Source organism: Ochotona curzoniae, unplaced genomic scaffold (assembly GCF_017591425.1).
Source record: "Ochotona curzoniae isolate NIBS_2020 unplaced genomic scaffold, NIBS_Ocur_1.0 contig_1, whole genome shotgun sequence".
In the NCBI taxonomy this organism is placed as follows: domain Eukaryota; kingdom Metazoa; phylum Chordata; class Mammalia; order Lagomorpha; family Ochotonidae; genus Ochotona; species Ochotona curzoniae.
The window spans coordinates 46,145,460-46,286,727 of record NW_024464918.1 but is presented as its reverse complement, the minus strand read 5'-3'; the positions used below and the strand labels follow the sequence as shown (position 1 = coordinate 46,286,727).

The 141,268-nt window shown below is 51.6% G+C and overlaps 11 protein-coding genes across 11 annotated transcripts; 7 read left to right on the top strand and 4 right to left on the bottom strand.

Moving 5' to 3' along the window:
- Positions 1–2,040: 2,040 nt before the first annotated feature.
- LOC121152746 (olfactory receptor 2M3-like) lies at positions 2,041–2,988 on the top strand. Its single transcript, XM_040974932.1, has one exon. The coding sequence runs from the start codon at positions 2,041–2,043 to the stop codon at positions 2,986–2,988; it is 948 nt and encodes a 315-aa protein (XP_040830866.1).
- Positions 2,989–7,087: 4,099 nt separating this feature from the next.
- LOC121154226 (olfactory receptor 14C36-like) lies at positions 7,088–8,023 on the top strand. The gene has a single exon (XM_040977183.1). The coding sequence runs from the start codon at positions 7,088–7,090 to the stop codon at positions 8,021–8,023; it is 936 nt and encodes a 311-aa protein (XP_040833117.1).
- Positions 8,024–19,825: 11,802 nt separating this feature from the next.
- Positions 19,826–20,785, top strand: LOC121152737 (olfactory receptor 2T6). The gene has a single exon (XM_040974924.1). The coding sequence runs from the start codon at positions 19,826–19,828 to the stop codon at positions 20,783–20,785; it is 960 nt and encodes a 319-aa protein (XP_040830858.1).
- A 7,080-nt stretch (positions 20,786–27,865) lies between these two features.
- LOC121152727 (olfactory receptor 2T27) lies at positions 27,866–28,822 on the top strand. Its single transcript, XM_040974913.1, has one exon. It carries the CDS (start codon positions 27,869–27,871, stop codon positions 28,820–28,822), a length of 954 nt encoding a protein of 317 aa, XP_040830847.1. The 5' UTR covers positions 27,866–27,868.
- Positions 28,823–33,674: 4,852 nt separating this feature from the next.
- LOC121152716 (olfactory receptor 2T2) lies at positions 33,675–34,649 on the top strand. Its single transcript, XM_040974903.1, has one exon. It carries the CDS (start codon positions 33,675–33,677, stop codon positions 34,647–34,649), a length of 975 nt encoding a protein of 324 aa, XP_040830837.1.
- A 7,054-nt stretch (positions 34,650–41,703) lies between these two features.
- LOC121152705 (olfactory receptor 2T11-like) lies at positions 41,704–42,660 on the top strand. The gene has a single exon (XM_040974898.1). It carries the CDS (start codon positions 41,704–41,706, stop codon positions 42,658–42,660), a length of 957 nt encoding a protein of 318 aa, XP_040830832.1.
- A 4,419-nt stretch (positions 42,661–47,079) lies between these two features.
- On the bottom strand, positions 47,080–48,045 carry LOC121152696 (olfactory receptor 2H2-like). Its single transcript, XM_040974889.1, has one exon. The coding sequence runs from the start codon at positions 48,043–48,045 to the stop codon at positions 47,080–47,082; it is 966 nt and encodes a 321-aa protein (XP_040830823.1).
- Positions 48,046–53,835: 5,790 nt separating this feature from the next.
- LOC121152693 (olfactory receptor 14I1) lies at positions 53,836–58,412 on the top strand. Its single transcript, XM_040974876.1, has 2 exons — positions 53,836–53,851; positions 57,463–58,412. Exons 1-2 carry the CDS (start codon positions 53,836–53,838, stop codon positions 58,410–58,412), a joined length of 966 nt encoding a protein of 321 aa, XP_040830810.1.
- Positions 58,413–58,490: 78 nt separating this feature from the next.
- LOC121152685 (olfactory receptor 14C36-like) lies at positions 58,491–62,612 on the bottom strand. The gene is made up of 2 exons (XM_040974862.1): positions 61,677–62,612; positions 58,491–58,526 (listed from the first exon to the last, which is right to left on the bottom strand). The coding sequence occupies exons 1-2, from the start codon at positions 62,610–62,612 to the stop codon at positions 58,491–58,493; spliced, it is 972 nt and encodes a 323-aa protein (XP_040830796.1).
- Positions 62,613–70,770: 8,158 nt separating this feature from the next.
- LOC121152676 (olfactory receptor 2G6-like) lies at positions 70,771–71,718 on the bottom strand. The gene has a single exon (XM_040974852.1). The coding sequence runs from the start codon at positions 71,716–71,718 to the stop codon at positions 70,771–70,773; it is 948 nt and encodes a 315-aa protein (XP_040830786.1).
- Positions 71,719–81,815: 10,097 nt separating this feature from the next.
- On the bottom strand, positions 81,816–82,778 carry LOC121152671 (olfactory receptor 2T29-like). The gene has a single exon (XM_040974840.1). It carries the CDS (start codon positions 82,776–82,778, stop codon positions 81,816–81,818), a length of 963 nt encoding a protein of 320 aa, XP_040830774.1.
- Between the last annotated feature and the right edge of the window lie 58,490 nt (positions 82,779–141,268).

Genomic DNA, 141,268 nt, shown 5'->3' with positions numbered 1-141,268 from the left:
ATCTAAATGATGGTCAGGCCGTTTAGACTTGCAGAAAATGTCTACCCATGGTGCAGTTAGGATGGCTTCACAGCACTTGTTCCATGAAAAGTAAAAAATACACACACATATTGTTAGCTGTCCATCAGCGATGCACTTGGTGCACGGAGAGGATAATGACATGCGTGAGCTTCCTATTGGTGGTCAATAGCCAAAGTTTATTAGGGGCATCACACTTTTACAGACCGAGGATCACATAGGATGTGGGGGGCATGGAGCTTATCTACAGAACCATCAATTGTTCTACCCTTGTTTGGAACTGTTTTGTTTTGTATATCCCACCAACTGTTCTCATTCACATGCTATCGATTCAGTTGTTCTCCTACGATTTAGCTATACCAATGGAACCCACGCGGTTGTTCTCATACAAACGACATCCAATCAGTTATACAAAAGGTACCCATTCTGTTATTCTCATACAAATGCTATCAATTGTAATCTTGTGGTCATTGAACTTCTAGGGTCACAATGTCCTTCCACAACATATTCTCATTAAAAATATTACAAGAAAATAGCATATTAACACTATATTATACCTAAGTCATCCCTAATTGAATATGCAATTGTATTTGATGACTACTTTTAAAAATGAGAAGAAATTAAGCTTGCAGAAATCACATCAAAAACTCCCTTTGGAACAGTTGGCAAGCCAGGGTAACGTTCTGTCGTGATGAGTGTCCCTTGTCAGCACAGTAACAATGCTGCTCTCTGACAGCGTTTGCACCTCCGTTGAAACAGTACTGAATGTGTTTTTTTTAAAGTGATCATATTTTAAACTATTTTCATCCTTATCTGCATGCTAACATTTTCATTCAAACTTAATAAATACTCAATCCAACATCATGCATATGGGAGGCAGTATTGACTGAACATCAGTAAAACAACGTAGAGTGTGCGTTAATAAGATACACTTTTAGTACATTGGTCTGAGCTGTGCAGAAAACTTTCTTTGCCAGAGTCTGAAATGCACTTGCCACGTGTGGGTCTGTGCAGTGCCCTGGTCAGAGGGCTGGCCGACAGGGAGGGAAGCAAGAGCAGAAGCCAGACGCCCTTTCCTCAGGTCGGGGTGGGGTTGCTCCAGGATCGGGGGTGCTCAGCCTGGGGGGGATTTGCACTGGTCCTGCCGTCAGAGACGGGGGACATCGACTCCGCAAAAACAGGGGTCCCCTGGCTTTAAAGTCAGAAGGGCCACTTTCCTCTGGGCTTATGTGCTTTAAGACAGGCCTGTGTAATCTGGGTGTATTCTAGACAGTCCTCTAGATTCCTCCTATGAAATCCTTTCATTCCATCTCCCTAACGTCCCATAATATGACATTTAAACATCCGTATCCACAGATCAGAAAATGAGACTCGGAAAGATCAATGATTGCCTCATGTCATGGAGCTGCAAAAGCCAGCAGAGGGGGCGGTGCTCCTTCAGTAAGTGCTGGTCATGGGCTTCTCCAACCCAGTGGTCAGGTCATCTCAGGGACCTGCCTCCTGGTGCAGGTGATGTAGAGGGCAGTGAGGGAAGTCCTTCCAGGGCATCTCTGTCCCTGGCGTCTGGCTCCTCCTGTCCCTGGCATCCGGCTCCTCCTGTCCTGGCATCCGGCTCCTCCTGTCCCTGGCGTCTGGCTCCTCCTATCCCTGGTGTCTGGTTCCTCCTGTCCCTGGAGTCTGGTTCCTCCTGTCCCTGGCGTCTGGTTCCTCCTGTCCCTGGCGTCTGGCTCCTCCTCTTTTGGGCATCCAGCTCTTCCTCTCTTGGGTGTCCAGCTCCTCCTGTCCCGGGCGTCTGGCTCCTCCTCTTCCAGATCTTCTAGCACGGCCAATCTCTCTGCTTTCCATCTACCAAACACGTTAACCTGAGAAGTAAGAGGTGTGGCTCCTAGCTTCATGATAAAACGTACGTTCCAGGTATTCAGCTTTCCCGGGCAGACAACTGTGTCATGCCCAGGTTCCTCATGTTCCAGGAAGACTCTGGCCATGCCTCATGTATTTCACCTCCACAGGCCACATACTCTCATGTACTGGGATAACAGGACCTTCAACTCCGACTTCATCCTGCTGGGGATCTTCGACCACAGCCCCATCCACACCTTCCTCTTCACACTCATCCTGGTCGTCTTCTTAGTGGCCCTGATGGGGAACTCAGCCATGGTCCTCCTCATCCGTGTGGATGCCCAGCTCCACACACCCATGTATGTCCTGCTCAGCCAGCTCTCCCTCATGGACCTCATGCTCATCTGCACCACCGTGCCCAAGATGGCCTTCAACTACCTGTCCGGGAGGAGAACCATCTCACCAGCCGGCTGTGGAACCCAGATCTTCTTCTATGTCTCGCTGCTAGGAGTGGAATGCTTCCTGTTGGCAGCCATGGCCTATGACCGTTATGTGGCCATTTGCCAGCCCTTGAGGTACCCGATTCTCATGAGCCACAAAGTGTGTGGGCTCCTGGTGGCTGCATCCTGGCTGCTGGGCTGCTCTGACGGCATTACTGTCCTTGTGGTTGCATTGTCCTTCCCGTACTGTGGTGTCCGGGAAATACCCCACTTCTTCTGCGATGTCCCTTCTGTGCTCACACTTTCCTGTACCAGTACCTCAAACTTCGAAAGGCTGATGTTCACCTGCTGTGTAGTCATGCTCCTCTTCCCAGTTGTCGTCATCATTGCCTCTTATGTCCGGGTGATTCTGGCTGTCCTTCGCATGGGGTCTGGGGAAGGGCGGCACAAAGCCTTCGCCACCTGCTCCTCCCACCTCATGGTGGTGGGAATGTTCTATGGGGCAGGCATGTTCATCTACATGCAGCCCGTTTCACATCATTCTCCAACCCAGAACAAGATAGTGTCAGCCTTCTACACCATCCTCACCCCCATGCTCAACCCCCTTATCTACAGCCTGCGGAACAAGGAGGTGGCCAGGGCCTTCGTGAAGGTGCTGGTGAAGGGCAAGTTTGGTCAGCAGATGGGCTGATAACCATCCTGCTTTGTAAAGCCTCAATCAGCATGCCCCACTACCCGATACTACTATCTCTGTATCTCCTCAGCAGTCATGTGTGTTTAATAAACTGAAAATGTATATGTAAACTATAGCCAAACTCAGAACAGCAAAACGGAAGCTTCATGCTTGGTCCAATGGACCCAAGCAATCCTGGCATAGCACTCCCCCAGAGCAGCTGAATATGGACTTTCCTCTAGAGCACATGGCAGACAATCCATGACAGAACACATTAGCCACAGAGTCTTAATAAACTTTAAAATATTGAAGTCATGTCGAGTATCCTTTCTTTTTCAAAGATTTACTTATTTGTTTGAAAGGTAGAGTTATGGAGAGAAGAAGAGGCAGGGAGCGAGTGAGAGAGGGAAGAAGAGAGAGTCGGAGAAATGCAGAAGCAGAGAGGTCTTTCGTCTTCTGGGTCACTCTCCAAATGGCCGCAGCAGCAGGGGCTGAGCCATGACGCGATCGGGAGCCTGAAACGCCCTCCAGGTCTGCACGTGGGTCTCCAGGCCCGTCATCCGCTGATTCCCCGAGTGCATTAGCAGGGAGCTGGGCCAGCAGTGGGGCACTGCGGCTCCAAGCAGTGCATTAGCAGGGAGCTGGGCCAGCAGTGGGGCACTGCGGCTCCAAGCAGTGCATTAGCAGGGAGCTGGGCCAGCAGTGGGGCACTGCGGCTCCAAGCAGTGCATTAGCAGGGAGCTGGGCCAGCAGTGGGGCACTGGGGCTCCAAGCAGTGCATTAGCAGGGAGCTGGGCCAGCAGTGGGGCACTGCGGCTCCAAGCAGTGCATTAGCAGGGAGCGGGGCCAGCAGTGGGGCACTGCGGCTCCAAGCAGTGCATTAGCAGGGTGCTGGGCCAGCAGTGGGGCACTGTGGCTCCAAGCAGTGCATTAGCAGGGAGCTGTGCCAGCAGTGGGGCACTGTGGCTCCAAGCAGTGCATTAACAGGGTGCTGGGCCAGCAGTGGGGCACTGTGGCTCCAAGCAGTGCATTAGCAGGGAGCTGGGCCAGCAGTGGGGCACTGCGGCTCCAAGCAGTGCATTAGCAGGGAGCTGGGCCAGCAGTGGGGCACTGCGGCTCCAAGCAGTGCATTAACAGGGAGCTGGGCCAGCAGTGGGGCACTGCGGCTCCAAGCAATGCTCCTGTGGGAACAGCTTTTCTTGCTGTGCCCTCGCACCAGCCATAGGTCATTTCTCTCCTCACAACGAGAGGAAAGTATAAATCTCAAGGAAACTCCAGAAAACCGACAAACACATGGAAATTGAACAACATCCTCTTGACAAAGCACTGGTGGAGTTTTACAGCCCGCCAACAATCTTTGGAGTTAAGCTGCTGACCTCCATCCTGCATTTGCCATCTCATAGTTATCAATATTTACTCCAATTCAGGATTCCTCCAGAGTTGTTCTGTTGTAAACGTAACATGCAGTTACAAGCCATCTTTGTGTCTTGCAAACCTTAGCCCCCCAGACACACACGTCTGTGATTTGAAGAGGGACTGAGTGAGGTGGTTGCTACTGGTCAGGACCAGGACAAAATCAAGTCCCTGGATCCCTACAATCCAAGAATTATTGATGATGCCACATTACTGCGGAAAATGCCTCTATGTGGGTAGATGAATCATGCTCCTGCACTTTAGAGTCATTAGAGACTTGCAAGCATTGAAGCCATCCTCTCTCCTAGCCCGTGCCCACACGTGTGTCCAGGTTGTATCATCCTCACTGGCCCGGAATTACCCATGGGCAGCAAGCTGCCACAGTGGACCAGTGTGTCCCCAGCAGCTGGGCTGGTGGTGACAGAGAGAAGCCCATGTTTCTTATAAAGCAGGGCACAACTGAGCTGCTTCCACAACCTGACCCTGTCCTGTGTCCATCTGTAGATGTCCTCCATGCCCACCTGTCCCTGGAACGCCTGAGCCCTCTTCCCAGCACTGATTTCGAAGTTCACAGGAGGAATGTTCTCTTCCCTAGGTCAAAGACACGCGATGCAGAGCAGTAAGTACCTGCTGCTGAGAAGTGCATTGCCATGAACTGCTTTCCTGCTATGAAACGTTAGCACTTTTATGAAAGGAACAAGACCACAAATTGTTGTTTTCAGAGAATGTCACCCACAGAGGATTCTTACCAATTTTTTTTCATGATTGTTATCATTTCCAAGTCACAGTAACAATACCAGGGTGTTTTGTGGAGTCACACAACATACTAAAAAAAAAAAAAAAGAAAGCATTGCTGATAATTGCTTTCTGATGCTGTTTCTATTAATTCAAAAATTTCTGTGTTCAAAGAATTCTTACTTACCTTGAGTGTGAAAAGTGCACAAATTTCTGTGTGTGGAACAAAGTTAAAGATCACCCACATTTGAGCACCAAACAGGGGACAGACCACGAAGAGTGAGAGCTGGAGGAGGGTGAGTGGGACGTAGGTTGGAGCAGACCCAGATGATGCTCCTGTGGTGCTGGTTAGGAGACACTGGGAGGGTGAGTGGGACGTAGGACGCAGTGGAGGCAGATGGCGCCCCTGTGGTGATGGTTAGGAGACACTGGGAGGGTTAGGGTTAGGAGATGTAGAATGGAGCAGACCCGGATGACGCCCCTGTGGTTGGTGTAAGTGTGGGGAAAGGCCACGGGACTGACCACACTGAGCCGGCGGAGACGTCTCAGTGTGAATACTGGAAGAGGATGAGTGGAAGACGGAATGGAGACGGACAATGCCCTTGTGATGGAGGTGAGGAGACACTGGGAAGTAGGACAGAGCAGAGGCAGACGATGCCCCTCTAGCAACCCTAAGGGAACAGTGGGAGCTATGGGTAAAGGCCACAGGACTGAGAACACTACAGAGACGTCTGAATGTGAACACAAAGCACATGAACATGGGACCTGTGCATGGCTTTGAGGGCTGGAAGGGACCAGGCTCCAGTGGAGCTGGGCCAGGGCCAGTGATGGGCAGAATATGGCTGTGAAATGTCCCATTGGAGCCGCAGGAAGAGTTTGAAGGGAGAGTGAGCTTCACTCGGGCTGCTAAAGTTACAGGTTGAAATGCAAAGCTTCGTTCCCATTAGAAGACCGTCTTCACATTTGTGGGCTGCTTGGAGATGATAACAGCGTGAAGACAGCCCTCTGATGAAGCATTGTTGAACTTCTGGCATTGGACGTAGAGGCACAATCGGTGTGAGAAATGTGGATTCTGAGAACAGAGAGGTGATTAAAACACAGAGCAAGAGAGGACATTTGAGGGAAAAACGGAGCAATGGAGAGCTGACATGGGTTTGTGTCTTTCAAATGATCATCATGAGGATGATGAAATTCTGCATGGAATCAGTGTCAAAATAAACCATGAATTCAGATAGCAGTGAGTGTAGGAGAAACCAGATACACAGCATGCAAAGTAATGCTCAGAGAACAGATACTGGAAATTTCAGTCTTGTAATCTTCAGTGGACAAATTCAGGCTGTGTGCAAGTCTGTCTGAAATCTCTCCAATCTCTGACAGCATTACTGCTTTGTGTGAGCTTTTAGCCATCTGGTCTGCAACACTGCACAGAGCAGTGGCACTAAGCCCAGCTGTACCAGGTGGGACACTCTCCCATATAGGGGCTGAGTAATTGCTTTCAAATGGTGCAGAATGACATGTAAAATGAGGGCATAAAGTGCCATGATGAGGAGTTTTGGAGAATCTCCTCCTCACGCTGTGTGCTTACCTTAGTGAGAGAAGGGTACCACAGGGTGCTGGACACCACTGTGTGGCCCACAGGTGTCATCCAGCACACGATGCAGCTGAAATCCACTGGAGCTGTACTCCACCTCAGGGACCATAGAGGTATTAACAATTCATTCCCAACTGCAGAGTGGAATTCAGTGGTCAGGCATGTGGGAGGAACGCAGCATGCTCTAGGTGGAATCTGAACAGCTAGAGTGTCACCTCCTCTGGAGGTTGTTTAGACATATGCTCAGCAGTGCTCAGCAAACCAAAGACTTCTGTTGGAACTTGCTTACACATAGAAGTGAACATTTCCCAGAACAATAATTTGAAAGGTTTTATTAACTGTTTTCTGCCCTCCCAAGGCAGCCAGCACTTGGAGCCAATGGCCAATTCCACCCGGGTCACAGGGTTTCTCCTTGTGGGTTCTCCCGAAGGCCGGGAACTGAGGTTTCTATATTCCCTGTCGTTCCTGCTGCTGTACACCGGCACCCTGCTGGGGAACCTGCTCATCGTCACCGTCACCACCGTGGACCGCAGCCTCCACTCCCCCATGTACTTCTTCCTCAGGAACCTCTCCGTCCTGGACATGTGCTACATTTCCGCCACTGTCCCCAACGCCTGTGTCAACTCCCTCACTGACAACAGGGCCATCTCGGCAGCTGGGTGCGCAACGCAGATCTTCTTGGTCATCTACTGTGCATATGTGGAGGTGCTGTTCCTCACCTCCATGGCCTGGGACCGCTACGTGGCCATCTGCCAGCCCCTGCACTACGTGGCGATCATGAGCCCACGGGTGTGTGTCCAGGCCACGCTGGCCGCCCTGCTCAGTGGCCTCATCTATGCAGGTGTGCACACAAGCTCCACATTCCGGCTGTCCTTCTGCCGGTCCCGCGTGGTCCGCCAGTTCTTCTGTGACATCCCGTCCCTGCTCCGGCTCTCCTGCACAGACACCTTCAGTAACAGCCTCTTGATTCTTGTGTCCATCGTGCTGGTGGGCGGCAGCTGCTTTTGCCTCATTGTCCTGTCCTACGTGCGCATCTTCTCTGCTGTGCTGCAGTGTCCGGCCCGAGAGCGAGGAAAGGCCTTCTCCACTTGCATCCCGCACCTGCTCGTGGTGTCTGTCTTCCTGGGCTCCAGCTCCGGTATGTACCTGAAGCCTCCAGGAGCCTTTGAAATAACCCAGGATGCACTTCTGTCTGTGTTTTACACTGTCATCCCTCCGTTCTTAAATCCTGTTGTCTACAGCCTCAGAAACCAGCAGATCAAGGGAGCTATCAGGAAAGTAATATTAAGAAAGTTTTATTCAAGAATGTTATAAAGATGCATTATACCATCATCCCGATTTCTCTCATTGAAATTCACATGGATCTCAAATGGAAGTCATTGCTCTTTGTTGCAAAGTAGCCTGGCTACTGTACTCCCATCAGACTGGGGCCTGGGAAATTTGCCCTAGAAATCATTTTGGTTCTCAGTGTAACCTTTCTTCTTGTCTTCCACAACATGTGTGAGAAATTTTAGCAACTACATGCCTTAACAAACAATCATGCCCTTCAGGATATTTTCTGAGACTCACTCCAGATTGTATGTTTCTAATTCCTCACATATTGAGAACATATCAGTATGAATCACATCCTGAAGGAGATCATAACAGTCAAATGTAGAAATAATCTTCACATTGCATGATCTGATCTCACGAAATGCCATATGAGATGTGAAACTGATATTCAAATAATAATATATACAATTAAATGGATTAAATTACTTTAGCATTAAATGATCATTAAATCTTTAGACCAAAAATCCTATCTGTATGTGAAGACTCATTAATATTGAAATCTATCTCAGACACAAGAAAGAAAAACACTCAGCCAATGAGAACCAAGGACACGGCAGGTGCCATCAGCATTCTTCATGGAGGAGCAATGCTCTGAAACCATGGAGAACAAATGTTCTACCAGCACCCATATGTGGTCCTGGGCATGTAAGGTGAGGATTTAACCACTAGGCCATCATGCTGGGCCCTCACTATTTCAATGATGACTTTTGGATGGTCTGTTTTGGGAGATAAAACCTGTCACCAGAATACAAATCAATACTCTTGCTGTTTTCCTCTCAAACATATTAGTGCTTTTGTATTTTTCTCAATAAAGTAATGTGTATTATAATGATAAATAGATGAGTTCTAGGCATTTGGCCTGAGTGCTCAATGCAGTCGTTGTTTCATCACTTCTCTTTTTTTCCCAGTGCAGCGAACCTCGGTCTGCCATGTTCTTTAAAACACTTGGTCAAAATCTCATCGTGTTGCATAGATTGTTAGGTTTGCTCCTAAACTTGGTATCTAAATTCTCATAGGATTTTTTTCATTATCCCTAACAATTTGGACACATGCCAAAATATAGTTAATGTGAAATTTTATATAGCAATGATTTTTAGTGCTCATATTTGTTAACTTAAATGAATAAAAATGTTGCAATAAAAATATTTATCCAGGGCCCGGCGGTGGCGCAAGTGGTTAAAGGTCCTCGCCTTGCACGCCCGGGATCCCATATGGGCGCCGGTTCTAATCCCGGCAGCCCCGCTTCCCTTCCAGCTCCCTGCCTGTGGCCTGGGAAAGCAGTCGAGGACGGCCCAAAGCTTTGGGAACCTGCACCCGCGTGGGAGACCTGGAAGAGGCTCCTGGCTTCGGATCGGCATAGCATCGACCCGTTGCGCTCACTTGGGGAGTGAATCATCGGACGGAAGATCTTCCTCTCTGTCTCTCCTCTCTGTACATCCGCCTTTCCAATAAAAAAATAATAAAAATAAATCTTTAAAAAAATATTTATCCAAAATTATGTTATTCTAGTACGTGAAGTTATAATCTTGGCAAATGGCATTCTACAGTGCAATCAGTATAAAAAATTGGAGAAAGTTAAATGTACTTTTAACTTAAGAAAATACAAACATAAATATATGGAATGAGTAGCTATCTTTCAAAAGTTGACCACTAACGGAAAGCAAACATAAAACAACTGAGCAAACAAATCAAAACAGAACTATAGTGACTGGTTGACTGATAGTGGAATGCAAGGATTTTTTTTAAGACTAAAAATGGCTGTTTTTGTGATCGTGATGCTAATTAACTGTCATGGATAAAATGAGCTGAGTCTGAAGTTTATTTGGTGTAGTCAGCCAGGCACAGGAGTTAATTCCTTACATTGTGTAAGTGTGTGTGCCTTCCTGGAATCAGGAATGTGCGGTACAGAGGTCGGAATGGAGGGAAGGTAGTTAGATCATGGCAGGTGTATCTGAACTGATTCCTCCAGCCTAGGAGGTTTCCTGCTAAGTAAGTTACCAGCCTTACCTAGGTTACCAGCCCAGGAAGTTACCTGTCTAGCAAGTTACAAGCCTAGGAGTTTACTGGCCTAGGAGGCTTCCTACCTAAGAGGTTACCAGCCTAGCCTAGGAGGATACCAGCACTATAATGTTTTGGTTTGGTGATTGGTTGAGAACCAAAAGGTTGCTAACAACAAGTGAAACTGACACAATGAGGTTGCCTTGGTTACCAGTGATGGAAGTGAGAAAGGCTTAGGTGGAGTTTCATTAGCAGATTTATTACTTGAGATGCTGGAAGAGCACAGAGGACACTCCATATACCAAGACATAGAGGAACACATTCATCGTAGGTGCTCAGCAACTATAGCTCACTTTTGGTGGAAACCACCGTCCCTGACCCAGGACATCAGAGTGTTTGGAGAGTATTTGGTCTCACAGTGCCAGGATCAGATGCACCTGCATTTCGGCAGATGTCGGGGGATATGTTGTAGTGGGGGTAGCAGAGGTAAGGTGCTGGCTGGTGGCTCACATGACCCTAAAGTGGACCAGAAGGGCGTGTCCCATGCTTAGACTTGATCTGTTGCAGGTCGGATGAACACACCCAGAGCACTGGGAAATGCAGGGGTGGAGTGCTACCACACATCCATTCAACTCTGCATCTTGGTCTTTGTGAAAGACAGACACATCCCAGTGAAGTCAGAAATCATTGAAATTCCCCAAACCCCTCTAGAGCATCTGAGACCCCCAAGACACATCACAGGACCCCCAGTGCATCTGAGACCCCCAGGACACATCAAAGGACCTCCAGTGCATCTCAGACCCCCAAGACACATCACAGGATCTCCAAGGCATCTGAGATCACCTCACAGGACCTGCCAGTGCATCTGAGACGCCCAGGACACATCACAGAGCCTGCTGGTGCATCTCAGACCCCCAGGACCCATCACAGGACCTCCAGTGCATCTGACACCCTCAGGACACATCACAGAACCTGCCAGCCATGCTCAAGTCTCTTGCCACTTCTGCTTTTATTTCAGCACTGGGTTAATAACATATAAAGGACAGTGGGTTCGTCTCAGAATATCCACCTTTTCTAACTGTAGAAAAACTGCACAGAACGAGTTCGCAATCCTGGCACAGAGGCAGCTACCAGGAGTGTGCTTTTAAGAAACCTGCCCTTTGGCTCTTCTCGACGTTGGGACAGAATCTGCATCTTTCACACACACAGCCTGCACCAACAGAGCAAGGGGCTCAGCGGGGCTGGTCCCACTGACTTCATTATTTCACAGACAAGCGGCCCATTCAGGAAGGATGAGGTTTAAAGGAGTGATCACAACTAATTTGACCCCTAAAACAGTGATAACTTCATTATGGATCAACTTGAATCAGTTTTAAAACAAGCCACCTCAATATTAAGTAGGATATTTGGCTCTTTTTAATTGAATATTTTTGTTTGCATACATTTATATATTTCAATCACTTAGATCCTGTACACCACATTTCACTTAAATCCTGTATTTTTGTAGATTTACTTTTTTATTGGAAAGGCAGATGTATAGAGAGAAAGAGAAACAGAAAGATATTCCATCTGCTGAGTCACTCCCCAGATGGCCACAATGGCTGTAAATGAGACAATCCGCAGGTGGGAACCAAGAGCTTCTTCTGGATCTCCTGCAGGCTCAGGGCCCCAAGGCTTTGTGCCTTTCTCTGCTGCTTTCCCAGCCACAAGCAGGGAGTGCGATGGGATGTAGAGCAGCTGGGACACAAACTGGTGCACAAACTGGTGCACATATGAGATCTCAGTGGATAAAAGGTAGAGGTTTAGCCACTGAGCCATCACGCCAGGCCCAGCTTCTGTATGTCTAATAAAGATTTATTTAACTATGTGTCATTGTATTTAACTTTTTGCTTTATTGTCAATTTCAATGCACTTGAGTATGGAATTAGTTTCAATATAGTTCATAATTTGTGCTTTATCATGTTTTATTCTATTACATCACTCCATCATTTTCTTTTTTATAGCTTTTCAAAGATCTGAGTCTTAAAAGCATCATGAGATTAAGAATATTCTACAGTTCCTGTTATTATAGGATTCTCTGCCACAAGAATCTCTTGGATTATTTTAAATATCTAAGAGCACAGACTGTTATGAGCTGTTTTCTCCATAATATTATTCATACAATCTTAACATAATTTTGTATCTTTTAGTTTTTTTATGTTTTAACTGACGGATGGATGCTGCTCAGACCTAACCTCTGTTATGAGGTGATAGATGTAAGACCAGGCACCACCCCCCAATGTCAGGGACATGTCACGGTCTTGACAGTTTTAATGACTTTTGCTTACTCCCAGAGTAGCGGTCAGCAGGAAGGGTCATGTTAAACATCTGAGTCTGATATTCCAGGAGGGAAATTGTGTGTCCAATGATTCTGTCGTGTTCTACTTCTTTGTGGTACAGTAACAGCAAATGGATTTTCCACACTTCTCAATCTCTCTAAAATGTTTTGTTGGCTTAGAAATGAAGCAGAAGCTTCTTTTTCCAAGTGGAAATGGCGTTTTACTCATGGAATAAGAATGCTCAACCTAGGTGCTTTCCCATCACGTTGATCTCTGTCATACATGTTCAAAGGGTTTGGTAGCAGTGGAATGGTTTCCATAAATTGGATTTTTACATTTATCAACCAGTTCAGAAGAGTCATGCTTGGTAAGTTTCTTAGCAGGTTGTTCAATGTCTTTACCATATTTGTGATTATAAAAAGTTCCTAGGTACCTTTAAGTTGACGAGTGCTTATTGGAAAGTAGGGCCAAAGAGGAAATGGATTGGATTTTGAGCTCCTGATGGTCCCTAAAGGGAGAAACTAAAGGACCACCTTGGAAGCGGCTCTTTCCTCCCTTTGGCAACATTCCCAGTTTTACTAATCTGTCCCCCAGGGGGAAGAAAGACATAAGGAGTGTGATGACGGAGCAGCCATTGAACAGGTGTTCTCAAGTTGCTAATTAAATCCAAAACTTGGGAGGATACTGTGCATCCTGGTTAGGTGCTCAGCCACCTGCAGGAGCAGGGTTCTCTCCGCCAGGCGGGGTGGGGTGCACTTTAACCACTCTGGGGCTGTGGGGGCATGACGTCACTCTAGGTTCTTAAAGTTCCACTGTGCTTGGTCCCTCATGCTGTGTGCCCCAAAGCAAGCAGTGTTGACGCGTGATATCTGGGGTTTTATTTAAATTTTTACATTCAAATGCATCTAACGTTCTCTTTGCTAATGTATCATGCTTTCAATCTGAATGTCCTTTCATATTTTTGAGGGAAAAAAAAGGACGTTAAAATGGAGACTTACACCAGAAGGGGATTCAGTTTCTGAGGTTTGACCTTTTGTAAAGTTTTCTGTGTAGCTAATTTCATCTCTGACTAGCATCCTTCCTGCTGGACACACGGTGTCCCCTTACAGGGTCCTCTGCCATCAGCGTGCATCTCCAGCTCAGGGTAAGGAAAAGGTTTGTTCTATCGCATGTTGGGTTTGAGTGCAAGGGGAACAGGCAATCAGATAAGTCAGATACTTTGTGCATGTTCAGCTCCCACAAACTTAATGGAAATTGGAAACACAGAGAGCTATGGAACCTGAGCAAGTTCACTGGAAAGCAGGACTCCCCTGGAGACATGAGTGGCGTGGACGCTGTGCCCTGGGAGCACAGGTTGGAAATGGAGGGAGCAGAAACCAAGAGCGAGCCCTGAATGAGGGAAAGCTGAGCTTGTGATCCAATGAGAGTGTCAGCTTGTATTACGTTGTTTCTCAGCAGTGCTGGTGTAAACATTGAGCACATTTCAGGACGTTTCCAGGTGAGTGCAAAGATTTACAAGCAGATGGAGTTGAGCATAAATATCCATGGAAACAGTGACGGCCATCCTGGCTTTGCATACAAGATGTCCACTCACAGGACGGCCATCACCTTGTAATGTTGGTGTCTAGACTAGAGATGACCACTTGTCACATCATCCATTCAGCATGGGAGGAGGCCCGTCACTATTACTGAGCTGCTTCTATCTGCTGCTTCCTGTGACCCACACTGGACCTGTCGGGAGGCAGTGTGGGAGAGACGGGAGCTGTGGTCACCGGCTGGCCAGGCAGTGTTGCGCTGTGCTAGGGTGCCGCAGCCAACGCCCTCACGCCCCTCTGCCTTCCTGACAGACACCATTCATTTTCCTTCTTTTCAGAGAACCACATCTGTGGTCTGCAGAATGAGAATGAGCTGGGGGGAGAATGGTAAAGTGACACCCCGAGACTACTAAACCAGCAGTGCACATCTGCTGCACTCTCCCCTAATCGCACACACTGCAATGGATGCAGATTAAGCCCCTAACTCACTCAGTTTTAGGGAAAATCAATCGCTGCATAGACCACTGCATGCAATATTTTTGTGGAAAATGGAACTAAAAGGTAAGCTGATTTTTGGTACAAAATTTTCAGAATATTGCAAACCCAGACACTTCAAAGCTCTCATGGAGATGTGCAGCGTAAGAGTCGGCATTGCAGTGCTTTCTGTACCCAAGTGGAGGTTTACCCATGAGTTTCATTTGGTTGTGAATGGAATGCAGGACTAGTACATGATACTGTGCCGGTGGTTTGAACCCAGAAAATGGCTCACCTGCCACAGTTCTCACGTAGTGAGAAGGCAGGATGGCACAGCAGGTCCTACCCAGGCAGACCAGCCCAAGGTTGGTCAAGAGGCAGGCCAGAGGCTCATGCTGGGATGGAGCAGTGTGGTGTCTGGTGGTCAGAGGTTAGGGAGTCTGCTGCTGTCTTTCCTGCTCTCTCGTAACCACCAAAGTCCAGTCTACCTCATGTGAAAACACGTGAGACACGCAGCCCACGCAGTGTGCCAGGTGCAGCGCGGTGGGCGACACCTTCAGTCCCCACCGGAGGCCAGCTCCTGACATAGCAGGCTCCTGACTAACCGTCGCAGATGTAAGTCTATTTCTCTAATTTAAATCTGTTACATGGATATTCTTATAACATGTTTGGGTCAATCTTCCTGCATTGTTTATTTCTTCCGTAACAATGACATAAAGTACAGAACAAGCCTCTCTGGACGGTCTTGGCTGGTCCCACTGGCTTCCTATGTAATGTGCTCATGACAACATAGCGTTGAACTTCCTCTGCCTGAGTAACACCTCCAGCTTACACTGAGTTAGATATAAGCGGCTAGGCTATTATTTCACATTTCTGATATGTCTCCGTAATTGCGTTGTCCAATGGGGACCAAGAGAATGCATTAGGACATAAACCATCCCCACTTAAAATCCACATTACAAAGTTATCTCCTTGCTCCATTTATAATGCTGCCTTGAATTATATTCTACCATACTCAAGTCACCATCTTTTTACATTTTTTAAAAAAATATTTTGGGGGAGAATCTTCTTTTATTGTTTTTTGATAAAATTCAGTTGGTGCTGGGCTCTCCCTTAATCCCTTCCCCAAATCTTTAAAAAATATTTTCAAAATATTAATTGGCACATAGTAATTACATGCACTTTACAGTGTGGCATTTCAATACATGTCTGTAATGGGTAAGGATGTCGCTGTCTGTCTTTTATCTCTTTGTGTACTTGTGTCTTTACAAAGAAAACTTTTGTGTTCAAATGGGATGTTTAGCCTGCACAATGTTGTAGCTGTAATTACCATTCTTTAAAAATCTAATCAAATTAAATATTTTTTAAAATCCTCTTTGCTGCTACATGATGTATTTTTCTGCATTTAGAACACACACACACGTTACTGCTGACAGTTTCGCTTGCACTGTTCCAGTGGTGATCTTTGTGTTGGAATCATCAGTGTATCTCTCTTCTCAGGCTGCTTTACTGAGACCCAGCTCGACCTGAGACAACAGCGTGCGGGCCCTTCGTCATTGCCTTCCCTCGGTGTTCCAGATCGAGGGAACCCCGTCAATAACGTCTTCAACTCTTGCGACAACGCACAGAGTTCACGTACTGGTGCTTCCTACTTTCCTATCCCTATCCTGTGCGAGACACTCTGGTACTGTGCTGTTGGCATTCCAGTTCTAGATAGAAGATGGATAGACAGATCTATTGCTGGGAATTTTAAAAAATCTTATGTGATTTTGCAATCATGTTATTGATAAACACGTATACTTGAACTGAATTGCATGCTTACTTTGGGTCCTGTTACAGCTTCTCTGGATTCCCAGTCTTGATTTGGTTTCAGCCACACAGGCAGGGGGCATATTTTGGTGTCTGTCAGCCATCACGTATCTCAGCATGACTTCCTGTTTGGTTTACACGCTGCTGACCCTGCAGTGGAGCTAAGAGCATCAGCAGTCACTGCTGCTGCACGCTGAGCTGTGACAGACACTGGGCTAGGGAGATGCCTGGAAACCTGTGCCCCTCAGGTTGTCACAGAAAAAACAGGCAAACTGATGCCCAGGAAACATGAAGGGTCATGCCTGCGGTCACACGTTTGGGTGTGGAAATCAAAGCCAAGCACATTCTGATTCTAGAGTCCTTGCCTTTAAATCCAGTGTTACATCTTGGATATAAAGATCTGGCCACAGCTACTCAGATTTTGCCATGGCCGAGAAGCCTGGAGAAGTCTGACCTCTTTTCTGCAGCTGGCTCCGTTTCTCTTCCTTTTATACAAGCTGATGGATGTGCTTGCCTCACGAGTCTTGCCAGGATATGCAGGCGTGTGCCATTTTAGTCAGGGAAACATCTTCCTACAGTTTTCTTGTTCCTCTAACAACATTTTGTCTTGTTCTTTATGATTTTTTTCAGCTTGTGGAATCATTCTTTTCAGAATTAGTGACTATTTCTCTCTGTTTTGCTTCTGTATTCTCATGGCTCCACGTCTGTCACTGCTTCTCAGCGTTGAGTGTCCGTCTCTGCATTGCTGGAGAGCTGCTCGTCTTCTCACGGCATCAGCACTCTTGCTGCCGTCTTCATCCTTTGCTGCTTTAGTGGCCACAGGTGAATGTTGCCCAGCTGGGGAGTCTGGCTCTCCCGTCAGCACCACAGACTTTCTGCTCCCCTTGGCTGTGCTGGGTCATTCTACTCTCCAGTCACTGTTAGGAACCACAGATATCGTAACTCCTGCATCTGGGGGTGGGGGGCACCATTGTGGACACACAGGAGCAGACTAGCCCCCGTCCCCTCCCTCATTGCCCTTCCAGCCCTGGAGGCAGGTCAGAGAGAACGTGGCCCTTGGTCTGCATGCTTCCCACCCCCTGTGGGGTAAGCGATCCCCCCCCCCGGCACCTGCTCACTGGCCTATCTGCAAAGCCTTCTCCTCTTCTGCATGAAACCAGCTCGTGGCCAGGGAGGAAGAGCTGTCCGCAGAAGACCCTGCCCCAGCCCAGGAACTGCCCAGGCCCCTCGCATCTCTGAAGGCCAAAGGTGGGGGGGTCAATGTTCTTTCCATCTAAGAACTAGTTGGTATCTGTCTGCTCCACGGTCCAGCAGCCTCAGCCTCAGTGCTGACGAGGGCTGGGTATTTTCCTGCGGCTTCACAGGCACGTGCGGAGGCATTTGCCACAGGCTGCCCTGGAACACGTGTAGGTAGCTGAGCTCCTGGTAGGCCCTGGTCACCCTACAGCAACAGTCTTGCTGCTCAGGTCTGACCCTTAGATTAACACTGAACAGTGACTGCCCTGGTCCTGGAACACGTGTTCCCAGAAACTTGCCTGTCTCGCATCTCTCACCTCTTACGGACTCTTCCCACTAATGAGGATTATTTGTATGACTGGGAAGAACATCCTGAGACTTTATTTCCTTGATAGCTCAGAAGACAACAGCAGGAGCAGTTGTTCCCAACCCCTGGAACCCCCAGGTCCACCAGCAAGGTGTGCTGCTCATCATGTGTGCTGTGGACTGGCTCTCAGGGCGTGGCCCTAGGAGAAACGGGTGACAGTCCCCCTACTGTGTTAGTCCTCCACTCCCCTGCAGCCTGTACTCATTGATCACACTCACACATCGCCTCTCCTATCCTTCTCCACTCCGGTAACCTCTGCTCTACTGCCCGTTCCTACGAGATCAATCGGTTTAGATCCCACAGATCAATGAGATCATACAGTGTTTGTCTTTCTGTGTCTGGTTTATGCCATTTAAAATAGTCTGGGTTCACCTGTACTGCAGTGAGTGGCAATTTTATTATTCTGTAATGCTTGGTATTCCATCTTATATTCCTTCCAAATTTCTGTATCCTTCCACTATGTGCAGCCCACAGACAACATACTGTCTGTATTGACTGCTGTGAATACATTGCAGCAGACACGGGAGGGCAGGGGCAGGGGCTCTCTGTTGTCCTGGTTTCTTTGAGTTCACACAATGGTTGGATGACTATATTAGATGGAGAGTCTGCTTTTGATTTTTCTGGAATCTCTTCATTGTCCTGCATAATGGCTGGGCTGGTTTGGTTTGCACTCCCACCTGCAGTGGACAAGCAGTCACCCTTCTCTGTTCTGTGACAAGAGTTTTATCTTTTGCCTTTCTGAGTGTAGCCACTGGAGGTAGGGGCAGGAACCTCACTGAGATATTCATTTTTATCTGCCTGGTAACTAGTAATGTGGAACACTTTTCAAAATAAATAAATAAATTGCAAAAACAGAACAGCACACACACAGAGGAAGAGGGAGAGAGAGAGAGAGAGAGAGAGAGAGAGAGAGAATCTTCCCTCTAATGGTTCACTCCCTGAATGGCTGTAATAGCCATTGCTGGTTCAGGCTTAACCCAGGAGCCCAGAATCCCATCTGAGTCTCCCACATCATGGGTAGCAGGTGCACAAGTCCTGGAATTCTCATCCACCTCTTTCCCAAGAGCATTAGCAGGGAACTAGATGGGAGTCAGAGCAACCAGGACTCGGCAATCTAATATGGGATGCTGGGGCCACAGGCACCAAGTAGCAGCTTAATTCTATGGACCCTACAGGCCAGCCCTTGTGTGTCTAATTTGTTGTTTGGTTACTGCATTTCTCCCAAGTCTCGTGACAAGTATTTTGTTTATTCCTTCACCTAGCACAGCATCCCACGCCTTAGGATACACAGTATGACTCTTTGTGAGTAAATGTCATGTATGTGAACCAATGAGAAACTAACAATGAATGAAGGAATCCCAAACGTGGTGGGTGATCAGCAGGTAACATGGTCACATCAAGCACTTCGCTGTCTGCAATGTAATGATTATTCATGGTTGAGAACAATGTTAAAATTGTTGCTGAAACCTTCAGTCATTTATTTTTAGTAAATTGGGGGGTGGGAGCTTTGGTACAGGGGTTAAGACATCCCAAGTCAGAGTGCATGAGTTCAAGTCCCAGCCTGCTGATCACACACCCTCAGAAGCAGCAAGGGACAGTCCCCATCCTTGGGTGCAAGACACTCACGTGGGAGGCCTGATGGAGTACTAGTCTCCTAGCTCTAGCAGTTTGGGAAGTGAGCCAGTGAATAAGGTCTGTACAACTCTTTCCCTCCCTCCACAAAATAACAATAAATCATAAAGTTTCCAAATAAGTAAAGAAATAAATTATTTGAACAAATCAGTGCATAGAGCCCACTCCCATCCTGAGTCAGAGTTGTCAAGCCTCCTCCCACTCTCACACCAAGGGTGCATCACTTAGAGTCATCTGTAACTGAAGAGGCAGCCAGGACACAGGCTGCACACCATCACCAACATGCTGGGTGCCAGGCAAGGGGCCGTGTCAGCATGCCGATGCCTGCACAGACACTTAACAGTCCATGGTGTCTTTCTCAGTTTCTCTTAACCCTGTGCTTCTCCTTTTCTGCCTCCAGCTCTGTCTCAGCACCATGGTCAAGGGCAACAGGACCTTCTTGGGGGACTTCATCCTGGCAGGGCTCTTTCCCCAGGGCGGCACAGCAGGGCTGCTGTTCATTGTTATCTGTGCAGTCTTCTTCACAGCCATGCTGGCTAACGGCATCATGGTCTTCCTGATCCACATGGACACCCAGCTGCACACGCCCATGTACTTCCTCCTCAGCCACCTGTCCCTCATCGACATGATGTACATCTCCACCATTGTGCCCAAAATGTTAGTCAACTATCTGCAGGGCCATGGCACCATCTCCTTTGTGGGGTGTACCGCTCAGTTCTTCCTCTACATGGGCTTTGTGGGCGCCGAGTTCTTCCTGCTGGGTCTCATGGCCTATGACCGCTACGTGGCCATCTGCAACCCACTGCGGTACCCAGTGCTCATGAGCCGCCGCGTCTGCTGGCTCATCCTGGCCAGCTCGTGGTCTGGCGGGGCCCTGGACAGCTTTCTCCTCACACCCCTGACTATGAGGCTCCCATTCTGTGCATCACACAGGATCAACCACTTCTTCTGTGAGGCACCCACCATGCTGAGACTGGCCTGCGGGAACAAAGCTGCCTACGAGAGGGTCATGTATGTCTGCTGCGTCACGATGCTGCTGCTTCCCTTCTCCGTGGTGGTGGTGTCCTACGCCCAGATCCTGGCCACCGTGCACCGGATGAGGTCAGCAGAGGGAAAGAGGAAGGCCTTCGCCACCTGTGCCTCACACATGGTGGTGGTGACGCTGTTCTATGGGGCCGCCCTTTACACCTACATGCTGCCCCCGTCTTACCACACTCCGGCCCAGGACAAGGTCTTCTCCGCCTTCTACACCATCCTCACCCCCTTGTTAAACCCCCTCATCTACAGCCTGCGCAACAGGGACGTGGCAGGGGCCTGGAAGAGAGTCTTGGCAAGACGTCGAGGGGTATGTGGTGTCTCCAAGAAGGAATTCTAGATCTTACACTCCACGCATGTGCCACAGCCTTTGTGTCAGAGGGGCACAGCTGGGCTTCCATCTTGGCACATTTGAGCTACACCAGACCTCCACACACGCTGGGTGGCTTTATTCATTCTTGGTTTCCACTAGTTCCAGCTCTCATCCCAGCTCTGGCTGCATTCATGGCTGTTCATGTTTCACATTCAGCCCATCCTCAGTGTCCTCATTTGTACTGTGACTTGGATTCTGTTGCTTAAACCACCATTAATGGGTCCCACGGAGTGTCTAGGGCCATCCGCACGTGAATGACATTTGAAAGCGCCTGAGGTGCTGTCAGACCTCAGAGGCGCAGGCCGTCTGGCCTGGCAATCAGGACAAGGATGAAGGCGCCATGTGCCAGCCTGTGTCAGCATCTCCCTGCCCCTGCCTCCACTCTCCTGCCAATGCAGTCCTGAGAGAAAGCTGTGGTGGACCTGGAGTTCTTGTCTCTGCCACCCATGCAAGAGACCAAGAAGCTCTTGGCCTTGGGCAGGGCTGTGGGGATCTGAGGACTTAACAGATGGCATTCTCTGTCTCTGTGCCTTGAAGAATAAAGAGCAAAACGGAACGAAAACCAACAATAGACGTCCGGGGAAGTACCCACATCAGGATGCTGTCCACGTGTCCCTGCCCTCCGGCACCCTCACCCGCCCACGTGTCCCTGCCCTCCAGCACCCTCACCCGCCCACGTGTGTCCATGCCCTCTGGCACCCTCACCTGTCCACGTGTCCCTGCCCTCCGGCACCCTCACCTGTCCACGTGTGTCCCTGCCCTCTGGCACCCTCACCCGCCCACGTGAGTCCATGCCCTCCGGCACCCTCACCCACCCACGTGAGTCCATGCCCTCCGGCACCCTCACCCGCCCACGTGTGTCCATGCCCTCCGGCACCCTCACCCGTCCACGTGTCCCTGCCCTCTGGCACCCTCACCTGTCCACGTGTGTCCATGCCCTCCGGCACCCTCACCCGCCCACGTGTGTTTGTGGGCAACACAAGCAGAGCCCAAGTACTCAGCTCACTTACAGTCCATCGAGGGAATTGAGGAGACAGGAAAGCACTTAAATGTCCCTTCACACAATAGTGTGGTAGCAGGCGTGCAGCTGGGCAGATCTGTATGTGGGGCCCAATGGGCCATCCTTGGGGGCATTCCTAATACTGAGGCACACATCATGTCAACCAAAACGTGTGTGGTGACAGGCAAAAAAAGTGGTGGTGCATCACATCGTATTAATCCAGCAGAGGCAGATGTGCCAATGCTGCTGACAAGAACAGGTGCGTCTCTACAAGGTGCCGCTCTGGAAAGCAAATCATGGAGAGCACAGCCCAGAAATGGCCTGTGTGGGGGTGGAGCATGTGGGGCAGGGACCAGGGCCTGCAGTTCCTGGGATGGAGGCAGGGGATGGGTGGATGTAGCACGTGGGGCCTGGGCAAGGAGTGCCTATGTGTGTGGAGTGGGGGATAGCATGTGGGGCCGGGAGCCCTGTGTGTGTGTTGGGGCAAGGGGCAGCGTGTGGGGCCGGGAGCCCTGTGTGTGTGTTGGGGCAAGGGGCAGCGTGTGGAGCCATGTCTGGGAGCTCCTGGGTTTCTCTTTCCTCAAGTAAATGCTGATCATGCACCCAGTGCTCAGCTCCAGAAAATGCACCAAGGTCACGCTCTGTGGACATATTAGCACTTCTTCTGTAGATTGTGTCAGTAAAAACCATGGCTCAAAGTGAATGCAATGTGTACAATACAACAGAATGGGAAACACGTTCAGTGCTACTCTCTCTGTGGCGTTCTGGTTTCCTGAGAAGTGACATTTTAATAAAAGTGTGCTACAGTCAGAAAACTCTGGGGATAGCCTTCCAGGCAGATGGCACACATGGGACAGGCATGGTGAGTGTTGCAGATCAAGAGGAAGTGATGGGCAGGGAGCATGCATCTGAAGACACCGATGGGCTGGGTCGGGGGGCTTGCAATGCTGTGTGCAAAAGCTGAAGTTTCACCTAGACTGAAGGGAGTAGCCATGACAATGTGCTAAGCACAGGAAAGACAGACTGTGACCTGAATGGGGAGAATGTGTGCTGGAAGAGAGCAGACCATGTGGGAAACACTGAGGCAGAAAGACCTCCAGGAGGCTCACGGTTCCAGCATGGGTTGGAGTGCTGGCAGCAGAGGCAATGGCAGGTGGGACCTTGGGGTAGGATTTGAGTGCTAGCAGCAGAAACTGATGATTCAGTCATGCCAATGAATGTGTTCAGTACCAAGTGCTCGCAGCGTGAACCACGAGAGAGCAAGAGCCAGGGGAGGCCCTGCAGATGTGGGTCATGGGCAGGACCTAATGCAGGGAGAAGGAAGAAGAAAGAGGGGGGAGAACAGGGGCAGAAGACAGAGGGCAGAGGGCAGGGGCAGAGGTCAGAGTGTGGGGTGGAGGTCAGAGGGCAGAGGAAGCCCTTAGTTTGAGCATTGTTTCCCAGAGGAGAAGTGTAATACTTGTAAGAAAGTGAGAAGAGAGGATTTGCATTGCTCTTAAGCCAGATATTTGATTCCTTTACTGTTTCTAGTAGTTTCTAGTGTATGTTAAGTGCAGGGTGATGCTGGGTGTCCTCCAGCAACGTGTTAGAGGAAGATTACATACAAGCTGCATAAGTAAGCAATGGGGCAGGTCCTTGCACCTCGTGTCTTCAGCTGCAGCTGCCTAGGAAGGCCGCTGTGTTCCTTTGGCTTTGAAGACAAGAAGTGGTAATAATTGGAAGTGCCGAGACAGCAGAAGCATTTCCAAAATAATACCATGAGCCAAGTAGAAGAGAACTGAGCTGGAGTCACAGGGGCCTGCCTTCTGTTGCAACTACAGTTTAATTGTTTCAGTTCTTTGCACGCTGAAAGGCTGTAATTTTTCTGAATTGCAAAAAGTAAGATGAAAAAGTTTGTCAGATTTCCAGGAGCCATGTAATTGTAGGCTGGGGACAAAGATACCCCAGGGAGGACCATTCTGGTATTGGATGCTCTTCCAGATGGGAATACTGTCCTCCGCCATGATGCAAGCACTGCTGCTTAATGGCAAGGCCTCTTTGTTCTCAGCTGGCACGAAGGAGCTGCCACTGGCCTCCTTCACATCAGCTTGTTGTTAGACTCAGGCCGCTATTTCTGGCTCCTTGCGCTGTCCACCCCTCCCTGTCTCTGTTAAGGGATTCACACAGGCTAGCGACTGACTTTAGTCTCAAATGACAAAATGTAACTCCACACTCCCACCTCACCTGTTCCTTTGGATTCAGAGCCACAGCTGGCCTGCACATCCCTGGCTCTCCCTCTGGTCTCTGCTTCACGCCCACGCTCCCAGCTTTCCCTCTGGTCTCTGCTTCATGTCCAAGCTCCTGGCCTTTCTCCCTCTCTGCTTCACGTCTACGCTCCTGGCCTCTCTCTGCTCTGCTCTGCTCTCTCTCTCTCTGCTCTGGTCTCTGCTTCACGTCTACACACCCCAGGTCTTCAGGGTCGGGGAGATGATTGCTTCTGCCCCTCAGACACCTACACATATCAGATGTGAGAGGCAATAAGCGACCACACTGACTCGCTCAGTCCTGATTTTTCTCTGATAAGAGCTGGTTGGCAGTGAGAGTGTCAGATTCGAGGGAGCTGCTGTGCCAGGTAAGTAACTTGTCTCAGTCACAGGCCTTCCTTCCACTAGCTCCTGGGCTTGCTGAACCTTGGTTCAAACGACAGAAACATTGGGTGGTCCCGAGGCCAACATATCCTGGCATCCTGAGTACAGGAATTTGGGATCCAATGCTGCACAGACCATTTCAACCTTTTGCCATTATTGCCCTCTCAGCTGCTCCAAAGGCTCTGGGACAGGCTGTGTAAACCAGGACACAGGTGAGTGCCCCAGGAGAGCTCTAGGCAGGCTGGGTTCCATGTGAAGCTCGAGCCAAGTGTTCACTGTGCAAACAGAGGATTCACTCAGGGGATGCTAAACAACCGAAAGGCCAGGGGGTTTGTCTAGCAGGTGTGTGCTGGTCCCTCTCCTCAGGTAATTCACAGATAGAGTTTATTGTTATCGTGTCCTCCACCCCTACTCCAAGAGACGCGCCACACATCCCCACTTGATGCTCACAGGGGACAGGACTATGAGCGGTTACCAGACACCCAGGAACTCACATGGGAGTGAACGCCCCACCCCAAATTTTGCTCAGTGTCCGTGGCACCACACACCAAGCGCCAAGGATGTGCAGGTGTCCAGGGTAGAAACAGGTAGGAAAGACACCTCTTCAGCTTTTCCTGAGATCACGCCTGGCTCTGTGTTCAGGGCAGGGGTCCACCCCTTTGCTGCTGTTGAAATACAAAGTTCTCTGTCATGATAAAGATGTGCCAGATGTTCTTCGTGTGGGGAGCGTATTTTAACCTACAAGAATACCCAGAACTTGCTGTGGAGACGCTGCTGGGAAGCACGAGCCTGAGTTCACACAGGACTGATGGCTCACAGGGCGGCCATCGTCCATCCCACTTCCCCCAGATCACCTGCATCATGCCTGGTCCTCGCGAGCCTTTCAGGCCGTGCAAGTGCCTCGTGGGTGAGGTGGCTCCAGCCCTCCTCGCACAGCAGGATTTGGCAGAACATCAGAAAGGAAACGGAAACTGCCTGCCTGCTTTAGGGTTTGTGGTCAAAGGACAGAAGCCGTAGGAAGGCAGCAGGCGAGGCGCTGGGGCTGTCACTGCCGCTTCGATCACCCTGTGACTAGCCCAGCACCCAGTTTCAGTAGAATAACTCACACCTGCCCATGGGCACTCATGTCATGTGTTCACACACCAATAGGAAGTGTTGGAACTCAGGGAGAAGGCCACTCCTTCCCATCCGGCCCCCCAAGCTGTTGTATTTGTTTGAAGAACAGGAATGAGAGCTCACTGGCAGGATCTTCAAAAAACATTAATTAAATGCTTTGATTTATTGAGAAACCCACGTTATTTAATTTTCAGCAAAGACAAAATCAATTCTAAATGCATTAAAATATTGCACTTTTCGAAACCAGACAAGGGCATGAAGAGAATTGTGCATTAATCCTGCCTCCGTATGGTGAGTAACTCTTGAAAATAAACTCAGACTACAAAGCAACAGTGAAGATCTTAACTGCATACATGTCTGACCAGCAGTTGAGAAGATACCCCTCCTGGGGGGTGTCCTAAGCGATGCAGGGGTGAGAATAGTAGGCCCAGTGGGAATCTTTGCTACGACCACTGCCACCACTGCCCTGTCTCCCAGTGCTCGTCCCTCCCAGGTTCTCGTTGGAGGCCCAGCAGGGAGGAAGACCCCAGGAGATCCCAGTCAGAACCATTCTCAAAGTGCACCTGCAGCCATTCAGATGTGAGCAGTCACAGCTGGCCTCCACCTTAAGCTCTGGGCAGGCAGAGTCACGTCTGAGAGCTTATCTACTTAATCGACTGTAGGGTTTAGGTCTTTCCAACACAGAAGCTTGGGAAATCTTTGTGGAGGAAGGGAGCCTGTGTCCACTCTGGCCCATTGAACGATGGCAGAGAGCAGCTGTGCTGTCCCCTACTGCCCGAGAGCCCCATGTCTCGGAGCACTGAAAGCCTGTTGGCGTCATTCCTCATCAGCAGCATGGGTCAAGCGTTGCTCTAGCAGGCCACAGGACTGCTGGGAAAGGCAAGTTGAACAATGCTTGCTATCAATGGGCTCTCACATTGTTTCACATGACAAAAGATCCAGTTCTATAGGCTCAGGGATTTACCCCTCTACCCTTCCCAATTGCTCTTCCCCAACCCCCGTGTTCCCCTATATCATCACAATAGTACAGGCCTTCAGCAAAAGTCACAAGTCCATCATTCTCCTGTTTAAGTGTATCCTGACATTGGTGCACAGACAATGGTAGAAAGTCCAGCATCCTGTTGTCAAGATATATTCGACAATTTCATTGGGAGTCCATCTTTCATACTGCACAGTATCTTCATTTCTTTGTATGCTAGGCTCCCTTTTACAGTTCCTCTAGATGAATATATGTATGTACATGTTTCCTATATATTTATTGATCTTATATTTTGCTTGGAGTTTGTCTTATATCAGAGAAAACATGTGATATTTGTCCTTTGGGGGTAGCACGGAGCTACCCGGTACCCAGAGATGTGGTTGACAGGGCCTGCAGGTGTCCATGCGTGCACCACAGCACCACTCAGCTACATCAGTCAAGTAACTCGCCAAACGCTCCCACCAACAGAAAAGGCCCTTCTGGGAGGACAGTGGCCTCTGAAGTGACTTTGCTCTTTCTGTCTCACGTGGCGCTGCTCCTGAGCTCCATATTAGTGGCCAGCAGTTTCTTCCAGAAGGAACGAAGCACCCCTCGACCCCTCACACTCCTCATCTCGCCCTACTTGCTTTCTCCTATTTCTCAACCTGCCCCTTTCAGCTCAGAGTTCTTGCACTTTATTCTTTCCGCGTGGAGTCTTTATCTTCTACACAACCTCTAAGGAACACTCAGAGCCTCCAACGGGGCAAAGCCCGAGTCGTCAGGAAGGGTGTACATTAGCCAGCATTGATGTGCTTAAAGTGCCATAGGTCCAATGCACGCTCATGTCTGCTGGTGTCGCCTCTCAGTCCTCAGTGAGGGAACTGGAGGCTGGGGCCGAGGGAGGGATGTGCTCTCCTGCCCTCGTCCATGGCTCTTCCCAGGTCAGCCAGAGTGGTCCATTTGTATCATCCCATGTGCGCTATCCTAACGTGAGATGTGCAGCAGGGAGGATAAAGGACTCCATCTACAGAACGCGGGAGGACCAGAAGCAGTTGTACCCGACCTCTAAGCTGAGCAGTAGGTCAGACACATTGTCCTGCAGGGAGTAGCATCCTGACCTCTAAGCTGAGCAGTGGGTCAGGCACATCGTCCTGGAGGGAATAGTGCTGAAGCACAGCCTGGTCTGGTGAAGCTGAGTCTCGAGCTGGGTGAGAAAAGGGTAGCCTCGACTTGCCCATCCCAGTGTCTGATTCAGATCAGCTGCATTTCCCAGAACCGCCCCTCACTCTGACTCTGTTTCTCTCTCTCCCTCTCTTGTCTCTCTCTCTCATGTATGGCCGCTGCAGAGCATGGAGTGGGGCAATTACTCTGTGTACGACGACTTTGTCCTCCTGGGCTTGTTCAGCAGCACCCGCTTCCCCTGGCTTCTCTTTACACTCATCCTCCTGGTCTTTGTGGTCTCCATAGCCAGCAACACCATCATGATCCTGCTCATCCACACGGACATGCGGCTGCACACACCCATGTACTTCCTGCTCAGCCAGCTCTCCCTCATGGACATCCTGTACATCTCCACCATCGTGCCCAAGATGCTGCTGGACCAGGTGCTGAACCAGAGGGCCATCTCCTTTGCAGGGTGTACCGCCCAGCACTTCCTGTACTTGACCTTGGCTGGTGCCGAGTTTTTCCTGCTGGGGCTCATGTCCTACGACCGCTACGTGGCCATCTGCCGGCCTCTGCACTACCCTGTGCTCATGAGCCGCCGCGTCTGCTGGCTGATTGTGGCGGCAGCCTGGCTGGGAGGCTCTGTGGACGGCTTCCTGCTCACCCCTGTCACCATGCAGTTCCCCTTCTGCGGCTCTCGGGAGATCAACCACTTCTTCTGTGAGGTCCCCGCCTTGCTGAAGCTGTCCTGCTCGGACACCTCAGCCTATGAGACGGCCATGTATGTCTGCTGCATCCTTATGCTGCTCATCCCCTTCTCAGTCATCTCTGCCTCCTACACCAGAATTCTTCTCACCGTGCACAGGATGAGTGAGGCCGAGGGCCAGCGCAAGGCTGTGGCCACCTGCTCCTCCCACATGGTGGTTGTTAGTCTCTTCTATGGGGCCGCCATGTACACCTACGTGCTGCCTCACTCCTACCACACCCCTGAGAAGGACAAAGCTGTGTCGGCATTCTACACCATCCTCACACCACTCCTGAACCCCCTCATCTACAGCCTGCGCAACAAGGATGTGAGCATGGCCCTGCAGAAGGCTCTGGGCCGGGGCCGGGGTCCGGGGAGGGTGGCTGCCTTCTGAAATAGCGTGATCGTCTGAAGCTGAGAGAAGACAAGCAAGCAGGACCTCACCCTCATCTAGAAATGGGAAGATCCTGGGTGACTTTGTGGCAGCTCACCCGCCCGCCAGCCCCTGCGGGGCACTCATGAGATCTCGGGCATCTGTTATCTTCTGAGAAGTCTGAGGTTTCTGTGCAGTGGATGGTTTTGACAAAGCTGAGGATTCGGGGGTTGCCTGTATGCTTGTAACAGTCCCGCTGGGATTGGTGCCATGGCCTATTCTCCCCTACACTCACTGTGCAAGGAAACACGTGTGGCTCTCTGACATTTTGACTTGTCGCCAGTGGCTCTTCAGGATCTACCAAAGCATCATTACAGCATTTGGCCTATGAAACACTCTTTTTTTTACTTTATTTCAAGTATTACTGTAAGATTTTTTGGTCATCCAAAGAACATGTTTCCCTCAATCTACTCAGTTACAAAGCGTGTACACACAACATACATGTCAGATTCTGCAGGACACCAGAACATCGGACACCTGCCTTCATTTTGTCCCACAAACCATTCGGTTAACATAACAACAGATTTGATATAAATAGAAAAAAGTGATTGTGAGATGTCCGAAACACAGATGGCCCCAGCATTTGCTATCTCACATCGCCCCGACCTCCTGGTGACATGATTTAGTAGCAGCAAGCAGGACACTCTGAAATCACATCTTTTGGGCTAAACTTGCATATTCTGATTCAGCTTTTTGCATTTGCTCACTCTATACCTGGTTCTGTTTCCGTTAGCCGTTCTTCTAGGGACATGTAGAACATTCTCTCTTTTTCTTGCTTTTCTCCACTTGACTAAACTCATTCTGCTTAAACCCTCAGTCGTTCAGTTTCCCTACTCCTATGTCCTTGGGACTTCTCTATTTTGTATTTGATTACATAAGAAGGAGCTGATTTGGGTCACAAAGCAGAAAGTACACTTGGCCGTGAGTTCGTGTTTAAAATCTGTGTTCCCAGTCCGCAGGACCTGCCCTCCTCCCTCCTGCCTGCCCCCAGCATCCTCCTCTCTCAGGCACCCAAGCAATGTCTGAGGGACCAAAACACAGGACGCGCTTGGCAGCACCAGGTGTAAGAGCTCTGTCTAATGAGCAGCCGAGTTAAAAGAAAGCAGTGCAGCCCCCAGCTGCTGTAGCACACAGGGCCATCAAGGCACTGCTGCCGCTGTCACTGTTGTTTCCACAAATGGGTTATTTCTCAAGTGGGACCATCTTCCTTATTTTCCCCTCTACAAAATAAAATGATTTATATGCTAAAATGTTTAATTTCATTAATGTGGACCTCACAGTGTGCGACAATTTAAGGAAGCACAGGGCCTTTTTTGAGATTTATTTTTATTGGAAAGACAGATTTACAGAGAGGAGCTACAGAAAGAAAATTCTGTCCATTGGTTCACTTCCCAAGTGACCATTATGACCAGAGCTGAACCTATCCAAAGCAGAGTCTGGAGCTTTCTGCAGGTCTCCCACGTGGGTGCAGGGTCCCAAGGCTTTGGGCTGCACTCAACTGCATTCCCAGGCCACAAGCAGGGAGCTGGATGGGAAGTGGAGCAGCCAGACTGAACCAGCAACCATATGGGATCCTGATGTGTGCAAGGTGAGGGGTTAGCCATTAGGCTACCTTGCTGGGTCGTGAAGGGCCCTTGTTTGAACTTTGACCTCCTCTGTCCCCTCCCCTGGCATCCTTTCCCACCTTTTCCTACTGACCTCATTATCCTTTCACTCTGCCTGTAAGCTGGGTAGCTCTGAGAAGCACTTGACCTCCATGTGTCCAATGCCTGTTTTAAATATAATTTCACCCAAAGAAAACAGCCCAGTGATTTGGAAGGCACATTGTCCTGGAGGGTAGAGCACCCCAACCTCCAAGCTGAGCACTGGGTCAAGCACACCGAGCTTTGAGAAGTGCCAAGTTCCTGCTTTGAGTTCTGGTTGGCCTGAGCCTCACCCCTGAGACCACCTCTGTACCACTGCAGCGTGATACCAGGAACAGACAAGGCATTTTGTAATGAAAGGAAGGAAGCCATTGCAGTGTCTCACCTGGGAGCATACACTCTCTGGTGAGAGGCGCTAGCCTTCCCCTAACACACTAGGTCTGCTAATTAATCCAGACAACCGTGGATTACCCCTGGGGTGTGAGGCTCCAATATTAATGAGATTTCTCTTGACCCAGCCTTACCTCTGTGCCCTGACAAGAGGCCGGTCACTCCATAGTCACCACCCCACCTGAGGTAGGATCTTAGATTTTCATGGATATTCTCTGGGCGTTGCCCTGTGGCCACCAGCAGGCTGCTCTGCAGTGACTCCAACTTCTGATGAGTAAGACAAAGAGGGACAGCTACATTCCCCGAGCCCTGGACAGCCAGGCTTCTGGGCAAAGGACAGGCTAATGGTAAGAGAGGATCTGGCAGAGGGATAAGAGCCGGGCACTGAAGGTGGAAGCAGGGCCTCCTGCGGGCAGGCAGAATGGGAAGCAAAGGACACCCTCCCAGGTGCAAGTGAAGATGTTCTGCTCACATGGGAGGAAGTGACATGTTGGATGTTTTCTTGACCTGTTTTTCCCCATCACACTCCAGAGACTAAGAGCATGCAGTTTTTAAACAGATAAAACTTTAAAGCAAGCTCTGTGGTGCTGTCCTAGCCTCTGGCTGTGTAAGCAGTCTGGAAGGGTAGATGTGGGACCTGTGAGGTGCGGCAGCAAACACAGATGGTTGGACTGGTGGGTTCTGCTTCTCACCCTCCAAGTCCTGAAGGCCTTGGGTGGTCTTCCCCCGCCCCAGCTGCTTCCCTGCAGCGTTAGTAGTGTGGGCTCCACAGCCTGGACACCATGTCCTCGCTTCTGTTTGCCAGCAGGCAAGCTGACACCCTTGTCAGAAGCCGGCTCTGTGGTTGTCAATAAGAGCCTTCTGGAGTCTGGCAGCTTGGTTTGTAGGTCACTAACCCGCTAGCCCAGGAGCCCAGCTATGCCAATGATGGGAGCCTTGGCAGCATGTTCTTGGTAAGTTAGCACTCGACATTAGAACCCACACACTGTTGGATTGTTCCCAGCACAATGAACAGGCAATAAATGTAGCTTATCTGCTGTCATTGTGCTAATTTTCTTAAGTAAGGGAAGGCTCATCTATATTATGATACTTAAATATCCAAAATTGGCTGTGAGGATGATGAGGGAGACTAGAGTATGAATTTCATTTTGTTGATGAAATCAGTTTCCATTTGAAATAATAGAGCAGGTAAAGCAGACATCTATGGAAATGCACAATCATGAGAATTAAGCATTAGGTAGAGGGAAGAAAAAAGACAAATTCTTAGCAGTGGATATGAGATAACCTGAGTGCATAACCTGATTATTTAATATCTGAAGCATGTCCAAAGCGTTTCCCAGTTGAAGAGTGTAGACTGGGGTGCAGGAGTAGTGGGTGTAGGTAAACAGAGAAGAAAAGCTCAGGGGTCACAGCTCATTGTGATTTCCAGAAGTTTGCTGGTAACACTTTGTATCAACCATCTAAGGGACAATTAATACGAAGCCTGTTACTTTCAGGACAGTAGCAATGTTAGATGTCTTCTGAGACATTGGAAGTGTTTCAACCTACAGCTTGCCCCTGTCCATTACACTCTTCTAGATTTCGTTTTTGATACAGTTTATTATGAGCTATGGTCTCAGCTTGTACTCCTGGACCCTGTGGAGCTCTCCAAGGTGCTGAGCCATGGCTTTCCCACCCTCTGAACATGCTGACGGCTTCTCTGGCAAGCCTCAGCTGACTTCGTCCACTCTCCCTCTCCCCTTTGTCAGTCTCTGAGAGTGATGCAGGAGACCCTCCCCAAGAGACCTCCCCGGTCTAGGGAGTCAGGTGGCAGAGCAGAAGGAGCTCTCGCCCAGCTGGGTCCCCGGGGATATGTCAGAGGGACTGCCCCAAGTTCTCCTCCCTGGTGGAACACTATCTGACCTCACACAGAGGGCTATTCTCACAGGATGCGGTGGGAGTCACCCATGGTGCCTGGGCTTCTGGGCCTTTCTCAGAACAACCCCAGGCTTGTGGTCCTGCAATGTGCAGCTTCCTCCATCCAGTGCCCTACAGACATTGTGCCTGCATACACTCAACCCACACTCACAGGTGCATGTCCCAGACACACACACACACACACACACACAGGTACATGTTCCAGACACACACACAGGTACATGTCCCAGACACACACACAGGTACATGTCCACACACACACAGGTACATGTCCCACACACACACACACAGGTACATGTCCCAGACACACACACACACCACCTAACTCACTCACACGTGCACAGATCACATGCAAGTTCCAAGAATACCCCTGCTCCAGGTGCCTGCCACACATCCACTCACCACAGTCACAGGAGACTTGGATCCAGTTTGTAGTTTTCACTCACGGAATCCCTGACTGTTTAAACATAGGAAGGAGGTGTGAGCCTTGTCTTTCTCTGTCAGCTTCTGTTCAGTGTTCTAGGATTTACACAAAGATGAGATTTAGGAGGACCATGGGTATTTTGAAGCTTGTGTGAAGTGCAGTCTAGAGTTCATTTTCACTCCTGTTTTGACTCGTTTTCTTCAGTAATCCTCATACTGATTGGTGTTCTAGTCTGGGCTGTGTCACTTAATCCAGGTGTATTTTTAAAGAGATGGTTAGAAGCTGATGTGACTTTATTGATATATAAAAACCTATAAATGGCAGGAACAAAAAAAGATCGATATTAGCATGCTGCTATGGTAGGCCCTTCCTGAATCCCAGGTTTGGGTAATCCCCTCTCCACTTTTTGGCTTGGCAGCCCCTGGAGCTGTGAGCTGACATGGCCGTGGAAGCTCACCACAACTCCACCCACTTCATCCTCCTGGGTCTCATTACCCACCCTGCCTGCCCCAGCCTCATCTTTGCAATCATTTTCTCCATCTTCGTGGTGGCCGTCACAGCCAATGTGACCATGATTCTGCTCATCCATGGGGACCCACGCCTCCACACACCCATGTACTTCTTGCTCAGCCAGCTTTCTCTCATGGACACTGTCTACATCTGCGTCACTGTTCCCAAGATGCTCCAAGACCTGCTGTCTAAGGAGAAGACAATTTCCTTCCTGGGTTGTGCATTCCAGATCTTCTTCTACCTGACCCTCATTGGAGGCGAGTTCTTCCTGCTGGGCCTAATGGCCTACGACAGGTACGTGGCCGTCTGCAGACCTCTACGGTACCCACTCCTCATGAGCCGGAGGGTTTGCATGTTCATGGTGGTGGGCTCCTGGGTTGGTGGGTCTTTGGATGGATTCATGCTGACTCCTATCACCATGAGCTTCCCCTACTGTGGGTCCCGGGAAATCAACCACTTCTTCTGTGAGATTCCAGCAGTGCTGAAGCTTTCCTGCACAGACACGTCCCTCTATGAGACCCTGATGTATGCCTGCTGCGTGCTGATGGTGCTCATCCCGTTGTCTGTCATCTCCGTCTCCTACACACGTATCCTCATCACGGTGCACAGGATGAACTCAGCTGAGGGCCGGCGCAAAGCCTTCACCACCTGCTCGTCCCATATCATGGTGGTTAGCATCTTCTATGGGGCAGCCTTCTACACCAACGTGCTACCCCACTCCTACCACACCCCCGAGAAGGACAAGGTCGTGTCTGCCTTCTACACCATCCTCACTCCCATGCTCAACCCTCTCATCTACAGCTTGAGAAACAGGGATGTGGCACAGGCTCTCAGGAAGGCCCTGGGTCGGTGCTCCTCCTCCGCCTGGAGAATCAGAGCACAGGATACATCTCAGAAATACTAGGGATAGAAGCCAGGAAGCAGCTTCCCTGCTGCTAGGCCAGTGACACACAGTCATTCCAGAAAGCACCGTCTCTATTCCAAAAAGCCTGCAGTGTAATTCCAACAAGTTGGAAGCACCAAGTGGCCATTGCACTCCAAACATCAGCTAGGAAGTGTAGCCAACAGCAGCGAGCTCCTGAGTGCAGCAAGTTTGCACAAATGCTTGCTTGGTCCATCAGCATGGCCAATCAACACAGTAGGAAAACATCTCCTCCAAGTGCCATGAAAAGCCATTTTAAAAAGAATTCTTTAAAGATAAACTCAGGGACAGAAATATTGAAAAATGTTTCATCCATTGGACAGTCCTCTTCCCCTCTGTCAATAGCCTCAATGGGCAGGAGCAAAGTCAGGAAATAGGAACTTCCTCCAGGCATTCCACAGGGTATGGGTGCCCAAGGACATGGCCTGTGTCCAGGACACAGCCCGTCTCCACTGCTTGCCCAGCTATATTTCATACACCACATGTGGTATGGGATCTTTCTGTCTAATTGACAACCAGCTTCTACAGAAGTCACAACAACATTTTACACATCCTTCAAAACTTAACAGCAAACATTAAAAACAAGGAGATATTTTCCAATGCTAATACAACAGTATATCACTTTGCTTAGGAAACTGTCGTGTGGCTGACATGGTTGTGTTTCGAGTTCTGTTTATAATCAAATTTTATCACACATCATGAATGGTCTCATCTTCTTAGCTATAGACTTGTACTGTGGGAAATTACTCTGCCTGCATTCATAGAAAGTCTGAAATATGCCGGGAAATTGATAACATTTATTAATTACTTGACTGATGTAAATTGATTTTACCAGTAAGTTTGTAATATTATAAATCTACAAAAATGTGTCCCTGCTTGAATAAAGTGTATAAACACAGAACAAGTTCATCCAGATAGTTCACTCACTGACTTCACTCCCTCTGGTCAAGTTGCTCGGTTTTGTTGTCAACCTCTCTGTTGTTGTTGGACTTCGTCAGTCAGCTGGCCACTGTGCTTTGGCAGGTGTGCAGCTTTGATGGGGTATTCCCACTTCCAAGGCTTCCACCATCTGTTCACGCAACTTGCACTTCCTCCCATGTATAGGATCCTGAAAATGAAAAATAAAAAGTGACATTCACTCTCCTGGAGCTTCTTTTCTGTCTCGGGGAAAGGCATATGAGCATCTCCATGGATGCACGGCTGACAACGTCACAGCACAGAGCCCTCTGTCCTAGGCTGAGTCAACAAGGAGTCAGCAGGAAAGCACTCCCGCCTCTGATTCTGGTCAGGCATGCTTGCTTCAATGTGTCCCCTCCATGCTGGCTCTGCTTCAGAAAGGTATCCTGACATGTGATCTTTGCCTGATATTAAGTAAACGGACCAGGAGGAAGGTTCTGGAAGGATCTCACCTGCAGCAGCAGGCTGGGATACACCTGGGAATGAACTCGTGAAACACTCTCACTTCATCCCAAGTTTGTGGCTGTGTGGGTGAGCCCACTGTCGGTTGAGTGCTTTGTGGCTGAGTGGGTGAGCCTCACCATGGTTGAGGTCCTTAGTGGTTGGGTGGGTGTGCCCACTTTGAGAAGGGGTCCTTTGTGACAAAGTGGGTAAACCACTTTGGCAAGGGGTTCTTAGTGGTTGTGTGGGTGAGCCCACCTGTGATGGTTGGCCATTTTCAACTTTACAATGTGTATGTTCTTCCTCGATATGACTTACAAGAACTTAAAAGTTAATCACGCACATGGTGGGTGCCCCCTTTGTTCCAGACACAGCTTAGGCCTGCCCTCAGAAAGAATCACCAGGACTTTTTCCCTGGTCATATCACCAAAGTTGAATCTAAAGTAGTTTATGGTCACCAGAGTTTGTCCTGACAAAAATAAATTACATTACCTGGAGAATAAGCATTAAGGTCACATTACCTTACAAGTCATTTAGCATTTTATATTCCCTGCACAGCAGTCACATCGATCTTGAGCAAAAGAGGAAGAGAGAACATTCTCCATCTTCACAAGCTTATCCAGCTGTTTAGTCTGGTTTGATTCTGGTCCTCCCAAACTCCTGTGAAACGGACGAGAAGAAATGGGCCCCGAGGGAGGAGAAGCTGCCTTAGGGAAGTCAGCCAACTCTCCCTGCTCACTTCTGGTCTGGTGGCGTTAACTGGTGGGCGGTTTGCAATGGACAGAAGCCAGCGGCAGGATGTGGGCTGCCAGCTTGTTAATCCTGATAACATCCTCCAGGAGTAACTCAGACAAAAGCCAGGCTGGCCTCTGCTGGCTGTCAGTTCAGCTGGCCTTCCCAGGACCTGATGGCCGCTGCGCTCCTCCTGCAGGTGAGGGACTTCGATATGAAATTCCTAGACGGTTGATTGCTTTATGTGTGTTAAGCAAGAAGTGTTTCAGCGTGAAATTAGAATAATAGAAAAGATAGCATCCACCACTAAGCACTTTATTAAATACCAGGAAGATTTCAAACAAGGACTGAGCAGGGAAACCTATCATGTTAGTTGATCCTTCGGCATAAAGGAAAAGAAGGAAAAGGAGACTGGCATCCCCGGAAGGGATGGTGCACCCCGCTGAGCTGAGTGACTGCCTTGGACAGAGGAACATCCTGCTGAGTGCTGGGTGTTTGGGGAAAATGCTGGAGACAGAACATCGCAGCCACAGACAACTACTTGATGGGTCACTCAGCTAAACAGCAGGCTGAACCATAGGAAAATAGTAAGCCAGAGCAGGACCACAGCTCTCTGTGTGTCAGATGGAGTAAGTCACCCATTCTCCTCACACTCCCAGGTATGTGGAGGCCGCAGAGAAGCGCAGTTTCCGTTTCTGCTGTGTGTCTCTGATGAACTCAGCATTTCAAAGTGATAAACAGACGTGTGTGGCATCAACCCTGGCTATCCAATATTGCTTTTTCTTCAGTCAGCCCCTAAAGCCTCTTGGATTTTACCAAGTTTCCTTCTTACATGTGCCACGTGCCCCTTGCTGTGGAGACCTCCCTCATTCGGGGGACCATGCTATGGTGACCTCTGGCAGGACTGCTTCTCAACAACTTGCTTTTTTGTTTTTGTTTTTTGTTTGCGTGTTGTTTTGTTTTGTTCTGGGAGCGGTTTGCAAACCAGTGAGTGTGTTATGTCTGGGTTTTTAAGGATGGTACTCCAGTGTGTACAGTGTGTGTGGGGGGGAGTGACTTCACTTTGAAAATAGAGAGTGATATCGTTGGATATACTATTTATGTAACACACATGATCAGGATATAGCAAACGTGCCGTTGACCAATGGCCACTTGAACTTCTGCTTTGCACCGAGTCTCACCCAGGCGGTAAGCTGTCCCCTCACTGACTACTTCCACTTTACAGTCTCCTGGGTCGGAGGACAACACACCACCGTGGACACAGTGCCGATTCAGAGAAACACGAGTGATTTGCATTCCCACCATCTTGGTCATCCCTGCATCCTCTGCACTGCCAACCAGAGGTTTCTGTTGGGTAAGTGTGCAGAATTCCCACTTCTATACCATGGCACTTCCACCCTGCACACGGGATTTGGTGTCAGCATCCGCCCCACCGAGGAAGCCTGTGGGCTTGTCCCTAGCAGAGAATCGACATTAGGTACAAGCCTCTGCCTGTGACGTTCCATGCCCAGGCGAGCAGGGTCAGCCTCTCACCCACCTCCTCACACAGCCTATAAGCCAGAGACAGCGGCACCAAGTGTCCAGTGACAGGCTTAGCAAAGGGAGCACTTAAGAGTGGGAGCAGCCGAGAGTGCCTTTCCTTTGCCAGAAGTGCACAGTCGGACGACTAACGCAGGAGTCTGACCTGGCTCCAGCATGAGCAGCCCCTGCTGACGATGTCTGGCCCCTCGGCCACTGCCCTGAAGGGCTCACTGTGCCCAGCAGAGCACTCCATTCTTACGAAAGCAGCTGCCCAGAGAAGGTGTCTGGCCCCTCGGTCACCACCCTAAGGGCTCACTGTGCCCAGCAGAGTGTTCCACTCTTACGAAAACAGCTGCCTAGAGAAGGTGACACAGCTGTCCCAACAGCCCAACTCAACACGGCAAGGGAATGTGAAGTCCGGTGACAGAACTAATGTATAAATTCAACTCTGCGTTAAAATGTTATTTAAAATGAACATAACCAGTGGGCACTTGGCACAGTGGCTAAGACACGGCTTGGGATGCTCACAGCCCAAGGGAAGAGGGCTGGGTTCAGCCACTTGCCCTGCTCCTGATCCCAGCTCCCTGTGCGGTCACACCTGGGGCGCAGTGGTGATGGCTCAGGTACCTGGGTCCCTGCTGCCCATGTGGGAGACCCAGAGGAAGTGACAGGTTCCAGGTTTGCCTGCTTCAGCATTTGGGAAGTAAACCAAGAGGTGAGCTCACACGTGTTCTCTCTCTGCTTCCCTGCATCCCCACTTTTGTTGGTCTTTCTCCCCTTCAAGTAAAAAATGCTTGTTAAGACTAAAATAGCCTGTTACTCCCCATTTTGAGGGCTCTGTACCTAAGAAGTTTCTGTAGACAGGTATGCTGAAAACTCACAATCATTAAGCTCACAGATTCAGCTTTGCCAGGATTACCTAGTTATCTTCCAGCTTACTGTGCCAGGATTGCTCATGTGTTAAAAGCCTGTGTTGGGGTAGGCATGTCCTGGGGGCGGGAGTCACTGAGTGGGCTCTGCCTCCCTCATCCTGGAGGGCGGGAGTCACTGAGTGGGCTCTGTCTCCTTTGTCCTCAGGGTTCCTTTACTAGGAGTGGGCTCTGCCTCCCTTTGGCCATCCCCGTTGCATGTGGAAACTGAGGGTGTTGTTGGGTATCAGCAGTTTCCTGTTTGGCTGTACCCGTTGCTTCTGGAAGCTGAGGGTGTTGTTAGGTATCGGCAGTTTCCTGTGACTGTGGTTGCTGAGACCACACACTCAGTTCGTAACTCGATTTCTCTGCAGGTCAGAAGCCCAGGACCAGTCAGGGAGGACCACACCCGGCCCTGTAAGTGGAGGATAGAATCCCCCACTCACCCTCCTCCCTGAGCTCCCAGCCCTCCTGTCTTCAGAACCAGGAGTTGGACCACACTTACTCCTGTCTTCCTCTTGCAGTCTGTTGTGGAGAGGATGAATTGAGCTATTTTATTTCCTCCTTTGATGTAGTGTCCAGGTTAATCATGACACTACAGGTACTTGTTCTATATAACACAGAGACATAACTGAATGACAGCTGCCATAGCAAGCACAGGTGCACAGAGGGGCTGTGAGTCCTGCCCCAGCAACCAGCTGTGCTCATGTCCCAGTCACCTATAGCCAAAGTGCTAAGTATATTAGCCAGGGAGAGTTGGCTCAGACAGGTGGCAGGAGAACTCAAAAGGTTTGTAAAAAAAAAAAAAAATAGAAGCAAAAGATAGCCTATTTCAGTGTGAAAACTTTGAAAATCATGTATAATGCTTCCATAATATGTTTTCTCAAACTTCTACAGGCTCCTGATAGGCTTAGATTTCCGAGCTTCCACACCAAAACAAAATGACTTTTAAAATGCATTTATTTATTTGAGAAACAGTGAGAGAACTGAGAGAGTTCCTATGCGTTAGTTCATGTTCCAACCTCTCGCAAGAGCCAAGGCTGCACAAGGCTGGAGCCTGGAGTCAGAAGCTCAACATAGTTCTGCCAGGTGGGCGACAAGAACTCTCCCACTCTGGCCAAGAGCACTGCCTTCCAGGGCAGGAGGCCGGAGGTAGGCACGCCACTGCGGGCCGTGAGCATCCCAACCAGCAGTTTACCTGCTAAGCCAAACACCTGCCCTTAACGGATCTCTCAGTTCCACTTTCCGTGAACTTCTTGAAGTATGTTCATATACACAAACTTCAGTAACTTAGAGATATAATTAGAATTTCTGTTTGGTCTTGGATTCTGTGGCTAACTTGTTTTCTAGAACATTCATAGAGAATGTGGTAGATCCCCTTGTGCTTCATTTCAGACTTAAGTAAAAGACAATGGCATATTTTAAAATCAATTTCTCTGACAGATTTTATAAAACAGACTCAACAGTTTTTAGACAGTTCTACTCTAGGTGTGCCACCTGGAGTTTTTATTAACTGTAGCAATTAGAAACCATTTGTCCACACAGACTTCCAAAGTTCTACTTAGGTGGTCAAGCCGCCAAGGCCGAGCCTTGGACAGCACATGACTGCAGGTCGGCTGCTCTGGACTCCAGCTCGGTTCCACCTAGAGTAAGTTAAAGGTCCCAGGCCCTTCCTGCATGGTGCCCTGTGGCCCTCACCTCCCGCTCCATGACTCGAAGTTAAGTCCAGCTCCAGGCTCAGCAGGCAAACACCAACAGGTGGCCACGTGGGGAACATCCCGTTCCTGCGAGAACTCCGAGTGGTGTGGCAGCATTTCGTTTTTGTCCCCATTTGTCATCTGCTTCACAAGCCCAGCAGTGGGGAGCCATGCCGGGAACCGGTTTAGCAGTGCTTCCAAGGGTTACATTCTGGAAGGTGATTTCCGTGAGAGATGCCAGGAAGTGAGAGCACAGACTGTCTGAAGAAAGCCACTAGGGTGACAGCAATGCGGGCAGGGTAAGGGTCAGTCAGCAAGGAAAGCAGAGACCCCTAGAAACACCCAGCCCCTGCCCCTGCACCTCATTCCTCTCCCTGAGCCCAACCGAGCTCTGGGCGACTTCCTGTTTGCAAGAGCTGCAGAACTAGCAGGACAGGAGAATGACAGCGGAATAGCCGACAGTAGTCTTGTCCAGCAGTCACGTGGCGTATGCAGCAGCATGAACAAAGGGGCTGTTCTCCCAGATGGAGAGGTTGTACCACAGCTCCTACTGTCCATTCTGTGCTCCTAGGTGCTGAGCCTGGCAGAACTCGTACCAGTCACGCCCTGAAGTGTCGTCTCTCCTGAAGGTTCTGTGCTCCTGGGTGCTGAGCCGGGCAGAGCTCGTTCCAGTCAGACCCTGAAGTGTCGGTTCTGCTGCAGGTTCCCCACAGGAGCTGAGCTGGGCCTTGTTTCCCTCCAGATCCTCAGGTCTCCTGGGAGCCACTACAGGCCATACCGATGCAGAACAGAACCTTTTCGCCATCCGACTTCGTGCTCCTGGGCTTGCTGGTGAGCCACGAGGCCGTGGGAGTGGTGTTCACGGTCATCGTAGCCATCTTCATGGTGGCTGTGGCGGCGAATGTGCTCATTGTCATCCTGATCCAGAGTGATGCCCGCCTCCACACCCCAATGTACTTCCTGCTCAGTCAGCTGTCCGTCATGGACACCCTCTTCATCTGCACCACCGTGCCCAAGCTCCTGGTGGACATGCTTTCCAGGGAGAAGACCATTTCCTTCATGGCCTGCAGCATCCAGATCTTCCTCTACCTGACCATGATTGGCTCCGAGTTCTTCCTGCTGGGCTTCATGGCCTACGACCGCTATGTGGCAGTCTACAACCCTCTCAGGTACCCAGTTCTCATGAACTACAAGGTGTGCCTTCTGCTGGCTGCTGGGGCCTGGCTGGGCGGCTTCCTGGATGGCTTCCTGCTCACCTCCATCACTATGAGCCTCCCCTACTGTGGCTCCCACAGCATTGACCACTTCTTCTGCGAGGTCCTGGCCATCCTCAGGCTGGCCTGTGCCGACACGTCCCTGTATAGAACACTCATTTACATCTGCTGCATCCTGATGCTGCTCACCCCCCTCTCCATCATCTCAACCTCCTACGCCCTCATCCTGGTCACCGTCCACCGCATGCGCTCCCCCGAGGGCCGCCAAAAGGCCCTCGCCACCTGCTCCTCCCACTTGGCGGTGGTCAGCATCTTCTTTGGAGCTGCCTTCTACAACTACGTGCTGCCCCAGGCCTTCCACACCCCTGAGCAGGACAAGGTGGTGTCCGCCTTCTACACCATCCTCACCCCCATGCTCAACCCCCTCATCTACAGCCTCAGGAACAAGGATGTGGCCGGGGCATGTAGTCGGATGCTGACACGCTGTCCATCTGCTCAGAGGGTAGCAGCAGGAGACACCTAGGGAGGATAGGGCTCTAAGAACTGCCTTGATGGGCCATTCCGTCCCAGTGTGCCTCCGGGGGCTCGTTCCCTCCCCATATGCCTTCACGGCCCAGTCCATTTCAGTGTGCTAGCAGCCCATCCTGTCATAGTGTAACTTCAGTTAGGATTAAGGCAGGTCAGTGTGTCAGGATTCCTGCTCCAGAGGGAAGTGGGGGATGTTTCCCTTATTATGAGAGATCTTTGGGAAAAACGCTAATAAGAAAAAACTCTTATGTTCAGGAATTAGTCTTATCTCTGTTTTTGTGTTTAGGGAAAGAACATGAATCTTAGAGTTCATGGGAACCCTTTCATGCTGAACTAGTCTCCTTTCCAACTTACCCGTGGTCAGGCCAAAGCCGTAAAAGCCATCCCACATAGGGTGCAAGAATTGCACCAATTTTTTTTTATAGCATTGATGCACCAGAATACCAGTGTATAAGCAGCAAAGGAGATGAGCCATAAAATTCATTCTTGCTCATTGTTGTGGGATTAACACCCAGTGACAGAACTCTGGGGTCATGCTTTCCAGTCTCGTGCTGATGGGAGCAGTGCTGGGCCACAAGAAGTGGTTGGTGGACTGAATGGCACCAGTGATGAGGGCATGGTCATCCAGGGGCCATGCAGCTCCTCAGAGGGGTAGACACTGCTACTCACAACCAGAGAGCACCACCATGCCTCATTCTATGAACCTGTAAGTGACATTCTGGGCTCAAAGCCAGAGGCTTCCAATCCCCGATTTCTGTGGATTCAGGAGGAGGCAACCCCAAGGAGAGCATGGGGGAGGAGAGGAGATTCGGGGGTAAGCACAGGCTTCCCCTTTGCTCTTTCAACACCCGTCTGCCCAGGTACCTGTGTGAATTTCTTTGGGTTTGAAAAAGAATGGATTTCTCATTACAAATGATGGTACCACGTGACAAACCACGTGGAGGAAAATGCGGAGGGCTTTTCACTGAGTCTTCTTGCTCCTGGTTGGTAGCTGATGCTCAGTAAAGCTGCCTGTACTGCTTCCATGGAAGAAGTGATTCCGAACTGAAAGGTTCTTCATTCACAGCCGTGTTCTGTCTGTATTTATGTGGAGTTTGATCACCTACATCCCCATCAGAGTAGGAGACCCGCCTAACCTTCACCTTTTACCATGTGTTTCTGCTGCTTTTCCTTTCTCGTGTGCTTGTCGTCTCTGAACATGATCCCAGGCTCCCCAGTGTGTACCCCCCACTTCAGCAGTGATTAACACAACAAAGTTATCCCCTTGGTTCAATGTTGCAAACTGATCGTACAACTGAGGCTCAACCAATCATATTTAGGCTCTGCTGACTCCCTGCTTTGTTCACAAAGAACACCTCAATAACAGACATTTGTGCCAATCACATGAACCAACTCCCTTAGAGAGCCATGCATGTCTGAGTCAGGCAGTTCTGAGCAACATTCCTTTTGTGGGGCAGGCCAGGAGGGCTACGGGAGAGCTTTTAATGTCTCTTTCAATAAAATTTCCCTTGTCTCCTTGCTTGTGGCCAGGAGGAAGTCTGACAGAAGCCATGACACAGGAGTCATAACCCAGGAGCTCTGACACAAGAGCTGTGACAAGGGAGCCAGGACATAGCAGCCATGACACAGGAGCCGAGATGTAGGACCTATGACATGGGCAACAAGACACGGAGCTATGACACGGCAGCTGTGCCTTTGTTGATGAATCTGGGAGGGAGAAGAATCTGTCACGTGGCTCAGGGACCAGACATCGACATGAGCGGTTAACGGCAGTCTCCTCTCATCACCCCAACACCAGGACCCCTGCAGCCATGCATGTTCAGATCTTCCCCACCCTTCTCCATTGCACAGAACTCCCCCTTCATTCCCAGAGAAACTGTATCCCTCCAGCTTTTCTCACACCAGTGGCCAACATTCACACCAGTAAGAAGCTGTGTGTACCGAGCAGTCACCAGTAGTGCTGTATGTTATTTGACACAACTTTGCCTTTTTGTTTTGTTTTGTATTTTTATCAAACGCATTGAAGCACACACTTCATTTGTTAGATCTGCGTCTCTATCATAACAGTGCGTGTTCTGATGAGTACCCTCTCAGAACTGTGACTACTGCAGGACACCCAACATTCACAGACGTCTGCCAGGGCCACCAAGGGGGGCTTCATCAACAGTTCATCTCTTCTGTTTCTCGGGCCCCCTCTACTTACACTTCCCCTCACTGCAGTGAAGGCTTATAAGCAAGTCATGGGATGGGAGGAAACTCCCCAGCCGTGAGTGTTGGAAATGACTCCTTCCATCCTGGTGTTGCGCTCGGCGTCAGTTCCTCCCCTTCCTGGTGTTGTGTTCACTCACACTTCCTCTCCTGGTGTTGCTCAGTGTCAGCTTATAGTGTGGAAGTGACACTTCCCATGGTTGTAAGGACATCACTGAGCGACCTTCTCTCTTTCCACAATTCTACTGAGAATCCCAACACTGCTGCAGCTTTGGGCGGGGCCAGCTTTCATCTCTACAGGGTGCTGAGCCCTTCTCATTTCCTAAGGGTTTTTGCGGTGTGCCAAGTGCTCTGGGCAATGACGGGGCCTGTCAATCCTGAAACGTGACTTATGTCTCAGTCCCACACTCTCTGCACACCAAAAGCCAAAGCTGCTGAAAAAAAGCAAGTGCCTCAGATGGAGCCAAAGAGGACAGGTCAAGAACAAAGTCACAGCAAGTTTGTTGGAGATGTGGCTGAGTTTCCAGAGGGGCGGGAGAATCGTGTCTGCTGCTTATGGGAGAGCTTGGAGAAGCTGTGTCAAGGATTCAGTGGGGATTCATCCTCCAGAAAGTGTTTGCTAGAGCCATCCCCATCACAACAGCCCCGTTCATTTCCTGCATGCAATCAGATCATGCCTATGTGATTCTCAATGGACAGTCTTCAGATCCACCTAATCTGGCTCCTTCTGATTTCTTAGTGCTACCTGGTGTCTAAGAATCTCTGAAGCACACCCACTCCTCTCCAGCTAACACCCCCAGGACCCTCAGATCAAACTCATCATTTACAATAGTGTCTTGAACCCACTCCTCTCCAGCTAACACCCCCAGGACCCTCAGATCAAACTCATCATTTACAATAGTGTCTTGCACATGATGGATCAAAGTTGGGAAGTAATTTCCCGCGGGCGTCTGGAAGTCCCTTCATATTTCTGTCTTTCTGATGCGTCCTCCAAAAAGCAATGAACGTGCAACACTTGGATATACAAAAAAAGCATTATCTTGTGAGTCTTTGTTGTTCTAAACTTTTACAAAAACACCTTTTTTTCATACAAGCACTTGTAGAAAGTATTTCTAGTTCATCTTCAAGTTAGCACACAAAACTATAACTCTCCCTTACTTCTCCAGCAAACAGGCTTTTCTTAGTCCCTTCTCTTTATTTTTCCTATGTGAAAAGTATCTCATTATTCACCCATATTCAGTAAACCTCAGCAAAATGTCTTTTGCTCTTGCATCTGTGGCTCACTCTCCAGTTCGAAGTCAGGGGCCAGGAGCTTTGGGGGCTCCTCCCAACACTTTGACCCATCCTCTGCTGCTCTTCCAGGCCACACACAGGGAACTGCATAAGAAGTGGAGCAGGTTGGACACGAACTGGCACCCATACAGGATGCTGGCACTTACAGGTGGATAATTAGTCTGTTGAGCCACAGTGCTGGCCCCAGAAGAAATTTCTGCTGTCAAAAATTAAGTCAATTTATCACATTAGATTCCTAGGAGCACCCTTCAATATCAGCATCTCTTTTGCACAACCAGCACAATTTTGATTCTCTTACTTTGTAATAAAGGAAATAAAACAAAACCATGAACTACATGGAATTTTTATACTTATTTCACATTAACATGAATTTTATGCAGATAGAAAAAAACAGAATTGATTAAATTCTTAACATAGAAATATTGACTTTGAGAATAAAGGGAGTTTGGATTGAAGTTAGAGCTCTAATTTACACATGGAGCCACCTGCTACACATTCCCGTGAGTGGTAAATTTTCTACTTGCTCCCCACACTCATGTATTCGTGAACTGGTCAGAAAGAGCTGGATATGAGAAAAGGACCCATGGACACTGTAGGAAATACTTCCTCTCTTCAGACTTACATAAAAGACACCACAAAGTGGTGCCTTATTTTGCCTTCATATTCAACTACTATTTTATGCCCTCTATTTCTTAATGGCTTCTTAAATGAGCTGCATTATTTAAGAAAGAACAAATCGCAGTCACCTGAGGTTAGCTTTGCAATAAACATGATTCCCTGACTAAAAAGGCTTTAGTTATGATTTGCCAAATCTGTTACTACATTTGTTCTTAGCTTTTGCAAAAATGAATATCATGTAAAACCACAAAAACAAGCTCATAAATTTTCATGTTTATGCTAAACTCACTCTTCATTAGGACTTTTTCAAAGGTTGTGTGAGAAGGTCCTGAGTTATGCAGAGTCCCTTTCTCAGCACCCTTCGGAAGGCATCCTTCACCTCCTTGTTCCTCAGCGTGTAGATGACAGGGTTCAGCATGGGGGTGACCACAGCGTAGAAGAAGGTGAAGAACTTGCCATGCTTGGAAGCAAAGCTGGTCTTGGGGTCTGTGTACACCACGGCCACCGTCCCATAAAACATGAAGACCACGAGCAGGTGGGAGGAACAGGTGGCAACGAATTTCTGCCTCCCCTCCTCAGACTTCATTTTCCCCACTGCTTGAGCTATGCGGCCATAAGAAGTCAGAATCAACCCCACAGGTACCATGGTGAAGGCCACAGCAGAGATGGTCATTTGCCACTCGTTGGCCGAGGTATCCCCAGAGGCCAGACGTAGGAGGGCAGGAACTTCACACAGAAAGTCATCCAGGCGGTGGTGAGCACAGAAGCGCAGCTTGAAAGTGATGGGAGATTGGATCAAAGATTCCATCAGGCCAGACAGCCAAGCTGTGAGTGCCAGCCTCCAGCAGAGTGGACGGTGGACAATGGTGGTATAGCGCAGAGGCTGGCAGACAGCCACATAGCGGTCGAAGGCCATGACCACCAGCATGACGCCTTCTGTGGCACCGACACAGAGGAACACGCAGAGCTGCATCACACAGCCTGCATAGCTGATGCTCTTGTCTGGCCCCCACAGGTTTGACAGCATCTGGGGCACAGAGGCGGTGGCCAAGCAGAGATCCAAGAAGGAAAGGTTGCTAAGAAAGAAGTACATGGGGGTGTAGAGACGGGGGTCCACGCACGACAGCAAGATGATGGTGGAGTTGCCCAGGACGGTCATGGTGTAGAGGACGATCACAATCCAGAAGAGAACAGATTCCATCTGGGGCCACGCGGAGAATCCCAGGAGGATGAAGCCAGCCGGGAAGCTCTCGTTGGCCATCCCTGATGCTTCTGCCCTTTGCTGGGGGTGTGAACATTATTCTGTAAGCAATGTTTGAAAGATCCCTCTGTGTTTGCCTAGAAATGGAACGCACTATTACATTTCCAGGAGGTGTTGGGGACAGCTTGTGAATGCCTTCTGTTCCCTGTTAATGCAGCTCCCAGGAAGAGGCAGTGTTAATCAGACAGTGCAGGCTCTGCCGCCCGACTTCAGCCCTGATCCACTCCCAGCTGGCCATGCGAACTGGCAACCGGGAGCTCTCACTGGCTCACTCATTCGCTCTGTCTTTCTACATTCCTATGTATCAAATAAATATGCTTTTAATAAAACGTACTTTCCCCAGTATGTTACCGAGAACCATGATCAATTTGCTTGCATTTTCTACTAAAATTCTGGCAAAGGACCACATGTTCCACTCCTGTTTTTATGGCTCCAAGTCAGCAAACTGTTGAAGCATTCTCTCTCTCTTTAGACTCTCTCTCTGCCCACTATCTTCTTTGGATTATGACAACAGAAACATTGCATAATTTAGCTAGGTAATATTTTATAAGCCAATATGCAGATTTCAGTCTAAATAGAACCTAAATGATGACTTGGTTTCTGATTAGCACAGCATAATTAACCACAGCATCCCCATCTCCCATCACACCTGGCATCCAGTCTCCCATTTCACACCCGGCACCCCCTTCTCTCTCTCACAGCCGGCATCCCGTCTCCCATCTCACTTAAAATAGTAGCTAAGCAATCCACTAATTCTCCATGCCTTTCGACATGCGGCATGAAAAGTTGGTATGTATGTGAGAAAAGCAACTGCACATGGTAAGGTTCCTGCCACAACACAGTCACAGTAATGACTGCAAGTGTGTGTGTGTGTGTGTTGTCAAGGGGGTCTGCTCAGGCCTCTGAGGAGTGTGTGTGTGTGTTGTCAAGGGGGTCTGCTCAGGCCTCTGAGGAGTGTGTGTGTGTGTTGTCAAGGGGGTCTGCTCAGGCCTCTGAGGAGTGTGTGTGTGTGTGTGTGTGTGTGTGTGTGTGTGTGTGTGTGCCTGGGCTTGGAGCTGAGTGAGCTCCACAGTCATTTCACAGCCCAGGGTCTGGGCGACTGAGGGAGTGCACTGGTCACTGGACGTGCACCTGTCCTGGGCGTCCTACGGAAGCTTCCCTCCGAGGGCACCTGCACAGGGTGGTTTGGCCTAACTGGGTCGTTGTCTCCTCTTGTTCTGTTGACTACTCCCACAGAACGCCTTCCTCGTCTCTCTACAGTGTCTGAGTTGAAGTCTCTCTCCTATGCAGTGTAACTGTAGTTACTTCTTTTTTCCACTGGTGTGAACCCAAGGCTGTGTCCCTCTGACCCTTCCCTTGCTTACCTTTCTCCCCGCTTCCGTCTCAGGATGTGAGCGGCTCACTACGCTAGACGGGAGGTTGTGGCAATCAGAGAAAATGTGCGCCTGCCCAGGAATCCTGGCAGGACTCCTTCCCTGAGACCCTGGACTCACTGATGAGCTGGCCTCTGGCACAAGGCCCTGCAGACATGAGGACAGCAAAGAGCAGGCAAAGTGAATCTCTTTTTATGTCCACTGAGGACACGCAGCTTCCCAGGGGACCCCTGGAGCTTCCCTCCTGGCAGGGAACTCTGTCAGCCCAGAAGGTTGCAAATATGCTGAGAATGAAAACATTCATTCCTTATCTGTAATGAACACACAAGGCTGCCTTCTTCTCTGTGCCAGCTCCCCTGTGGGAGGCTTACCAACTGTATAGCCTAGGTGTTTTGCAAAGCATTGGAATGATCAGTGGGTACCTGTGGCGTGCCAGTCTTTGAGCTACCCCGAGGCTTCCTTAGGTATGGAACAGGTCAGAGAAAACAATGTCATTGTCCTTTCTGTGAATTCATGCTTGGGCCTTCTGCCTCTTGTGCCACGGTACTGGTACTAATCAGAAACCAGGTCATCATTCAAGTTCATTGCAGACACAAAGTTCTCCCAATAACCAGCTGAGAATCCCCAGATGCCTGGATGCAGCACGGATGATTCCAATCTTGGGTGACCATCCGAGTGCCTGTCCTTTGTTTACAAGTTGAGTGACAGCCCAGTTCCTCCCCCAGGAGGCATCTGTCACATCCCCCAACCCTGATGAGCCCAGAGAGGCCAGCTCCACACCGTAGGATGCGCTGAACAAGTGGTGCAGGCAGCAAGGTGAGCTGTGTGAACTGACGTGAGGCAGGGTGGTCCAGGCTGTGCTGGAGTCAGCTGCAGTGCAGACCATCCTGATGTCGAAGGTTGTTGAGGGCCCAAGAAAGAAGAAAGAAAACAGATACTGTGGCTTGTGAACAGACATTGAAGCCTTGCCCACCAGAAGGTGCTGAACCAAGCTGTGCCTGGTACCTGAGGGCAGCTGGTGCCTGGGGAGGGGCCCCTGGTCACCCTGCTCAGGTCAAGCAAAGGCTCACTCTCGACATCATCAAGGAAATGCTGTGACACACACGGGCTGGGCGTGGAGGGCTGTGAACTTGTGGGCGGAAGTCGAAGGACAGGTGAACAGATGGACTTAGGTCTGGGATCGCGATGGACAGGAACGATGTGGAGAGGGTTAAAGTCTGTGGACTAAGGGCTCAGTGCCAACCTGGAAATAGGAAGCATCCTGTGATGGTAACCTACGTGGGAATTGGCTATCATGGGCTGTCCTCTACTTTTTTAAGATTTACTTTATTTTTATTTGAAAGGCAGAGTCAGAGAGGAGAGAGATTTAGAGAGGAGAGAGAGTGCAAGCTTGTCTATCTGCCAGTTTGCTCCCCAAACGGCCATAACAGCAGGAGCTAGACAGATCTGAATCTAGAAACAACGAATCTCATCAGGGTCTCCCACGCAGGTGCAGGGTCCTGAGTCTGGCTGTCCTCTGCTGCTATCCCAGGTGAAGGCAGGGAGCTGGATCAGAAGTGCTGCAGCTGGGACAGGAACCGGTGCCCATAAGGGATGCCAGTGCCGCAGGCTGAGGATTGGCATGCAATGCCACAGCACTGGACTCCTGTTCAAGGGACTGGAAACCCCTATTCTTCCTCATTTAGACAGTATTAACAGGATATGAGAGACGTACTGAGCTGGGTGCTTGGTGCTAACATATTTAAAAATCCAAGCTTTCTGCAGAGGGACAAAACACAGCAAAAACCGTGACCACAGATGTCAGAACAGAACTGAAAGCTTCCAAAATCCTCTCACCGCAGACACCATCAGGCAGACGTGGGCAGGAGGCACCAGACCCGTGATGTTTGCACGTGTCAGACCCAGGGCCAGTGTCACGGTCAGTGAACAAATGGCTCATTCACCACTGAGACTGACCCCAAGTCACATCAGCAACTCAAGGGAAATCGGCCAGCATTTACACATCCAGGGGCCCGCCTTGACCTGTAACATGTCCTATCTAACAGCATCTCTATTCCTACTGTGAAAATGTCTTCTAATTGGAAAGACTTTCTAGGCTTGGTTAAAATCGAAGTTCACAACCTGAGACCATGTGATGGACGACTGTTCTCCCTCGTGTCCAGCTCTGCCCCACCTTGGTCGCCTGCTGCAGGCTTCTGGCTGGCAGGAACACATCCCCTGTCCACCTGCCTCCCTGACCCCCCACATGGCCACAAGCGCCACCTGTTCCCATATCAGCCTATGTGCTCATTTCTCTCTTTAACCACTGCCTCGTTGCTCCCTTAGGTATCCAACACGGAATCCTACGATCACAGTGCCATGGTGTCTGATTGCTGCCTTGTCAGCTCCAGTTTTACTGATTCCTACTCAGTTTAACTGGAACTCAACTTCTCATCATGTTGATACTTTTGTTTTTTTGTACTCCATCAGTTTATTTCTATTTTGTTTTCTTTCCTGTTTCTGGTGTTCCTTTATCTCCTTCCTTCGATTAATGTTCATTTAGTTCTTGTTTTTCACACCCCTTGAGGTGGCACATTGAATTTTTTAAATTTTTTCTTGTAGACATCTGTAACTGTAAAGATCACTCTGAGAGCAGCTTCTGCTGAATGCCAGTTTGCCATGCTGTGTCTCCATTTTGTTTCAGTAAATATTTTACCTTCTTTTTCGATTTCATTGACTTGTGTGGTGTTCAGGAAACGATGTCTAAATTTCCACATTTTTTTTTTTTGTGGTTCCAGAAGTCTCTCCCACTAACAGTGGATAGTTTTATTCCACGGAATTCAGAACTGAAGCTGGGAACAAGATTCTTTTTGTAACTTTGCCTTCCTTGGTTTGATCTTTTCTAGAGAAGTGCTAGCTGCTGTGAGAAGACTGGCTTTCTTCAGCTGATGGATGGACTGTTCTGGAAACATCTGCTAGCTCTGTCTGACCTACAAGGTGGTTTGGCATAACTGCTTCGTTTCCTCTTGTTCTGGCTGCTGTACCCTACAGAACGGCCTTCCTCGTCTCTCTACGGTGTCTGAGTTGAAGTCTCTCTCTTAGCCAATGTAATTGCACTTGCTTCTTTTTTCCACTGGCTTGAAGTATATTTTGATGACTTTCCTTTCAGTTTGGTTGTTATTATATGTGAAATTAACTACTTGTATTCAGTGTGCAAATATGTCTTTTTTTAATCCAGCCAACCATTTCATGTCTTTTAACTGGAGGATTTAATTCACTCATATTCAAAGTTCTTATTGATGAAATACAACTTTCCTCCTCTTTTTCTTGCTTGTTTTCAATTTTTCTATCCACCTTTTCTTACATCTTGACACGTTCCTTCATGGCTAGGCAACTTTCTCTAACAGTGCTTTTTGATTCTTGCTGTTTGCTTTTACTGTATTTATTAAAAGTGCTTTCATTACGGCTACCATAAGCCACAATTTTCTGTAAAAAAATATTTTGTTATAACAGGTTATTTCAAATATATGACAACCTAACTTTAATCACAGAAAAGAGGCAAACTAAACCAATAGACCCTATACTTTAACTCTATTGCTTTTGTTACATTTTGAATTTTGGTGTCACACTTCATATTTTTATATTGCCTATCCCACCATCCCTTAATAAACAGTATGGTCAAATTATACTTGACAGGTTTTATTTTAACTTTGTCCCAAGTTCTTCTCTAACCAGTTGTTTTCCTCATCTGAAAAAAATACGCAGAGAAAACTCCTCACAACTTGAATGGATTTCTCCCTTGAGCTCAGAGCCTCAAACCATCAGGGCTGGCGAGATCCCAACTCCAGAGCTCCTGGCCTGTTCCTGCTCGGAGACAAGGCGAGGTGCGGGGAGGAAAGGTATGTGATGGTTGACTCACATGCCAAGGGTGGCCGACAGTTTGCGTGCAGCCTGGAAACAGGCTCCGGGCCCCGAAAACGCATTAAATGGCAAATACAGCAGCTATTTATTAATTCACGTAAATGTCTGTTTTATATTTTGCTCAAGGTAATTTACTAAATCTGAATGAAAATATGAAACCTTTCCGATTTTGTTCTCCTTTTCACGGTTGACAATTCCTGTTTCTTGAGGATCTCTCTCTCTCTCTCTTTCTCTCTCTCTCTCTCACACACACACACACACACACACTGCCCCATACTTTCAGCCCAATTACCACATCCAATTACAAGCTGAAGGCCTGCATCCCGTGGGCCAGTGTCCCAGGCTCCTCTCCTCTGCACCTGACCCTGGGGGCTAGCTCCCTCAGAAACAGTTCTGCACAGCAGTGTCCCCCATCCCTGAGTTGGCTTATTAAATCCTGTCACTTCTCTCTCGGAGAGCCAAGGATCAGAACCATCTCTTCCTCCTTGTTACTGAGAGTAACTGGACCCAGAGCTACATGTTCTTTGAACAAGGTATGGCTGTGCTTGAACCTTTTCCGATTTTGTACAGTGAGGAAGCTGGACTGGCTTGTGGAGGCAACCATTGCAAACGAGCATCAAGACTGATGTTTGATTAAAGTAATTTGATTGTTCTCTTTGTGGCTATATTCTATACTTTCTCAGTGAAACAGGCCACACAATAGTTTAATACATGCAGTTTTTCTGGATTTTTATTGTCTTAATCAGCTCTGGAGGATCTGGTCTTAGCATGGGACTGTTCCATGCACAGCTTGAAGGGGCAGGCTATTAATTTACCTCCCCGACCTGTACCTCCAACCCCTGAAGTCACAGCTACAAGCAGCACTCAAGGATCACGGCACTAATGTGGCTGTGTGGGGAGCCTCGAGATGGGTAGACAGGATTCCCCATGCTAGCTTCTTCATGGAGATTTCCCTGTCCCTGCTCCCTTACATTCTTCTGCTAAAGCAGGGAGACACTGGTACCTGTATCCCATGAACATGGGCACGACTGTTGATGCCACAAGCTCATCGTATTCCTGACATGAAGGGAACTCCACAGCCACCCATGTGCTTCTCAGAGAGGTGGCCGAGGAAGCAGGAAATGCTGCTAACTGTGTAATGCAACCGATTTTACAGTGATGCACTCAGGGTTGTATTGCATCCGGTTGTGATGTGTGTGTGCAGAAGGTACTATGCCGTGGTGTGTGTGTCACACACGGTGCCTTTGTGTGTGTCTGCAGAGGGTCCTGTGCCATTTTAATATATGGTTGACCACCAAGTGTCTGTTACCGACTGCCTCAGTGATTTCCCCAATAGAAGTGTTGTATGAATCCGTACTTTCATATACAATCACTGTTCCTCTGTAAACCTTTGGAGAATACTTTCAATTCTAAAACATCTACACTTCCAAGAAAGCATTGACATCAGCAAAGAGCAGAGTCATTAGACAGAAAGATCACAGAATTGTGGGGTGCTTGGCCTTTCTGGAAGTGGGGGGTGGTTGATGGGGTTGAACCAGTCAGATGACTGTCCTCTGGCTGACCGAGTCAGGCCGCCTGCCCCAAGCTAACCAGGGCCCGGCCCTGCTACTGATTCAACCTGCAGCCTTGTGGCCACCTGCCTCGATGCCCCATAGGGAGGGACTTAGGGCTACTAGTCTGTGTTGTTTGGTTAGGACGAAGCAAACACAAATCAAGAAATTCATTTTACTACTTGTTTCATTGAATCTGCTGGTGAATAAAAAGCAGGATAAAGATGCCATTTCTCACCATGATGCATTGTAAGATAGAGCAGGTGGAACAGCATGGAGAATGGAGAGGAGAAAGAAGAAGCAAGCACTTAAGTCTCCAACAACTTCATTTATTCATGCTGAATAATGTTCTCAGTGAGGTATAATATGGATTCATGGTGCCAAAGTGTCTCATTTATTTTTATAGGATTTTACAAGGGAGTTTAAGAATGAGATCTGGCTTATGACACACAAAAGTATTCCACCTGCTTCTTGATTCTAATATGCATAAAATTAAACATGTGAAGTACCACAAATGTAGCCAGAGTATTAAAACTATTTCAGAGTTCTTAGTTGGTTGCTTCACATTTTGCACTTGCCCTAACGGATTTCAATGCTGAAATACTGCAGAATAAGCAATGCTCAATTCTCCACCATATTCTCATTGTCTTCCTCCCTGCCCCACATTCTCTAGTGGGCTGTGTGCTCCACGCCCTAGCTGATACATCCCAGCAACATTCTCTAACTGGCTGAGTGCTCCCTGCCCTAACTGGTACATCCCAGCCCACATTCTCTGACTGTGTGCTCCATGCTGTAACTGGTACATCCCAGCAACATTCTCTAACTGGCTGTGTGCTCCACACCCTAGCTGATACATCCCAGCAACATTCTCTAACTGACTGTGTGCTCCACGCCCTCACTGCTGCACACCATCTTTTGTCTGTGGGCCTGCACAGCTCATGGACCACATTCTTCTGCATCTGAAGCTCACATAACTGAGAACACTCGTTTGGAACTTTCCACATCTGTGTGTGTGGCACTGCCACACTCAGTGTGGCTGCCGTAGGTGGCTTCATTCTGGGATAACATAGGGTATTCTCTTCATGGTGGGAATTAGGTTTCAAACCCATGGGCAAGCAGCCTTGACTTTGACAGACTTTATACTTGTGTATTATCTGTTAGAGAAGCTACAAAACACGTATAACGGAAGAAAGTTTGCACCAAAGCAAATGCTTACTTACCAATTGTTCCTTTATTTATCTGAGTAAGAGAGATTGAGAGAGAAATTCCCCTCTCTTGATTCCCTGAGCCAATGACACCATGTCCAGAACTAGACAAGATGCAATGCCTGAGCCAGAAACGCAATCCAGGTTTGCCCTGGGAGTATTGGGAACCCAATCACTGAGTTGCCGCTGCCTTCCAAGGGCTGCATTAAATGAAGGTGGAGCCCGGGTCCTCTGATGTGTGCACAGGCGTCTTAGAGCTGTCACCACTGCCTTCCAAAGTCCGTGTTGGCTGAAGGTGGAGTCGGAACATGGAAGCAGGGCGGAGCCCAGTCCTCCAACGTGCACATGGGTGTCTTAACACTGAGGCTCCAGCCAGCCTACAGACCACCACTTTGTTGTGTTTTCCACCAAGGTTTCCCTTTATAAACCAACAGCCACAAAGCAGCACCTTTTGAAAACTTTACTTTTTACTTCCCTTGCTAGTAAGTTCAGACATACCTTTTCATAGGTTATTGATCTGCCATTTGCTGGTTCACTTCCCAATGCCTGGTGCAGCCCAGACTGAGCCAGGATGGGGCCAGGAGCGCAGATCTCAGTCAAGTTCACTCACACAGGTGGCAGGGGACAGAAGCACCACAGCCATCACCTTTGCCCTGCAGGATGCACAATGACAGAGAGGGGGAATTGGCGGGCAAGGTGGGACGCAAATCCAGACACTCTGATGTGGGGCAGAGGTGCCAGGGCAGTGTCTGGAGAGCTGGCCCGCATTCGTTGCTTCCTCTGCAGAGTGAGAAAAGTGTGTTTCAGCTCCTTGTACCATTGTGAATATTCATGAAGTTTCATGTAGGCACAGTACAGACCGTACTATCTGCCCCAGAGGTCTATGCAGTGATGGGATTTCCAATGCACTTCTCAAAACAAAGCTGTTGAAAATGTGTTTTAATGCCACGTTGGCATTTGCTCTGCCTTAGTTGTAAACACCTCAATGCAGCAGAGCCCTGTAGACGGCTCACTGTTCATACAGCTACAACTAAAGCATCACCCACAACTTTGTATGGCAGGTGAGGGATTTTATTCCACAAACTCTTATTTGGTACATTTGCCTTGTGGCCTGAGAATTTTTTTCTTTTTACCAAAATTTTCGCTGACTTGATGGGGAAGTTCTTAGCTCACGCTTGGGAAGCGCTCACTGCATCAGGTCCCTGGCATTCATTGCAGCTTTTGAAGAATGGTTACTCAATTCTTGGTCTCTGTCTCAACCTCGCTGAACCTTTGCGGCTTAAAAGCGCCACCAGCCACCATGCCATGTGCTTGAGGAGGGTGGCAGGTGCCCTACTGACTGGCCTTGCCGATTGTTCTAACATTCTCACGTTTCCTCTCCCCCACCAGAGCGCTCCTGCCGGTGGGACAACGGCTCGGCGGTGACCGAATTCCAGCTCTCAGGCTTCTCCGATGTCCGGGCCATGCAGCTCCTGCATGCGGGGCTCTTTGCGCTGCTGTATCTGGCAGCGCTGCTGGGGAACCTGCTCATCGTGACGGTGGTCACGCTGGACCACTGCCTGCACACGCCCATGTACTTCTTTCTGGGGAATCTGTCCTTCCTGGACCTGAGCTACATCTCCGTCACCGTGCCCAAGTCCATCCACAGCTCGCTGAGCCGCCGCAGCTCCATCTCCTACCTCGGCTGCATGGCTCAAGTCTACTTCTTCTTCGCCTTTGCCTCGGCTGAGCTGGCCTTTCTCACCGTCATGTCCTACGACCGCTACCTGGCCATTTGCCACCCGCTCCGGTACGGAGCCATGATGACGGGAAGCAAATGTCGTCAGATGGCTACGGCTGCCTGGCTCAGCGGCTTCTCCTACGCGGCTGTGCACACGGCAAACATGTTCCAGGAGCGCCTTTCTGGGTCCAGCGTGGTCCGCCAGTTCTTCTGTGACATCCCGCACGTGCTGGCCCTGGTGTCCTGCGACGTGTTCTTGGCCGAGTTTGTCGCCCTGGCTGTGAGCTCGTGCGCGGTGCTGGGCTGCTTCGCGCTCATGGCCGCCTCCTACCTGCACATCTTCTGCACGGTGCTCCGCATCCCTTCGCGCGAGGGCCGCGCCAAGGCCTTCGCCACGTGCTCCCCGCAGCTGGCCGTCATCCTGCTCTTCCTCAGCACCGGGCTCTTCGCAGCCCTGGGGCCGGTGGGCAAGGCCTCCTCCCTGCAGGACCTGGGGCTGGCTCTGGCCTACACGGTTCTGCCTCCCGTCCTCAATCCCATCATTTACAGCCTCCGAAACAGGGAGATAAAAGCGGCCATGCGGAGACTCCTGCGGAAGGTACACCCTCTGCCCAAGTAGCCCCTGGTCTTGGCTGTGTGAGCACAGACATATGACGACACGTGGCAGAAAAGCTGTTGGCTCTAATTTGGAAAATGGCTAAATTAATAGAAAGTTGTCCTTGTTATTCTGAATCTGCCATAGATCACAACCTGAAGTAGGTCCACAATTTCAGTTCTAATCATTAATCATTAAACTTGACATGATTTGTTGATTGACATTTTCTGTTATCATTTCAATATCTCACTTTGCTTTCCGATAAGCCAAAATGTGTCAGGTTTAACTTGATTTACTTATCGTTGAAGCTTCCGTGCAGCTGACAAGAAGGACATGTACTGTACAACGTGGTGTTTTCACACAGGGATTCATCGGTTTATTACGTCTGGATATTCAAGGTGCCCATCGCCTCATGGACTCGGAGGTCTCTGCTTCCCAAGGCACTTGCCATGGGCACAGAGGACTCAGCAATAGTCGATGATCTGTGTGGGATGACTGTGGCTTTGATGTGCTTCTCCTTGAGTTTTGTTCCCATGTGTCTGTTCACAATCACATCCCTGTCTTTGGGACCTGCACGGTCAGATCCGTGCTCTGAGCATCCCTGTCTTTGGGACCTGCATGGACAGATCTGTGTTCCCTCTGAGCATGCCTGTCTTTGGGACCTGCACGGTCAGATCCGTGCTCTGAGCATCCCTGTCTTTGGGACCTGCATGGACAGATCTGTGTTCCCTCTGACTGAATTCATTGTTTGCTTGTCATTGAGTTGCTTCAGTTCTTCTAGTCTTTAGTTTACAGATTCATCCTTGTTGAGACTTATTTCTAAGAATTTAGTTTTGAAGTTATTATAAAGGTGATATTTGCTTTCTTTGGGGGAATATTATCTTTTTAATGTGTAGAAATACTAGTGATATTTGTACACTGATTTTTTGACCCACAATATTACTGAATTAGTTTATTAAATTTAACACTTCGGCATAATCTTCGTGGTTTTCTATACATGAAATTTATTTTCTCCAGGTAGGGCTGATTTCATGCCTTTTACTGATTCCTCTCATTGCATTGCCCTGCCTGGGTCTGCTGCCACCATGGGGAACAGCAGAGACAAGAGGGGTCCTCACTGTATTCCTGGCAGTGCAGGGAAAGCTCTCAGCTTTCACCTCGGAGTAAAATGTTCACCAGAGATGTGTGACACACAAGGAGAAAAAGACAATTAAATGATCAAGTTCATTTTGGTGCAGATAATTTTTATAGTGGATTGCAATACTACCTTTTTTACATTTTATTATTATTATTGTCATTTTATGATACAGTTCCATAGGCTCCTGGCATTTCTCTTATCCCCTCCCCGATTCTGCCCCCCCACCTAGTTCCTCTATATCATTACTAAAACATAGTTCATCATACACAGTCATATGTCCATCATTGTGGGCATGGACAAAGGCAGAGAATCCAGCTCCTATTGTCAAGATATAGTGAACAATTTCATTGTAAGTCCATCTTTGTCTGGAAGTAGAGATGCATACCAAATTGTATCTTCACATCTGCATGTTAGTCTCCATTTCACAGCTACTGTACATCCCCTCAAATGAAAAGTCATAATACAAAATCAACAACAGAGAGAAAAATAGAAATTTACAATAGAAGTTAAATGACATGTTACTAGATAAGACAGTCTCCATTACACAGCAACTATACATCCCCTTAGATGAAAAGCCACAAAACAAAATCAACATCAGGGAGAAAAAAAGAAATTAACAACACCATGAAGTTAAATAACATGCTACTAAATGACTAACATGTAGCTGAAGAAATGAAAATCAAGAACCTTCTTGAAGAAAATGATGCTACTATATGATCTATGAGTCATTGAATGATTTAATAAGAAGAAAGTGTTTTGAAGAGATGAAACTAACAGAAAACAACAAAATCCATGCGATATAGTTGCCACTGATCTTTGTTGGTGAAGTGTGTCTCTCCTAGATGATAAATAGATGGGTTTTGTTTTTTAATCCAGTCTACTAATCTATGGCGTTTGACTGAACTTAAGCCATTTACATTCAGAGTTTAATATGTATGGATGGTACTTTGCTCCTGTCATTTTAGGAATGGGTTGTTCATTGCTTTAGTCTTCTGTTGTCATTTTACTGGGATGTTCCTCCCATTTGCCTTTGGTTTTGTTGGGTGGTATTCCTCTTCTCTGTCAAGAGAACATCTTGAAGTATCATTTGTAGGGCAGGTTTGGAAGAGGCAAATTCTTTTAACTTTTCTTTACTGTGGGAGAATTTTATTTCATTTTCAAAGACAAAAGAAAGCTTTGCTGAATATGTTATTCTAGGCCTACGATTTTTTTCTTTTAGAATCTGGAATATGTCACTCCATTCTCTTCTTGCCTGTAGAGTTTCCTGTGAGAGATCTCCTGTGAGTTTAATTGGCATTCCTTTATATGTCAATTGATTTTTTTCACGTGCACATTTCAGGATCTTTTCCTTATGTTCAATTGAAGAGAGCCCGATGATCATGTGTCTTGGTGAAGATCACTTTTGATCAAGCCTGTTGGGAGTTCTGTGCCCCTCCTGGATCTTGTTTCCCAATTCTTTCTCTAGATTAGGGAAAATTTCCTTTATTATTTCATTAAATACATTTGTAAACTCAGCTTCTCTTTTTGCATCTTCTGGGACTCCCATAACTCTTATATTTGGCCTCTTATTAGTGTCTTTCAATTCTTGAATACTTTTTTTGGTCTGATCCAGCTATGCTTCCAGCTTTTTGTTTGTTTCCCCCTGATGACAGGAAATATCTTCCAATTGTGAGATTCTTTCTTCTGCTTGTTTTATTCTACTTTGGAGACTCTCCACTGTACTCTTAATTTGCTCTAATGTGTTCTTAATTTCTGATATATCAACCTTGATTTGCTTTATTGCTTCCTTAAATTCTTTGAACTCTTGCATGTGCTTCTCATTTTTTATCAGAAGCTTTAAAATAAGTTTTATGAATTCTGTGTCCCCCATTTTCTTGATGTCTTCCTCATTTAACTGTGAAGTTGGCATAGGGTTTTGCTCCTTTGCAGGGGAGTTTTCAGTAATATTCATTATGCCTTTGTCTCTTCTTTTGCTCTTGGTCATTGTACTCTGGTTAGCAGAGTCTTCTCCTTGGGGCAGGTTTCCAAGCTGTGTCACCCACAGGTCTACAATGCGATTTTACTTATTGCAGTTGGTACACAACTCTTTGCTTGCAGCCACTTGTGCCACTCATTCCAGTGGGTTCCAGGCGAGGATTTAGCCACTGAGCCATTGGGCCAGGCCCTAAAAACTTTCTCAATGTTATTTTCCTTATGGCACCCTTAATCTGTTTGTTTCTAAGACTATAGATGATAGGATTCAAGAATGGAGGCACAATGGTGTAAAACACAGACAGAATCATGTCCCGAGTCATTTCAGAGTGTCCTGAGGGCCTCAGGTACACGTAGGCCCCAGAACTCAGGAAGACAGACACCACGAGCAGGTGTGGGATGCAAGTGGAGAAGGCCTTTCCTCGCTCTTGAGCTGGAAACTTCAACACTGTAGAAAAGATGCGCACGTACGACATGGTGATGAGAGTGAAGCAGGTGCCAACCACCCCAGTGGCTGAGACAAAAACCAGGAGGCTGTTACTGAAGGTGTCTGTGCAGGAGAGCCGGAGCAGGGACGGGATGTCACAGAAGAACTGGCGGACCACGCGGGACCGGCAGAAGGACAGCCGGAATGTGGAGCCTGTGTGCACACCTGCATAGATGAGGCCACTGAGCAGGGCAGCCAGCGTGGCCTGGACACACACCCGTGGGCTCATGATCGCCACGTAGTGCAGGGGCTGGCAGATGGCCACGTAGCGGTCCCAGGCCATGGAGGTGAGGAACAGCACCTCCACATATGCACAGTAGATGACCAAGAAGATCTGCATTGCGCACCCAGCTGCCGAGATGGCCCTGTTGTCAGTGAGGGAGTTGACACAGGCGTTGGGGACAGTGGCGGAAATGTAGCACATGTCCAGGACGGAGAGGTTCCTGAGGAAGAAGTACATGGGGGAGTGGAGGCTGCGGTCCACGGTGGTGACGGTGACGATGAGCAGGTTCCCCAGCAGGGTGCCGGTGTACAGCAGCAGGAACGACACCGTGAGCAGGAATCGAACCCCCCACCCGTCAGCAAAGACCTCAAGGAGAAACCCTGTGACCGTGGTGGAATTGGCCATTTTCTGACAAACCTTATAGATCTGGAAAGCAATGGTCACAAAAGGAAGGAATTAATTAATAGCTGGTTAGTTTATTTTGATGAATCCCCGCACTCTCTTGGTGTTTACTTCTATGTAGTGCAACTAACCCGTGTGCATATATAAATATGCACACGTGAATGATCATGTAGTAGTATATACGCTCATGTGTGTGTTATACACAGCTAGACTTATGCTCACACATAGAAGAAGAAACTAAGTAACTGCTCTGCAGCAGCCACTGGGTCTGGAATCTGCCAAGGAAATGTGAATGGAGAATCCGAGACCAGTATAAAAAACCAGACTGTTAAAATTATATGAAAACAAAATCCGTCTACAGCCATACCACTCTGAACGCGCCCGATCTCATCTGATCTCGGAAAACAAAATCCATAAATTATCTTGTGGAAAAATAAGAGCAAAAGCAAAATGTGTGTGAATAAATTATACAATTGATGCCAAAGACATAAACGGATCATAAGGGGCCAATGTGAACAATTAGGTGCCAACAAGCTGGAGAAACAGAATAAAATGGGTTTCTAGAAATGTGTAACCTGCCTGGACTGACTCAATCAAAAAACAAATATGTAAGAAACCAGAATAGACCAACAATAAATAAGAAGACTAAATTAGAAAACATGAAACTCCATTAAGGAAGATCCGTGGTCAGGTGCTTTCATGGTCAACTCCAATAAACATTTAAGGAACAATTATTACCAATTTTCTAAAAGTTTTGAAAACATAGAAATGAGGGGATATTTCTAAACTCGATTTAATGATACCAACATCACCCAGAATATCAAGACCAGATGAAGGCAACCCAATAAAACAAAATTCAGGTCAATACCCTTGAGAGACTTGAATACAAAAGTCCTGAACAAGCAATAACAGACCACACACGTTAGCACGGTAGAGGCAGGAGGCACGCCAGCAGGGGGATTCAGCCCTGGGCTTGAGAGGAAGTTTCAACATAAACACACCAATCACCGTGAATTGTTACATAAAGAGAATAAAGAACAAAAATCACATTGTAGTCTCATTAAATGCAGAAAAATTCATAAAATCTGACTCCTTTTTTTAATAGTTTCTAACAAATTAGGTATAGCCGATTCACTATTTCTCCCACAAAATAAAGACTACTTCACAAAAACCCACAGCTAACATCATACTCACAGTGAAAAAAAAATGAAAATTTTCTCTAAAATACGGAAGGACTCGCACCAAATCTACCCGATGTTATACTGGGAACCCGCTCCACAGCAACTAGACAAATAAGAAGTGTGAAAGCAAAATGGAAGAAAATACTTCCTTACGGACTTTGAAGGAAACACAGAGGAGAGACAATGAAGTCGAAAAAGCTGTGAGATGCAAAATTAAAACACATAAATATGCTGATTTTTTGCACATGAACAACACAACATTCAAGAAAGAAGTCAAGGAAACAGCTGCTTTTTATGAAAGCATCAAACATGATAAAACATTAGAAATAAACTTAACCAGGGAGGCGAAATGCTTCTACACTGAAAAATAAATACACTGACAAATGAATAAACACACATAAATGGAAATGACATCCCTTGCTTGTAGAATGAAAGATTCCGTTAAAACGCCCACTCAGTAAAGCTACACACTCAATGCAATCCCTATAACCCAACTCAATGTTTTTACATAAATAGAAAAAACAGTATAAGAGTTCATTTAACTGTAAAAAGCATCATAGACCAAAAAATTTTCAGCAGGAATAATAAAAGTAGAAGATGTTCATTATATGCTGATTTGAACTACTTTTAGGTGATGAAGATACAGTGATAAAAATATGATATTCTCATAAACCACAGGCATGAAGACCAGCAGAAGAAATAGATTCTGGAAATCGATCCACTAACTCATCTCCGTGAGAGTGCCAAGAACTGACAAGGGTGACATGGGAAGCTGGGCATGGAGAGAGAAACAGCCTGGACCCTGTCACCCTGTCTTACTGTCTTGTTCTCTCTCTCTCTGTATATACACATACACACACACACGCACACATACTCACACTCTGCTGTTGCATTAGCGTTGATGCCTTCAGTGTCTTCTGTGTCTTCCACACACACAGTTTCAGCACACCTGCTAAGCAATGTCAAACAAAGGTTGAAACAATGTGCATCAGTGGAGATACAGTGACAAGCTGTGCTTGGAGAGAATCAGCCACAGGCTCCCAGGTTCCTATGGACAATTAAGATGACAACAATCTCCACAAATAAGGAGCTGCGGTTCTCTGCTTGTTGCCTTTGTTTCTTTGATACCCTATCCACACTTCTCACTGGAATTCCAAACCTATTCCTAAAAGGAAGCGATAAAGATCTCAAAAAGGGAAAAAAAAATATATTTGCCTCAGAGTGCAGTGTCGAGTAGTCACGGCACGCTCACCCTAGACCCCGCGTGTCTCACCTGCAGTGAACAGAAAGCCTTCTCCTGTTTCCTTCTCCTGGACAAGGGCTCGCACTTCACCAGTCACCTGGGCTGCGGGGTTTGAGATCATGTCCAGAATGAAGGATACCCCTGCTTAATAACCAGGTTGGTCATGGCTTCCTGTGTGCCCCTGACATGCGCTGGGAAGACAGCCCTCCCCAGGCGGGGGTAGGAGACTGCCTGGGGTGATCTCAGACAGGAAATGGTCCCCAGAGCACAGGTGGAACGGAGCCAAGTAAAGCTGGACTACGGACACAGGACTGAACAGCTGAACGGGTGCTGCCAGTGAATCTGTGTGAGCAGTGACCAGGCTGGTGAGCTGGGCAAGCTGGGGACTTGGATCCCCTTCTGTCCATATCTGTCACATGAGGCCTGTGAGCACCTGTGCAGGCCGCAGACACGATCCTCTATTTCCAGCATCCCCATTCTCTGTGAGAATCATTCCTTTGAGAGTCCTAGGATAAATAAATAAGAAGTTCATCATATAAACCGCAGTCCTTTATCACAGGCCAGTGTAACATTGAGAATGACAGCCTCGTGCCCACTAGCCATGTCCACATTGAATCCCCGGCACTACCTCAACAGCTGCAGGCATTTGGAAAATCGTTTCCTCTTTGCCCCAAGTCTCCTCTTGTCAAATGTTCATTAAGGATGTTATAGGAAGCATATGCATAGAAAATATAAATTGAGTGGCTATCACACATTTTCAAAGCCCATGGGTGAGTGTAATGGTTGTGCACACAGACACATATGCAGGAATAAACAGGTATAAAGGTATTTTAATTTGAAAGACAGACAGATGGAGAAAGACCGCAGACAGGAATCGTCTATCTTGGGTCCCCAAGTGCCCACAGCTGGACCAGGCTGAAATCAGGAGTTTTGGTCTAGGACCCCCATGTGAGGGCAGTGACTCCAATGCCTGGGGCATCCCGTGTTGCTGCCAGGCAGCACATTGGCAGGAAGCTGGACTCTGAAACACGGAGAGGCTCCAAACCACCAGGACCCCTGAAACAGATGCAGTGTCTGCACAGCATCCTAACTACCTCACCAACAGCGGCACGATCCCTGGGCAGCTTGACTGAGCAGTCAGCCCTGCTGCTTCTCTGCAGAGACACAAAACCAAGTATCCAAGGGAATGTCAAAAACTGCACGAAAAAATTGATTTTTAAAAAATTATTTGATCCCCAAAATGAATTCTTTGCACTGCTTTTTCATAATATGCACTTTCCATGAACTGTTGAGGTTCACCCATGTATCTCGCATGCACGCGTACAGATCTGTATGTGTCTGCATAGGGCTCACAGTTATGTGTCAAGCTGACGCATCAGACTAACCGCCACAGTGGGCGTGTCACTGTTCTCACCTTGGTCTAGCCTGGGGAGCAGGTCTAGCAGCAGGACAAGGCCGCTGCCAAAGCCTGCACTGACCAGAGCCAGGTGGACAGCCTGCACATCACCATTGCCACCTGCAGAAGCCAGGCACCACCGGGCTGGGGACAGACCCCACTCCAGCCTGCAGCTTGCGGCTGTGGCTGTCACTGCTACAGGCCCGTTACCAGGACTGGTGTTGCAGCACGAGGGGTTCAGCCACTGCTTGCAACGCTGATGCTCCATGTGCAGCACGAGCCCCAGGGGCTTTGTTTCCTATCTGGCTTCCTGCCAATGTGCCTGGGGAGGCAGACGGGACAGCAAACGCATTTGGGCATCTGCCACCCAACAAGTCCCTCTTGCTGATTTTAATCCGGCCCAGCCCTGGTTTTACAGCCACCTGAGGACTGAATCCGCCCATCCCACTCCATCACACACCTGTGTGTCTCCGTTGACCTGCCTTCCGAATAAATAAATAGATCCTTTAAATCCTTAAACACGCACACAGAGCCAGGCACTGTGTGTGCTCGCTCTGCCTGCCCTGGGAACACAGGTCCACATCAGGGTCACACTACAGAAATCGGAAAACACTCCAACCACCCATATCACTCTGCCTGCTTCTGGGAGGGGGTGGTTCACAGCAACCATCACCTCTGCACACACAAACAAACACACAAGTGAGGGGTGCTCCAACAGTCCATGGACACATTGCCCGCCTTTTAATTCCACTTTCCATTAACTTCCTTGGGTTTCTGTGTGTGTCTCATGACAGTGTTAGAAAGTTCAGCATCATATTATCAAGATACTGTTTAACACTTCGATGGAGTGATGCACTTGTGACTACTGTTGAAGAACCGTATTATTATAATAGCACAGGGGAAATAGTGGGGGTGGCAGAGTAGAAGGAAAAATCCCTGAGCCTGTGGAGCTGTATCATGAAAAATAAATAATAAAAATATTAAAGCACAACTCTCGTCATTTCATAGCGTTTGAGGGGTTGGTGAAACCATGCACACACACTCGCTGTTTTCACAGTGTAAGTTTAAACAATTGTAATTCACAACAGTCACATAACTAGACAAAACCATTGCTCACTTGGAGGCACACATTGTGCAAGTTTTTTCCAAGTCAATTCATAATGTGTGTAAATCGACTTAAACATCCTTGTTTTAGACCTAATGATGATATTTGTGAAATAGCTGAAGCATACACAATGTAAACAGACCATCCACAGAGAAAGTTGCCCAAAGTGATTATTCATCAAAAAGGAAATAAATGGAAACATCTAGAATGCCTAATACAGGATGATATTGAATAAACAACATTTTGGGAGATTTTTCAGTTATTAGAGAAGGCCAGTAACTTGTATGCAAAGAAGAAAGCATAAAATTACCGATGAGCAGTGACTACAGAAACAGTATAAACCAATTATCATAAAATGCCAGTTCATTAGGGAAATTAACTCATTAGAGTGACCAACCATATTCTCATTGTCGCCTACAGTGAAGTATTTTTTCAATTTTTGTATATATCTGTTGCTTATCCCATTTCTTTAATTTTGTTTCTCAAATTGCAACAGTGTAGCAACGTTTGTGAGTCTAACTTTTTAAAGGTGTGTTTATTTGTACATCAGAGTTACAGCGAGATCTTCCATGTGTTGATTCATTCTGCAAGTGGCCACAGCGGCCAGGACTGAGCTCAGCTGGAGCCTGGAGCTTCGTCTAAGTTGTCCTCTGGCGGCAGGTGCTCAGACCCTGGCCAGCCCCTGCTGCTCTCACAGGCCAGTAGAGGGCTGGACCACAAGTGGAGCATCCAGGACTCAACTGACAGGTGACAGCTTTTTACTGCTTCACCATAGTGGTGGCACCACTCATAATGTGTTATTTCCTAGTTGTTTTTTTTTTTTTCAGAAGAAATACCTCATCTCTTTATAGTTGAAATTTGTATCTTTACCATTTATTTCTATCTGAAGTTTATTCTGAAATGTCTTTGCAGTTAATTTCTTGTTCACAGCAATTCATTTTTAATGGAGTTTAATTTCTTATGGTTTTATTTTGCCTTTGAAATTGTTGGTGTTTTGTGCATAGTTCATTCTTTCAGTCATAGTTCTTACTATATTGCTTGACACTGTTACTTCAATCTGGCTGTCTTTTCATTGAGAGCTGTATCTTTCTAAAAGTGTCATGTTTTGTGTTGTAGATACAACATATCATTTAAGCTGATTTCAGCTCTGACTTAGGGCACATGTTTCTGATTTTAAGGACTGGAGAAGTGTCTATAAATGCAGAAGCTGCTCTCACTCGGAATGAAGCTTGCTTTCCTCGGCACGTTCTGTTAGGTGGCAGTTCTTCCTTCTAAGCTGATGGCAGAATACACACGACAACACCTACAAGACAGACTCCACCAAGCTCGTGTCCTCCTCACTTCTGTTTAGTGGTTGACGGATACGCAGTGTTTCATTTGCTTGAAACACTCAAGGGAGTAAGTTGGACAATGTATCTTTGGAGAACCCCTGAATCATTCATAAACTCGCCCGAGGCTTTTTTGTGTCACCATTTTACCTTTGGCCCGGTCTCTGGAGGTGCACACACGGCTGAGCATCCTGCTGCAAACGGGGTCATAGATTCTGTCACTAAACGCTAATGTGCTTGACAACCACCTCACCGGGTTCTCTGTATTTTTCCCTTTGCACATGCTTTTTCTTCCCTCCTGTGTATTATAATGAAAACGCAGAGCAAAATTATGATTGTAGAACAAACTATTCCCTGTAATTACATGTCTTTTAAAATATGAGTTTAACATTGATGAAATTCAATATATTTGGAGAATGGAGGAGCTGAGGAAGGAGGAGAAAATTGAATGAGGAATTATGGAATTAAGAGTGTGGCCAAATATAAGAATATACTTATTATTATTAAATTGTATCTGAATATCCCATTACTTTAAATTTGGAAGCAAATATACAATTATGAGCATTAATGTGAGTTGTGTTTGGATTTTTTAAGATTTAGTCATTTTTTTTAACTGGAAAGCTTGATCAAATTTATGGAGAGGAGAGAAAGAGAGAAAGATCTTAACACCCACTGGTTCACTCCCCAAGTGGCCACAACAACTGGAGCTGAGCCAACCAGAAGCCAGAAGTCAGGAGCTTCTTCCAGTTCTCCCACATGGGTGCAGAATCCCAAGGTTTTGGGCCGTCCTCCACTGCTTTCCCAGGCCACAAGCAGGGAGCTGGATGGGAAGTGGAGCAACTGGGACATGAATAGTGCCCATTTTGTATCCTGGCACTTGCAAAGCGAGGATTTAGCCATTGAACCTGGCGCTGGGCCCTTGTGTTTGGATTTTATATTTCAAATTTAAGGTGTAAAATTGCATGATTAACACCTTGTGCTTAAGAAATACTTTCTTCTTTATTAATGCCAGAAGCAGCTACTTTTTGGTTAGACTTTATGAATTATCTATAAAAATACTAAAAGAGTTGTTTTAGTATATGATGCCTTTACTTAAATTTTAAGACTTTTAACAGAAAATGTAACTGAATGTCAAACATCAGTTTTTTAAGGCAAGCTTGTCCATTTGATTCCATTAGGGAAATAACAATCCTGGGGACCCAGGCCTCACCAGCAGGCAGCTCTGAAGCACCCTGGCCTCTCCCACCGCAAACGAGCCAGTGTCAGGGGGAGGGGGCTCGGCCACTCTCCAGTTCCAAGTGACACATGAGGGGTCTTCAAACTGCCGCAAAAAGAGCGTATTACAAAAAAAAAAAAACAGCATGGACTCAAAACATTATTTTGCACCAAATAAGCTTGGCTTTTAACTCCCTTCTTCTGTGAGTTTTTTGAATCATTTTTATCATGGAAAAAGAGTTATATATTAGTTCATAGCTGATATATATATATAGAGCTTAGCCAGTTTGTATATACAGGCAGATATATAAATGCTAACGTACATGTGAATGTGTGGAAATGCTGGTACCCAACAGTATCATTGCATGTTATGTGAAATCTATTATGAAACAGTTAATTTGTCCCTCAGAGTGAGAAGGATGGTGCATCAGAAAAGCTGTAGATTTCAGAATAAGCAGAATTTACCAGCTGGGCCGCTGTCCTAGGTAGCAGAGTGGCCACATGGAGCGTGATGGTGCAGGAAGAGTGAGGGCCTCTGGGGGAGGGCACAGCATCTTGGAATCTAGGGGCAGCATGTTTGGGGAGAACAAGGCAGCACTGTTCCATGAGGACTCGGCTCCTGGCAGACCCTCAGATCGTGGAGTAACCTGGGGCTCAAAGCATCACAGGGGTACCCAGCACCAAAGGCACAACTCACAACTTTCCTGACCTGAAAGCCTGTCCTCTGACCATGGCCCTCAGGGCCCCTTTCACATCCTTGTTCCTCAGAGTGTAGATGATGGGGTTCAGCAGCGGAGTGACGATGGTGTAGAAGAGAGAGACAAACTTCCCCTGGTCCTTGGAGCTGCTTCTGGCTGGTTGCAGGTACATGAAGATGATGGTCCCATAGAAAATGACGACCACCAGCAGGTGGGAGGAGCAGGTCCCGAAGGCTTTCCTGCGCCCGGCGGCCGACTTGATCCTCAGCACGGCCCGGGCTATGAAGCCGTAGGAGACCAGGATGAGTGACACAGGGATGACCAGGAACACCACGCTGGCCACGAAGAGCTCTGCCTCGTTGAATGTGGTGTCCACGCAGGCCAGCTTGATGAGCACCGGCACCTCACAGAAGATGTGGTCCAGCTGGCGATGACCGCAGAGGGGCAGTTGCACGGTGAGGGAGCACTGGATGAGGGAGGTGACGAGGCCGCTGAGCCACGCTGTGCCGGCCAGGGCCACGCAGAGCCTCGGGTGCATGATGGTGGTGTAGTGCAGTGGCCGGCAGACTGCAGCATAGCGGTCGAACGCCATGACCGCCAGCAGAATGCACTCACAGGACCCCAACCCCATAGCCACGTAGAGCTGGGCCACACACCCGCCGTAACTCATGTTCTTGATTTTCTTCCTCATCGTGACCAGCAGCTGGGGGGCCACGCTGGTGGTGAAGCAGATGTCCACGCAGGACAGGTTGCTGAGGAAGAAATACATCGGCGTGTGGAGTCTGGCATCCACACAGGACACCAGGATGATGGCCGCATTGCCCAGAAGGTTCAAGATGTAAAAGTGCAAAATGATGATGAACAGGCATCCTTCGAGCCGGGGCTGATCTGAGAAGCCCAGCAGCAGGAAGCCCTCCTCGGAGCTGCCGTTGGCTGCCTCCATTGTCCTGCAGCTGAGTTCATGAAAGGACGGTGCCCCAGGGACGCAGGCCGCCAGCTGGACGCAGGCAGTGCTCAGTCATGGTTAGCTCTTTATACATCGCCGTGGCCATGGTGCAGGACCTGCAGAGCTTCAACACACACAGGACAGACGTGTCGCCTCCTCAATGTCCCTTCAAAAGACAACACACAAACACAAAACAAGCGCTTTATCTCATCCTTTAATAAACAATATAAATATGATATCATTGAGTTAGGACACTAACAAAACTCAAAAAGTACAGGTTAGAAACGAAGAGGCAATCCAGCACCCCACTAATACACCCAAGAAAGCAAAGAGGAAGGCCGGACACTCGGGCCCTGCCACGTGTGACAGACCAGGGCGAAGACCCTGGCTCCAGCTTGGCCTGACCCACGACAGTCATTGTGGAGTGAGCCAGTGGGTGGGAGGCCTCTCTCTCTCTCTGTAATGCTTTCAAATAATCAAAATAAATCTTTAAAATAAAAAAGAAAGAAGAGAGAAAACGGGACCGAGATTCATTAGAAGTAATGCAGACAAGGAAGACAGAGATGAAGAAGTGAGTTCAGGCACAAGTGGCTCCTCAGAAACCGCCAGGCAACATCAAGAAACTTCCCTAATGCTGAACTGGTGAGCACGGCTCTGCCAGCTACCGGGAGGTGGCATTGATGGCTCTGCCAGCCACGGGGAGGCGGCATTGACCAGTGCTGCCAACAAAGGAGGAACCGCTGGAGCTGAGGACAGCGATACCAACTTGAGGGGCCCTGGCCACAGGGGACGGGATGAGCACACAGGTGCACCTGGGGAGGATTTTAGGTACTTGGGGAGCACCATAGCAGCACAGCCCTGCAGGCACCCAGTGTGCTGGAGGGAATGCCAAGACACAGGGCGTAAACAAGGCATAAGCCCAGAACACCAAGTGCTGCTGCCGGAGCGCCAAGCTGGAGCAGCCTGGAGCATTGAGGCCAGTGCAGGACTAAGAATGCAAGTCAGACCTGCAGGTAAGAGCGGCTGATCCGGCCAAGAGGGGCAGCAGTCAGACAGAACACGGCTCGCGCATGCGGGTTAATCAGGGCGGGGGGGTGGAGGGGAGAGAGTCTGAAGACATGAAAGATAAAAATCAACCCAATTGTCATGTTTCTGTGTGCACGTGGCCATGAAATAAAGTTATAAGCCACCTCGTGAAGTGTGAGCCATCCTCAAAGACACAGCAATAAACTGGGGCCAACATGGCAATGGAAATGGGATGACAGAGATGAGGAGAGGAGAGGAGAGGAGAGGAGAGGAGAGGAGAGGAGAGGAGAGGAGAGGAGAGGAGAGGAGAGGAGAGGAGAGGAGAGGAGAGGGGAGGGAAGGGGAGGGGAGTTGGCACAGCTCAGCAATGCCCTTTCCTCCTCCTGCAGTGGGCACAGCCCAGCAGTGCCCTTCCCTCCTCACTCAGCGGGCACAGCCCAGCAGTGCCCTTCCCTCCTCACACAGCGGGCACAGCTCAGCAGTGCCTAGCACAGATTTTACAGTATTGGTACCTCTTTCCACAATAGAACACAACATGTATGACAATGCATTTTGATTATTTATGATAATGTATTTGATTATTTATGCCCTGAGCCTCCTAAAGACCTAACTCAGTGGCAGCCCCAAAACAGGAGCCCAAAGTATTCCCTGAGAGAATACCTCAGGACATTTTGAGCAGAAATAATTGAGTCAAGCCAGCTCACTAAAGACTCAGAACATCTAACTGCCAGAAAGACAAGAAGGGGCCCCTGTGTTAATAATTTGAAATATGGGAGGATGTTTGGCCCAGTAGTTAGGTCTCCACTTGGGATGTCTGCACCCCACATCAGTGAGCTTGGGGTCAAGTCCCAGCCCCCTGCTCATGCCTGCTCTGGGAGAGGCAGCTGGGGCGGCCAGCTTGTGTCTGTGCCACCAGCTGAGAGTCCCAACTTTGGAGATGTTCAGAGAGCAGTTTTACAGGATATATGTTTTGTAACCCTCTGAATTATTTTTAAGGTGACTGAAAACCACTCCCATACTATCTTTCTATCTCCCATCCACCCTCAGTCTTCTCTGTTCCTCTCGCTCTCAAACACACACACTGTTATGTTTGGCTCTAATCCATCAGCAAGCTCACATCCACCAAGCTGCTGTTCCTCGCAAAAGAACAGAACCAGGGGTGGACACTGGGTACGGAGGAGAGGACTCCACTTGGGACCCCAGTATCAGAGTGTTCAGGTGGCAGCTCCAGCTCAGCTGCCAATCCCGGTTTCCCACTACTGCTCACCCCGGGAGGCAGCAGGTGGCAGCACCCGTATCTGGACCCCTGCTACCCTCGTGGGGAGACCAAAGCTGAGTTCCAAGCTCCTGACTTCTCTTTGGTCCAGCCCAGCTGTGAGGCATCTGAGAGTGAATCCGTGGACGGGAAATCTTTCTCCTTCTCCCTCTCTGTCTGGCTCTGTATTTCAAATAAAATAAGTGAAAAAAAAATTAAAACAGAGCAAAAACATGGATATTTCTACATGAGAATTTGCCTACTCCAAATGCTAGCCACCCACACATCTGTTAGCACACCTGCTGCTGGGGAGGAAGCCAGCTTCTTCCAGGTTTGTCTTCCGGTTCCACTCCTCTGTGCTCCCAATGAGAAATCCCAGATCATAGCAAAAATAGAAAACATAAGAAAAGCATAAAAATCCTAGTTAGGAGAGGAAGGGGAACAGAGAGCCCCTTACCAGCCTGCAAGGGGTGGGGTGCATGGCTCACTCCTTCTGTGATGGTGCATGCTTAGGTCAGGGAAGCAGCACCCACACAGTGACCATGCACCTAGCCTGACATCCCGAGTGCTTCTGAGAGCGAATGGAGGAGGACAAAGGCTCCTCCCAAGGACAAAGGGCGCAGATGTAGGGTACGGCGTGTTTATCCTGGCAGCTCCACAAGGACCACAATCCCAGTTCACCAATTACATCTGGAGAGAACCCGAGGAGATTATGGTCCTGGGATCTCTGCTGGGGAATAAGCCTGACCCTGCGTGGCCCGAAGGCTCACAGCAGAAGGGTGAAGCACAGAGGCCCACAGGTGAGCTCGGAAACCTGGATTCTCCGTTTCAAAAAGACATATATCATAAGACACATATCACAGTGTCAGAGACACATCAGTTATGGGAGACGGGAATTTAAAACAGACATATTAAGCACATAAATATCATAAGGAAATGAATTAAAAGTTAAAAAAAGAATAATGTTCAGAAGAAAAAGTGCTCAGGTGAATAAAATATCACATTGTTCATATTTTTTAAAGGAGATAATTTCAGCCAAGACTATGATATAATTTAGCTATTTTCTCTAAGTAAATGAAGAGATTTTAAGTTTTTAAGATGCAAACACATCTGTGGAATTTCTATGTGTTCATCACTGTTTTTAGGAAGATTGTACATAAACACTCAAAGACTTCAAGTCGATGGGGAATCGAGGGGTCGTGTGCTGTGACTCCCACACGTCCAGATCTCAGGCCTGAGGTCTCCGTCTTGCATTTGAAGCTTTGACAGTTACAATGGATCCTACTGAGCATCCCAGAGCCTGTCCCATGGTTCCGTGATCCGATCTCTGTGTTTCTATCAGAGTCCCAAACAGGCAGAAAGTGACATGGCAAGCATAAGGCACCAATGAGCGATGCAGCTGTGACAGAAACCATCGGAATGACACCTTCATGACGTGAAACAAAATCAGATTTTTTTTTAGATTCATTAATTTTTGTTGAAGAGTCAGATTTACAGAGAGAAGGAAAGACAGAAAGAGTTTCTACTGGTTCATTTAGCCAATCTGAAGCTAGGAGCCAGGAGCTTCTTCTGAGTCTCCCACGTGGATGCAGGGTCCTAAGGCTTTGGGCCATCCTCAATTACTTTCCCAAGCCACAGGCAGGGAGCTGGGAGGAAAGTGGAGCAGCCAGAGTATGAACCAGCACCCATAGGAGATCTTGGTGCATGCACAGCCAGCATTTTAGCCACTAGGCTACCATGCCAGGCCCCAGAATTTTCTTATTCAAGAATTTTATCCAAACTATGTTTTCTCCTTATCTTCAAATTTTTGTTTCCAAATATGAATGCTTTAATTCACATAATCTGGGTTGGGTAATAATGCCTAAAAGTATTTGGCCAAGGTTTTTAATTGATAATGGGGATTCTTCAAAACATTAGTGGAAATCTTATGTTAAAAATCTATGTACCAATTTCAAAAATAATTACACCAAAATAGCTTAATTTCACTTTCCAAATATGCCTCGCCACGCCCTCGTGTTCATTAATTACAGGGCCTTTGCTCCAGGACGAGGCTGGGGGTCAGGGAGATGGGGACTGGGCAGTGGTCCACTTCTGGGTGCTGTGCATGCAGCACATTTAGACGTTTCCCTTTAGGTTTTTGCTGAGCTATTTCTGTAATCATGCAGCGTGGGACTAAAGGTAGCTGACCTGTTAGGAGCTGTGCAGTGTGGGTGGACGACACAAAGGTATAAAGAGAACAGCTCTCCTGTTGGCAAGGCCACAAGGAGCTTCTAGTTGTACGGCAAGGCCTGGCAAATGTCTCGACGCAGTTTCACTCTCTTTGCATGGACACTCAATCACCCCATTAAAGACTTCTGAAATGCATTGAGGCGTTGTTGTTTGCCCTTGTGAGATGGTTTTTGCAACTGATGTTAGCTTGGGAGTTAAAGCTACTGACAAAGTCTTGGTGAACGTGCCTTTAACAAATCATGAGAATTAATACACACAACAGTGCAACATAGCCCATGCCATTCCTGCACAGCTCATTGTATACCTAACTATTGCCCCAGAAACTGGCCCAGACACGCAGTGTGTCTTCTGGGAAATGGCTTGAAAGCACCCTAAAAATTGATGAAAAAGGCGGGAGTACAAGCCAAAACTGCTATGGCGATAAATACAGTTATTGTGACTTTTAAGGACTAGCCTCTCTGCAATCTCTTTGGAGCAGAGAAAATGTATCCATTTCAACCACTTTTATAACCCTTTGGCTAGAGGAATTAAAGGATATACAAACATGTTTTTAATTATTTGATTGTTTATGGGGTTGTAAAACCCATACTTGTAATGGGACTTAATGTTTTAAACTTTTGTTTTGGGTGTTTATGTTTTTCCTTATAGCAGATTTTTCTTAATGATAGATAAGTTGTAGAAATAGAAATGTAGTAGGAATTACAGATTAGTAGGTAACCACATGTGCCTTGGCGTTGGAGTCCCGGCTGTCGCCCAATGGCTACTACTGAAGAATAAATAATGGCTTACTTTGAAATGAAATGACTATAGTGTTTTACACAATTTTCTTTAAAAACACCTACTTAACCATGAAGTAAAAAATAGAATAGTCAAATGTCTGTGCATGCCCACTTAGTCGTGAAGTAAAAAATAGAACAATTAAGTGTGCAGAAGCTTGTGGTGATTTCGGTGTAAATAAAAAGCTTCTTGAGCTGTCATTCAGAGCACCAAGTGACCGCAGTCCGTGTCTCTTTTCTCGCTGACTCCACACCCTCTTCCTCAAGCTCTGGACTCAACTGGAACTGTTCTCCAGCACTGACCGAATGGTCTTTTAAAGTTAGTCTGAATCAGACTGGCCCTCAGTGATGTGTGTCTCATGAATCTTGGAGATGTGAGATTTCAGCCGATTGGAATGTGTTGAACACATGCTTGGAATCCGGGCTTCTGACCCACCTGTGAGGGGCTCACCAGGGCCAGCCCCGAGCAGGGGCAGAAGCACCAGGGCCGTCTGCCCCTAACCAGACACACAGGCTGTAAGTGTTTTCTCTCCTCTTTCACTGGATTGTTCCCTTTGCCTTTAGAGGCTTTGTAGTTCAATGTAATGTTCTCTCGTTTTGTTTTTTGTTTTTGTTTTTGTTTTTTTTGTCTCCTACAGTTTGTGTGTCATCTCTGAAAAAAAAAATCAATGCTGATTTCAGTGTAAGTTTTTTTTCTTTTGACGGTGTGTGTGTGTGTGTGTGTGTGTGTGTGTGTGTGTGTGTGCAGAAACCTCATGGTAACATTCACATTTCAGTCTAACTCACGTGGTTTAAGTTCCTTCTTCACATGTCGATATCAGGCTTTTCAATGCCACCATTTAAGGAGCTGCTCTTTCCCCAACGAGTGTTCCTGGCACACGTTATAGTAAAGTGCTAACTGGCTATATGTGTGGGCGAGTTTCTGGACTCATTCTTTCCTATTGGCCTCTGTATCTTACCACGTCAGCACTATGCTCTTTTCATTATTACAGCTTTATAATAATAAATTGAAATTGTAGATTACATTCTTCCGGCTTCGTTTTTTTTTCCCCTCAATTTTATTTGCCAATGGAAATTGTTTCACTGTTTTACACAAATTTTAAAACTATTTTGGGGGCTGGCACCTTGGTTTAACTGGCCAATCCTCCACCTCCTGATTAGACATCCCTCATGGGCACAGCTTCACGTCTCAGATGCCCCACTTCCCATCCAGCTCCCTGCTTGTGACCCGGCAAAACGGCAGAGGACGGCCCAAAACCTTGGGAGCCTGCACCCACATGGGAGACCCAAAAGAAGCTCCTGGTGCCTGGCTTCGGATTGGCTAAGTTCCAGCTGTTGTGGTCATCTGAGAAGTGAACCAGCAGATGGAAGCTCTGTCTGTCTCTCCCTCTCTCTGTAAATTTGCCTTTCCAATGAAAATAAATCTTCAAAAGGGAACGCTCTTTTAATCCACTGTGCAATCGGAGTGGAACAAAATTCTCAAGATGGTGATCTCTCTGGCTCCAGAAAACAAGAAATCCCTTTGAACCCTAAGTGTGGTCACAGCTGGAGCAAATCAGCAGGAGGGATACTACTCGCCAACAACAGGAGGGATATTACTCTGCAACACAGGAGACATTACCTTGACGTTCCCGTGCACGAGGCTGCCACTCATCAAGCATGTCTCCAGATCTTAACCTGAATTCAAGCCTGGTTTCCTTCACCCAACAAGCCCCTAAAGCCAGCAACACCTGGCTAGCAGTCAGCCCCTGGGAACTGCTCCTGGACAAGTGTCCACTTACTTAGCGGCTGGGGAGTCTCCAGGGGTCAATGGGCCCAATGTGCCACAGGCGAGAAACCCACTTAGGACTATGGTCCCATCTGAGTCTCCAATTGTTGCTGAATAACATCCAAAATAGTTGGCAATGATCTAGTAGAGCCCCCACATTTGGTCACATGCTCATGCAAAAAAAGCCAGTCACTGACATCAGTGATGAAAAAAAAAAATAGGTATTTATTGCAAAGTGCGGAGCAAGGAGCCAGGCAGCTATTGCTTAATTCCTGGGCTCCCTGAAGCATTAGGGGTGAAGGTTCTTAGGACTGAAATCGGGGTTGAGAGGTGTGTGGTCAGCTCGTGGCCAGGCTCCTGGCTGGTCAGTGGAGCTCGTGAGCTCCCTGTGACTGGTCAGTGATCCTGTGCTCTGTAGGGAATTCGCGGTGGCCAGGTGGGCTCCAGTGGTCTGGGGGTGATGTGGATATGGCAGTTACCTCCCAGCAGACCTGGACTCCCCTGCACAGATCAGCCCAGCACAGCACTGCCGCAAGGTTCTGGTCTACTGGAGGAGCAAATGGCCCCTCGAGTCTGGTGATTAGAACCATGTAAGGTCACCTGGATCCCTTAGGTCCACGAACTCCTCTTGATACAGAACAGGCAAGGACCCTCGAGCTCAGGGGACAGACAGGGGGCTGGGTCCTGCTTTATGTTATGGGGTCTCAGCTTCATAAATGTGTTTTATGGACACCATGGGTAATTGGAGGTTCTTATTATGATAAGAAACAAAACATTTCTAATACTATCTTCAAGTATATTTACTATAAAGATTTTACTTCCACATTCCAATCATGTATAGATATAAGGAAGATACAGAAGGTCATGGTGTTTGCAGCTCCATATTTCACTGAATATTTTAGCTGCATACATATTAAATATTCCTAGAAATCTCTTTTTTTAATTTAATTTAAAGTTTCATCATATTTTGCTTTAGCAATAGACTCTACATAAAATTTTGTCTTTTATTATAAATGTAGACATCTTCCAAATATTTACTAATCTGAAACAACACTACAGTGAGTATTTGTATAAAGAAACCCTCATTGTATGATCCACATAAATTTCCAAATTAAAACTGTGTAAACATGATGTGTCTCTTCTCCTTAGAATTTTTCTGCTTTTTCAAATCCCAGTTCACTTTCTTTGCTGCTATGGCTCAGAGCTGACAGTCTACACTGACACATTGGCACCAGTTTTGAGGCAACATGGGGTCTAAGATTCACGACTCACTCGTCATACGATTCCCAGCGTGTGTGGCCAAGATCCCTTCCTCACGCCCCTGAGCCACATCCCTGCTGTGTCGGTGGCTGTAGCCTCGCATCTCAGCTGCAGTTAAGGCAAAGCTAACCAATCTTTTACCAGACCATAAAACTAGACATGTCCTTGAGGTCACTAGTTATAACAGTAGTAAGTTACATACATTTTATTTCTTTTTTTGCAAAACATTTGCTTATTTTTATTGGAAAGGAAGATTTACAGAGAGACAGAAAGAAAGATCTTCCAACCACTGGTTCACTTTCCAAATGGCTGCAATGGCTGGAGCTGAGCTGAGCTGAGCTGAAGCCAGGAGCCAGGAGCCGCTTCTTCATCTCCCACGTGGGTGCAGGGTCCCAAGGCTTTGGGCCTTCCTCTACTTGTCAGTCCACAAGCAGAGAGCTGGATGGGAAATGGGGCAGCTGGGACATGAGCCAGTGCTCATACGGGATCCCAGCACTTATAGGGGGAGTATTAGCCAATACAGTCATCATGTGCAGCCCTATACATTTTATTTCTAAATAGGCCTTAGTTTCATTAAGCTTAACTCTGTTTCTAATAATATGTATATATGTATAAAGTATCCAAGATGTGAAATAAATTGAACTGTGGTACACTTGAGAATAACAGTTTATTGAACAACCCATTTCCCAATATTTAGTAATTTACCAGATCCACTGCTGGGAGGAGAAAATGCAGAACATTTCCACAGCAGAAGTCAGAAGAGCAGTCATGAATGTCTGTGTATTAGAATATGCAAATGGACAGTGCGGGACTCCAGAGACTGAATGGAGCATGGTGGTGACTCTGCATCTTGGAACACATCCTGATTCATGGGGTACTGCCGGGTTTCACACAAGCCCCCTCAACTCCAGGGACAGACTGTGCCTTCCAGGTCAAGGGCTGCTTGCCCCTCCTCACTCACTGCACCCTCTCCATCTCGGAAGGTGAGCCGCTCACCTGGGCTGGGCAGCAGGTCCATGGCAGAGGTGGGCAAAGGTAAGCTGCCCACCAGGGGTCCCTGCTGAAGATCTCGTCTTGAGTTGCACTGCAGGCTCCCTGATCTGCGGACACCCCTGTGAAGGACAGGGAGCTAAACAGACTCACAAACTAGAAGAGAAGCGGAGCATCTTTTCATTTCCACTAAGGGAAGGACATAAGGTCACATGACAATTGGCCATCTCAGGAAATCCCAGCAACTGCTTCCCGACTTGACACACTGCCGAGACCCCAGGCATCAAGCCACCTCCTAGACCGTCAGGACATGAAGCGAGCTAGTGGCTCATGTTGATCATTCATTGGGATTGGGAATGTTCAAGCTCCTCCTCCTAACAATTACCTTCATCACCTATGTCCTGGAGCACCAGGCTCCACCGTGTCCCCTCTGCTCCCCACCCCGGCCCAAGGGACAGCATTCTGCTCTCCACTCCAGACACCAAACGAGTGTCGGCTCCAGACAGAGTGAAAGCACGTACTGTTTGTTTTCCCTTGCTGAGCCACTTTATTCATGACCTCCAGATCCACCCCTGTCAGAAAGCACAGGATCTCTTTATCATTATCACTGAGCCGTGCTCTGTCTGCAGGTGCCCCATTTTCCTCATCCATATTGGGAGTGGAAATGACATGGAGTGGGTAAGCAGTGCCTCAAACATGGGCAAACAGTAAGTTGATAGTTATAATCTGAGATATCAAGGAATAGTGTTCATGTGTAAAGAAGAGGACAGCAGCTGAGGACACCGAGTTCCTACCTAGCTCTTTGCTGGACAGCAGCCCCCAGGCGCAGCGTTCTCCTCAGAGCCCTGGTGACATCCCTATTCCTGAGGCTGTAGATTAAAGGATTCAAGACGGGGGTGAGGATAGTGTAAAATACAGACACCACCATGTCCTTCTCGGGGGTGTGGTAGGCTCCGGGGAGCATGTAGGTGTAGATGGCGGCCCCGTAGAAGAGAGCGACCACGGTCATGTGGGAGGAGCAGGTGGCCAAGGCCTTCTTGCGGCCCTCTGCTGAGTGCATCCTGTGCACGGTCAGCAGGATGCAGGAGTAAGAGCTTGAAATGACCGTCACGGGGGCCAGCAGCATGAGGACACAGCACAGGTACATGAGTGTCTCGTACAGCGACGTGTCCGAGCAGGACAGCTTCGTGACGGCAGGGACCTCACAGAAGAAGTGGTGGATCTCGAGGGACCTGCAGAAGGGCAGGGTCATGGTGACGGGTGTGAGCATGAAGCCATCTACTGACCCCAGGAACCAACAGCCGGACGTCAGGAGGAGACACACCCTGGGGCTCATGAGGACAGGGTACTGCAGGGGACGGCAGATGGCCACGAAACGGTCGTAGGCCATGGCGGCCAGCAGGAAGAACTCTGACCCAACTAGAGACACGTAGAGGAACATCTGCACCCCGCACTCTGGTGCTGAGATCTCGTTCCTTCCCGTGAGCTGGTCTACAAGCATCCTGGGAACGGTGACACAGACGTACATGCTGTCCAGCAGAGACAGCTGGCTGATGAAAAAGTACATGGGAGTGTGCAGGTGGGTGTTGGCGTGTATCAGCACAATGAGCATGGCGTTTCCAGACAAGGCCATCAGGAAGACCACAGCAAGGACCGTGCCGAGGAGGGTGGGGTGCTTGGATTCAAGGAAGATGCCGACCAAGGTGAAATACAGCGGGCCAGTGCGGTTGGTCACCCCAAGGGCTACATCCATAAGGTCTCCAGGGAAAGCTTTGGGGCTAGCCGGAGAAGCCCCCTGCAATGAACATCCAAGGCACGAGGGGTGTGCAGGCCTGAGTGTGCCAACCAGGATTCCCACAGACCTGCAGACTGGCAGAAAAAAACTGCCTGTAATTCAACAGATGCTTTAAAAGCCAGAATCCATTACAGTGAGTCCAAAGCATGCTGAGGCTGAGGCTGCCACAGTGCAAGGTCATGGGCATGCTGAGGACACACAATGCCAGGGACGTGGAAGTAGACTGACCACTGCCCTGAGCTGTGCCATGCAGTGAATCCCTGGAGAAGGAAAACCAAACCCCCGGCTGGGCTTTTTTGCTATTGAATAAAACTTAACCCGCCTGGCTTGAAGACCAGGCTGGGATCTAAAAGTCTCCCAGGGAAGTATTCCAGGTAAGAAGCACTTACCAAGGAACTGAGGCCACTCCTGTGGACATCCCCATCAAACACCAGCGCCCCCTCACCCCCTAGCGCCAGGCAGCCCTGGGAGCTCCTGTGGCCATGTTAGACAAGGCTCACATACCACGAGGATGGCCAATCCCCACACAGGACCCACTCCTCAGAGAACCAAGGGGCACGGGGCGGCTGGGGCACAGCCACCCCTCAGCCCACCAACCCTCCAACTGCTGGGTAGACGGGGTGTCTGACCTCAGTATGGGGAGGAGTAAGTAAAGTTAAGCTGTGAGCGTCCTCAGCATCAGGCTAGTTACAGATAAACACATGTACACACACGTGCACACACACACACACACTGTCAGCTTACACTGCCGTGGGGTCTACACCACAGACCTCACCCAAGAGAAGTTAGTGCTATTGTCCCATGAGACCCATCACCGCAGACACCTGCTTGGATGCTTAAGAACTCTTTTTCCAAAATAAGATTGGAAAAGTCCTGCCAACAAGCCAGTAGAGCCCATAGCCTGTTTATGAAAAGAATTTGGGTGTGTTAGTCCGTGTGTGTGTGAGAGAGAGAGAGACAGACAGACAGACAGACAGAGAACTTACTTGTTAACCATCCCTGTGCACCTGAGTATGCGTTTCCATACAAATGAGTGTTTACAGATACTTCAGCACAAGGATGCTTTTTCCCAGAATAAGCTTATCTTTCAATTCCAATTTCCCGTGACCTTTCTGAGTGTCCAGTGTTTGCTCCCACAGGCCCTCTCCTTAGAGCCGGCCCTTGACTTGACCTGCACCCCCATCCAATCCCACACCAGGCTTTCTCTGCCTTGGAAGACACCATCCACAACGTCCCTGCAACAGCCCCTTACTCCCTCTGCTCCCAGGAGCAAAGGTGCAGAGAGGAAGCTGGGCAGCCCCAGGATGCCTCCGACTGCAGGTCCCTGTTCTGCCTCTGAGTCGGATGCTGAAGACAGATCCAGGACAAATGGGAGCGCAAAGGGCAGCCAGGAGCAGTCTGCTCAGGAAACTAGATAAACACTATGTGGTGGAAATTAGACACACAATGCCCCTGACCTTTTGGAAGAGAACTGATGCTAACTTCTTCCATGTGGTCTCTCTAGGAGCGGGCCCTTGTCAAGCTTACCATACCTGATGTGTTGTGTTTCACTCCTCCTCCTGGGAAGACCTCAGTCGTGTTCTGACGCAGGGATATTCCAGGAACAACTTCCCAGTCTTAGATACGTGCTATCCTCTTGTTCCACCCAACACAGGTGCAGCCCTGGGTTTGGCAGCGCTGGTGACACAGACAACAAGCAGACCTGACGCCTTGATGTGGCGCCTGCATGGGCGCAAGTCACAGCATCAAGGACACTCGGGCGAGCACTGCAATGATGGCTCGGCAAGTGTGGGGAGCAAAGCCCGTCTCCCCCACAGAAATGGGTGATGGGGAATGAACAATGAAGTGTGTGGAGAGCCTGCAGAGGACAGAGCAGGGCCGCAGTGTGACCTTGGACTCCTGCACATCACCAGCTTGCCTTACACATGCACTGCAGCCTCAGCTCGGCCTCCGGAGCAGGGCTGCAGTGCAAGCTCCGTGTCACCAGCTCACCTCACACATAGACTCAGCTCGGCCTCCGGAGCAGGGTGGGTCGGATGTACAGCACAAAGCAGGAAAGTGACGTCACCCCTGCTGGACGCTGTCCACTGAGCGAGCGCCTGAAAGTCTTCTCTTAATGACCCCCTCCCCGCTCCCCAGGGCTTGGGAAAGCAGTGCAATTAGGAGGGCCAGCAGTGCCAACAGAGCCTGCACGGTCAGCTTTCGTCACTCTATCCTTTAAACATAAGCTTTGTCAGTGTGAGTCATCTCAGAGCGCACCTCCACCGGAAGGATGCCCCTGGGCAGGATGTGAGCTGCCCAGTACGCAGCCTGCCCCTACTTCACAACGCCACACCTGTGACCTGTGTGCAGGCACACACCTGGGGTGGCCTTGCTTAAACTTCAAGTCAGTTGGAAGACGTTGAACGTCTTCAGGCCAGCATCTCCCTCACTCTTCTCCACTCTGCCACCTCTGTTGCTTTAGCTTTGAATTTAAAGTGTTTTTTTATTATTATTTTAAACACTGCTATGCAATTTTTAAAAATCTGGTTCAATGAAAAATTGTAAACCGTGATGCAACCGCCAAATTTAAAAAAGAAAAGCACTAAAGCACGCATTCCTTCAACATACACGTACTGAGTATTTACCGGATCCCAGGAGATCGGGACCAGAGAGAGAGAAAATGAAGCCACCCACCCGTGTCCTGGCTGCCTTGCCACGTGGTCTCACACAGGCTCTGAGGGACACTGGACAGTGGACAGAAGGACAACACTGTGGCTTTTCTCCACTCCTGGTGTTGGTGTGGGGCAGGTGCGGCCACTGTAGGCGCTGAGGCAGCTTCAGGCTCATGTTAGCATGAGGCTGTCTAGGCCAATGTCCTTCACCAGGGCAGGTCCAGCTGCAGCCCAAGGGCAGAGTTCACCAGCTCAGCAGACTACAGGGGTGACCGCGCCTGCCACTAGGGGTCAGTGTTGCCAGCCTGAGCTCCAGGGTTGACCATTCCTGCTCGTTGAGGTCAGCACTGCCAGCCTGATTCCCCCCCTCGCCTGCAGCCCTCCAGCATCTTGAGCCAAAGTTCCTAGTGTACGCCCAGGACTGGACACACACTAAGGAGGCTGACCGCACTGAGGAGGCTGACCCTAAACCATCAACGCCACAGCAGCTGCAATACCTCCCTCCCTATGTGTGTGTTGACTTACAATTAGACATTATGAAATAGTACATGTGGACTTCAAAATGTTTGCACCAACATTCACCTTTAACGTTTTTGTGGACTTTTTGAAGTATGTCCACACATCCTAACAACAAGGTTGTCCTCTGTCCTGGGAGGCCGCCTATCAAGAACGTCACAGCACTACATCCACCTCCTCTCAACTCATGAGCTTGGTCCCCAACCATCACCCCATGCAGGGGTGTGGAGGCACTGGTCTCAGCCCTGGCTGGCTGGCCCCATGTTAGCATGTCCCGAGTGCTTCACGATGGTGAATGGGAGGCAGACATCTACATGGGAGGAAAAGCTAAAAGACACAGAGTGGGACTCAGGTCAAGGGCCATGGGCTCCTCTCTGCAGGCCCTGGGAGAGGTCTCAGGGTGGACACTGGCAGATGACCAGGCCCAGGGCAGACCCTGGGAGGGTCCCGGGGGATGGTGTAGGCAGGAGGTAGTTCATGGACGAGACATGAGAGGTCATAGGACTGGATTGATTGCTCACTTTGTCCTCGGGACACTGTGGTCAGTAACAGACAGACACAGGACTAGGGGACACCCAAGTGCAGGGAAGTGTCCTGGGTCAAGGTGGGAGAGCTAGCAGCAGCTACAGTGTGCCAGGGGCTTCAGGTAGGAGGCTGTGGGCTATGCAGTGGGCATGGGGCAGTGGGGCGGGAGAATGGGAAAAGCAACCGACTACCTGGAGGAACCGCTATGGGGAGAGACCTTCACAAAGAACGCGGCGTGATAGTCCAGAGCATAAATCCTCACTTTGCACATTCCAGGACCCCATATGGGCACAGGTTCATGTCCTGGCTGTTCTTCCTATCCAGCTCCCTCTTTGTGACCTAAGAAAACAGTGAGGATGGACAAAAATTTGGGACCCTGCATCTGCGTGGGAGACCTGGAGGAAGCTCCTGGCTCCTGGCTTCTAATTGCCTTAACTGCGGCCATTGTGGACACTAGGGAATAGAACAGTTGAAAAAGATCTTTCTCTCCATCTCTCCTTCTATCTGTATATCTGCTTTCCAATAAAAATACAATCATAAAAAGGTGCCCCGAGATGTGAACTTAGCGTGTGACTTCACGTCTTCCACGTAGGCATTTATTACCTTTAGCCTTTCTCAGCATTGGTCTTGCTGCATCCCGACGTTTTGGTGAGTTGCGTTTTCATTTGCATTCTTTCTGGTCCACCCTGTGAGATGTCCCTGATCACGTGTTCTAGGAAGAGCATGTTGTCTAATCCCCACGTGTCTCTGATGTCTCAGCCCCACCACTGCACGGATGGTCAGGGCTGTGCGTTTGCGCTGAGCAGATATTCTCACTAGGATTTCAGTCTCCTGACCTTGCCACGCCTGTGTGCTGGGCTCAGGTGAGATTCCTCGTGGGGAGTGGTGCTTGTGTGCCCTGAGGAAAGGTCTGCTCTGACGATGGACCAGAAGGTCTGGACAGATGCCAGGCTCCTGGCTTCATCGTCGCCTGTGACCCAGGGCACAGGAGCTGCTGTGATGTCACACACCTGCAGGTTGTGCAGTTTCTCTGCCGCCACATGGACCTTCCCCGTCTGTCCTGTCCTCTATTGAGCGTGGGCGCTGAGGGCTGTCGTCACTATGATGGGGAGTCTGTTTCTCCTTCAGGTCTCCCAGGGCGTGCCTCGTGTGTCTGGGATCTCTCGTGACGTGTGCACGGGATTGTCACATCTTCCTCAGGGCGATCCTTACTCGTTATCAAAGTTCTTTCCCGTGTGGTAACTTTTGATAGAACGCCTGTTGTAGTCCTAGAACTTTGGTGACCTGTGGCCTGTTGAGGTCAGCATTTGCATTGGGCATATCTTCCCAGCCTTCCCTGGCAGCGCATGTGTGTTCTAAGGAATAGACCAAGACCTTGAATACAGAGAGTGGGTGGTCCTGGCTTCTGTGAGGGTCCATGAGGCCACTCTGATGCTCCAAGGTGAGTGTGACCCATCTGTGTCCAGGTGACCCTCAGGCAAGTGCTGTCCGCTCTGGCTCTGTCCATTACCTCCTGCCCGCCCTCGCCATTCCGGCTGCCAGCCTCTGTGTTGGCCTGGTAGCTCTGCAGTGACAGCCTTTCCTCCTGACCCAATTCCTTCTGTGAGTTCTATAGGTATCTCCTGTCCCGTTACCATGGGAGGTCATATCAATATATAACCCCTATAGGAACATGGTTTAACCTTCAACTTGAGTCATAGCCTTTGCCTATCTCCCCACTTCATATTGTCTGTGTCACAAATTACATGTCCTGGCATTCTGTACCCGTGGGTGTGCTTCCACAGGTACAGTGATTTTATGATTTATCTTAAATCTCCACACGAGAGTTTCCTGTGGTCTCTGCACCTCGCGCAGCGTGGACGGTCCTGTGTGGTCTGTTCCTGGGTGTCGCTGGGGAGCTCTGCTCTGTTCCTGGGAGAGGCCGTGTCCTTGGTGTCCACCAGGGGGCACTCAGGTGTGATGAAGGCGACGCCCTCAGCAGCAGGTGCTTGGGGAAGTCATCACCCCACCTGCCTGAGGAAGGACGGTTTACCTGAAGCTCTTTGCCCGCAGCGTGTGAATACAGCTCGCCATCCCGTCTGCGTCCAACGTGGTCTTACAGAATTCACCTGCACCTGGGAAGACATTTCCTCTGCCCCCAAGGCTCTCCCTGTGTCTGATGTTTCTGACACTTTGGTCCTGATGTGTCTCTGTAGATTCGTCCTCATGCTAGCCCACTGAGCTTTGTGCAGTTGGGTGTCCACGTTTAGGAAGCTGTCTGCCGTAATTCCCCCAACGTCCCCCTGCACCTTTCTCACCTCCATTTTAGAGTCTTCCCCAGGTGCCCGTGGTTCTGCTCGGTTCTCAGCCACACGCTCTCTCAGCTTTGTTCACATCCCCCTTTCATCTTCTCCCTGACTCACTACTCTCAATGCCTCACGTTGACTTTGCTGATTTCCCCCCTCCCCCATCTATTTTATCAATTCCACTATTGGACCTCTTCTGTGAATTTTCCAGTGTCTGTATTCCTCAGTCCCACAAGCCAGTGACCTTTCCTGTTCCTTCTGTGCTCACGTTTCCAGTCCAGTCACCCATTTTTATACAGTTTCCTCGGGGGTTCCCTCCCAGCGTCAGAGGAGCATTCTCAAGTTTTACTTTGTGTCTTCAGTTGGTCTGCGTTATTTACATTTTCCTAGGCTTTCTAACATCTGTTAGGATCTGGGCGCCTGAATACCCACTCTGTGTAGACTTACTACACACAGGGGAAAGCTGTCAGCCCAGGGGACTCCACTGACTCTCGAGTGCTTTCTAGAATCTTCACTGTGCTGGTCCAAGAAACACCCACTTGCACGTGTCCCACTTTCTCAGGAGTGTCTCGGGTGCAACAAGCCGCTCAGCCGGCCATTCAAGCATCCCTTGGACAACCACAGTATTCCCAGTCAGCATCTGGGTCCGGAAGGGCAGGAGCAGGTTCCCTGGGTGTCCATGGAAAACCGGGGACTGGACAGAGGTTCTGGTCACCTGGAATCTGGGAATTTCCCTGATCTGGGTGACAAACAGCAGGTGGAAGCAGTGCCCATGGAGGTCACGATCCTGTCAGCAGAGGGCGCCACAAGCAGCATCCTCAGCCCAGGGAGACAGCAGGAGGAGAGGGTGTGTCCACTAGACACCAGTGGCCTGCCAGCTGCCCCAATAGAACCTCAGGGAGGAGTTACCAATCAGAAAGGGCCCTCGCATGTGTGGTGCGTTTGCCCAGGTGGAACACACCCTCACACTTGCACACAAACCCCAGTGGGGTGTTCCCGATAATGTCCTCTAAACACCAGGCCAGGAAAGGCAGTGGGTAGGGGAATGACACTCAAGGAACAACTCATTTACATGAACTTTGTTTGCTAAAGCAAACATAAAGTTACTAAAACTCTAACACAGTGCTAGAACCAGTGATGAAAAATGCATAGAAGCAAGGAGAATACTGTGGACAGGAATGTTAAATTGATGAAATTCCAGCCTCAGCTGCATTTCAGGGAGGACATTGTCCCTGGTGCAGGGCTGGGCCTCGGGGGACAAGGAGCTGAGCTATGATGTCCACTCTCATAGATCATGATGATGTCATGGCCACTGCGCAACGGCACAGGGCACAGTCACATCCACGTTGTCTGCTCTTGGCCTCAAGGCTCCAGCAGACAGGACAGAGTGGCCTCCGTGAGACCCCAGAAGCCTCGGCTCAGACCGCTCAAGGACCCATCAGGGAGCTTCAGATCTGCAGCCCAGCTGCTCCCATGGGACAGGGCCTGCTGCTGGTTAACAGTCATAGACACGGCTCTCTGTGGCTGGGTAAGAACTACAAGGGTCATAGTTGGGTTTCTGCTCCGGGCCCTGACCACCTCTGGACCCTCAGCTCTGTCCACGTAGGCGAGGCTTCCTGGGAAAACTGGCAGGTGACAGAGGACCTGCCTGCATCTCAGTGGAGTCCCTACCACCATGACATGGACCAGGCCTTGCCCTGCATCCCACCCATCTCAGTCATTCTCTGCACCTGCCACAGTGAGTGTCTGGTTCTGCTGCCCAAGGGGGACAGGAGGGTCATTAGTGAACAAACTAGCCCAACTCAGACAGGGCTGAGAAGAAGTCTGCACTGCACAAACACCATGGACTCTGGGCTGGCTGCTGTGGGAGGGGTGGGGTCAGGGGGTATCCGGTCCTGGTCTGTCCAGCAGGGCTGGCTGCTGTGGGAGGGGTGGGGGCACAGGGTATCCGGTCCTGGTCTGTCCAGCAGGGCTGGCTGCTCACTGCCTAGACCAGAGCTGCTTTGCCAGCACCTTGGGGGAGAAATGAAGCAACATCAGCCAATTCCACCCTAGGTCACCTCTGTGCAGTCCCAGCATGTCCACAGGTGGCCCTGGGCGCTGGCCGTGGTGCTGATCCTGTAGTCCAGCAGTGGCCCTGGGCGCTGGCCGTGGTGCGGATCCTGCAGTCCACCAGGTCAGAGGCAGCCCTGGGCGCTGGCCAGGGTGCTGACTCTCCACAAGGTGGCAGCCCCAGTGCTGAGGTTGGCTCTGCAGCAGGTCCCTGCTGAACCAGTGGGGCAGTGACTGGCCCCAGAGCCTATTCTCTGGTCATCTGTTGGTCTGCCAATAGAGAAGGAGCTAGAGGAAGAGAACGGTTATAGACATTAGGCACCTGTCATGGCTGCTCCATACCCAGAGATCTCCCTGCTAGCCCGAGGATTCTGGCCCTAATAACACTCCAAGAGTTCTGTCTGCAGTGCTCCTCACCACGTGCCTCCCCTGCAGTGGCCCGGGCGTGGCCAGTAGGACACACAGGAAGGACACGCGTGTCTCCAGGCCTGCTCCAGGCAGGCTGACGTGTATGTCGCCCACGTTCGTCCACAGCAGTGGGAAGCTGGTGCTGTCACAGAAGTGTGCCTTGTGCAGTTCTCTGCATTGTCCCATAAAGGAATCCATGTTCCTGGGAAGCAGTGAGGGCAGGTCAGAGGTGGCCTCTGCCAGCACATAGCACTTCCAGGGGCCTCCTGGGGGTTCTGGGATCCTGGGCCCACCTCCTCCTGTCTAGGGTGTGACCTCATCTTCCCAGGCCACCTTCGTCACCAGGCAGTGGCAGTCTGGGTACAGTCGAACTGGTGCAGACCCTGTGGGCTGTGTGCTCCAGGGGACCTCTGTTACCAAGGAGAGGGACCTGGGGGTTCAGCTCTGTGACCCCTTGGCTGTGTCTTCAAGGGGACCTCTGTTACCAAGGGGAGGGACCTCGGGGTTCAGCTCTGTGACCCCTTGGCTGTGTCCTCAAGGGGACCTCTGTTACCAAGGGGAGGGACCTGGGGGTTCAGCTCTGTGACCCTGGGCACAGTGGGAGCAGGCTGCCTGTGACCATTGCAGGTTTGGGCCTCCTGGGGTGGGCAGCGCTGGGAAGCAGCTGTGCTGGGCGGGCAGCGCTGGGAAGCAGCTGTGCTAGGCATGGGTGTTTGGGCCTCTGGCTGCTGTCTCTGAGCCCCAGCCTCCCCTCTGCTTTGTAGGAGCTCTGGGAGCCCCTCCCCAGCTCTGCCCTTCTCCTTTCCTTTGTGGGAAGTCCCAGGCCACAGTGTTCTCCGGGGGTCACAGGAAGTGGAGACCCTTCACCTGTGTGCCCCTCCCACCCACAGCACATGTGTTCCTCCCACAGTATGGAGGGACAGATGTTCCGTCTGGACTCAGAGTCCACCACATCTTAGTGTGACCTGTGCTCTAACTCCTGGTCACCTCATCCTGTGGCAGGACAGGAGGCTTCCCCTCTGACCCTGTGAACATGACCTCCACATGAGCTCAGCTGTGACAGGCCAGTGAATGCCGTGTGCTGTGCTTGCTGACCTGTTCAAGGGTCAGCAATGTCCCTGCACAAGGTCAGTGCATCACAAACATGACCTCAACACCCACGGCCCTGCTCTGTCTTCTGTATCAAGGACAAAGTGTGAAGCCCCTTTACACGTGGGAAAGCAGGCTGTTCTCCAAGCCCAGAGCGATGTGGGCCATAGAACCTCAGGGAAATGGGCAGACTGCACATGGGGAAGACCTCTGCCAAGTGCAGTGTGGACACATCACACTAGAGAGGATCAAGAGTCAGCACAGCTCCAGGGGGCCCTGAGACTGGGGCCTGGCTGGGAGAAGACCCCTCCCAGGGCCGTGAGCCTGAGTGGGGATGGAGCAGCCCACTGAACCTGGGGGACTCTGTGCATCTGTGGGGGACTGGAAGGGACAGGCCACAGGGCTCTGTTTCCCACACAGACAGCAGTGTGGGAGAGTGGGCAGAGCACACAGAGCAGACCTGAACCCCAGGGAGGCTGCAGCTGGGAGCAGGGGTCTTCAGAGATGGCTGCTGGTGGGTGACAGCTCCAGCCCTGCTGCTGGTGATCTAACTGTAGCTGCTTCACAGTGACACACACAGACCACTCCCCTGGGGTATGTCTGGATAGTATACTGGGCAGGGCATCCTTCCTGTTAGAGCTGGCCCACCTGCTCAGCTCCAGTTCCCCCTCTGGGTACCCTAGGTGGTGGCCTGACACACCTGTCCACTGAAAGATGTGTTCCTTATGTGGACCCCTGCTGATCTCCAGTGTGGAACTCTGTAACGGAGTGCCCAGCAGCCGGGCCACTGTGTCTGTCCGGCCTTGCTGTCCCCACTGTGAACACATTCCCCCCAAGAATGTCTGCTCCCCCCATAGGACACACAGGGCCATCTGTGGACACTTTCTGTCAGTGAGGACTGCGGGGGACACAGGAGGTCTCAGGTTCAAACTCTGAGCAAAGTGGTCCCTCCACCCACTGCTCCATCCTGCTGTCCCTGCAGTGGGCCATAGATATGGCAGCCACAGCAGCCTCTGACACCTCCATCCTGCTGCTGTGAGGAAGGAATCGCCTCCTGCCCCCACATGGTGAAGGACAGGGAGGAAGAACAGTCCCCACATGGTCACGAAACACCTGGCTTGCACAGGACTGCCCAGGCTGCCCTGGTACGTGTGGGTGCTTCCTGGCAATGGCCACACACACCCACAGTGAGAGCTCAGCCACTGTGTGAATCTCTGGATGAGACCCTCACTCCAGCTCCCCCAGTGGGGCTTTGCTCTCAGAGTTCATGTTCTGTTGTGGCCTGTAACCAAGGAAGTGAGGTCACTTCCTGTGGGTTCCATCATGGACCCTTCCTCCAGGAAGTGCTCCTCCGGACTCCCTGGGCTGCTGACTGTTCCTGTCCTGCCTGATGTCACCCTCTTAACTGCACACGAGTATGCAGATGCAGCCCCATCCCTCAGCGCTCTGCAGAGACCTGGATGGGGTCGGGCTCCCTCAGACACCCACAGACTCACCCACGGGCGGGGCTGCCAGGTGAGGCTCCAGGTGTGTGCAGGGAGCAGGTGATGCAGGGCAGTGAGGTGAGTGACTCAGGAGGGCCACTGCCCAGGAGGGCCAGGGAGGCAGGAAGAGCACATGACCCCCAACCAACCGCCTCACTCCTGTGACTTCACTGAATCCCTGGACAGCCACTGGGTCATGTGACTCCATCCCACCCACCAGGACTGTGGCAGAGTGCACATGATAGGTGCAGGACCTCAGCTGACAGTCACGAGGGGTGGCAGGTGTGGCCTGGCACCTTGCAGGTGACCCATCATGCCTGGCTGCCATCCTTCTTGGAGTTTGGAAACAGCTTGACTGAGGAGTTCAGTGGTTTGGAAGCTCTGCCCCACCCTCACCATGTCCTCTGGTCACTGCTGGCAGTGGAGGGCATGAATGGGAGGAGCCTGGTGCCCCCATGTGTGTCCCTTGCTGTGTCTGCACCTAGAGGGAGCAGGAGAGCTGGGAGCAAGGCCAGGACGGGGGAAGCCCACATAGCTGGAAGTTTCCTCTTGTTGCCTGGATCCCCGGGATGCTAGTATGTCCTCCCCAGGTAGGGTGGTGGCAGTGACCGTCCAGTGGGGATGAGCTGTGGGTTTCTGTGTATGTCCTTATAAGGAGTGCAGGTGGGTGTGGCCTCTTCCCCAGGACTGAGACATTCCAGATCTAAGACAAGTGCAGGACCAGTGGAGTGCTGGGAGCTGCCAAGGCCAGCCTAGGCTGCTGGCTCCTGGCTGCCGCCTCCCTGGCTCCAGGGAGCTGCCAAGGCCAGCCTAGGCTGCTGGCTCCTGGCTGCCGCCTCCCTGGCTCCAGGGAGCTGCCAAGGCCAGCCTAGGCTGCTGGCTCCTGGCTGCCACCACCCTGGATCCAGGGCTCCCCCTCCTGTGATGTCTGCACAGCAGGCTGAGGAGCAGGGGCCTGTGTGCCCCACAGGGGTGCTGGTGTCATGGTTACCCTGACAGGAGGGGTCAGAGGAATCCCCACAGGGGTGTGGACCAGGGGTCAGTGCAACTTGTCAAGGCAGGAAGAGGCTGTGACCAAGGATACCCACCCCCTTCTAGCTCAGTGGGCCTCCTGGCCTTGCAGCCTGCCCCTCCCTGGCCAGGCCTCTGTCCCCAGGTGGAAGGTAATGATGTGCTCACTGTCTCTCTACGCTGGCCAGTGTCCACTGTGGGCAGGACTGTTGCACCTCTGTGGGGGACCTGTCAGCAAGGAAGGGTGTGAGGCCTGGGACGGGCCTGGGATGGGAGACACATATCCTGACACCCACAGAGAAAAACTCAAGGTCCCAAAGGAATACACCATGGGTAGTTCATCTGCCCCCTTGGCTACACATTTCCTTTATTTTTCTCAACAGTTTTTTGCTTTTAAAATATTTTTATTTATTTGAAAGACTTAAAGAGACCATATCTGCTCAGGTCATGACTGGGTGAGTCTGAAGCCAGGAGCCAGAAGCCCCTCTGGTTTTCCTAGGTGTGTGTCAGTGCCCAGGGACCTGAGCCATCCTCCACTGCTTTTCTCAGGTGTGTCAGAGTGGGGTGGGGTGGAGAGGGGTGCTGCAGCGAGGGAGCTGAGAAGATGGCAGGACCTCAACTGCGAGGCAGCAAGACTGGGTCAGGGGAAGCTGCTGGCACCAATGGCTCCCACAGGGGATGGGGTCTCCTTGAGGGGTTTTCAGCCCCTTAGTGAGGGGCTGGAGAGTCAGGTGACTCAGTCCCTCCCTTGGCCATCCTGTTGGTGTAGGGCATGGTAGGTCCCATCTCAGCGCCATACTTCCTGGAGAAGCCTAGCTACACCCGATTTCATGATGCAACCCCACCCCCTGCCGTCCCAAACACACGGACCACGAGCCCAGGCTGTGCAGTTCTAATCTGGACAAACGGGACAGCAGAGGAGCCTGGGGTCTCTTTCAGGCCTGCCCTGGGGGCTGTGGTCAGGAAGGGCGGTGTCCAGCTCCAGGCCAGGTCTTGGTGGGATTACCTGTCCCTCTCACAGCTTTCCTCCCAGGAGCCAGCAAGGGGCTTCCCAAGGGCCAACATAATGGCTGCAGTTGGGGATTCTGAACAGACCCCGTGCTGTGCTGACCACAGCCTCTGACCCCCGTTCTCTGTAGCGGACTCATGCTTCCAGGATCTGGGACCAGCTGCCCATCCACATTAGGTGGACAAGGAGGGTTCTGGGAGCCCGGGCCCAAAGTAGTGGCTGGGGAAGTGGAAGAAGGGGGTGGGAAAACCGGGTAGCAGGCAGCACAGGGTGCAAAGCTGGCTTCTGTGCACAGTGGGGTGAGTGCAATGCCGTCCACAGCCGTGGGGTTAGAGAGAGTACAGGGATGATGATGATGATGGGATTTTAGGAGATGCACACGCTGCCCTGATTTGCATATTACATGGAGTGAGCACCCATGCATGGACACAGACAGCTGAGGCGCTAGTAAGCTGACCACCCCCATTCCCAGGAGAAACACCAAGTCCTCCAAGAGTGGCTGCCGTGGGACAAGGGACTCTGAGGTCCAGCTGGCCACTCCCTCCCCTTCTCCCGGCAGGATGCCTGCAGCCTCCCCTCTCCTTAACTGCCCAGTTGCATGGTTTGAGTGACACCAGCACCCTGTAGTCTCCTGACCCATGCTTCCACTTTGTCCATCTTGGCAGCACCTGTGTGCCCCATTGTTAGTCCCTCCTAGGACCCCAGCCACCAGCCCTGCTCCCTCCTGACCATAGGGCCAACAGGCCAGCCTGGGAGCTTGAGGACTGCCCAGCACAGCCAGGTGCCCCCTCCCAGGAGAGAGTGGGGATTGTTGTGACCTGGTCTGATGAGCTGGGGCCCCAGGAGCCCAGCAGCAAGTCACCTCTGCCAGGAAGGGGCTCCGGGGCCATAGGGGCTGGGCAGGGGCAGAGGAGGGGTCCAATCTGTGCGGTCAGGAGTAAGGACGTGTCTCTCTGCTGGCCAGTCCTCTGCCTGGGCCTCGGCAGGACACATGGGGAAGCTAGCCAGGGGACACGTGGACTCCAGACGGCTCCTGCAAGGTGACAGCCTGCAGTGACCTCAGGTCAAATGCTGAGTGAGTGACAGCAGAGACGGTTCATGCCCAAACTTTTATTAATGACGGTGAAGCATGTTCTCTGTGTGGGGGGCCCTGTTGAGGCATGGGGGACACACCTAGGTGCGGTCAAGATGCAGGGTCAGCAGGATGGAGTGCAGGGCTACATGGAGATGGGTGCCCTAGCCCTCATCACCTGCAGCGGGGGTGGGAATAGGCAGGGTGTGGGCGAGGTCTGGTGGTGTGTGGGACCAGGCCCATGGCCCACTGAGCAGCAGCAGCCCAGGAGCCAGGCCTGCAGCCCCACTCAGGGGTCTACACTTATGGTAGGTGGGCTGCATTCGAAGCTCGGGAACGTGACGTGCCCCACTTTGACGTTCCCAGTTCCAAGGAATGCACATCCTTCTGGGCTGATGTTGGAGGGGCCTTTGATTGCAAGCTTGTACTGTGCACCTTCTTTGCGAACCTCAGAGTCTAGAAAGGTGGGCGGGATGGGGGGGAGTTAGGGGAGAGAAGCTGAGTGCTGTGGACCAGCATACATGGCCTGCTGCGAGAGATGCCGGCAGCCCTGTGCTCCCTGCCTCCTGAGATGCCACCGGATGCCGGCAGCCCTGTGCTCCCTGCCTCCTGAGATGCCACCGGATGCCAGCAGCCCTGTGCTCCCTGCCTCCTGAGACGCCACTGACCCCTGTCCCAGCCTAGGAGGATGTCCTGGCCCTCCTCACCCAGGGTGGGCTCAAGATCCCACTCCTCTCTGCCCTCAGTGCTGCCTGCCTCAGTTCTCCTGAGCAGAAGCAAAGGCGACGGGAAGGGACGGGAAGGGACAGAGGGGTTGGCTGTAGCGGTCTCGTGGGGAAGCAGCCAGAGGCCACTGAGCCCGGGCACTAGGGATGGAAAGCAGCATTTCCCTGTGGTCAGTTGACACCAGAGGCCTGGTTGTGTGAGGAGTCAGACAGGACAGGCAGGTAAGGCTTTTCTGGGCCCTGATGAAGTTACCTTTCGGGTGTTAGCTGAGCTCCTCCTAGAATGAACATCTCAATCCCCACCCCTCAGCAAGCAGACTGGCCAACCCTGGTCACTGCCAAAGGAATGGCCACCACAGTTGATCTTCAGGGCCAGGAAGGAAGCTATGGTCTCACCTTTTGTACTGGGGCAAGGTGGTAAAAATTATTGCCCTTGGGGTAGTTCATGTAAACCCCTTTCCGGGGATGGTGTATAAAAGACACCTTTTCCTCCCTTGGAGCTTTGTCCCATCACGAAGGCTGGAGTTTCTCTTTCCTAAATAAATCACACTTCACAAACTAGAGTGTCCGCATGAACATTCCTCTTTCATGTGAGACAAGAATGGAGGTTGCTGCCGTGTCTTGCCTCGAAAAGTCCTACAATAGCAGCACTGCAACAGCAGCTCAGGACCAGGAGCCCAGAGCAGGCTCTCCCTGCCACAGGCATCCCAGCCTCACCCCTTGTCATGCCACCCCTCATCCATGTTGACCTAGCTCCTAGCACCCCTGAAGGAACCGCAGCCCCAGACATACCATCGATCTCAAATTCTGCAGTCAGATTGACGCACTGCTCATGTTCTTCGCATGTCAGAGGTGTCCCGTCACAGGAGTCATCCTCCGCTATGCACGCAGGACATTCTTTGTCGTCAGTAACAGCTAATGGGACTTCTGGGAGGTCTGGGAGGAAAGAGTCTCACTCAGGACACAGCACTGCAGGAAGAGGGCAGGCAAGCAGGGAGAGCCTGGGGGTAGAAAGATCAAGTCCCAGCCTTGAAGTATCCCATAAACCCGGACACTCTGAAGACACTGAACCCCAGATATCCCTGCAGCCCACCCAGTCTCCACGAGCCTGTAGGGGAAGTGGTTAGAGCTGAAGCCAACCCTCAGCCAGCACCAGCCTCCACGTGTGACTGACACTGCACCTGCATCTCAGGCAGGTGCACATGCACACACAGGGTTCCAGCAGGCAGGGCTTCCAGCCAGAGCAGCAGTTCTAGAGCGTGGGGCAGCACCCTGAGCCCTGAGGCTCCTGCAGGGCTCCTGAGGTCAGAGCCTCTTTAGTGATAAATGAGGACCAGCTCTCAGCCTGAATTTCTGAGTGGTGAACAGTGACAGGGGGAGGCACAGGGACAATAGTTCTCTGGGTCCTCAGTCCCTTTGCAGACTTGGAGTCTTCCCAGCAGCGCCGAGGTCCCAGGTCTGAGAACTGCACAGGAGCCCACATGCCTCTCCCAGCAGCCAGAAAGGCGTCTGACCCAGCAGCCCTTACTACTGCTCTGGGGACACCTGTGTCCCACCATGGGCTGGATCCCAGTTCTGGCTCCACTCCTGACCCAGCTTCCTGCCCACGTGCACCCAGGGAGGCATGGAGTGCTGACTCAGGTCCTAGAATCCCACTGCCCCGGTGGAAGACCCAGCCTGTGTTCCCAGCTCCTGCTTTGTCCTGGCCCAGCCTCCAGCGCTGTGGGAACAGGGCGTGAACAAGCCAGGGAAGACTGTGTGTCCTGAGCTGCCTCTCTGCCTCTGGGGTAAAAGGAGAACCTGGAATGAATCACCAAGGCTCCCTCAGCCTGGAGAGCTGCTGCCTGTCGGTGCTGAGCAGGCCGTGCTGGCCGTGCTGTGTGCCCTGGCTGCTGTCACTCAGGGTGAGTGTCACTCATGTGTCACAGGAGGGTCTAGGCTGGAGGTGTCCCCCGTGCGTGGGGAGCACAGTGGCAAACGGAGAGCCAGGCTTGAAGGATGAGCTCAGGGGACCTGTGAGCAGCACCCACCTTCTGGAGGGCCACAAACACAGGGCTCCCCTTCCTCAACTGTTTTTGTCTTAAACCAGGCAGGTGGCTCGTCATTATTCGACACCTTGACACCAAAGGCCAGCGACATGCCCGCGGGCAGTGTTGAGCAGAACTTCTCATGGTAATGCTTGTGCTCTCCACCTGCACAAAGGCAGAAACAGACCGTGAGACCCAGGGATGAGAGGTGAGGAGCCTGGGGACCCTGAAGGGCAGCTGCAAGAACACTTCCCTCAGCTCCGTGCAGACCTGGACACAACCCAGAGGGCTTCCTGGGAGAGGAAAGCTGCCCCTCCCTGGTGTGAGCAGCTATTTGAAAATCCCATCCTGGACCCAGCGCCATTTCCTCTTCCTCACAGCTCACAAAATTCGGCTGGTCTAACCAACCACCAATCAGATGTAACTGGCATTTCACCTGAGAATCCCACCCCCAATCTCCCAACCCCGCCCACTCACCAATCATCCCCAGGCATTCACCTGCAGGCACCAATCCCCTGGGACCTTCCCTCAATCCCTCCCAATCCTGCCCCCCACGCCTAGCAGGCCTACCTGAACATAAGAGGCCCCAGGGGCCTCCATCTTCCCTTTTTCCTCCCACTCACCCTCCACCACCTCCATCCCGTTGCTGCCCCGCTGGAATAAACCTCCTAAGATAATTAGTTTCGTCCATGTCCAGGTGAGCCCAGGTCAGCCTCAGCCTCCTTCCTGCCCTGTCCACCCTCTCCAGCCCTGCCTGCGGCTGCTCACAGGGTAAAGGAGTTTGCAGTGCAGGCTCACCTACAATCCAGTCGGCCTTGGAACACCCACAGCTGACGGTTCCTTCAGGACACTGGGATGAAGCGTCATCACCATCTTCAGCACAGTTGTCAGCATATGGTGGAAATGAAACACACTGTGGACACTCCAGGGACTCTGTGGAGACGGACAGTCCTCGTGGTCCACACCCAGGGACACTCACAGGACGGAGCACCCTGCCCACATCAAGGTCAAAGCGGATCACGTTCTCACCTTCTGACGACCCCCAAACTAGATGGCAGAGCAAAGAGCACCCCCATCTGTTCCCCTTTCCACAGTGGGGAGCCCCCGGCTGGGCCATGAACCCATGGGGAGCACAGGAGCCTTCCACACCCCACTGACACAAGGGACAGACACTGCATACAGGAGGAGGGTCCTGGGTCTGGGGCCCACACAGCTTCTCTCACCTACAGCTGCCACGGCGAACATGGCCATGAGGCCAAGGACCAGGATGCTCCTCATGGTGCTGGGGCTGACTCTCACGGGGGCGGAGCCTGCAGACACAGGGAGGCAGCCAGGTGGGGGACGGCCCATCACCGCACAGTGGCCAGGACTTGGAGCGCAGAACACTGAACCCACACCAGTGGCCCAGGAGCACAGAAGCTCCATACTCCACAGTACAGAATTTTGGCACTTGTGTGGAAGACAGCCCAGGGCACGTCCATGGAGCTGCTCAGCTGCAAAGTGAACAGGGGACTGCCCAGACTGCCTCGGCATTCACACTCTCCAGGGCATTCACATCTGAGCACCAGCTCCCATCCAGACACCTGCCGCCCAGCTCCACATGTGAGTCATCCTGTACCACCTCGTATGTGTGTGCCACCTCATTTGCACCAGGACCACCGGCGTGTCACAGCTCATATACCTGACCCACAGGGGCAGCCAGGCACTGAACCAGCACCAAGGAAGAAATCGAGCCCTCACAGGGTCAGGTAAGACTCTCAAAGTCTAGGTGCCCCTTCAGGTAAGTGTCAGAACCAGGGCCTTGCCTGTGTTCCTCAGAGTGACCCTGCACTGCCTCCCTGCAGAGGACAGCTGTCAGATCCCAACCAGAAACAGGCACAGAGCTGGGGCCGAGACCACATTCAGATGGCCTGGGCTCAGAGCAGCTCAGGGGGCCCGCAGCTGGCCTTGCCCTGCACTTACCCCTCAGCCCTCAGCACTGCCCTGCGCTGACCCCTCGGCTCTCAGCCCTGCCCTGCACTGATGATTTATTCCTCATTGACTCTATGAACCATGCCCATGCAGAGACAGTTAAGGTCAAGTTCACTGGCACTCAGGGAAGGGTCATTTCCTGTGGCAGCACTCCCACTCCCAGGGCACAGGAGCCACTCCTCTAGGGGTGGGCTTGGGCACCAGCACCCACTGCAGAAAGCCCCTGGCAGGCTGCTGTCCTTGGGCTTCCATGGGAGCAGAGCCGCACTGCCACACCCCCCTTGTCCTGTGCAGACCAGGTCCAGGGGACAGTGAGGAGCCCAGCTTCCCTGGGGAACTGCAGCCCCTCCCAGCTCACCTCACACATCCACATGGCACACCCATGCCACACAGACAGGCCACACATTCACACCATTCCACAAACACCACAACCCACCATGTGTGAACACCACACTGCATACAACACACACATCACAGCATCCCCACAATGTAAGCCACATCACACACATGTACTTGCTATACATGCATGCCACACATGTTCATTATACAGCATGCTATACACTGCATCTCACACACAAACATACCACTGTACACATGCATATCACATAACACGTCAGATATACACATGTGACACCACATCGCAAACACAACATGCTAAACCATACAAAACACATATACCACAACACACATCACTCACCTCACACCTAACATGTGCCACAATACCCACATCTCACACAGCACATACAACATGCAACACAGCAATACAACATATGACACACACCACACACACAGCACATACAACACACTGCACACACAGCGCACACATTACAACCACAACTCATAACTCATTCCACACTACCCACATACGGCACCCACAGCACATACAACATACAACACATCAGTACAACACAGTACATAGAACACACGGCACATACAACACAAGCACACACAGCACAACCACAATACACTACTCAGGCCACAATGATCACATACAACACACATGCACATACGTGGGCCATTCACAGTAGACACCATGTTATACTCAGCCACACAGTCACTACCCACACTGAGCCAGGACCTCTGGGCTTCCTGCTGGCTGGGTGTGAAGGAGGCCCAGCTACATCCCAGGAGGGCCCACCTGTTTCCCGTGGGCCACACTGCCTCACGGTGACATGACCACCACGAAGTTAAAGGGCGTGTCCCCTGTGATGACCTGCTGGTCAACCTCCTCCCCAGAGGTCCACAGATCCAAGACCTAGCTCAGGGACATAGTCAAACTCAGACCCAAAGCTGACCCTGTGTGGGACTCAGAGCCCCTGTGCCCTTTCCTGGGTTAGAGGCACGGGAGTGTCAGGGTCCAGGCAGGGCCCCATTCGGGTGAGCAGAGCAGCTTCTGAGACATTCCTGAACCCGCCACATCCTGTATCTGGGACAGTCCTACTACCCGGCAGGGCCCTGCTGCCACAGCTGACGTCTCCTACACCGGGGAGCACAGCTCAGAGCTGTGAGGGTGCAGCACACACAGGGATGGCACACACACACACACTGGCAACATGGCACATACACATTACCCCTGAGTGACACAACACAGACACCATGCATGTGACAAAAGCGGGAGACACACACACACACACACACACACACCGGCAACATGGCACATACACAGTACATGAGTGACATGGCACACAGACACCATGCATGTGACACAACCGGGAGACACAGCACACACACACACACACACACACACACACACACACACACACACACACACACACACACACACCGGCAATATGGCACATCCAGCTCAGAGTTGAATGACACCAAACCACGTCCCAGCCCACGTCCTCCCTCCACTCCAGGGCCTGCTCTCCACAGCTGCTGACAGCAGAGGACAACGCCAAGGAGCAGCAGCTACGAGACGTCCTGTCTGCACGGCAGCAGGACAGGACCTGGACCGGCCCTGGGTCCATCCTGTGTCTCGGCCTCTCCCAGGCTCAGCCCCGGCCCCACGGCCCCTCACCTTCTGGATCTGGCCTGAGATGGTCCTGGGGGAGGTGGGTCCCGTAGCAGGGGAGCAGGTGAGAGGTACCTTATATAGCACATGGCCACACCAACAGAAAGGGCGGCTGCCGCCCAGGGAGGGGCCTCTGGCTTCCAGGCTGCACCCTGCCATTCTACGCGAGGGCAGCACATGGCAGATTAACCCTTTGACAGCTGAGCACTGGCATGCTCTGGGGTCTGAGAGCTACAGGGATTCCTGCCACCCTGGTCAAGGCCGGCTTTGGCTGAGGGGCCAGGGAACAGGTGAGAGCGGCAGTGTCCACTACAGGCTGGGACCTAGGGATGTGGTCTCATGTGACAGCCTGTTCATGACAAGTCTTCATGAGCTGCCCCATTTACAGGAGGGAAACATAGGAAGGACCCTGGTGGGCACCAAGCTGGGCATGCTTGGGGCTCAGAACCTGTGTGGGAACAGGGTTCTGGTCTCCAGGAGCCAGAGTCCTCGCCTCACTGTGTTTCAAGGTCCCTACCCTTCAAGGTTCCCTCAAGCAGCCCCAGGAGATGGGGTGCTAGGTCATCAGGGTCAGGCAAAGCAGGGAGATTGGCTCTGTGCCCTCTACTACCCACCCCGCAACCCACACTGCCCCTGTGAGCCCTGCTGTCTGGGCTCCAGCTCCTGGTCTGCAGCAGGGACCTCAGGCACCACTCTGGCAGCTGAGGAGTTCTGCCTCCTGGGACCCTGTTCCACACTGCCCATCCACACTGCCTGCAGCTCCCAGCAGGTGCAACCTCTGTGTTGCCACCAGCACCAGGGATGCTGATGGCTGTGCAGCTCTGGGGACTTACAAGGCTGGGAGCCTGGGGAGTTTGTGGGTGAGGATGGTCACTCCCTCAGCCTGCAGCACAGACCCCGAAAGGCCCAGCTCCCCACTGCAGAGCCTCTGACCACAGCCCCCAGTTCCTCCTGTGGCTGTCCTTGCTGCATCTCAGCGGGACCCAGGGTCATCCTGGGGTCATCCTGAGGAGCAGGCTTTACCAACAGCATCCAAGTGTAGTAGACATGGGAGCCCAACCAACCTAGACCAGTGAGGACAAGGCAGGGAGGGCGCTACTCACATGGAAATTGGACATCCTGTCCAGCTCCACGGATGTGCATGGGGGTCACTGGGCCCGCCTCGTCCTCTGTCATGCAGGGAATACCCAGGCCAGCAGATCCCCAGGGACAGAACAAAGTGCTGGGAGAGAGCAGGACAGGACGCCTGGCTCTGTGTCCAGGCTGGGTCCCTCTGCCATGGGGACAGGACAGGGGAAACAAAGATAACCAGTGAAGATCATTAAAATGACAAGACAAAAATAAATTCACACCAAATACATCTCAGAAAGTTTACTGAGGGAACACAGAAAAGAAAGAATTCAGAAAGTTCTACTGAACCCAGTAAGAACTGTGTGTAGTATAATTTACCACTTGTCCCACCTCAACTTCCATGTAAAGGAAACTCAATTCCAGCTGGACACAGCCAGAGCTCAGGCTGCCCTGCCCTGGCCCCAGCTGAGGGCTTTGGTGTCTGGCTGCCAGGGGCTTCAGCTGGCATTCCCCTCCCCACAGCTGCCTGCTGCACAGGCTGACCCCGGCCCAGGCTCCCTTCCTCCAGGCACCTGCCACCTCTAGTGATAAACCCACTGAACGTGAACAGCTTAAACAAACCAAGCTCATTCAAATAAACACAACCAGAAATGTGCCTTCTCAAGGAGAAACACACTGTGCCAAAATACACTAATAGATTAAAACTAAAATAGATTAGAAAAAAATACATTTTAGAGTCACCATAACTAAATTGGAATTGCTACACTAAACTCAGATATAAAGGGACTGAAAGTAGGAAAACTGCTGTTATAAAAGTGTCAATTCTTCAGGAAGATGTAACATTACGGTCAGACACTCCCCTCGCAGACACACACAGCCCAGGCAGACCAAGGGAAGGCAGAGAGGAACAGCTCAGCAGCCAGAGACCCTGAGGCCCCATTTCCAGTCCCTGCAGGTCCTGACACAAGGACAACCAGGAGGCTGAGGCCTGACGCCCAGCACCCAGCCCTGCAGCAGCACCAGCTGAACCCCTCCTGCCCAGGTGTGGGGGGACACAGGGAGAGCCTGGGCCACAGCACGCCCTCAACCACAGTGGGTGAACGTGGACACCAAAGGTAAAAGGACTCAGGACTCCAGGAGTGTGTGGAGGGTGATGGATCCTGAGCCGCTGTGATGGTGGAGGCCACGTGTCTGCTTGTCTGGCCATGGTAGCCAGATGTTTGGTCTAATGGTGATTCTAGATGTTTCCATGACAGAGTCTATTAGTTGAGTTAACCATCTCATCTCATCCGATCATTCCCATATCTGGTGGTGTGTCTCCCAGGATTAGCCGAGCACTGAGCAGAGGGGTGACCACGTTCAGAGGGGGACATTCTCCCTGGCTGGTAACTTTGGGACGTGTGTAGTTACATATTCCAGCAGGTTGGGCCCTGCCCAGGAAGTCTGCTCTACATTGCATCACAGAGCCACCTTCCATTTCTTTCCTAGGTCCTCAGCCGACAACTGGATTAGAAGTTGAGCAGCCAGGACATGAGTTGGTACCGATACGGCATGCCGGCACACGTAGTGGATGACAAGCGTGCTACCCGGCCATGGCTGCTCTGGCTACGTGTGTCTTTAAGGTGAGTGTCTGATGATAACCTTTCTATGTTACTCATGAGCTGACACTTTCATAACTACAAAAAGTGCTTAGGTGTTCTTAACAGTGTCCTTATTGAATCTTTAGCTTTCTTTTATCTGACTTTAGTGTAACTAAGTATAGTAAACCCTATTGGAATGCAACTTTTTTTAGAAAATATTATTTTAACTTTGAATCTTTGTGTTTATTTTAGTACATGATGTTTCTTTCGGTTTCTTTCTGATGTGTTTACTTAGTGAGCTTGGTTTGTTTAAGCTGTTCACGTTCAGCGGGTTTATCACTAGAGGTGGCAGGTGCCTGGAGGAAGGGAGCCCAGGCCATGGTCAGCCTGTGCAGCAGGCAGCTGTGGGGAGGGGAATGCCAGCTGAAGCCCCTGCCAGCCAAAGCCCTCAGCTGGGACCAGGGAGGGGAGCCCTGAGCTCTGGATGTCTCCAGCTGGAATTGAGCGTCCTTTACATGGAAGTTGGGGTGTTACAAGTGGATAACACCTCAAAAGCTGCTCCCACACGAGGTTCTTTCGGGGTGCAGTGGGTCTTTTGAATCGTTCTTCGTTTATGTGAGCACACAGTCAAATCATCTGCTTTGCTTAAACTCCCACCCACTCAGCCTGAGGCCAGAGACTGGGTCTAAGCTGTAAGGAGGGGACAGAGGCCATGGTGTCATTTGATTAGTGTCTTCCCAGGAGCTCACCTGCAGCCTGTGGTCAGAGCCAGGGGCCACCAGGCACAGCCCAGCTAGTGTGTGGGTCTGTGCTCATAGCTGCCAGGGAGGGGAGAGAGCACAGGGCACCTCCTATCCCTGCTGGAGAGACAGGGCAGGGCCTCCCCAGGGCACTGTCCCAGCTGCCCCAGGCCTCCCCAGGTCATGGTCCCACCTGCCCCAGGCCTCCCCAGGACACTGTCCCAGCTGCCCCAGGTCTCCCTGGGTCATGGTCCCACCTGACTCAGAACCCTCTCCTTCCCCAGGGCACTGTCTCACCTGCCTCAGAACCCTCTCCTTCCCAGGGCACTGTCCTACTGCTCAGGACCCCATTCACTGCACAGAATGGACCTTCCCACCACCTGCCACTTCAGTGTCAGTCACATGTCAGTCATGTCAGTCATGTAGTTAGTCCCACTGTTGGTTACAGTCATGTACACAGTCACATGGTCCTACCGTCTTGCATTAACACACAATTAAGCAGTCCACAGCTCAGTCACACACCAGCCGCACAGTCCGTTCCCCCTCATTACTGCCCACTGAGTCCTCTGACACCGAGAACAGCCAGCAGCACGCCCCTTCTGCTTTCTGGTAGACACTGAGCCGCTCTGTAATGTTACAGCCTGGGGTCCTGCACAGTGGGACAAGAGTGGTCAGCCAAAGGAGTGTCCCCTGCCTCTCCTTGCCTCCTCTCCCCTCTTCTCCCCTCCTCTCCTCTCTCCTCTCCTGGGGACACCTTCCTCTCTTCTCCGTCCTCCTATGTCCTCTCAGTTGAGTCCTTCCTGGAGGGGCAGCTGAGCGTTGGCATTGGATGTTCAAAACCCAAGTACACAGTGGACAGCTCATTGCCTGGCCTCGCCTCCTGTCGCCGCTGCAGACACCCAGCCGGGAAATCACGGTCACCCAAGCAAGATCCAGGATTGCAGAGAAACCCCTAGGGGGCTGCAGAAAGGGAGACCAGCAAGCTGCACCCTGCAACGTGCAGTGAGGGACCCATCTGTCCTGTGAGTGAGGGACCCATCTGTCCTGTGGGTGAGTGACCGCTGATGCAGGGAACAGCAGGCTCAGCCTCCTGCTCTGACTGGGGAAGCCCCAGACACAAACACCTGGTAGCAGTGTTGATCTGAAGTCCACACAGACCAGGCCTCCCCTGGCAGTCTTACCAGGCCCTGAGGATATCCAGGGTTTCTGGAGCCCCTGGGGTTATCTCAGCCTGCAGTCTGATCAAGTCCAGGGGACAGGCGAGGGACGCAGCTGCCCACATCCAGCAGGCCAAGGTCTTAACATGTTAAGCCCTGAGCTGTCTGAGCACAGTGGGCGATTGGCAGGAAGTCAGCTGAGGGGCTCATCTGCAGCGTGGAGGCCACCCACACCTGGCAGTGACCGTCCTCTGTCCCCCACACTTTCACCTTGTCCAAGAACTCCCCTGACCCCCAGGAGACGCCCTGTGGCAGAAGGCAATGGTGCCCCCTAGTGACGGGTTCCCAGGATGCTGGTGGAGTCCTGGCTTGGACTCTGCAGGCCCTGCTGTGGCAGGAGTTAGAGGGTGAGCCAGTGGGGACATAGGGGCTCGCTCTGTCTCTCTGTGTAAAACTTTTGAACATAAGATTCATAGAACCATATTAAATGACAGCTGTGGGTCTTCATTCACTGTTGCCTTGTCAGGCTGTGACGCTTACTAACCAACTGTGTGTGTTCTATTAGCCCTCACAGCACCTTGATAATGTGAATAGTTCACTGATTTCCTGATGTAATTGTGTTATGAACCTGGATCAGGTAAAAGATCATAAAACACAGCATTGGTAAACGCGAGAAAACGCCGGCTTCCCCAGGCAAGCCAAGATGCTTTCCAAGTGAGGGGCCGAGTCCCAGCCTCCCGCAGAAAGAGGGAAGGCAGCGTGAGCAAATGATACACACACACACCTGATTTCCGTTAAAGATGGTGAGAATACTCCAACTCCAACACTTGGGAAATAAGGAGGAAAACCCTCCTCTTTGCAATCAGCAGTGCAGGGCCTCGCAGGGCTTGGGGGGCATAGAACAGTATACTCCCCAAGAGGGCAGGTCCCCCTATGCTCCCACCAGGTGGTGGGGTCAGCCTGACCAGCCCACCCGGATTCACGAGGCTGGCCCAGCTGTGACTTCAGGGAATTCACAGTGACTTCGGTTTTGTCAGGCCCTATGTGTCAACTGAGGATCCCTGGAAAGGATAAGGCTGAGAAAGAGCCCAGGTGCCCAGTGGTTAGGTCGGGGTGGACACACAGGGTGGCTGGGCCAAGGGGACACTGGAACTCCACACTGACCCTGCAAGGCGAGTGAGCCTACAGTGACCTCAGGTCAGACACTGAGTTGAGTGACAGCTGAGACAAGTCATGCCTGAACCTTCTGCATGTGTTGTCATAAGGCATGGACCCAGGCAGGATGACATGCTACTCCTGTCACTGGACACACACAGGCATGGCCATGATACAGGTTCCACAAAGGGGGCATGGAGAGGCACACTGGGATGGGCAACTGTGCCCAGCAGGGGATGGCAGGGTCAGGGTGACGATGGGCCCTGGCAGGTGGGACAGAGCTAGGGGTCAAGCAAGGTGGGAGGGGAACTCAGAGCATGTCTTGGTGCATAGAGCAGCCGCTGCCCCAGCCTGAGGCCTTGGACAGACTCAGGAGTGCAAGGTGGCTGGGCCCAGGCCCGAGCTGCAGGTGGCACTGCTGGGGAGGGCTGGGCTGCACTGCAGGTGCCTGAAGACCACGTTCCCGACAGCGATGTTCCCTGCAGACAGGTAGTTGCAGGCAGCCTCCTTGATGCTGGAGCAGCCTTTAAGTGCCAGCCTGTACTGCACGGCGCCTGTGGACACAAATGGGGCGTAAGTGTCATGACTGGGCCATGTGGCCAGACAGCTGCAAGGCCAGAGCTGTGGGTCAGAGAGGAGTGCCAGTAGCTGACTGATTCTGTAAGCATAAGACAGGGGCACCTGAACACAGTGGCTGGGTTGTAAAGCCAGAGGGCTACAAGGCCAGGGCCATGGGCCATAGGGTCCCTGCTTCTCGAGGTGCAGCAAACCCCAGCCCAAGAGGAACAGATGTGGGCTCTCCTCACCCAGGCTGGCCCTCCTCACCCAGGCTGGGCCCTCCTCACCCAGGATGGGCCCTACTCACCCAGGCTGGCCCTCCTCCCCATGGCTGGGCCCCCTCACCCAGGCTGGGCCCCCTCACCCAGGCTGGCCCTCCTCCCCATGGCTGGGCCCCCTCACCCAGGCTGGACCCTCCTCACCCAGGCTGGGCCTCCTCCCCAGGCTGGGCCATCCTCACCCAGGCTGGGCCCCCTCACCCAGGCTGGGCCCTCCTCACCCAGGCTGGGCCCTCCTCACCCAGGCTGGCCCTCCTCCCCATGGCTGGGCCATCCTCACCCAGGCTGGGCCCCCTCACCCAGGCTGGACCCTCCTCACCCAGGCTGGGCCTCCTCCCCATGGCTGGGCCATCCTCACCCAGGCGGGGTCCAGACCTCACCCCTCTTTGCCCTGAATGCCACCTGCCTCTGTCCACACTAAGCAGGAGCAAAGGAAGCCAGAAGGAGCACAGAGTGACTGTCATGTCTGCTCAGTGACCACTGAACACTAAGCCAGAGGATGCTGGCATGGTTGGTAGGGGAAGGGAAACAGCAGTTTCTGCTGTTGTATAGCACCGGAGGCCAGGTCATGGTACTGGGGAGGCGGGAGCCTCTGCTGTGGTTACAAAGGAGCATCCAGCTACAGAGAGGCCCCGTGGGGCTGACCCTGAGGAATCCCTGACCACAGTGAGGCCTCAGCCCCCAGTGCCCATCCACGTCCCCACGCACTGAGATCAGCTGTCCTGGGGACTTGCCCAATTCGAGCGCCTTCTGCCCGCCGAGGTTTAGGCAGAGGCCAGGGGCTGTTCACGGGAGCTGCCCTTCCCTGCAGGACCCTCTGCCTCCCCACAGCCAGGATGGCCCCTGAGCGGGTCCTGGCAGCTGGGCGTGGAAGGAATGGGTATGCTCCCTTCCAGACCCCACCTGTGGAAGTTGCGGGCCCCTCCCCCAGCAGGCAGGCCCTGGTGGCCAGGAGGACCAAACCAGCCGTGCCTGGAGCCTGGTCACAGCTGCTGCATGGACAGGAGATGCTGGCCTGGGGCCTGGAGCTGTGGAATGGACCCTGCCATGTGCTGTGGATCGACCACTGCAGAGGATCGGGGAACTAGATGTGATGTTCTCTGCCCGGGCCCAGCTGCCCTAAGTGAGCATGTGTGTGATTAGTGGGGAAGGAGAGTGCAGGCACAGAAAGAACGACCATGCCACCACACCTGGTGAGAACAGCCACAGAGAGGGGAGGCCCTGGCAGGGCTGAGAGGGCAGGGCAGGAGGCCAAGAGGGCAGGACTACAGCAGCAGCTCAGGACCAGGAGCCCAAGCAGGCTCTCCTGCCACGGGCATCCCACCTTCACCCCTTGTCATGCCACCCAGTTCTGGGTTAACCCAGCTCCTAGCATCCCTGAAAGGACTGCAGCCCCAACATACCGCCAACGACAATTTCTGCATGGAGGTCTACGCACTGCTCTCCTGCGTTGCACGTCTGGGGTGTCCCAACACAGGAGGTGACGTTAGATCCTAGGCAGGCAGGACACTGGGTGTTGCCGGTCCCACTCTATGGGAAGTCTGGGAGAAAAGAGTCTCACTCAGGACACAGCACTGCAGGGGAGGGCGGGCAAGCAGGGAGAGCCTGGGGTGGATGGATCACGTCCGAGCCTTGAAGTGTCCCATAAACCCGGACACTCTGAAGACACTGAACCCCAGATATCCCTGCAGCCCACCCAGTCTCCATGAGCCTGTAGGGGAAGTGGTTAGAGCTGAGGCCAACCCTCAGCCAGCACCAGCCTCCACGTGTGACTGACACTGCACCTGCATCTCAGGCAGGTGCACATGCACGCACAGGGTTCCAGCATGCAGGGCTTCCAGCCAGAGCAGCAGTTCTAGAGCGTGGGGCAGCACCCTGAGCCCTGAGGCTCCTGCAGGGCTCCTGAGGTCAGAGCCTCTTTAGTGATAAATGAGGATCAGCTCTCAGCCTGAATTTCTGAGTGGTGAACAGTGACAGGGGGAGGCACAGGGACAACAGTTCTCTGGGTCCTCAGTCCCTTTGCAGACTTGGAGTCTTCCCAGCAGCGCCGAGGTCCCAGGTCTGAGAACTGCACAGGAGCCCACATGCCTCTCCCAGCAGGTGTCTGACCCAGCAGCCAAGACTGCTCTGGGGACACCTGTGTCCCACCATGGGCTGGATCCCAGTTCTGGCTCCACTCCTGACCCAGCTTCCTGCCCACGTGCACCCAGGGAGGCATGGAGTGCTGACTCAGGTCCTAGAATCCCACTGCCCCGGTGGAAGACCCAGCCTGTGTTCCCAGCTCCTGCTTTGTCCTGGCCCAGCCTCCAGCGCTGTGGGAACAGGGCGTGAACAAGCCAGGGAAGACTGTGTGTCCTGGGCTGCCTCTCTGCCTCTGGGGTAAAAGGAGAATCTGGAATGAATCACCAAGGCTCCCTCAGCCTGGAGAGCTGCTGCCTGTCGGTGCTGAGCAGGCTGTGCTGGCCATGCTGTGTGCCCTGGCTGCTGTCACTCAGGGTGAGTGTCACTCATGTGTCACAGGAGGGTCTGGCTGGAGGTGTCCCCCGTGCGTGGGGAGCACAGTGGCAAAAGGAAGAGGTGAGCTGAGAGGGAGCAGAGGGGTAGACTGATTGCAGCACCCACCTTCGGCAAGTGACATGCCACTGCAAGTCTCCTGGGAGCAATGGGATGTAAACCAGGCAGGTTTCTGCCCAGTCACCCGGATGGCAAAACCCAAAGACGTGCCAGCCGGAAGTCCTGAGCAGAACTTCTCATGGTAACTTCTGAGCTCTCTATCTACATAAAGGCAAACACAGACCATTAGTCCCAGGAATGAGAGATTGTGGGGAGCCTGGGGTCCTTCAATAGCAGCTGCTTCTGGCAGGAACAGAAAACGCTGTTCTTGCTCCACGCACACTTGGACATGGTTCAGATGGCTACCAGTGAGAAGAAAGCTGCTCCTCCCCCCGGCAGCCCCTCCTGCAGCAGGGCAGCGCAGGAAATGCAGGAGACGCCCCAGGCAGAGGAGAGCTGAGAAGTGGGGGTGAGGTGACATCCAAGGACGTCACCTAGACCACCTGTCAGGCTCCACCTCCCTAGGAGGAGAAGCAGACAGCGTGCACCTGCTCTGCCTGGAACTGAGCCTACGCCCAGTCCAGCGTCTAGATTAGGAATGCCCAGGGTGGTGCCACGTGCCCATTTAAATGTCCGTCTAGGGACCAGCGTTGTGGTGTAGCTGCTTAAGCCTACACTGTCAGCATCCGTATGTTCAGGGTTCCTGTTCTCGCTGCTCCTCTTCCAATCCAGCCCCTGCTCAGAATGTAGGGAGCAGCCTGGGCCCTCACTCGTGGGAGACCTTCACGGGGCTCCAGATCTTACCCCTGGCTCGACCTGGCACAGCCCTAGCCTCTGTGGCCATTTAGGGGGTGAAGAGCACGTGGGAATTCCTCTCTTTTTCTACCTCTCTCTGTAATTCTGACCTTCAAGTGAATTAATAAATCTTTTTAAAAATGTAACTCCAAGTGAGTCTGAGTAAGATTTAAAATTAACTTCATTGGTCATCCTAGCTGTACTTCCAGCAGTGCCCAGTAGACACCCATGGACACTGTCCAGAACAGCGCTGGCTCCCATGTTTCCACGGTTACAGAGAGAACCACCGGGGGCACAGGAGCAGTTGGTGGACATAGCAAGAGCAGGAGGACAGTTAAGTGACACCACGAGGACACAATCAACCGAAGCCAGAACAGGACAGCCTTACCCTATTGGATCTACTCCCCCGAGAACTACCTCCATGACCGCTGTCCTGGCCCAGCTGGCCTCAGCTCACTCTCCTTCCCACTCAGGTTCCTTGGGTAGGGTGGCACACAACTCGTGCTTACCTACAGGCCAGCTGGCCGATGAAGTGCAGCAGCTCCCGCTGGCATCTTCAGGGCATGGGGTGGGGTCAGCATTACAGTCGGGTGAAAATGAATAACATTGGGCACACTCCAGGGACTCTGTGGAGACAGTCCTCGTGGTCCACACCCAGGGACACTCACAGGACAGAGCACCCCACCCACCTCAGGGTCAAGGAGGATCACATCCCAACCCTGTAGGCACCCCCAAACTGGATGGCAGGACAAAGAGTGCCCCATCTGTTCCCCTTTCCACAGTGGGGAGGCCCAGCTGTGAGCACACAGGGAGCACAGGGGACCTCCCACACCCCAATGACACGAGGGACAGACACTGGGTGCAGGAGGAGGGTCCTGGGGCACACACAGCTTCTCTCACCTACAGCCGCTACGGCGAGTGCGGCCACGAGGCCAAGGACCAGGATGCTCCTCATGGCGCTGGGGCTGACTCTCCTGAGGGCGGGGCCGCGAGCCTGGAGCCTGCAGACACAGGGAGGCAGCCAGGTGGGGGACAGCCCATCACCCCCACATCAGCTGGGAGTAGGAGCGTGGAGCCCTGACCATATCCCCTGCCCGTATCCTGACCCCAGGCCACCCTCCTTCATAGTCCTAGGAGTTCTGTAGTGCACAGCTGCAGAAGCGTCACATGTGGGACAGCCGGGGCACCTCCCGTGGAGCCCCTCTCCTCAGCATCTGTCTCCCCTAGCGTTTCCCCTTGCATTTAGGGGCTGTGTCACCACATCCTCAGGCAGACCCCTCTGCTCAGCGTCCGTGTCCCCATGGCACACCTCACCCAGGGGCTCTGCCACCACCTCCTCAGGCAGACCCCTCTGCTCAGCGTCCGTGTCCCCATGGCACGCACACCTCACCCCAGGAGCTCTGCCACCACCTCCACAGACCCCTCTGCTCAGCGTCCGTGTCCCCATGGCACACCTCACCCAGGGGCTCTGCCACCACCTCCTCAGGCAGACCCCTCTGCTCAGCGTCCGTGTCCCCATGGCACACCTCACCCAGGGGCTCTGCCACCACCTCCTCAGGCAGACCCCTCTGAGCGCTGGCTCCTTCAGACACCTGACGCCCACGTCCTGCTGTGATCCACCTGCTGGGTGCCACGACATGTGATTTCTCTGGTGTGTACCTCATGTGATCCATGTGACACGTGCTCCCTCGTGTAACCCCCCGGCATGTAACATCTCATGTCACTCACCCTGGAGCACTCAGGCACTGTCGCCAGCACCAGGGCAGAACTCGAGCCCTCGCAGGGTCAGGTAAGACTCTAAATGTCTAGGTGTCCCGCCTGGGACGTGTCACAGCCAGGGCTTGTGTCCCTCACGGTGACCTCACACTGCCTCCCTGCAGAAGATGGCTGCCAGATCTGGCCTGGACACAGTGGCCGCAGAGCTGGGTCCGAGCCCACACTCAGGTTGCCTGGGCTCAGAGCAGCTCGGAGAGCCCGTGGCTGGCCCTGTCCTGCACTGACCCCTCGGCCCTCGGCCCTGCCCTGCACTGACCTCTCACCCTCACTTATTGTGATAATCGTGGTCACAACTACATAGACAGTTAAGGCCAAGTTCACTGGCACTCAGGGAAGGGTCATTTCCTGTGGCAGCACTCCCACTCCCAGGGCACAGGAGCCACTCCTTTAGGGGTAGGCATGGGCACCAGCACCCATTGCAGAAAGCCCCTGGCAGGCTGCTGTCCTCGGGTTTCCGTGGAGGCAGAGTCACGCTGCCACACCCCCACTTGTCCTCTCCAGACCAGAGTCCAGGGGACGGGGAGGAGCCTACCTTCCCTGGGGAGCTGCAGCCCCTCCCAGCTCACCTCACACACCCCCAACACACCACACCCATGCCATACACATGCATGTCACACACGTGCCACACAACATATTCACACCAATCCACACACAAACCACAGCCCATGCTCCATCCACACTATACACCCATGCCACCCATTGCATCACGTGGACACAGCTGTACCATATACACAATACACACACCTCGGCGCCCACACATGTGTGCACAGTGTACACACCACATGCATTCTCTGCATACACATTGTATGTACACATTATTCAACACACCAGAAATGCACATCACCCACATCCCATAACAACCACATGATATACCAATCCACAAACACAGCTTGGTAACCCAAACACAGTGCACACACCAGGCACACCACCCTACTCACCACCCATCAACTCATGCCACCATCACCACACACCACAAAGATATCACACATACACACAGCCACAATACACACATTACACACACACACACCAGGCACACCACACCAATCACCATTCACCAACTCATGCCACCATCGCCACACACCACAAAGATATCACACATACACACAGCCACAATACACACATTACACACACACACACCAGGCACACCACTCACATCACACTTTACCTACACACATCACACATACATATGCATGTACCTTTCACACTACAAAAAAACGATTGTACACACACCTGCTGCCCGTGCTGTGCCCGGACCCCTGACTTCCTGATGGCTGAGGGTTGAGGTGGAGACCCAAACCCATCCTCAGAGGGCCTGCTTGTCCCCCACATGGCCTCGTGGAGATGGAGCACCCTAAAGTGAACACACGGCCACTCAAAGAGCACACCTGCTGGCCAGCTCCCTCTTCAGAGGCCTGGGGGAACAAGACCCTACCCAGAGGACACACTCAAGAGGTGCAGCCAGCAGCTGACCCCGTAGTGGGTCCAGGAGCTGACCCTGTGGTGGGTCCAGGAGTTGATCCTGTGGTGGGTCCAGGAGCTAACGCTGTGATGGGTCTCAGAGCCCCTATGATACAGGAATGCTAGGGGTCAAAGCAGGGCCCATGCAGGTGGCCAGAGCACCTTGTGTGTCATTCCTGCCACTACCACATCCTCTCATTGGGACTTTGCCATGGCCTGGCAGGGGCCTGCTATGACGGCTGGCACCTCCCACACAGGGGAGTACACTGCAGAGGCTGTGAGGGTGCAGCACCCACAGAGCAGCCTGCAGGGATGGCACATACGGGCTGCACAAAATACACAGCACATGTGAGGCACACACATGGACAAGTGGGCATGCACAGGTCAACAGAGTGCACACAGCCCACATGGGTGACACTGCACACACACACATCATACACACACACAACACACTACAGAACACATGGGTGAGACAGCACATACTACACACACACAGCACACATGGGTGACACTGCACACACAGCACATGAGTGACACAGTACACACGGCACACACACAGCACACACACAGCACACATGAGCAACATGGCACACATGGGCAGCATGCACAGGGCACCCCTGACAATATAAACACAGTACATACATAGACAAAACCTCGCACCCTACACACATACAGCACATGGAACACACAGAGGGCACACGTAGCTCACAGGGGAGTGACATCAAACCACGTCCCAGCCCACGTCCTCCCTCCACTCCAGGGCCTGCTCTCCACAGCTGCTGACAGCAGAGGACAGCGCCAAGGAGCAGCAGCTACGAGACGTCCTGTCTGCACGGCAGCAGGACAGGACCTGGACCGGCCCTGGGTCCATCCTGGGTCTCGGCCTTTCCCAGGCTCAGCCCCGGCCTCATGGCCCCTCACCTTCTGGATCTGGCCTGAGATGGTCCTGGGGGAGGTGAGTTCCCTAGAAGGGGAGCAGGTGAGAGGCACCTTATATAGCACATGGCCACACCAACAGAAAGGGCGGCTGCCGCCCAGGGAGGGGCTCCTGGCTTCCAGGCTGTACCCTGCTGCCCTGCCCAAGGGCAGCACATGGCAGATTAACCCTTTGGCAGCTGAGCACCAGTGTTTTACACTACCCGAGTCTAAGGATTCCTGTTGCCCTGGTAAAGACCTGCTTTGACTGAAGCACCAAGGAGCTGGTAAGAAGACAGCAGCATTCACTACAGGTCACGGCCCAGGAAATCGATCTCATGTGACAGCCTGTTCATGACAAGCCTCCCAGAGCAGCCCCATTTCCAGGAATGAGATGTGGAGGGACCCTGGTGGGCACCCTGCATGGAGGCTCGGGCTCAGAACAGCCTGGGAATGAGACTCAGGTCCCCTGCAGCCGGTGTCCCTCCTCACTGTGTTTCAGGGACCAACCCCCTCTGAAGTTCCCCAAGGTCCACTGTTGGGCTAGCAGTCCCAGGGGCTGAGGTCAGTCAGGGTCAGACAAATGCTCCCAACTACACGGAGGTCTGGTTCTGCCTCAGGCTGTCCCCTCGTGCCCCTGGTCCAAGCGCCCAGTCTCCAGTAAAGACATCAGGCATTGCTTGGGCAGCTGAGGAATTCTGCTTCCTGGGATTCCCACCCACAGGGTCAAGAATCCACAGGGGGAAGAAATAAGATGAACAAGAAGAAACTATATGGGACTAGCACAATGGCATTGCAGGCTAAGCCTCCATTCACGGCACCAACATCCCATATGCACACCAGTTCAAGTCCTGGCTGTTCTGCTTCTGATCCAGTTCACTACACACAGCCTGGGAAAGCAACACGGGGTGGCCCAAGTCCTTGGGCCCTGCACCCAAGTGGGAGATCTGAAAGAAGTTCCTGGTTCCTGGCTTCAGACCAGCCCAGCCCCAATCATTGCAGCCATTTGGGGAGTAAGCCAGGGGATGGAAGATCTTTCTCTGTCGTTTCTTCTCTCTGTAAATCTGTCTTTAAAGAAGGAAGAGGAGAAGAGAATGGAGCATACGATGTTCTGTGCAGTCAAGAACATGGTGGATCCAGTTCCAGGAAGTCGTGCGGTCAGCATCCTTGCCCGGCCAACGTCACGTCCCTGGGCTTCCTGCATGGTGTGTGACTGAGCCAGTTCCTCTCAGAAACTATACGATGTAACCATTTCCCCGGGCATGCCCACCTGCACACACACAGCTGCCATGAAGGGTGGTTGTGCCAGACTGTGCCGTCTGTTGCTTAGAGCTGTGCCCAGAGGGTGGGGAGCACAGGGGAGCAGACAGGCCGCGCTTAGCACCCGGCTCGCTGAGCTCGGCACCTCCATCAGGACATGGGAACAGCAGTGTCCACTATAGACAGTGTCGGTGAGAGGCCACTCGCAGTTCTCAGGACGGCTGTGGTCGGGACTGGCAGGCTAAGCCCCGTTCACAACACGGGCACCTCATATTAAGAGTATAAATTCTGATGTTGCTAGTTGATCCCTCCCTCTAATTCAGCTGGGAAAGCAGCAAGCGAGGCCCATACACTCAGCTTCCTGCCCGCTGTGGGCACCGGGTCATTGTGTGCGGTCCCTGCTCAGCCCTGGCTGCTGTGGCCGCTTGGGGCGCGAACCAGTGACAGAAGCCTCACTCTTCTGTCTCCGACTTGAAGTAAATGAACAAGTCTTCAGGAATGTTCCCTGATACCTCGAGAACCACACTGAGAGGAGAGCACCTGCGTGTGACACTGAGGCCTCCTGCCCCCTCCTCCTGTGCCTGCCCCCGGCACTCTGAAACGTGCTCACTTAGTCACCTGGTGCCTGTCTGTGTCCTCCCGCATGGAGCTGGACAGACAGGGGAGCCCCTTGCCCCCGTGTTGTTCAGCTGAAAACAACCACAGCTAACACATAAACAGGTGGACAATAAGGAGTAAACAAGTGAAGTGTGATGGAGGGAGAGGCAAATGCCAGGCTGAGGTGGAGACAGAGCAGGGCGGGCGGGGCCCTTGCCTGTTGGTGAGCAGGAAGGAACAGGACTGGGAGGAGGGCGGACAGCAGCGCCAGAAATAGCACCGGGCGTGAGCAAAATGGGCTCAGCAGTTCAGAGACCAAAGTTTTATTGAAAATGTAAAGATTTATGGAAGAATTGTAAGGCCAGAGGGATACAGAGGGACGCCCTTCGTCTCACACTGACGCTGTGGCCTGGGCTCAGACAGTGAGCAAAGAGTGCAGGGCCAGTGGGTCACAGGGCCCCAGGGCCACGGTGTCCTCCTCAGGGAGTCAGGGATCACTGCATGGGGGGCGTGTGGCTGACTGCTTCCTCGCTGTGCACATTCGAGCCTGTTGGCCACTGGGGGTATTCCTGGGAGTGAAGGCTTAGGAAATGGTCATTTCCATCCCTGGGTGTTACATGCTCTGTGCCTTGGACCAGAGTCCCCCAAGCTGTCCCAGGGGGCAGATCCACAAGCAAGTCTCCTGTCAGCTGCATCTCCAATCAGAATGACTCCTCTGAGGCCTCAGGCCAAGTTCCAGTCTGTTTCCTGGAACGGAAGCACAGTCATGGGCATTGGGAAGATGCTCTGAGTGGAGCCGGCAGGAAGCCATCACAGGGCCCTGTGCAGACCACCTCGCGGGCTGAACACAGTCACAGGGGACGGAGGAGCAGGCAACAGCGTCCACGGCCTTTCCCCTCCAAGGAGGCCCGTGTTCTAGGCTGCAAGTTCTAGCCTGGGAATGAAAAAAAAAAACAAAGAAAAAATTTGCACCGAACCAAAATCTCAAAAATTTGACTACAGCAACAGAGCAAATGAGGAAGGATTTAGAAGGATGCACTGGGATCCAGTAAGAACAGCATGTGTCACCACTTATCCCGCCCAGAATTCCATGTGAAAGAAACTCAATTCCAGCTGGGCACAGCTCAGAGCTCAGGTTCCCTCATCCCGACCCCAGCTAGGGCTTTGCTGTCTGGCTTTGAGGGGCTCTAGATGCCAGTCTTGCTCCCACAGCTGCCTGCTGCACAGCCTGACTCCGGCCAGGGCCCCCTTCCTCGGGACACCCACCATCTCAACTAGTAACAAAGCAAATGTGAAGAGCGTAACCAACCAGGCTCACTAAAATAAACATCCAGGCATATGCAGTCCAGCGATGGAATGCATGAAACCAAAATATATAGGCTAAAACTTAGTAGAATCAATTTTTAAAAGTTAGGGAAAAATGTGTTTCATGGCAGTAAGTAAGGAGAAATGACTACACCAAGGTCAGATTAAAGGAACTGAAAGTGAGAAAAGTGCTGAAGATGGTGTCTTCAGCTGTCTTTCCCTCCGTGGACCCTGCTGAGCTGAAGGCCTATCCCACATGGACATGCTCAACGGACCCTGCCCCATATGAGGCCTACACCATCGGAACACCCTCCACGGACCCTGCCCTGTGTGAGCCCCCAGCATCTGAGTTCCCTCGTGGGCCCTGCCCTTGTGGCATCCACCCATGTTCTCTTGGTCTGCCTTAGTTGAGTTTGTGACCCTCACTGGCAGGCAGAGCGACACTGACCAACCCGCCCCCATCTTGGCTTCTACCCATCCGTCAGTCAGCCTGGGAGATGTGCAATTCCCCGCGGTTCGGGCTGAGGTTCCCTCCCACCTCCCCCTGCAGTTCTCCCTGGGAGACAGGCGATGCCCCCAGCACGCTCCAGCCAGAGGCTCCTGCTCTCACAGCTGCTCCTGCACCACTCCTGCTCACTTCTCAACCCAAGCCAGGGTCTCAGCCAAACCAGTGCTCACAGCAGACAAACATGCACCCAGCAGAAGGACCATATCAGGCGTGGCTGCTTCTAGAAGGTTTTCAGTCGTGAAATTTGCCTCCTTGAAGGACAGGATTATTCATCAAAGCGTAAACGGGACTTCACAGTTCTGCTGGCTTGGTGCATGTGTAACACTAAGCGCACAGTGACAGCCACGCCCGTCTTTGACACATTGTACACCCTGATGAGGCAGGTGTGACCCGGTTACACCAGCAGCAGTTCTGTCTGCCATAAAGTCATCACTGTTGTTATTTCATACCTCTTTGCCTAGGAGACGTCCTTGAGCCTAGGAGCAGGGAGACTTGGCAAGGTCAAGACCAGATGACAGCAAGCAGGGCTGGCACCGAGGGGTGGAGGACCTGAGACGGGGCCGTTCCCTGAGTACCACCTGAGGCCCAGCCCCGAAGCCCTGCAGTCCTCCAGCCCTGCTCGAGGTCCCAGGCAGTGGCTATAGCCTCTGGACTCCACCCACCACTCCTGACATCAGCATGTGGCCTCTGGTTGACCCTCCTGTCCGGGCCAACTGTGGCTGCTCAGGCTCCATGTCCTGACCTGAACCCAAACTCTAGGCTCCCTGGGTCCCATCTGGGGGGTCCTCCATATACCTGAGATGTCCCCTGGGTTTCCTCCAGGAACCAGAGGTAGGACTTATCTAGGGGTTCCATGCACCTGTGACCCACACTAGCATCTCAGATCCCCAGCTCAGCATGGCTATGGTGCCCACAGCTGTAGGGGAAGCACCCTGAAGGCAGAGAGCACACCTGGAGGGTTCCGGCAGGTGCTCTGGGCCCGGTGTCCTGGCTTGGAGCCTGTATTAGGAAGCTGTGAGCAGCTTCACTGCCTGGTGCCAGATCCCAGCAAGGAGCACCAAGGACAGCGGGCCCAGCGTGGCCAGGCACCCACTGCAGGAGGAAGCACACAGACATCAGAGAACATACCTGCAGGGCTCCGGCAGGTGGGACTTACCTAGTGGGTTCCAGGCTTCTCTGACTCCTGCTAACATCACAGGCCGCTGGCTCGGCAAGGCCCTGGCACCACAGCTGCAGGAGGCGGCACACCTGGAGGGCTCCGGCAGGTGCTCAGGGCCCTCGCTGGTGTCCTGGCTTGGAGGCTGCATTAGGAAGCTGTGAGCAGCTTCACCGCCTAGCGCTGGGTCCCAGGGAAGAGCTCTGAGGATGGTGGGCCAGGCACAGCTGGCTCAGATCCTCTCCTGCCCAGGCCCTTCCCACCTGACTCCCTAGCATGACCCGGAAGGGTTGTGGCAGTTTGGGGGGGACCTAGTTCTGTTTGCAGAAGTTCCACTTCCTCCTCCACCTCCCCATGACCCAGGCTTGTTCTGGGAAGACAAGCAAATACCACCTGTCCTTGGCAGGGTGGGGCTGGGCCACACCCACCTGCTCCCCACAGGCCAGGGACAGCCGAGATCCTGCTCCCAGGGGCCCAGGGCTGCGGGTGGCCAGGGTCAGCCCAGAGATCCTGCTCCCCGCGGGCCAGGCGTGGGCACCCAGAGCCAGCCCAGTCCAGGGCCGGAGTCCCCCGAGTGCTCAGCTGTGAGTGCAGCTGGCTGGATGCTGATGGAAAGGCCAGCCCTGACCTGGCGCCTGTCCTCTCTCCACGGGAGCAAGAGGAGACCCCTCACCCTCCTTGCCTGTCCCCGGCCTTGCTGTCCCTCCCTGACCAGCCAGAGGATCCAGCCAAAGTGTCTCCAGCCACTGCCAGGCTCAGCCCGTCTCTTGTGTCCTGGCCCTGCCTCCACACAGCTCCCACTCCTCTCGGGCCTGCAAACCACAGATGCAGAGTCAAAGGCTGCAGCGTGGAGCCCTCTCATGGTGAGCGAGTGTGGATAGCACATGGGAAATGATGGCCATGCTCTTCTGTGTCCTCCACGTGGGTGACCGTCACATGCTGCCCACAGGGTGCACCTTAGCAGGAGGCTGGCTCAGAAGCAACACTGGGATTCAAACCTGGGCCCCCCAATGTGGGAGGTGGTGTCCCAAGAGGCGGCTCAGTCGGCTGCACCTGAATGTCTACCTCCACACCGGCCCCTTTTCAGTGGGAGCTGTGGATGCTCATGGCTCCCCACATCCTTCGGGGCAACTGCCTGAGTGAGTGTGTGAGGCCAAGCCTGGCAGGCAGGGGCTGGGGGCCTGAGGAACAGGACCTGGGGGCCTGAAAGACAGGACCTGGGGTGTGAGGGACAGGACCTGAGGGCCTGAGGGACAGGACCTGGGGTGTGAGGGACAGGACCTGAGGGCCTGAGGGACAGGACCTGGGGTGTGAGGGACTGGACCCATACAGAGTCTTAGCCTGCTGCTCTCAGCACAGGTCAGATCTGGGTTGGGGGACAGGTAGACACTGCCACCAGATGTGGGGTTTATAGGGTAGAGTTGCTGGGGCACGTGATCAGGTGACGGCCACCCAGAGCAGGCTCAACAGGGACTCTGGCCTCCTGGGGCTCTGTGGCATCGACCCCTCCCTCCCAGCAGTCAGGGATGAAGACTGCCTGCTGCTCTCCCAGAGCACCAACAGCCAAGGTTACAGCTCTGCAGGTCCACCCAAGGGTCTACAGCTCTGCAGGTCCACCCAAGGGACTACAGCTCTCCCGGGGCACCAACAGCCAAGGTTACAGCTCTGCAGGGTTCACCCAAGGGTCTACAGCTCTCCCAGGGCACCAACAGCCAAGGTTACAGCTCTGCAAGGTCCACCCAAGGGACTACATCTCTGCAGGGTCTACCCAAGGGTCTATAGCTCTGCAAGGTCCACCCGAGGGTCTACAGCTTCAGAGCTGCTCCAGTCACTGTTGCTGGCTGCCATGTTTGTGCCAGTGAAGGCAGTAGGAAGCTGGTGGTGGGGACCATCCTGTGGGAGGAGTCCCCCCCTCCCTATGACTCAGAGTAAATAAATGCCTGTGGGTCAAAAGTCCTCGGGGGCTGGGGCCGGTCTGGGCACAGCTGAAAGACAAGAATCCTCCCTTGAGGACACAAGGATAGGACGTGCAGCAGCCATGGCATCCTTCCTGCAGCCATAGCATCCTTCCACTCTGAGGACTGCACAGTCCCCTGCCCAGGCAACCTCTGCAGCTCTGTGCCAGCTGACCTCACACCCAGACCTGATGCTAAATGTCCAAAATCAGACCCACCGGCCCCAGCCCCGCTGGCTGAGACCCAGCCGCCCACCTCCTGCTTTCAGCTCCTGTCCAGACGCACATGAGCAGCTCCATGTTGGAACGCGGTCATTTCCTCACAGATGGACCTTCTATCATGATGCGCCTTCTGGTGTCTGGCCATGTGACAGCAGCTCAGGGTGTTGATCCTCCACCCCTAACACCGAGAGCCGCTTGTAGCCTCTCCCGGGCTGTGGGCCACAAACCAGGTCCTCACCTAGCTCAGAGCAAGTGGAGAACCTGTGCCCAGGGGGCCTTGAGGATCCTGTTTTGCCATGGGAGGAAGGAAGGAGGCCCAGAGGACACACAGTGGGGCCCGGCTGCTTCTGCATGGGTCCTGCCACAGCTCCGAGGGCCTTGTTACAGACACAGGGGCCTTGTCCTGTTACAGCCATGCAGACCCTGTTACAGTCCCGCGGGCCCCTACACAGCCCCATGGCCTTGCCACAGCCACGTGGACCCTACCACAGACACATGGACCCTGCCATAGCCGTGCGGACCCTACCACAGACACATGGACCCTGCTACAGCCGTGCGGACCCTACCACAGACACATGGACCCTGCTACAGCCGTGCGGACCCTACCACAGACACATGGACCCTGCTACAGCCTTGTGGGCCATGTTACAGTGATGTGTCCCCTGCCACAGCCCCATGGGCTTTGCCCCAGCCATGTGGAACCTGCCACACTCATGTGAGCCCTGCCACACAGCCCGGTGGGCCCTGCCATAGCCCTGTAGGTACCCATGGAAGCTCACCACCCTCCCACAGAGCTCTGGAGGGTGCCTGGGCCTCCCCAGCCAGGGGCCTTCATGTTGCCTTTTTCTAATAACGACTGACTTGGGGTTCTATTTGTAGCACTTGGAGCACTCACTAGTCGAAGACACCAATGACAGTGCTCTGGTCCAGGCTCCAGGGAAGTGGGTGTCCCTGTGTCCCTGTATCTCCCTGTGTCTCCCTGTGTGTCCCCGTGTGTCCCTGTGTCTCCCTGTGTGTCCCTCTGTGTCCCTGTGTGTCCCTGTGTGTCCCTCTGTGTCCCTCTGTGTCCCTGTGTGTCCCTGTGTCCCTCTGTGTCCCTGTGTCCCTCTGTGTCCCTGTGTGTCCCTGTGTGTGTCCCTGTGTGTCCCTGTGTGTCCCTGTGTCCCTCTGTGTCCCTCTGTGTGTCCCTGTGTGTCCCTGTGTCTCCCTGTGTGTCCCTGTGTATCCCTCTGTGTCCCTGTGTGTCCCTGTGTCTCCCTGTGTGTCCCTCTGTGTGTCCCTGTGTGTCCCTGTGTGTCCCTTTGTCTCCCTGTGTGTCCCTCTGTGTGTCCCTCTGTGTGTCCCTGTGTGTGTCCCTGTGTGTCCCTGTGTGTCCCTATGTTCCCCTGTGTGTTCCTCTGTGTCCCTGTGAGTCCCTCTTTTTCCCCGTGTGTTATGGTAGACATACGGAACTCTCTCTAGGCCCCAGTGTCAAGCCCAATATGGCAGGAGCAGCTCTGAGCCCTGGTCTGACCCTGGCCACACCTAATAGGCCGTAGCTTTTCACTAGACCTGCAGCTTGATTGTGAGGTTGTTGCATGAATTCCCAGAAGGTTTTCCGCATTCTGGGCCCTGACTTCCTCGATGACTCCATCATATACAGAAGGGATGCCATCAATCATTAACCAGCCCCTCCTACCCATGTAGCAATTGGAGGGGCGGGGAGCAGGCTATGGACTGGGCCAAAGGTGGACAGAACAGGGGCTGTAACCCAGAGTGTACCAGGGAACCTAGTGAATGGACCGCAGGCTGGGGAGGGGGCTACAGGAGCCGGACCACCAGAGGCCCTGTCCAGAGCCCACCCCCTCCCCAAAGGCCCTGTGCTGGGCTTCCCTGTCCTGGCCTCTGTGACATGTCCTGCGGCTTGCAGTGGAGGCCACCCTGTGCCATACCCTTTGCTTGCTTTACCTCCTCCAGCAGGAAGAGGGAGCTACTGAGGCCAAGGCTGGGCAGGAGATGGATCCCAGCCAGACTAGACTGACAGATGGGGCAGCCTGACTTGGTCCTTCTCCCTTCCAGGTTCCTGCCAGCACCTCTTAGCAGATGGAACGGCTGGGAGGGATTGGGACTGAATCCTGGGAAATGGGGCTCATAGGAGGGGACGGTAGTTCACAAATGTGGTGGGCTGGAGTCTGAAGGAAGAGCAACTGTAACAGGATGCCCGTGTGGGGCTGGCATGGCGTGGGCTCAGGGTGGCCCACAGCCCCTTGTGGCTGATGGTGTGGAAAGAGGAAACCCAGGCTGGTGGACACACAGGGGCTTCTGAGAGTTTGTGAGAACAGAACCAAAAGATCAGCTGGTCTAGGTACAAATGTCCCTGAACACAGGCACGTACCTGGGTTGTTGAATCCACAAAGGCCTAAAGTGTGACAATAAAACAGGCCAGAGTCGGCCTTCCTATTGAGGGCTGGGCGTTTCCAGGAAGTAACAGGCACTGGGGTTCAAGTGTGCCGTGGTACTGCTCTGCCCTCAGGTGCTCCGTGTCGTCACAGTGGATCTGGGGTCAGGGAATCGTCGGGAGGAAGCCCAGGCATTCCTGTGCCCAGGACAGGAGCTCGCCATGGCTGACACTGTGTGGTCACTGCTGGCTCACACAGGGTGGTGACACTGGACCTGCTTCACATCCCATGGGCCTTGGGTTTGAACAAACAAGGACAGACACTGGCTGCTGTGGCTCATGGTATCATACCTTGAGTCTCTGAGTCTCTTTAAAAGTGTGGTTCAGGGCCCAGTGCCGTGGCGCAGTGGCTAAATCCTCACCTTGCACATGCCACGATCCCATATGGGCACCAGTCCATATCCATGCTGCTCCACTTCCATCCAGCTCCCTGCTTGTGGCCTGGGAAAGCAGTCAAGAATGGCCCAAAGCCTTGGGACCCTGCACCCCCTTGAAGACCTGGATGCTCCTGGCTCCTTGCTTCGGATGGGCTCCAACCAGTGCAGCCACATGGGAGTGAACCAATAGACGGAAGATCTTTCTCTCTGTCTTTCCTTTTCTCTGTAAATCTGTCTTTCCAATAAAAATAATCAAGTCTTCGGATTTAAAAAAAAAAAGTGTGATTTATTGGGGTTGGGGCAAAGAGAGATGCTCCCATCTGTTGCTTCATTTCCCAAATGCCTAACATACCAGGACCAGGACAGGCTGAGGTGAGGAGCCGGGAGCCCAAGTGGGTGGCAGAGACCCAACGACTGCTGCCATCACTGGCTGCCTCCAGTGCACGTCAGCAGGGAGCTGGCATCAGGAAGCAGTCAGGACGCCAGCACCACAGACGGCGTGTTAGCCACTGAGCGAATGTCCGCCCCTCTCTGAAGCCTCCGTTGAACAGCCACATCCTACCCAGGTTCCCAGGAGAACTGAATGAGCAGTGGAATGCCAGAGCCTGGTCCTGCGTTCCAAGCAGCCCTCCATACGGTGATGTGCATAGGCAAGGGTCACCCGGCCTGAAAACCAACCCCGAGGGCAGAGGGGGCTCAGGCTCTCTGCACTCACCCAGCACTCCACCCACCCAGCCACTCCCTGGCCACCATGCCCTTTGAGCTCTGTTGGGCCTGTCTTTCCTGGCTCCAGGAAAAAGAGGCCCGGGGGAATGCCAGGGGCAAGGTGGAGTAACAGGTGGCACTTGTGTATCCTCCCAGTTTACTGTGCCAGAGAGATGAAGCTGGCACATACCTCCCACCTGCCCCACAAGGCTGGTTTTGGCTTCTACCCCATCAGGCAGGTGATGTGTGTCCTGGCCCTTGCAGGCCAACTCCATGGGCTGTTTTCCAACCTCCACTCCCCTCTCTTCCACAGCCCTATGTCCTGGTGACCATTCTGCCATGCCTGAGACCCACATGTGCAGCTCAATGCCTTTTTTGATAACCTTGTGTTAGCAGCAGCTGACCTAGCAGGCTAATGCTCACGGATCTAACAAATGGTGCTGCTCTAATGTATCAACATGTAATCACCCAAATGCCTCATGCTGCCCCACACCTTCCAGCTTCTGGACAACTGAACCCTCCAGTGCACAGCACTGGGGCTGTGTCGTTGCCTGCCCTGGATGTGTCCTGACAGTGGGACACCACAGTGCAGGAGCCTTCGTCACTGACTGCCCTGGACATGTCCTGCTAGCAGGGCACCACAACACAGGGCCCTTGTCTCTCCTGCCCTGGACATGCCATGTCAGTGGGACAGCATGGCGTGGGAGCCCTCATCACTGGCTGCCTTAGACGTGTCCTGACAGTGGGCCACCACAACACGGGGCCCTTTAACTAGCTGGTTTACCTTGGTGTTTTCAAGGCTCCTCACGTTTAGGGGCTGAGCTGCACTGTGTGGTTGTTGCAGCTTTCCCGGCACTGTCAGGCTGTTCTCCATTGCAGATCCCACCCCCTCTTCCTGCCTCTTCCTCTTCCTCCTCCCCTTCCTTTCTCCTTCTTCCCCTCCCTCTCATTCTCTCCGTCCTGATGGAGGAGTCCCTTGCTGTGGATATCATTTAGTTTCCTGATGGTTATTGCCGTGGAGTGTCCCTTCTCCATGCTATTGGCTGCTGGATTTTTGCTTCAGAAATGTCTGTTCAACTCATTTGCTCATTCATAATTGGGTTATTTGTCATTTGGGTGTTAGATTACAAGAATCATTGATGAGTTCCTGCTACCACACCCTGCCAGATTTGTGGGTTGCCAGTACCATCTTCCTGTGTGAGTTGCTTTTCCATTTCTTACAGGTAAGGGGAAGTGTCCTTGGAAACAGTTTCCAATTTGATGGGGTCCTTTTTTGTGTTACTTTTGATAAACCCTTTGGCTACGTAGGCCAAGAAGATTTATGCAACTGTTTCTTTTGAGACCTCTGTAGATTTTGCTCTCCCTTTGGGTCTCTGATCCGTTTTGAGTTCACTGTTCAGTCCTGTGTGACAAGTGCACCAGGTGTGAGTGCAGCAGCCCCACCCCCTTCGCTGAGCATGCCATTGTCTCCCCCCGAACAGTCCTGTCACCCCCTCAAAGATCACGTGACTAGGTAGGGGGCTTATGTCTAAGGAAGTGCTGTACCTTCAACTTGATTCTTTTTTCCCAAATGTGTGTTTTTAAACGGCAGAACAGAAGCGGGGGGATGTGAGATCATCCGTCTACTGGTTCACTTCCTAAATGGTCACAACAGCCACATCTGAACCAGGAGCCAGGACTCCATCCAGGCCTCGTGTGGGCGGCAGGAGTCTACATCCTGGGCCGCCATCTGCTGCACATCCCAGCTGTGTTAGCAGGAAGCCACGATGGAAGTAGAGCAGCCAAGACTTGAACTGGCGCCTGATGTGGGATGCCAGCGTAGCAGGCACCGCTGACCCTGCTGTACTCCAACACTGGCCCTGTTCTCTCTCAGGACTGTTTGCTTGTTCAGGGTTCCTTGAGATTTCACAGGAATTTTAGGAAGGTTTATTTGTGTGAAAAGTGTCACTTGGTATTTGTATCTGTGGACCACATTGGATGGTATTTTTTTCGTAACAATGTTGCCTTCTAATTCATAAACAGGGTGCCTGTCCATTAACCACGCTCAGCAATGTGTCACAGTTTTCAGAAGGCAAGTGTTTTCATTCCTTGATTAGGTTTATTCCTGAGTATCTGCTTCCTTTCTATGACAATGGACTTCATTTGTTGATCTCTTAACAGATGACCCATTGTCAGTGTGAGATTTAATTTACTGCTGAGTAAATTCACAGCTGCCTGTCTGTTGGTCCTGACTCTGCAATTTGCTGAGCCATGAGCACATGGGGTTAGAGCACTGGGGTTCCTGGGTGTCAGTCTCGGCCTTGGGGACGGGGGTTCCTGGGTGTCAGTCACAGCCTTGGGTTTGGGGGTTCCTGGGTGTCAGTCACGGCCTCGGGGCTACAGGCCCTGAGTTCACCTGCTATCCTCTGACAGTTCCAGCCGGGACTTCCAGTGAAGTGCCACCTCGAGGGAGCCTGAGTGGTCCTGGGACATTGAAAGGTCTGTTTCACGCTGTAGGGAACCTCCCACCACGGCCTCGGGGCTACAGGCCCTGAGTTCACCTGCTATCCTCTGACAGTTCCAGCCGGGACTTCCAGTGAAGTGCTACCTCGAGGGAGCCTGAGTGGTCCTGGGACATTGAAAGGTCTGTTTCACCGCTGAGTGTGACCTCCCCCACGGTCTGCATACAACCCTTTGCTGGATTGAGGCAGGTGCCTCTGCTGGCATCTGTCACGTGCTTTTACACACAGGGAAGTGGGTGTGGAAACACTCTGCTTTGGCTCCTGTGGGTTATCCTGTGGGTTTTCCCTCTGCTCTATTGTTATCTATTAATATAAATTTCATTTTGAACAATAATAAGTTGATTATTTTTTCAGAGCAATTTTAGTGATTTTAACATAAAAGTTGAAAAGAAAATCTAGAGAGCTCCCATGTGGCCCTTGTCCTCCCTGCAGGGCAGCCATTGCTCCTCTACTAACAGATGGTTTCAGCATGAGGAACCTGCTGGGCTGGTGGGTCAGCACTGAGGCCCGTGGTCACCACACAGCCCACAGCAGGGCCAGCGTGGACAACCTGCTGGGCTGGTGGGTCGGCGCTGAGGCCATGGTCACCACACAGCCCACAGCAGGGCCACTGCCATGCTGCTGCACAAAGGCGTGATGCCACAGGTCTGCCATCCAGGACCCTCCCTGAGCAGGCTCCCTGCCCTCCAGCCTGGGTCCCCCTTTTCCCAGGAAAGTCCATGTCACAGCATCACTCCCCTGCTGCCCCACTTCCCTGGCAGCTCCACTTCCCTGCTCACCCACTCCCCTGCTGCCTCACATCCCTGGCAGCACTCGGGCTGTGGGTTTAGTGTTCTGAGGTTTTATGGTTTTATTGCAGTTCCCCGATGACCCACAGTGTTGAGGATGTTCCACAGGTGCCTTGGAGCAGGTGCTGTCTGCCCTGATGAGACTTCTGATTAGATCTTGTGCTCCCTGTCCTACTGAGTGACTTCATTATTACTGAGTTCCAGACGTTGGTTCTGGTAAAAGTCCTTTAACAGAAACTTTTTTGAGAATATTCACCCATGAGTTGTGGTTTCTCTTATTCTTTTTACAGTCTCTTCAGCAAACACCAAAGTTCCACACCTTCTTTCCTCTCTTTCCCCTTACCAATATTTTCCTCTTCCATCTCTGTATCTTTGGGGTTTATCAGGACAATGGTAAATGTTCTCATTTTTTATTCATTCTTTCCTAATTTGAGTATTCTTTCTCTTTCATGTCAGCGTAACTGAAGGTTTTCCCTGAAAGAATGAATGTATTTATTTATTTAATTGAAAGGAAGAGTAGAAGAGGGAGAGAGAAGGAGAGATCTTCACTACCAGATGGCCACAGTGGGCAGTGCTGGACCAGGATGATGCCAGCAGCCCTCTGGGTCTCCCCTGGATGATAGGGACCCAGGCACCTGTGCCATCTTGTGCTGCTCTCCCAGGAACATCAGCACGGAGCCGGCTGGGAAGTGGAGCAGTTGGAACCGAAGTCGGTGCTCACATGGAATGCCAGTGCTGCGTGCAGTGCCTTAACCTACTGCACCACAATGCTGGCCCCATCCAGGAAGCTTTTAATACTCTTTCTATGCAAGGGTTTGTTTGGCACAAAAGTCAACTCTTTCTTTCTTCCTCCTTCCTTCTCATTTACTATCAAATCAGAGTAAGTTTGTACAATTCTTTTTTTAAAAAAGATTTGTTCTATTTTTATTGCAAAGTCAGATATATAGAGAGGAGGAGAAACAGAGAGGAAAATCTTCCATTCAATGATTCACGCCCCAAGCGGCCGCAACGGTCGAAGAAAAGCCAATCTGAAGACAGGAGCTTCCGCCAGGTCTCCCACGCGGGTGCAGGGTCCCAAGGTTTTGGGCCGTTCTTGACTGCTTTCCCAGGCCACAAGCAGGGAGTAGATGAGAAGCGGGACCACAGGGATTAGAACCAGAACACTTATGGGATCCCGGTACATGCAAGGCGAGGACTTTGGCCACTGGCTAACTGCGTCAGGCCTGATAAATACTATTTCTTAAGTCAACAGTAAAAGGAAGTTTTACCCCAGGGCTAGCAGAAATGATAAATGTTACTTTACAGGTGTGGTCCTCTGCCTCTTCTGCCTCTTTGCCCTGACCCAGCTGAGATAACTTACCTGCTTTCTCCCAGGAGCTCCTTGCATGATGTGCTGTACCCAGATCTGGCTGGAGAGAAGTTTGGTTGACACCTGCATTGAGCTGCATATTCAGCATGAGAGTCCTGATGAAATTTCACCTTTAATTTCTGCTTCCAATCTTTGGCTGCTGTTTCTCATGCTACAAACCCACTTCACATTCTACAGACACACGTTCACTGCTTCAGATCCACAAACGTGATAAGTGTTGTTGTCAGAAGCCACCTCCCTGCGTCAACATTAGTCCCCAGATTAATGCAAGCTGAGCTGTTTGGACCACAGATATAGCCCTTCTCTAGTGGAAGAGCAGACGTGGCAAAGACGAGAGCGCCCAAGGCTGCCATAAGTCACCCAGCTCTCATCAGGAAGATGGCGTCTCTTCCTGGGACACCCATGGGTTCCCACACATCGCCCAGCTCTCATCAGGAAGATGGCGTCTCTTCCTGGGGCAGCAGCCTCCTACACATAGCCAGGCTCCCAGGGAGAAACAATTGTTACCAAAAAAAAAAAAAAAAGTCTCCACTGAGGCAAATTCAACACCATGTAAAACATCACATCCTCAGGTAAGGGAATAACTAGATGGCTCCATGTTCATCCCAGTGCCCACTAACTGGGCACAGGCAGCCTTTCTGGCAATGGTCAGTTCCAGTGGGCACTACCTGCCCAAGTGTTGTGTGCAGTAGCACATTGTGTGCTGGTTCACACCAAGTCACAGTTTTGTCACCACCACCAGCAGAGGAGGAGGCCCTTCACGTGCTTGTGTTGCAGGGCTGTGTGCTCCTCAGTCGGAACCACACTCTGACCTCTCCAAGAGTCCACCTTAGGGTCACCACTATCCTCCTCAGGAGTGGTCCACCTTGGGCTCACCCTGTCCTCCTCTCCTCAGGAGCATCTCTCCTGCCTTCCTGGGTAACCTCTGTTCTCCTTGGGAGTAGTTCCCCTCAGAATCACCCCTGCCACCCCCTTACCCATTGGGTCTAGCTCAGGAGCAAGCACAAGGCTGCATGGATTCAGCTGCCCTGTCAGTTCTCCCCTTAGGATGACATTCTCTCCTAGGGATTTGCTCCCACTGAGCTTCTCCCTCAAATCCAATCCTCCATGGGCACTTTGACATCCACTTGAACATATGGAGACAGAGGGAGAAGGAGAGAAGGAGGCTCAAGTCCTACGCTCCCACACTCCGCAGAGGGCAGCAGGCTGGGCCCTGCCCCGGGAGCTGCTCCACAGCTCACATCCCAAAGCACCTGCAGAAGATTGTCCCTCTGAGCAAGGTCTCTCTCTCTGTGATCAAATGTCCTGATAATCCCGAGAGGCCTACCACACAACAGAGGGTTGACTCATCTAGAAAACTCTGTCGTGGAAACATCTAGAATCACCATTAGACCAAACATCTGGCTACCATGGCCAGACAAGCAGACACGTGGCCTCCACCATCACAGCGGCTCAGGATCCATCACCCTCCACACACTCCTGGAGTCCTCAGTCCTTTTACCTTTGGTGTCCACGTTCACCCACTGTGGTTGAGGGCGTGCTGTGGCCCAGGCTCTCCCTGTGTCCCCCACACCTGGGCAGGAGGGGTTCAGCTGGTGCTGCTGCAGGGCTGGGTGCTGGGGGTCAGGCCTCAGCCTCCTGGTTGTCCTTGTGTCAGGACCTGCAGGGACTGGAAATGGGGCCTCAGGGTCTCTGGCTGCTGAGCTGTTCCTCTCTGCCTTCCCTTGGTCTGCCTGGGCTGTGTGTGTCTGCGAGGGGAGTGTCTGACCAGTAACTGTTACATCTTCCTGATGAATTGACACTTCTATAACTATAGACTATACTGTGTATTTTCAGCAGTTTTCACACTTAACGCATTCTGACTGTTGGCATGAAACACATTTTTTCTAGGTTGTTTTTATTTTTTACTTAGAATTTATTGCTGTACATTATTTAGTGTGTGTTTTTCTGATCAGCACAAATCTGGATGTATTTTTAAAATGAGCTTGGTTTGTTTAAGCTGTTCACGTTCAGTGGGTTTATCACTAGAGCTGGCAGGTGCCTGGAGGAAGGGAGCCCAGGCCGGGGTCAGCCTGTACAGCAGGCAGCTGTGGGGAGGGGAATGCCAGCTGAAGCCCCTGGCAGCCAGACACCAAAGCCCTCAGCTGGGACCAGGGAGGGGAGCCCTGAGCTCTGGCTGTGTCCAGCTGGAATTGAGCGTCCCTCATGTGAAACCTGCAGTGTTACATTAGGTGACAGTTCAGAGGCTGCCCCCCCCCCCCATGCTTCCTTAGGGCTCCCAGCACATCCTTCTGAATCCTTCCTCATTTGCTGTGCGCTCTCTGTAAGACTGCTGGCACCTCCATTAGGTGTGATTTTGCTTTTCTTGTTATTCTCCTGGGAGACGTGTCTGCACAGCTCTGCTGCTGCCACTCCCGGGCTAGAACTTGCAGCCTAGAACACAGGCCTCCTTGGAGGGGAAAGGCCGTGGACGCTGTTGCCTGCTCCTCCGTCCCCTGTGACTGTGTTCAGCCCGCTAGGTGGTCTGCACAGGGCCCTGTGATGGCTTCCTGCCGGCTCCACTCAGAGCATCTTCCCAATGCCCATGACTGTGCTTCCGTTCCAGGAAACAGACTGGAACTTGGCCTGAGGCCTCAGAGGAGTCATTCTGTGGGAGACTCAGCTGAAAGGAGACTGCTTGTGGATCTGCCCCTGGGACAGCTCGGGGGACTCTGGTCCAAGGCACACAGCATGTAAGACCCAGGGATGGAAGTGGGCTTTATTTCCTAAACCCTCACTCACAGAAATAGCAGTTGAGGCCCTCACAGTCCTGTCCTGTGGCATAGCAGTTCCTGAAAGGACAGAGTGGATATGTTGAAGAGATGGGAATGCCTGCTCTGTGTCCATGGCAGAGTGACCCAGCCTGGACACAGAGCTGTCAGGCCTTTCCTGCTTCTGCTCCAGTCACCAGTGCCTTGGACCCTGTCCCTTGGGATCTGCTGGATCTGTGTCATTCCCTCTAGGACAGAGGACAAGATAGGCTCAGTGACTCCCACGCACATTGTTGGAGCAGGACAGATGTCCAGTCTCCACCTGGAGAGCCAACAGTGCCCAGACACAGATGGAAGCCACACTCCCCTCTCTGCACAGCCCTGCCTCCATATTCCCCAAAACCCCCTTCTCAGAGGCTGCCATCTCCCAGGGTGCTGGTTCTGAAAGGGAGGCAGGGCAAGCGCCTGGGTGGCTGCTTACACTAGCAACTGTCCCTGGCATCTGGCAATGTTGTCAGTCATTCCCTTGCTGAGCAGCCCCTTCCCCTGAATGTGTAGACCACTCTGGCAGGAAACAGTTATATGGCACTACGTAGGCCCTGAGGCTACTGGCCATGACCTAACACCTGTGAGGAGTAGGAGGTCCGTGTCCAGTGGGCTCAAAAGCACGAGGCAGGGAAGCAGTCAGTCACACACCACCCCGGGGAGGGATCCCAGATTTCCCCGAGGAGGAGCCCTGTGATTCACTAGCCCTGCCCTCTTTGCCTACCATCTGAGCCCAGGCCATGGAGTCAGTGTGGGAGGAAGGGCATGCCACCAGCCTTGCAATTCTTCCATAAACTGGTAATCGGGTAGTCTTCCGTAAAGCTTTACATCTTCAATAAAACATTGGTCCATTCCTTGAGTAAAACATACTATTCTGTGCTGAGCCCACTTGCTCATGCTGGGTGCTCTTCCTGGAGCTGCTGCCCAGCCTCTTCCCGGACCCGTTCCTTCCTGCTCACCATCAGGCACGGCCCCACCCGCCCTGCTGTGCCCCGCCTCACCCTGAAACCTGCCTCCATCACACTTCACTTGTTTACTCTTCATTATGCACCTGTTCACTTGTTAGCTGTGGTTGTTTTCAGCTGAACAACATGGGGGCAAGGGGCTCCTCTGTCCGTCCAGCTCTGTGCTGGGGAAGGACACGGACAGGCACCAGGTGACTAAGTGAGCATGTTTCAGAGTCCCCTGGGGACAGGCACAGCAGGAGGGTGCAGGAGGGCCTCAGTGTCACACACAGGTGCTCCCGGCTCAGCCATTTAGGGAAACTGAGTGTTGTTCTTCACAAGGCATCAGGGCTCATTCCTAAAGACTTGCTTGTTTACTCCAAAGTCAGACACAAAAGAGAGAATTCTCTCACTGGTTCACTCCCCAAATGGCCATAACAGTCAGGGCTTCCAGGCCGAAGCAGGAGCTGGGAAATGTGTCAGGCACAGCAATAAGTGTGAATGCAAGTGGGGGAGCCGAGCCTAAGGAAGCAATTACATCAAACATTTTCTCAGGTGGATGAGCTCTGTCACACACCACACAGCAAGCCCAGGGACGTGACGGTGGCCAGGCTAAGGATGCTGACCACAGGACTTCTAAGACTGGACTCACCACATTCTTGCTCTGCCTTCTTCTTAGTCCTTTTTGTTTCTTGGCTCCAGAGCAGCTTGTGTGAAGCAGACCCCGAGTTTTTCCTCCAGCTCCAGGTCTTCACGTGCCCAAGCAGCCCACATGTTCAGAATTACAGCAGGTTGGCATTGAAGCTGTCATTTCCTCTCAGTGAGGATACTGAGACGCAATCCAGTCCACCATGAGGTCCATGTCCCAAGCCAGAGTAGCCTGGTGGGCAGCAGCCTGGGGGCCAGATCCATCTCTAGGCAGTTATGTCTAATCTGACACGAGATAGGCTGCCCTGGCCATTATGTCTGGGCGCTGCTGGGGAAGCCACCTCCCCACAGCCCAGAATGATCCTGAGTCCTGCTGAGACACAGCAAGGACAGCAGCAGGCAGAACCGATACTCTGGGGTCCAAGATTCCTCGGTGAGGCCTATCTCCGTTTGCACAGACCCCACACCCTGGCAGGGCTGTGGCCAAGACTGCATGCCACGCACTTTCCCTGCTCTGAGAGACATCCCCACATCACACCTGCTGGAGCTGCATACAGAACCCCTGCAGCTCTCAGGTGCTCAGCTGTCAAAGGGTTAATCTGCCTAATACTATCCTTGGGCAGGGCAGCAGGGCACAGCCTGAAAGCCAGGGGCCCCTTACCAGGAAGAAGCCGCCCTTTCTGTTGGTGTGGCCATGGGCTATAAAAGGTGCCTCTCACCTGCTCCCCTTCTACAGAACCCACCTCCCCCAGGACCGTCTCAGACCAGATCCAGCAGGTGAGGGGCCGTGAGGCCGGGGCTGAGTCTGGGAGAGGCCGAGACACAGGATGGACCCAGGACCAGCCCAGGTCCTGTCCTGCTGCTGTGCAGACGGGATGTCTCGTGGCTGCTGCTCCTTGGCGTTGTGCCTCTGCCGTCAGTAGCTGTGGAGAGCAGGCCCTGGAGTGGAGGGAGGACGTGGGCTGGGATGTGGTTTGGTGTCACTCCTCTGTTCTCTGTGCTGTGCTTGTGTGTGCTCTGTGTGTCTGTGTGCTGTGTGCTGTGTCGCCTGTGTATTCCATCTGCATGGATGCCTCTGCGCGTCCTCACCCTCACAGCCTCCGACCTGTGCTCCCCTCTGTAGAGACATCAGCCATCAGAGCTGGGCCCAGGCAAGCTGTGGGAAAGTTCTGATGACAGAACGAGGCAGTGGAAGAAACATCACAGAAGGTCCTCTGGTCACCCAGATGGTCCCTGCCTTAATCCCGGCTTCCTCCTCTCTCCTAGCTGCCAGGAAGTCAGACATCATGGCGCAGTGTGGCAGCAGGCATGTGATTGTAGATGTTGTGGTGTGTAGTTTTTAAGGGAGACATTTGTGTGTGGCATAAGTGCTGTGTATTATGTGGTTGGTATTTGTGTTGTGGTATATTGTGATATGTGTTACCTGTGTTGTTTGGGGTGACTGTGGCAAGTGTTGGGTGTATCTTCGGTGATGCACATATGGTGTATGTATTGCATGCGTGTTGTGTTTGTCATGTAATATAGCACATGCATGCCTGAGGCAACATGTGTGATATGCATGTGTAGTATGAGTGGTGTAATATGGGATGCATTACATAACATGCATGTGTGGCATGTAAGTCTAATGTACCCATATGATATTTGTTGATTTGTGTATATGTGATGGATGTTACAAGCATGTGGTGTGATGCGTGCTTTGTACATGGGGTGGCATGTGAATACGTAATGCTGTGTTTGCAAGTGATGGGCATGTCGGACGCACAGAGAATGCATGTGTAGCATTGCATGTAGTGTTTGTGGTGTGGTGTGTGGATGTGGTGGAAGGACTGTGGTGTGTGTGTGTAATTACATGAATGTGTGGTGTGGCGTGGGTGCAGTGTGTGGAATGTGTGGAGAGCATGCATACATGGTGAGTATAATGTGTGTATATATGTGATGGGTGCTGCGATTTGAGTGTATGGTGTGGGTGAGTGCTGTACATATTGCAGCATATATTGTATGGCATGTACCTGTGATATGTATGTGACATGTGACGCATGTGTGTAGCATGTGCGTGTAGTGTAGTGTTCACCTGTGTGGTGGTTGGGTTCTGGTGTGCCTGTGTAGAATGATGTGACATATGTGTAGCATGCATGAGTAGCACGGGTGTGGTGTGTGGGTGTGTGCCATGAGCTTGGATGGGCTGTAGCTCCCCAGGAAAGGTGGCTCCTCTTCCCACCCCCCTGGGCTCTGGGTCTGGAGCAGTACAAGTGCGTGTGTGTGACAGTGAAGCAGATGTTAGAAGGAGCTGGTGCTCAGAGGGGTCTGCCTGAGGAGGTGGTGACAGAGCCCCTGGGTGAGGTGTGCCATGGGGACACGGACGCTGAGCAGAGGGGTCTGTCTGAGGAGGTGGTGGCAGAGCCCCTGGGGTGAGGCGTGTGTGCCATGGGGACACAGACGCTGAGCAGAGGACCTGGGCAGCCCCTGCCTGCTTTACAGCTGAGCAGCTCCATGAACGAGCCCCGGGCTGTGTCCCTGTAAGTGTGATGCTTCTGCAGTTTGGAGTGTGGGAACTCTGGGCCATGAGGGCAGGTGATGTGGGGTCAGCTCTGTGCCCTGAGTCCCATCCACTGTGCAGTGATGGGCTGTCCCTGACCCTGGCTGCCTCCCTGTGTCTGCAGGCTCCAGGCTCACGGCCCCGCCCTAAGGAGAGTCAGCCCCAGCGCCATGAGGAGCATCCTGGTCTTTGGCTTCATGGCCACGTTCACTGTGGCAGCTGTAGGTGAGAGAAGCTGTGTGGCCCCAGGGCGAGGACCGTCCTCCTGTATACAGGAGGCTGTCCCTCATGCCATGGGGTGTGGGAGGCTCCCTGGGTTCCTTGTGTGCTCATGGCTCACCCACTGGAGGCCTCTTTGTCATGTCTGGATGTTTAGGGTACCCAGAAGGCAGGGGCGTGATCCTTTATGGCCCTGAGGTGGATGGGAGCTCTGTTCTGTGTCATCACTGGATGTGGGTTCAAAAGGCTGTCTGGTTCCACAGAGTCCCTGTCATGTGTACAGTGTTCTTCACCTGACTGCTCGGATGTCGCCCATAATTGTGAGGAGGAAAACTCTGTCAGCTGCGGGGCTTCCAGTATCAGCTGGCCTGAAGGTGAGCCTGGACTGTAAGCCATCCCTCCTCCAACAGGACTGGCTGCGGGTGGAGCTGAAGAGGGTGGCAAGGGTGGGAAGGAGGCTAAGAGGAGGCCAGGATAGGCACGAGCAGGAGTTGTGATGGCAGCTCCTGGGTGAGCCACTAGGGCCCAGGAGGGCAAGAGAGAGGCAGGGCCTGTGAGCAACAAGGCTCATTCCAGAACCTTCTCAGGCCCCTGTCAGCAAGCATCAGCACTGCTGCCTTCACTGCAATGTGTTCAGGGGAACATACACACACATCTGAAATGCACACACATTTGTCATCATCTGCTATCTCCATGAACTTAGGACCTCTTGCTCATGGGCTTTAACTTGTTTTACACCAAAACAAACTAAATGTTAAATTCACTATCTCCACATGATTTTTGAAGTGTCCTCATGTGTATATGTGAGTAATGGAGACAGAATGAGAGAGAGAGAAGAGTGTGTGTGTGTGTGTGTGTGTGTGTGTGTGTGTGTGAGAGAGAGAGAGAGAGAGAGAGAGAGAGAAAGCATTTCCCCTACAGTTTCCCTGTGGACCCTTCACTGTTGGTCTCCTAAGAACTTTCAGTAAGTCACAGCCACCACACCGTCCCCATTGCTGACACACTGACGAGCACACTGGTTGTATCCTCTAACAGTTGGTCATCTTTTTTTAAAGGTTTGGTTGTTGTTTTCTTTTTAATTTGAGAGGCAACTTCACAGAGAGATGGAGAGACACAGAGAAACAGAAGTTCACCATCCATCGGTTCACTCCGTAAATTGCCCCAGTGGCCAGAGATGAGCCCATCCAAAGCCAGAAGCCATGAGCATCCCCTGGGTCTCCCACATGGGTATAGGGTCCAAGGATTTCAG

What these genes read in the sequence shown, in the direction of transcription:
- LOC121152746 (XM_040974932.1), top strand. Translation starts at nt 2,041, where the DNA reads ATGTACTGGGATAACAGGACCTTCAACTCCGACTTCATCCTGCTGGGG.
- LOC121154226 (XM_040977183.1), top strand. Translation starts at nt 7,088, where the DNA reads ATGGCCAATTCCACCCGGGTCACAGGGTTTCTCCTTGTGGGTTCTCCC.
- LOC121152737 (XM_040974924.1), top strand. Translation starts at nt 19,826, where the DNA reads ATGGTCAAGGGCAACAGGACCTTCTTGGGGGACTTCATCCTGGCAGGG.
- LOC121152727 (XM_040974913.1), top strand. Translation starts at nt 27,869, where the DNA reads ATGGAGTGGGGCAATTACTCTGTGTACGACGACTTTGTCCTCCTGGGC.
- LOC121152716 (XM_040974903.1), top strand. Translation starts at nt 33,675, where the DNA reads ATGGCCGTGGAAGCTCACCACAACTCCACCCACTTCATCCTCCTGGGT.
- LOC121152705 (XM_040974898.1), top strand. Translation starts at nt 41,704, where the DNA reads ATGCAGAACAGAACCTTTTCGCCATCCGACTTCGTGCTCCTGGGCTTG.
- LOC121152696 (XM_040974889.1), bottom strand. Translation starts at nt 48,045, where the DNA reads ATGGCCAACGAGAGCTTCCCGGCTGGCTTCATCCTCCTGGGATTCTCC.
- LOC121152685 (XM_040974862.1), bottom strand. Translation starts at nt 62,612, where the DNA reads ATGGCCAATTCCACCACGGTCACAGGGTTTCTCCTTGAGGTCTTTGCT. An exon ending in TTTTAGGGCCTGGCCCAATG is followed by an intron (nt 58,527 to 61,676) that starts GCTCAGTGGCTA and finishes GATCTATGGCAG; the next exon opens with ATTCAGAATAACAAGGACAA.
- LOC121152676 (XM_040974852.1), bottom strand. Translation starts at nt 71,718, where the DNA reads ATGGAGGCAGCCAACGGCAGCTCCGAGGAGGGCTTCCTGCTGCTGGGC.
- LOC121152671 (XM_040974840.1), bottom strand. Translation starts at nt 82,778, where the DNA reads ATGGATGTAGCCCTTGGGGTGACCAACCGCACTGGCCCGCTGTATTTC.